This window comes from Ctenopharyngodon idella, chromosome 1 (genome assembly GCF_019924925.1).
Source record: "Ctenopharyngodon idella isolate HZGC_01 chromosome 1, HZGC01, whole genome shotgun sequence".
In the NCBI taxonomy this organism is placed as follows: Eukaryota; Metazoa; Chordata; class Actinopteri; order Cypriniformes; family Xenocyprididae; genus Ctenopharyngodon; species Ctenopharyngodon idella.
The window spans coordinates 2,479,610-2,623,788 of NC_067220.1; the positions used below are offsets into that span (position 1 = coordinate 2,479,610).

General features: G+C 37.3%; 2 protein-coding genes across 6 annotated transcripts in view; both read right to left on the bottom strand.

Annotated features, from left to right (window-relative positions):
* The window catches only part of LOC127511382 (uncharacterized), a 72,491-nt gene extending 72,246 nt beyond the window's left edge, over window positions 1–245 (bottom strand). The window contains exon 1 of the mRNA XM_051892181.1: window positions 1–245. This exon is cut by the window's left edge and continues 29 nt beyond it. Within this exon, the coding sequence (XP_051748141.1) occupies window positions 1–59 (59 nt within the window). The 5' untranslated portion in view covers window positions 60–245.
* A 35,261-nt stretch (window positions 246–35,506) lies between these two features.
* On the bottom strand, window positions 35,507–115,356 carry LOC127501282 (uncharacterized). 5 transcript variants are annotated; one of them, XM_051873328.1, is made up of 36 exons: window positions 114,021–115,356; window positions 105,871–105,965; window positions 105,268–105,428; window positions 103,995–104,110; window positions 103,651–103,722; window positions 103,426–103,457; window positions 101,104–101,253; window positions 100,909–101,009; window positions 100,569–100,677; window positions 69,108–69,199; window positions 68,873–68,958; window positions 68,450–68,538; window positions 68,228–68,282; window positions 67,104–67,201; window positions 66,834–66,914; window positions 62,589–62,696; window positions 60,463–60,516; window positions 57,987–58,049; window positions 57,229–57,297; window positions 57,012–57,116; window positions 56,674–56,836; window positions 54,315–54,472; window positions 46,142–46,302; window positions 45,628–45,734; window positions 45,094–45,150; window positions 43,303–43,316; window positions 42,869–42,991; window positions 42,682–42,782; window positions 42,235–42,343; window positions 41,757–41,848; window positions 41,566–41,666; window positions 41,138–41,289; window positions 40,471–40,551; window positions 40,270–40,377; window positions 39,304–39,423; window positions 35,507–37,667 (listed from the first exon to the last, which is right to left on the bottom strand). In XM_051873328.1, the coding sequence occupies exons 1-36, from the start codon at window positions 114,106–114,108 to the stop codon at window positions 36,669–36,671; spliced, it is 4,470 nt and encodes a 1,489-aa protein (XP_051729288.1). In that variant the 5' UTR covers window positions 114,109–115,356; the 3' UTR covers window positions 35,507–36,668. The 5 variants fall into 5 exon arrangements, with proteins under 5 accessions (XP_051729288.1, XP_051729358.1, XP_051729508.1 ...); XM_051873398.1 differs by having other exon boundaries at window positions 54,315–54,475; window positions 68,228–68,279; window positions 114,021–115,355; XM_051873548.1 differs by having other exon boundaries at window positions 54,315–54,385; window positions 114,021–115,353.
* Between the last annotated feature and the right edge of the window lie 28,823 nt (window positions 115,357–144,179).

A 144,179-nucleotide genomic window follows, 5' to 3' on the forward strand; every position in this document is an offset into this window, starting at 1 on the left:
TCCTGAAGACTTTTCCTGTGATCAGAGAGCGTTTTTTTGTTTTTTTCAGAATGAAGCATCTTCTCTTTTGTCTTCTTTTGGTGGATTGTTAAAAACTCAGATGAGGAGACAATAAAGATCTGTACAACTGTGTACAGATTTCATAGATTCAGCAACTCAACTCACTGGATTACATGATGAGGAAAGTCTTGTCATGAAACTATGAGGGTGTGTCTCAGACAAACGTTGAGCTTTAGTGACGGGGAATGAGCCGAGTCAGAGTGACTGCTGCTGGAAACACATTCAGGATGTGCTGATCACACAGTATTTACTGTATAGTTCTTGTGTATGTATTAGTCTTACATCTGTCTTTGGTAGGGCAGCCTGTTTAGCAAATATATGCAAATGTAATGCAAATTTTGCATAATAAAATATGAATGTTAAAGGGATAGTTCATGCAAAAAATAACATGGTGGAGCAGCTCTAGTACATGAACAGCTGATCTTTGTGTTGCATTGAGAACACATTTACTAATAGATGCAAAATAATTTCAAAATGAAGAAAGCTTCTGTGTCGTGACATTCTAAAAGCAATCATGTGTCTGACCTCGCTCCGTTCCCATGGCTCTCGGCTTCACCCTGCTTACCACAATTACTTTTCTTTCTCTTGAAAATTCTAGAATTCCTGAATCATTTTCTCATTCGTGCATTCATTTATATTGATACAAATACAATGTGATTGATTTATCTTTGTAGAGAAGCCACTCAAACCAACAACCATTTCTTTCATCCAGATGCCTGAACTTTGGCATCAATGTGGTGAACAGTTGAGGTGAAGTTTAATTGTGAATCTATTCACTCTTATGTCGCTCCCAACTGAGTCTGTCTTTCTTCAATGGAATAGTCTCACAGATTTTTTTTTTTTTTTTTTTTTGTATGGAATGACTGTGAATGGAAACTGAACCTATAAGTGCTAAAAACATATCCTGAATGTATTTTTATCATTTAACTTTAAATAATAAAAAAATAGGCATTTAAACATAACAAATGGAGCAAGGGCGTATAAGTACACAAAAGGAAGAAAAAAGCTAGCCGTTTATATACAGCAATGAGCCAAAACATTATGACCACCTGCCAAATATACTCTTGGTCCTCCGTGTGCTGACTAAATAGCGCAGACCCACCGGTGAATGGAATCTACCTGAGGGTCCTGTGGGATTTGGCACCAAGATATTAACAGATCCTTCAAGTTCTGTACAAAGTGCTTCAAATGTTTAAGATCCAAGATTTGCTGCAGTTTGTATTTGTCCAGATTAAATGTTTTATGTATTTTATTTGAAGACATTCTCCGTACTTGCACAGCAAACCATGTGAGATTAAGTTACTGCCGCTGGAGCACAATCTGTAACTTTAATCTCTTCTACTTTGATTATATTTCAAAAACAGTTGTGTTAAACTCTCAGAGATGGTTGGCTATCAAATGCAGCACAGAATAGTTTGTTCTGTCATCATTTACTCACTGTCCTGGCAAACATGTATGATTATCTTTTTCTTCTGTGAAACACAAAAAAAGACATTCTGAAAAAAAAAAAGAAGAAGCTTCAATTGCTTTATACTGTGAAAGTCAATGGAACCTTAATCTTTCACGCTCCAGAAAGGATTTTTTCAATACAACTTGACTGGCATAGGCCTTTTTCACAAGAATCGGAAATCACATGACGCGGGGTAAAGTTAGTTCCGCTATGGGTCTATGGCTATTAGATTGATGTGCTCTTTTCTCAAATAATGCTTCTTACCTTTTCTGTTTTGTCTGTTTTCCAAGTTGCTGTTGTATAATCTACAAAGAAATTATTTTCTACTTGTTTGTAGCTTATACGGCCACAGAGTGTTGCTCGAATTTACCGGCAGCTGGATTTATTTTACCAGCTGTCATACAGTATAGGCTATGCAGCTACTCATTCAGCAATTCCCCCGATCGTATCACGTACGACGAACATTATTTATATAATTTATTCATTAAAAAAAATAACTCCCAATATATACTTCAATGGGGGATATAAAGTCGTGAGATACATAATATTATCGTGAGTTTAATACGTTTTAAAAATATATAGCGCGTATTAATCTCATATGGCATTACATCCCACATTCAAGCATATGTTATAACTAATCCTGATCAATTAAAATGATTAAACTAAGACATAATTAATTTCCAACACCACACTGTACACAACTATCAGTCTTTGCATTAATGTTGCAACAGCACAATAATACGTCTCGGTTTCAAAGGTAACCCTCGTTCCCTGAAGGAGGGAACAGAGACGTATGTCGGACAGACCGATGAATAGGAATCTCGTTAGAGAGGCCAATCTGCTTCGAGTGTAACTAAAATGAGCCAATGCACATTGGCATGCAATCACATGCAGCAGCTGCTCGCCTCACAGCGTGGGTATATAATGAGCAGCAGGTGCGTTGCATCTTCAGGTTTTCGCTTCGGAGCCGAACCAGATAGGTGGCAGCATCAGCGGGGTAAAGCGACTGTGGCGACGGGACGTACATCTCTGTTCCCTCCTTCAGGGAACGAGGGTTACCTTTGTAACCGAGACGTTCCCATTCAGTCAGTCACGTTCGACGTATGTCAGACAGACCGACGAATAGGAATCCCTACCAAAGCGCCACAGGGGCTGCCCCCTTCCAGCGCTCTGTGCAAGCCTCCTGTACCCCCTTGCCTATGGATGGAGGGACAGGGCTAACACAGAGAGTGTCGATCACTGCTGTTCCTCAAAAAACCCATTCAGTTAGACCATTGGATAACACTGGGAAAGCGTACCCTTTCACTGGAAAGGAACGCTGTGGAAGCCACATCCTTCCCCGAAGGAGTTATGTGAAGAAGAACATATGGACTAACCCCGTAGGGCTGTACTACATATGGAAGTACTGGGCTGACTCCAACCTGATGAGAGGTGGGTTCTCCCATAGGGAAAGACACAGGCTTTGTTTAGGAGCAACCGTGGAACTACACATATGGGATCCCTGTAGGGTCACACATATGGTACCCAGCCTAAATCCGGTTCTCAAGTATACAACGGAGTATAGGCCTGGCGCTAGACGCTCCACCACGTCGGCTACCGAAGGGAGATCGGAGGACTCAACAGGGTCTGCCTTGAAGGGACTCTCTGGAGTAATAAGCGCATGTAAGCGCAGCAAGCCAATATTACGATCCGTCTAGGTTAAATCGCAATAAATTAAGAAAAGAAAGAAAACTGCCTCCCCCACCCAGTCGTCAGACCAAAGAAAAAAAAATAAACAGATAAATAAATCAAAACCACTAGATTCAGGGTTCAAAAAAACAACTAACGTTTTATTAAGATAAAAGAGAGTAAATAACATTTGAGAATTTCCAGGATAACATAAACCAGTAGGTGCATAAACTTCAGGAAAACCCAAGGCCCAAAATAACAAACAAAACGAGTAATAAACAAAAAATATCCAAAATAACTTCCCTCAGATTATCAAAACAAAATACAACAAATTACCCTTACTACACTAACAAAACAGAGCGAACTTAATTTCAAAAGAAAAGGGCGGGTCAACCCTACCGAGCACCATCACTGTAAAGAAAAAAATATATATAACAGAGTCAAAAAAAAGAAAATACACAATATGTAATGGGGGTCTGGCGGCTGGAGAGGAGACAGGAGAAGTGCGACCGGCCTGAAGTCGCACAGCTCAACTGCAGAAAGCGGAAGAGATGGTTTTAAACCCTTATTCAATCGTCCTAAGCCAATCCTGGCAGAGAGAGGTGGAGCCATCCCGCAACCGATTAGGCTACGTGATATCCTGCTTAACACAAGCAAAGCAAAAGAACACATAGACAGAAATAACAGGAAACAAACAAAATAAACAATATACTGAATTACATAATTCCGTAACAGCCGACACTAAGCCGGGGCCTCTCCGTGCCTCTGACCTGAGGTGAGAACACGGGAGGAGACCGGCTCGACACGAAGGCTATAGAATCTAGCGAACGTGTTAGGTGTCGCCCAGCCCGCAGCTCTACAAATGTCTGTCAGCGAGGCTCCACGAGCCAGCACCCAGGAGGATGCAACACCTCTCATAGAGTGAGCATGCAACCTGAGTGGGCAGGGCACGCCTTGAGCTTGGTAAGCCAAGGCGATGGCGTCCACTATCCAGTGGGCCATCCTCTGCTTGGAGACAGCCTTTCCCTTCTGCTGGCCTCCGTAACAGACAAAGAGCTAGTCTGAGGTCCTGAAGCTTTGAGTTCTGTCTATGTACAGTCGCAAGGCACGAACTGGACAGAGCAAAGCCAGGGCTGGGTCTGCCTCCTCCGGGGGCAGCGCTTGCAGGCTCACTACCTGGTCCCTGAAGGGAGTGGTAGGAACCTTGGGCACATAGCCAGGCCAGGGTCTCAGTACCACGTGGCTGTCACCCAGCCCGAACTCTAGGCACGATTTGTCGACCGAAAATGCCTGCAGGTCCCCTACCCTCTTGATGGAGGCCAACGCAACCAGCAGCAAAGTCTTCATAGACAGAATATTTAAGTCTGCTGACTGCAAGGGCTCAAAGGGAGCATCCTGGAGAGCTCGAAGCACCAGAGCAAGGTCCCAAAGGGTATGGAGGGGGTCGAGGGGGATTTAATCGTCTCGCCCCCCTAAGGAACTTGACGAGCAGGTCGTGCTTACCAACAGACTTGCCATCGATGTGGTCGTGGTATGCGGAAATCGTGGCAGCATGAACTTTGAGGGTGGAGGGGGACAGCCTATGCTCCAACCCTTGCTGCAAGAATGAAAGCATGACTCTGCTCGAACATCTTCAGGGGTCTTCCCGGTGAGAAGAGCACCACTCGACGAACAGGTTCCACTTCAAGGCGTAAGTATGTCTCGTAGACGGTGCACGTGCCGAAGTGATGGTGTTAAGTACCTTGGGGGGTAAGTCACCTAGAACCTCCGCGTCCCGTCCAGGGACCAGACATGGAGTTTCCAGAGGTCTGGACGCGGGTGCCAAAGAGTGCCCCGTCTCTGAGAAAGAAGGTCTTTCCTCAGAGGAATGCGCCAGGGAGGGGCTGTCGCGAGGAGTGAGAGTTCCAGGAACCAGGTCCGGTTGGGCCAATAGGGTACAACTAGCAGGACCTGCTCCTCGTCCTCCCTGACTTTGCACAAGGTCTGTGCAAGTAGGCTCACTGGGGGAAACGCATATTTGCGAAGGCCCCGGGGCCAGCTGTGTGCCAGTGCATCTGTCCCAAGTGTTCCCTCGGACAGGGAGTAAAACAGCTGACAGTGAGAGGTTTCTGGCGAGGCAAACAGGTCTACCTGAGCCTCTCCGAACTCCCTCCAAATCAGTTGGACCACCTGGGGGTGGAGTTGCCACTCTCCCGGCAGCGCAGCTCGTGAGAGCTCGTCGGCCACACAGTTGAGCATACCAGGAACATGAATGGCGCGAAGCGACCTCAGATGCTTCTGACTCCAAAGGAGGAGATGGCGGGCGAGTTGCGACATGCGACGGGAGCGTAGACCACCTACGCAACAGTCGCAGTGTTGACCACGGGCTGAAGGTTTGGCGGTATTCCGGAGTGATTGCCACTCGGAGCATACCGCATTGCCATGCCCATCTCGGGACTCGGCCGTGAAGCCAGTGCTGAAGAGGTCTCATATGAAGCAAACCAAGTGGGGTTACTGCCGCTGTGGCTGCCATATGCCCCAGGAGCCTCTGAAAGAATTTCAGTGGGACCGCTGTCCTGCCTTTGAACGTATTCAGGCAGTTCAACACCAACTGAGCACGTTCCTCTGTGAGGCGTGCTGTCTGTTCGACCGAATCCAACTCCATACCGAGAAAAGAGATCCTCTGCACAGGGCAGAGTTTGCTCTTTTCCCAGTTGACCTGAAGGCCCAAATGGCTGAGGTGACTGAGCACCAGGTCCCTGTGTTCGCACAACTGAACCATAGACTGCACTAAAATAAGCCAGTCGTCGAGATAGTTGAGGATGCGAACACCCTGTTCTCTCATGGGAACAAGGGCTCCCTCCAAGACCTTCGTGAAGACGTGGGGAGACAGGGCCAGCCCGAAGGGTAGGACCTTGTACTGATACGCTCGACCCTCGAACGCAAAGCGCAGGAACGGCCTGTGTCGAGGTAGAATCAAGACAAGAAAGTACGCGTCCTTCAGGTCGATCGCTGCAAACCAATCTTGGGGATAGATGCACTCAAAAATGCGTCTCTGCATGAGCATTTTGAACGGTAGCTTGTGGAGGCTCCGATTCAAGACTCGCAGGTCCAAGATCTGTCGTAACCCACTGCTTTTCTTGGGTACAATGAAGTAGGGACTGTAGAACCCAGACCTCATATCGGCTGGAGGGACTGGCTCTATCACGTCCTTCGCCAGTAGGACCGCATTCTCCGCACGCAAGACATGGGCATCGACAGACTTCACTGCAGTGAAGTGGACGCCCCTGAACTTGGGGGGACGCCGGGCGAACTGAATCGCATAGCCGAGCCTGATGGTCCAAATGAGCCAGCGAGACAGGCTGGGGAGAGCTAACCAGGCTCGCAGAGACCGTACAAGCGGGGTCAAAGGGACCTTAGACATACCCGCAGTGGGGCAGCAAGGTGGAGGATTCCACACGAGCCCGACCCTGTTGGCGGCACGGGAAAGCATAGCCATCATCTCCGGATCCAAATCGGGCACAGCTACCATTCCCGAAGGAGGCAACCGCGCCGACTCGTCATCTCCGGAAAAATCTGGCTCACCCTCCGATGCAGCTAGAGACATCCGGTCATCGGGGGGAGTTCCAAAGGATACGGATGGTGCACACCTTTCAGATGGCCCACCACGCTCCCCCGGCAGCTCTACTGGCTGCAGAGTGCAGGAGGAGTGAGGGTTCCTAGGGGGTTGGTTCCCCGAAGGAAGCGCACTCACTGTAATCCTCAGATCACCAATGCCGCTACCCGAAGCAACCCTCTGAGGAGGATTGGAACGAGGCAGCGGCACTGGGACTCTGTCCCTTTGCAGGAACTGGAGTCTCGATCGCAACTCCGAGATGGTCATCTTCCCACAATGGGTACATGACTCATCCACGAATGCTGCCTCATTGTGCTTTAAGCCCAGACACGTGATGCAGCGATCGTGACCATCCCTTGGTGCCAGGTAACGATCGCATCCAGAAACACACAATTAGAATGTCATCTTTCATCTCTACTTGTGTAAGCTCTTTTAGGGACTTGCTCTTTAAAAGTGCTGAAGCACGCAGGGGAACGGCCGCGGCAACACAGACAGGGATTGTTTGCAGCCTGTCGTGTGCTCTCCTCTCTTAGAAGGCAGTCCTCTTACCGGCCGTGAAAATGGCTTTTTAGCGCTCAAAAACGCACCGTTACCGGCCATAAGAACAGCCTTTTTAAGCTGAAAAAACAGCTATTAGCTCAAAAGGCAAAAACAAAGACAGAGAGAGAAAAAAAAGAGAGGACTTCGACCCCGCTGCCGTGCTGTACGCCCACACTGAAGAGAGAGAAGTTTGAAGAGCTGACTCGTTTTCCAACACTTGCTTGCAGAGAGACAGGAACATCCGTTCGGCTCCGAAGCGAAAAGCTGAAGATGCAACACACCTGCTGCGCATTATATACCCGCGCTGCGAGGCGAGCAGCTGCTGCATATGATTGCATGCCAATGTGCATTGGCTCGTTTTAGTTACACTCGAAGCAGATTGGCCTCTCTAGCGATGTTCCTATTCGTCGGTCTGTCCGAAGTACGTTGAACGTGACCGACTGAATGGGAACTGTGCATAATATACACTTTAAGATGATGACGACAGGAAAACATGAGTGAGAGATGACTGAAGTGTTTATATATATCCAGAAATGCGAGCGGTCCTGTTTCATTAATCAGAGGATCAGGCTTGCGTAATAAGGGAGCTGCCCGCTGATTATTTCCCCAGCACGTCGCGAAAAACACTCTGTACATCCCAATGTGCATACTATCCACCCTAAATAGTACTGAATATTACTAATGTCACATAGACTACTATTTAGGATGGATAGTATGCACGTTGAGACGCAGGCACTGTCTTTACAGCACATGGAGCGCGATAATGCACAGCCGCGCCAAATAGACACAAAGAATATAACCAGTTTAACCGCCATCACTTCGAATTATTTAATAAATTTAGCTCTTAATGAGAGCTCTGTAGTCTTACCAATAATTCACGAAGACCGTTCAAACAGTTGGACAGCACCTTTAGTGCTTTTTTATTGAAAATAATAAAGTTTCATGTCACCGTTATAGTAGTCTCAGCCTCAGACGTCATGCCCACGGACCATTGGCTGAACGTCTGATGCATATGGCACACTTATCTGGAAACACTTCAGGATTTTCGAAGTTGTCATTTGGAGGGTTGAATTCTACAAGATGTTCGGGAAACGTGTGCCGCGTTCTTTAATGGTCCACCTGGAAACTAATGCCGTGAAGCAAAACCCCCTCGTAGATGAAGAACACATTCGTGTTTACAATTGTGATAATAAGCGCTTACCAGGATCAACTAAACGCTGGATTTTCAAAAGTATGCAGTAGCCCCTCACTGCAGAACACTCGAGATCCAGGGGGCGGAGTCGGGTAGGTTAAGGTATATGTAAAGTAGGAGGAGTTGGATCTAGAGCCAGGGGGTGGAGATGGGTAGGTTTAGAGCCAGGGGGCAGAGACGGGTAGGTTTAGGGATATGTAAAGTGGGAGGAGTTGGATCGCCCCCTGGATCTTGTGTTCTGCAGTGAGGACCATCTCAAAGTATGTGAAGTTTGCGGCTCTATTGTTGCAGTAAACTTGAACAACATTCTTGAACAAATAATTTACTAGATGCATGCCGGTCTGTTATTGTAGGGATATCAACTTTAAGTTTTCACGCCCCTAAACATGATGTGGAACAAAACTAACTGATTGGTTGCGTTACATGTCAGTCAAACATCCTCTTGGGCGGTTCTTGGCCAATGAAACCCACGTTAAAAAGAGTACAGTACAGATTATGAAATCTCAATGGGATCTTCACTCTAAGAAGAAATGTGTAGAAAAATGACATATTATGTGTAACAGTCTAGTTTACACATTGTGTTACACATTTTGTGTCAATATATTTAATAAAAAGGTGTTGGAAGAATTCAATTGTTTTACACATATTATGTGTAGTTTTAAAATGAACACAACCCGTGTATTTGTTCACAGCATCAACACAATCTGTGCAGCCAAGAACACCTGTAATGTGTTAATATTACACATTTACACATCGTTGTGTTCATTTCAGAGGTGAAGACCAGACCTCCAAAACCAAGACCATTCAAGACCAGAGGTGTGGATGAGACCAGACCTTCCAAGACAAAACAAGTCCATTCAATCAAGATAATTCATTAATCGTGTGACTATTGAACATTAATGACAAACACCTGCTGTTAACAAACAGAATCACTGGAAGAACAGAAAAAAAGATGAGCAGAAACCCAAGAACTACAAGTGAATTCAGCCACAGCCTTAAATGAAATGAACTGAAGATATAATACATTAAAATCTCTCAAGATCTCAGCAGAGGAGGATTAAACAACTCCACAAGCAGAGATGTAAAGTCCAGGGGTCAGAAAGTAAAAGTCCTGCCATATGTTTATTCCACCCACACAGCAAAAACTCCATTGTTAAAAGAACATTGAAGCAAAGTTAAGTTGAGATTATTAAGTGATTAATTGAGTGATGATTGATCATTATTGAAGATACAAGCAGAATCACCAAAGGAGAAAATCACAACTCACAAAGTCACCATCATGTAGATCAGGGTTTGCTTTAGTTGGGCTCTTGACCCTTGACTTTTTAATATTAGATTTTGTTTGGCTGCTGTAACTGAGTCATAACAGCCAGACAAGCAAAGAAAAAAGATGATCAGGTGGTGTTGGTTATGTTTCACATAATCATTATTTGATCTGAATCACTGAACTCATTTAGAGCCCAATCTCTGAGTTAGATTTACATTATTGATTACAGCAGCACTGTGATTCTACAGCAGAAGATCAGCTTTTTCAATATAATCTAAAGGATTTCTCAAAAGATGTTCTGATCAAAAAAAAAAAAAAAAAACATTTTTTTTTTTTTTTCAAAATTTCATTTAATGACAGAGACATTAAGAATCAGCCTGTGAATCTCAACAGTGGTGAGAATAATAAAGCATGTTTAGCTCAACTAAAGCAAACCCTGATCTCTCCTTAAAATTGTGATTTTCTTTGGTGATTCTGCTTGTTAACATCAGATCACCTTCCTGACACATTCACTGTGTTAAAATCATTGACTCAGTGAATGTGTCAGAATTAACACAACAAGCGTTGTCCCTAAACTCACCCATTGATGTGTAAGAATTTAATACAGTTTGAGTCAGTTTTAACACATCCTTTCTAAGAGTGTGTATTGCATTCATTTTAACTGGTCAAAAATAGCACATCTATGACACAAATTGTGTGATTTATGACACAGTGTGTTAAATGTTTTAACACATTGCCTGTGTTAAGAAGAATAACACACTGGTTGAGTTAAAAGTAACACAAAATGTGTTGTCCTTCACTAGACACACGGGTGTGTTAAGATATAACACAGGTTGTGTTGTTTTTAACACATCTGTTTTAAGAGTGGAGCACAGGTGTTTTATTTTGTTGTTGTTGTCCTCTTTCCTTCAATGATTCTGTCTGTTAACAGCAGGTGTTCATCACTAGTGCTTGATTAATGACTTAATTATCTCATTAACTTCCCTCTTGAATGGTCTTGGTCTCGGTCTTGGAGGGTCTGGTCTTGACTACACCTCTGGTTAATCTTCCTGACACATTCACTGTGTTAAAATCATTGACTCAATGAATGTGTCAGAATTAACACAACAAGCGTTGTCCCTAAACTCACCCAATGATGTGTAAGAATTTAACATATTTTGAGTCAGTTTTAATACATCCTTTTTTAAGAGTGTTCTTGGTTAAGTAAAGAATAAATAAATAAATAAATAAGTAAATAAATAAAGATGTGAAACTAATGTCCTGAAAAAAAAAAAAAAAAAAAAAAATGAAAAAAAAAAAAAAAAAGGACACACCAACACAAAATGCTCCCTGAGCAGGTTCAAACTGTAAGGTGTGGAATGTTTCGTGTAAATGATCACATAAACAAAATACTTTTGTGTTTGAATTTAATGTAGTATCTGTAGTGAAACAGGTTCTGTGTAAAGAACAGGTGAAGCAGCTTTAGATGAACAGCTGATCTTTGTTTGTTTCCACTGTGAACTTTCACTGTTTTACATGTCACTTTCAATGGTCTTTGCAAAAAAACAACAATTAATTAATATTTCTGTCTTTAAATAAACAACAGAGCTACAAATATAACAAAAATGCAGTAAGGAAGGAAGGATTTACAGTATAAAAAGTGCAGAAAGGAATGAAAAGGCTGTTGTTATATTCTCTCATTGACATGTTCAATCCAATTACAACATCTTCTTATAAACAAGAGGACAAGCTTTACCACCACATAATTAATACTAAATTATTTATTTATTTATTTATTTATTTATGTTTTATTGAATCTGGTGATAAAACTGGCTGATATTTAATAAAATCAATCAATGAAATGTAATAACTCAAATGTAATATATTACTTTTTTTAACTAACTGAAAATATTTCATAATTTCTAGGGCCAAAATAAATATGATGTGTTGAATAAAAATGTTGTGTTTTATTTCAATGGCTCAAACTTTATAGCCGCATACAGAGTTTATGTGTGCAATTAAAAGTCATTACTGATTAAAGTCATTCAGATTCACCTGAGGCAGATTAAACAGGTCTAAGCAGGTTTCTTTTGTGTAAGTTTTCACAGGAACAATGAAACACATTCCCCCGGTTTCACAGACAAGGCTTAAGTTAGTCCCAGACTAAAATGCATGTTTGAACTGTTTTAACTGAAAGCAACTTGCATTAATATATCTTAAAATATGTCAGTGCCATTGATTTTGTCTCCAGATCAACACCAGTAGTGTTTTTTTTTTTTTTTTCTAGTGAACATTTATAAAAGCTACTTAAATATCCTAATTGAACTAAGATGTAATCCTGGTTTAGGCTAAGCCCTGTCTGTGAAACCGGGCCTCAGTGTTTTAATGCAAGTGAATCTAATTAATTTTGTTCTTTTCATGCAGGACCAGATGAGCAGCTGATCAGTGCTTATATTTCCATTTAGAAACATTTTCACTGTAACTTTTCACAGTCACTTCAGACGTTGTGTTTGTTATTGTGTCATTTACCAGAGGATTACTTCAACTAAATATTCACACTGCAAAACCACACTGAGGGGTGTTCATTTAACACTGGTGATTTTGAGACAGTTTATTCTCCAATGCAATTGTACGATCCTGTGTATAGTATTTATATATTATCTTACTTTCATAGTTTCAGTTTATATTTAGTTTTGACTGTCTTATATGTTGATTTGTTATTTTGTCTATCAATGGTGTATATTATGTCCACCTGTGGTGTCCTGCTCGTACTACCTTTATGCTGTTGTCTTATTTGTGCCTGTATACTTTGCATACTGAGCATTGGGCTTGGAGAAACACAAATTCTTTCTGCTGTACATTAGTTACTTTGAACTTGAACTTGAATGATTTGGTGCATCTGTGTTCAGAACAAAGAGGAATTGTAAAGTGACAAAGATGGAGGAGAGATGGTGATCAGCTGATTTTATCCTGTCAGTGCTCCAATTTCCTCACAGCTTCACCTCTAGACCTGATCTGCCCTTGCAGATGCATATTAGTGCCCTGCGGCCATTTATTTCCATACAGTGACCAGCTGAGCAGACAACGCTTTAGTCAAAATACTGATAGTATGCAAATATTTTATTCTCTGTTATTTTCTTGTATAGTAAATTGTTCTTTGGGTTTTATTAGACAAGCTATTGCTAACATTGAATCGGACATATCTGCATTACATCTAAACACTGAAATATCACAGGCCTTTATATAATATATTTGAAAGAAAGCAACTAAATATCACATCATTTCCAAATGTACACTGTAAAAAATTGCCAGGAATTTACAGGATTAAAGAGTATTATTTTACAACAAATTACAGAAAAAACAGTGAAATAGAGGCATACTGGGTCATTTTCTCATGAGTTACTGCTAATCTACATCAGAATGATGCTGACATCACAGTAATTTACTGCTCTTGTTTTACTGTGAATGCAAGAAATTATATTGTTTATTACTGTAATTGTTTTGAAGTCATTGCAATGGTGATCAGTGTTCATTAGCTTGGGATCTTGGACCTTCTAATTTCACATTCAAATTTCTGATCTAGTCAGAAGTGTGACAAATGAATACATTTGTTAAAACAATGACAAGCTAGAATATAAAATAAACTAATCTGTTGATTTTAAATCAGTGAAACTATACTATTATCAGTGTTATTTCAGCATAAAGATTAATCAACATCTTATTTCAAATTCATAATTGTTTGTAGATGGATATTTCACAGTAGTAAAGCAGATGCTGAGATTTAACGTGTGACAGGTGTTAAGGTGTGACATCATCTTGCAACACGATTTATTTCTACCATCACATAACATACATCAATACTTGACATACAAAACACAACAACGATGACACTCAATAGATAATAATAATAAAACAGATCAATTCTGAACATTACAAAATAAACAACACAAACTGCTAAAAGAACTAAAAATAAGTTCAGCAGCACAAATAAAACCAACAAGAATCAAGAGACTTCACAGCATAATCTATTCATGCTGCACTGCATGCTGGGTACCTTCGTAGTACATATGAACTGTGGAAAAACAATATTGTTTGTTTACAGTATTTTTTTTTCAATACTGTAAACTCACTTTTACAGTACAATATTAAAAACTTGACTGAAATTGGCAGTAAAGTACTGTAACTTTTTTTACAAGAAATGTCCAAGAGTGTAGTTAGATACAATATAAGTCCTACTGTGAAATAACTGTGAATGTAATGCAATTGTTAACCTGGAGTATACTGTAATTTCACACTAAATGTTTCACAGTGTAAGAATGGTTCAGTGTATTGATTGCTTTTCAAAGCCTTTGTGTTCAGAACTGAAAGTGAGAGAAAGAACAAGAGGAGAGATGGAGATAAACTTCCACACATCAGGACAAATGGGCATGAATTCAAATATATCTTGTCCTTAGGCCAGTTTCCTCACAGGTTCTTTGTATCTGATCTAAACATCTAAACCTAATATCCAGTGTTTGCATGTGATTTCCTCACATGGAAATACATACACTGACCTGCTGAGCAGCTGAAGCTTTGAGAGTCAAACTTCTGATGGCATGTAATGCAAATATTTAATTTATTAATCAAATGTTTATTTTCATGAGGATGAATGACTGCTGTTTGTACTGGTGTGTGTTAAAGGAAATGCATGTTTATACATGTAAATATAAAAGTGAGCTGCTGGACACATCTGACCTCTATAATTCTCTCATGTCACGCATCTGCTCCAGTCTCTTCTCTGAGAGAATCCAGTGATGGCCTTAGAAACGTCTTAAATGTTGTTTCACATTATTATTATTATTATTACTATTAATTATTATTAGATATGCTTTATAGATCAATTTGTGATACAATATGCATAAAAATTGTGCACTTTCTTCTTTAAACAAACACATTTTATATGGATTTCCTGCTATTTGGAGCTAAAGATTCCACAAGACATCCTAAATGTGTGTGCCTGTGATTTAGAGGAGCACGTGTGAATATTTTATATGATGTTTGTGTCTGTTGAGGTACATTTGTAATGCTGCAGATATAATGACTGTGTCTTTGTGGAAAGTGAGAGTCTTTGAAGAAGATGAATGATGCAGGTTTTTCCTCTTGAACTTGTGCCACAGAACAACCATTTCCCTATTTGAATGTATTTTTCATGCATATCTGTGGACTCGGACGCTGTGTCACTTTCTTCATTTTCAAGAAACATCACACATATTATGTTATTTACTCTTTAGTACCATATTTACAGGATATACAGCTCAATCTGTATTTGTTGGGTGGAGTTAAATACGTCATTTACATACATGGAAATTGAATTTTAAAATATTCAATCATAATATTTAAAATAATCATTTAAAAAACACATTTAAAACACCAATATATGCGGGCATCAGTGACATTTGTGAGGTCTTTAACAAGGACAAATAGGTACAAGTTGTATTTTTACTCTTTTTAACTTTGGCTGCATTTTTTTAACTCTTTATTAAATCACAATCAAAGCAGCACTGGATTAAAATCATGTTAATTAATTACAGAGGTTTGCAGTTATGCAGAGCAGATGACACATATGCACACAAGTTAAAATTAATATATAAAAGACAAATTACTCATTCACTTGGTGTGTAATAAAACTACAGAAGTGGAAAGAATGCATGTTCACACTAATATTGCAACATAAATTATACTGTACATGACAAGTGTTAATTTAACACTGATGATTTTGCAGTGCACAAAACAGATGACACATGAATATATTAAACACGTATGCTAAAGGATTAATTATGGAAGCCCATTTCTGCCACATCAACACATGCAAAACCCTGCTTTGGTAAAGCATAATAAGGACATGACAAATCATATATTTAATGAGATAAAAGTCAAAATTATGATATAAAATGAAAATATATATATATTTTTTTATGAAATGAGAAGTCAAATTATTGTCAATTGGCTTTCTCTGTCACAATTATGACACAGAATGTCATAATTTTGACTTTTCATCTCTTAATTGATTTATTGCCTCACAATTTTGACTATATATGTCATAATGACTTTTTATCATAATTTTAAACTTTCATGTCATTCTCATAATTACAATTTAGTATGTCATAATTTTGACTTTTTATGCCATAATTATGACTTTTATCTCATATATAATATATATACAAATATATATATGTATAAAAGGCATCTCTGGTAATTTCTTTCAGCATTCATTTAGACACAGAAGTCTGTGCCTTAAACCAAAAACGCGGATTTTACCCTCCTGAACGTGATTTTTACCTGGGGACCCCCCCGAAACACGATTGGGCTAGTTTTGAGGAGCAATTGGGCAGGTTTTGTTGTGAAAACCTGGCAACCCTTATGCGCAATGACAGGAGAGAGACAAGCATGACAGAGAAGAAAAGACGTGATATGATCTTCATGATCTAATTTAAAGAAACGTAGTTTAAAAACCCTCTGAAAAGCAGTGGCAGCTGTATGTAATTGTTAAATAACCATTTAACAAGTGATATAATAATGTATCATTACTGCTTAGCTAAAACATGGGAAATTCAGCATTAAAAGCATGCCATAATGTAGGACTGGGTGAAATGGCCAAAAAAAAAAAAAAAAAACATATCTCTGTATTTTTGGGCTGAATGGCAATATCAGTATTTTGTACATTTTTCTATTTTAATAAAAAAACAAACAAACAATGTTCATATTGAAGGCTATGAAAACAAACGTGAATGTAATTGTGTAGTCTATGTTATATTATGTGCAAAAAAGCGGTCAGATCACATTAGGCCTACATTCTAACATTGTAACATTATAATCTATAAACAAAATAATGCTTTTTAAAATAGAAGTTAAATTCACTAAACTAAAAATGATAAATAAAATATTTATCAAATAAATAAATAAAAACAAAAGCACAGACTAATTATTAGGTTATTTTGATTACCTTACAATAGTCACTTTACCGTTACTGCTAAGAAATAGGCCTACACTTAGTTGTAGGTTTGAAATTCTTCATATGGCACATTTATGTTCGCCAACAACAACAAATATTAAACAACAAATATTTTAGCAAAGTGTATATTTTAGTCAGAATTATTGCGCTCCTATTCAATTGTGCTCCGTCTGTTTGGCATGCATGCGCGCGGCGGCGCTCGTTCACAGAATTGTGCTTGTATAAGGCTCGTCCACTCCTATCAGCAAAATGGAAATATTTTCTCGACTTTCTAACATTTAAAGATGTAGAATATGTGAAATTGGATGTCACTTCAGCTTAAAGATTATTAATAGAGGTATGTTTGTTTCCACCAATCGCTGCACGAGTTAAGGTTACGTATGATGACGAAAGCACGTTAGTGCTAGCCCTCCCAGAACCCATAGAGAATGCATTGCAGTACCTGCAGTTCGAAAAAAAAGTTCTTTGAATGGAAGTCTATGAGAGCACTCTGAGCGATTCTCGGCCAGGGTGAAATAGCCCAAAAGAGGCGGTACTCCACAGAATGTGACTCAACGCTGATTGGACTATATAGACTGAGGCAGTAAAAACAGTCCCAATATGAAAAAAACCTGTATGTTTCATATAAAGCAACCATATATCTTCCTTACTCAAATCAGCCAGAATTACCTTATGTGTTTCATATAAGTCCAATACATGTCATATACATATGGCCACTTTCATACTAAAAATCACACATACAACTTATATGGGATTTTTAGGTCATATATGAATACTGTAAAAGTCTCATAGGAGATTTACATGACAACAGTATGCAATAGTATATGATTTTAGTAAAAAAAAAAAATGTGTATGAATATCAGTAATTTCTATACAAATCATTTAAAATTCTTGATTGAATCATATGCGAGTCATATAGAATTTATTTAAATTTTGCATCATTTGTTCATACGAATTTTATACAGATTTTATATGATTTTAATAGGGAAATTGTGTGCCTGTTCTTCAAGCTTTATATGTTTCCATCTAATTCCTTGTATCTCTATATGTAATTATCTTATATGATTTCAGTCAATATTACAATATCTCTGCATATACAAATCATATATGATTTCAGTCAATAACTTGCACAAATTTGCATCAGAAATACTTTTATTTTAACACAATCAAATTATACTCCACAAGAGTAATTTAGAATTACAACTTGATATCAAACTGAACTTTGTGAAGGCAAAACACACACACACACACACACACACACACACACACACACACACACACACACACACACACACACACAACCAACACCAACACACCAACAACAACAACAACAAAATACCTCGAACACACTGTCATGGCTATCAATCATCAAAGACCATTAAGGATTTCGGATGTTTTTGTGTTTTCTTCCCTCTAATTTCAGTAAGTTTGGCATTGATGGTTGCACCAGTGCTGGCGGGCACCACATGAGGACACTTTCTGCAACGTTGCTCCTGTGAGACAAACAAATAAAAGGCAAAACATTGCTGTTAGGAAGCAAAGTGGCCCACAGTCCTTGACTACAGATTTAGTTAGACAAATCAACAGCAGCATGGGGTGGTCTAGTGTTTGGGGATCTGGACTTCCAAATAGAACCAGAAAGTTGTGAGTTTGACAGGAATTGCCACTATTTTGGCCCTGAGGAAGATACTTTAAGACGAGTTCACTTTGAAATGAAAATTAGCCCAAGCTTTACTCACCCTCAAGCCATCCTAGGTGTATATGACTTGTTTCTTTCTGATGAACACAGAGATATATTAATAAATATCCTGACGCATCCAAGCTTCATAACGGCAGTGATAGCGATCAATGAGTATGAGCTGAAAGTGTCTCCATCCACATCTATCCATCATAAACGTGTGCTCCACACGGCTCTGGGGGCTTAATAAAGGCCTTCTGAAGTGAAGCGATGCATTTGTGTAAAAAAAATATCCATATTTAAACAAGAAGTAAAATATCTAGCTTCCGCCTTCCGTATTCAATGTACGAAGAAAGTGTAAAACTCTTGCAGTTCACAAAGCTTACGCTACGTCCTACGCCTTCCCCATTAAACTTACGGAAAAAGTGTAACTGATGTGATGCCAGTTTACACTTTCTTTGTAACTTGAATATGGAAGGCGGTCTGGCGGAAGCTAAATATTTTACCTAACTTGTTAAATATGGATTTTTTTTTTTTTTTTTACACAAACGCATCGCTTCAGAAGGCCTTCATTAACCCTCCTGGAGCCGTGTGGTGGATGTTTATGATGGATGGAGACACTTTCTTCAGCCTTATACTTGTTGATCCCGTTCACTGCCATCATAAAGCTCATATGCATCAGAATATTTATTAATATTTCTCAGATTGTGTTCATCAGAAAGAAGAAAGTCATATACACCTAGGACAGCTTGAGGGTAAGTAAAGTTGGGGTAATTTTCATTTCAAACTGAACTAATCCTTTAACCTAAACTTACTCCCACTGGATCACTTTGAATATAGTAATAACGACAACAGGGTTTCAGCACTTCATTGACTAGAAAAACTAGTACACTACCTGTTCTGTTGGAAGGGCTCTGTAATTACTCTGTGGCAAATCCTGTCCCATCTTCCAAGTCAAAGCAAATTTCCCTTGGGGGACAATAAAGGTCTATCTATCTATCAGAGCTGACTGATGCTGACGAACACTGAGACTTCAGGGCCATCTTCACTTCATTTATCAGATTTGATAGCTCTAGCAACAAAAATATAACAAAATAAAATATGATAAAGCAATCTCATATACCTATTTACCAACTCGACTACCTCCTATGTGTACATATGGTCATCTAAGCTGATGAATTTAATGTTAATGATGCATTTTTCAAAGCCATCATGCCAGATGTTAGAGGTTGGATAACTTTCAGGTTTCTTGTCATATACTTGATAATAATGCAATTAATTACCAATAATTATTAAATTCTTTGTCTCAATTGTACATAGCGAGTTGAATAATATTGAACAATAGCAATTTTGACAAAAAAATTTGAAAGTTTGAAGTGCAAAGACAGTAAAAACTAAGTAAACCACCAAACGGTTTGATAGCTGGCTGCTGATTCACCACAACAGTAAAATAACTAATATGCGCCTCTGAGCATTTTTCTTACTTTTTTGTTGTAATTTCTCAATTTTTCATTTTCCTCCATTTTTTTCAGCCTCTTCTGAGTCTCTGTCAAGGTTGTGCTTGATACTCATCAACAGTCATTCATTTCTCTGTGGTTTGGGAATCAAGGAACAGCAAATAAGAGATGGAAATGATACACATTCATCTTCTTAGAAGGGCTGAACGATTTTGGAAAATAATCTAATTGCGATTATTTTTACCAATATTGCGACTGCGATTTAATATGCGATTATTAATAGCTCTTTGTCTTCTGTATTATTCAACAAAGACAAGCAATAAATCATTGTAGGGGTGGGAATCTTTAAGCACCTCACGATTCGATTCGATTCTAGTTGCAGTCCAATTTCAAAATGATTCTTGATCTTTTTTCTTATAGATTAGTCTATTAATAAAACTTTTTTTATTATTGAATTACATAATATTATGTAATTATAAGTACATTTTAAAATAATTACACATTAAAAAATGTAATTAAATCAACTGCATGTTAATAATTTTAAATAAATATAAAACAGGGCTTAGATTAAGCCAGGATTAGGCCTTAGTTTAATTAGGACATCTAGTAGCTTTTATAAACATTACTGCTGTGCATCTTGTGACAAAACAATGGCACTCATATATATTTTAAGACATGTCAGTGCAAGTTGCGTTCAGTTAAAACAGCGCAAACATTTATTTTAGTCTGGGACTAGCAAAGCACGCATTTCTCACAGTGCACATTCGTTTCAACCTTTCCAAACTTTATTAAAGATTATTTTGTGGATGGTTCGAGTGGTGTGTGTGTGTGTGTGTGTGTGTGTGTGTGTGTGTGTGTGTGTGTGTGTGTGTGAGTGTGTGAGCGAGAGAGAGAGAGAGAGAGAGAGAGAGAGAGAGAGAGCAAGCAATTGGAAGCAAGCAGAATAAGTTTCTAAAGCACACGCAGCGCCATCGCGCATCTGTGGTTAAAAACTAAGCTCAGAATCGAGAGAGAGAGAATCTTTTTTCCCATCTCTATTGTATAGCATGAACAACACAATATTAGACAGATTAAACATAAACTGTGCTTTTCTGTAGGCCAAGCATATGCGTAGAGTGCCAAGTTGATGCTTCCTCTGCAGACTGCTTTACTCTCGCGTCACGTGACGTGTAATCGCAGCCTTTGCGGTTAAAAAAAATCGCATTTTGTCAAATCGCCATATTATCGCAAATGCGATTAATCGTTCAGCCCTACTTCTTACCTCTATGAATGTAAACAGATGAACATAAAATGACTGTACCTGAAGGGGAGGGAGGCAGATCTCAAAAGAGATCTGTTAATACTTTATTTTAAGGGTCCACGATTATGCATGTGTTATGCACATACACACTAGTAATTAATGATTAACTTAACATATAGGCTAGTAAGGGCATATTAGCCAGTAATTAAAATGTATTAAACATTTGAAGGATCCACATTCATGCGATAAATAAACAAAAATAAGCTAATAATTAATGATTAACTGAATGTACAGTAAACGCCTTTTAGCCATTATTTAGCAAACCATATATTATTTTTGTGTAGTAATGTACTTCAATTAAATAAACTGAACAATGAGAAGCTAGTAACTGTTTAATTAGTGCTGGTTTTATTTATAAATTGCTAACAGTGTGTGACAAAATTTGACCCCCTGTTGTAAAGTGAAAGTTATATTTAGGTTTATTTACCAGAATAAACAATAATCATCACGTTCACACACGAGGCTGAATCCAGCTTCTTATTCGCAAAAAAAATGGAGGAAAACGAAAAATTGAGAAAAGACGCGACGCTTGTAGCTTCTTATTCACGCTCAACTTAGGGACAGTGCGTTTTTCTCTTTTTCGCGCTTTTTTAAGGTATTGTGTTGCTTTTTGTGTCTATTTTCAGAATTAAAGGAAAATAAACTACTTTGAAATGCAAATAACACTGATATATCAGCGAAAATAGGCTGCAAAAATATAAAGGCACATAAAATATAATTATAGTATTCTTTGTTTATTGAACGTGTCATCAGCTCAACTTGAAGGACCGTGTGGTTTTTCTCTTATTCACGCTTTTTATGTTATTATTGTCTATTTTCAGAAAAGAATAATAAACTATTCTGAAATGGAAATAACACCGAAATATCAGTGAAAATTACTGTAAAATTACAAAGGTATATAAGAACAATTACATCATTCTTTTTGCACATCATCCTTTGAATGCATTAATGAATCAGTTGAATAAAAAAATAATTCAAGCAAATATTACAGATTTCAATATCACAAGGTAACTAGAGACTATTCCAGCTCCAGCTCCAGCTCGGATCCAGCCTCTTATGAAGACTTCAGATGAAGGACTCCAGAACATCAAACATGGATGATTGTACAAAATGATCATGTTATCATTGCTTTACATGCACACTACTTTTGCTTAAAAGAAGTAAATACTACAATCTGTAAATCTTACAACTGTATGTTCTGATATCTCATAAAATTCATGGCTCCATAACTTCATAATGCTACAGTAAAATTGTCCATAATTTTGCATGGCGACAGTCAAGTGCTTTGGCAATAAGGCCCAGGTGAAACTTTTAACGCACCCTCAAAGGCAGCTGAGATATAGCGCCTCCAATTGGGCCAATGATGCAATTTATCCTGTTTGTCACATCTGTCAAATTCATAGATCCATAACTTCACAATGCTACAGTAAAAATGTGTGAACATGTGAATGGTGACAGGCAATTTCCCTGGAAATAAGGCCTCGGTGAAAGTTTTAACGCACCCTCAACATTAGCTGAGATATAGCACCCCCAACTGGGCCAACGATGCTATCGCTCTTCTAACTGTACTGTCACGCTTTGTCAATTTAATGAGTCCATAACATCATAACGCTAAAATAAAAAAAATAAAAAGTCTAAAAATTTGGATGATGGTAGTCAAGCACCCCAAATGAGACAACAATGTAATGGCTCTCCAAACTGTAGTGTGAGATTGGGTCCATAACTTCAAAATGGTACAGTAACCAACAATCCAAGGGCTCTCTCAGTTCAATGCAATTTAATTCACATTCACTTGTATAACGCTTTTCACTATATATATTTCAAAAGAAGCTTTACAGCAAATTCATGTTTCTATGTGACAAAAACACAATAGTCTTCTTTTATGAGATGATATCAGAACATACAGTTGTAAGATTTACAGATTGTAGTATTTCTTTTAAGCAAAAGTAGTGTGCATGTAAAGCAATGATAACATGATCATGTTGTACAATCATCCATGTTTGATGTTCTGGAGTCCTTCATCTGAAGTCTTCATAAGAGGCTGGATCCGAGCTGGAGCTGGAGCTGGTATAGTCTATAGTTAGCTTGTGATATTGAAATCTGTAATATTTGCTTGAATTATTTTTTTATTCAACTGATTCATTAATGCATTCAAAGGAAATGCAAAAAGAATGATGTAATTGTTTTTTTTTTATATACCTTTGTAATTTTACAGTAATTTTCACTGATATTTCGGCGTTATTAACATTTCAGAATAGTTTATTATTTTTTTTTCTGAAAATAGACAATAATAACATAAAAAGCGTGAATAAGAGAAAAACCACACGGTCCTTCAAGTTGAGCTGATGACACGTTCAATAAACAAAGAATACTATAATTATATTTTATGTGCCTTTATATTTTTGCAGCCTATTTTCGCTGATATCAGTGTTATTTGTATTTCAAAATAGTTTATTTTCCTTTAATTCTGAAAATAGACACAAAAAGCAACACAATACCTTAAAAAAGCGCGAAAAAGAGAAAAAACGCACTGTCCATAAGTTACAAACGCGGAAGCGTCGCGTCTTTTAAGGTGGACCGGAAAGCGTCAGTAAGAAGCTGCGAATAAGAGGCTGGATTCAGCCTCGTGGTTCTTTTACGCTCCGACGTAACGACGTCGTCTATCGCGAGCCGGGATGAAAAAACACTTAACACATTCAAGTATATAAAGTCAGTAATCATAACATCAGTCAACTAAAACATCATTATAATCTGAAACGTTTCTTACAATTTAGTTTTGCATCTAAAGCATCCAAACACATATACAGGCAGATGGACAAACGAGGAAGTTTTACAGTTATAAAGTGAATAAATTTGTCTTCATCATCGCAGAAACCATGATCCACTACTATACATAATCCATTACGAATTATTTGTAATTAAATAAACTTACGTTTCGCCAGATTGGCCCCTCATTCAAGTCCTCTCATTGCATTAGTTGTCCTAGTTCGGTTCAGACGCCGGTGCTGTCACAGTCATTACTGTTCTGTAGCTTCAGAGCACACGCTGAATTACGCATGCGCAGTATCATCAGCTCATCGGTTCTCAAATTGGACATGTCCGAAAGAAGCGGTTCTCGGTTGTGTACTGGTGATCCGAAAACCGCTGCAACCGATTCTACTCGAGAATGAGATTGAGATTCGAGAACCGCGAGAGCGATTCAAAAAGAGTCGCTTGATGCTCTCGCTGTAGTTTGATTACGTAATTTTTTATCTTTATATCACCTTGTTTAGAAATTAAATAAGCTGTACATGGATTATTTATGAAACAAATAAATGTTTAGTTTGATAGTTTTACAAACAATTAATTGTTTCCAACCTTTAAAAAAAATTACTTGAAAGCACAACTGCACAACTTTTACTGTAGGCCTAATGCTTTTTAAATAACATTAATATAGAAAAAGAAATTTGTAGAACTACTTCTGAACATTAGTATGATCTGTGTACAAAATAGTTATGTTCATGTTGCATGTAGTTTCTTGTATGTAGCCTATATATTTTGTATTCTATTAATCTGTTATGTTGTATTTGGAAAAGCACAATAAACTTTTTGTATTTTTAATTAAGTCATAAACATATTTCCAGTATGTTTTATGTTATCACACTTTCCGATGTTCAACAAAACTTGACTAACGTGCTTTTCGTTCTCTTGAAAAGTTACACGCATGCGCAGTATCATCAGCTCATCGCTTCTCAAATCGGACATGTCCGAAAGAAGCGGTTCTCGGTTGTGTACTGGTGATCCGAAAACCGTTGCAACCAATTCTTGACTCGAGAACGAGAACGGTAACAGGCCGTGTACGTTCGTTCGTGTACGCCGCGCATGCACATTCATATCAGCTGCTCTGCTCATCATGAGACACTTGTTGCACACTGCAGTAAGATAGATCGATATTAGGCATGGTAAAACATGGTATTTGCTGTAAATCAAGAAAACAAGATATAAACAAAAAGACTTACTGTTTTGAGCTGTATAACATGATTAGTTTTCTGTCGATGAATGTATCCAAACAGTTGCTCACCTGTCTAATAAAACATAATATATTAAAGTGTCTTTGGTGTTTCCATGGTTTCTACAAAATAAAACCGAAAACCGAGAGTAACGCAGGTATAATGTCATTGATAGGCGACACACGGACTCAGCCCGTGTCCTGGTTAAAATGGCTTATTTCTCTAAATGTAAACATTCTTGGAAACATTTGGGATCATGTAAGTACACAAGTCAACAAAATATATAACATTGTTCTAGTGGTTTTTGGATATTTTAATCAAAAAATCCTACATATTGTGCCTTTAAGCATTTGTATTCCAGACATGAATGATTGCACGTTGCACTTTGAAGGAGGGACACGAGACACATCTGCAGACCAGAAGATCACACAGACTTGAGGGGAACTTAGCAACAACCCAGAGCACCTGAGCAGAAACACTTGGTGATCACACAGCAATCACACAAAACCTCCAAGCAATGTCCTAAGAACCACTCAGAACATTCACATAACCACACAGAAAACCATAGCATTGACTGGTTGTGAGTTTTGCACATGCAAGCATTGTCTTCGTAGAAGATGATGTAGAAGATCGTCACCTACAGTGAGTCATGTGTGGTTAATAAAACGTGTACTTCTATATTAAGATGAATGAATCTCTGTTTCTGTTTGTAGTGTCTGTAGCTCTGGATCTCAACACCACATCATCCTCCCTGTGGAGATCTCCTGGTCTCAATCGAGTTCTGCATCTACAGGAATGCCAGCATTTTCTCCCCACCATCCTGATGTAACATACTGGTGACTGACAGCAAAAATAGGCTATTATTTATCTTACTAAATAACTTGTGTGTGTGTGTGTGTGTGTGTGATACAATTTTAGTTTCATTCGTACTATGTGTTCAGTCACGTAAAACAGCTGCTTTGAGAATGTGATGACGCTCTGTGCCACTAGAAGGAGTTCAACTGATTTAAAATCTGATCCCTTATTGTGCTATAACCCCGTCACTCATGAATCATCACATCTGTCTGCTGATCCCTCGTGATTGGCAAAAAATTCGGCGGGTGGCGTCAACATCAGCACCATTCGACTCTGCAGTGGATAATAACGTCATGATGACTGATTGGATGCAGTACATGCACACTTGGGTTTTAACCTATTAGCCTGTACAATTTAGATGTTTGAAAGCAGCCAAACTGACCTTAAACCAGCCCAAATTTTGTCCACCCACCCAAACCAATTTTTATTTGCATCAAATTCAAAACCTTCCAATCTGGCAACACTGAAGATGGGGTGTGTGTGCGCAAGTGCTGCACTAACCAACAGATACAGATTACTTTGTCATAAATGAATTTAAAAAGAAAAAAACAAAAATGGTCAGCATATGTCTCTCCTGTCCAACTGTAAATTACATCCATGACTGAAACACTCATGCTGTACATGCAAGATGTGTGAAAAATATTTCTTTGTAGTCCTGTGATTTTACAGCTTGAAATCCAACAGCAGATATTTTTTTTTTTTTTTTTTTTTAAGAAAAATACATTATGCACAGAATGTGCATAATGTATTTAATGTCTGTGTGTATTTAGACACACACAGATATCAAGAATCAGCATATGATTCTCAAGAACGGTGACAAATAAAATACAAAATACTGACAAACATCAACTCTGAACATCACAAAACAAGCTACTGTCACAACAAAACAACAGAAAAATAAAAGCAAACATGAACAATCTACGAAAATTACAGGACAATTCAGCTGCATAATTTATTCATGTAGCAATGCATGATGGGAGCCATGAATGAGTTTTGATTGGTGGCTCCCATCATGCACTGCAACATGAAGCACTTTGTTTGATTGTCACCATTGTTGAGGGTCATATGCTGATTCTTGATGTCTGTGTGTGTTTCAAAAAACACTTCAGATTATAAAAGCTCTGCTGAATCTCAAGCGGTAACAGATTTACTATAAAGAAATAATATAACATCTATATGAGCGGTTAACAATACTGGATGTCACCAATAAGGCCATTTCATAATGAGAATGTCATCAAAACACAACCATTATGACTGTGCTTCCCAAAGCATTGTAAACCTAAATTGATTAACTTTGGCTTACAACCCTTTTGGGAAAGACGCCCAGATCACAGTTTCTCTGGCTATAACAAATGTGCTCTTCAAACACAAAGTTGGAGCAGCCAGAGAAAAATTAATGTTAACAAATAAAGAGTCAAGAGCTCAACTAAAGGAAATGCTTTTCACCATCATGGTGACTTCAAACTAAACTTTCATTAAAACATTAACATCTAAACATCTGTTAATTCTTAGTAAGAACTTTTGTTGATGTATGACAGAAATAAAATCAAACTGGTTAATAATAAGTGTAATAATGTTTAATGGCTGGAAGTCAGTTGTAGTTGTCGTGTCTCTCTCTTTTTCTCTTGTTGTTTCTTCAGTGATTCTGCTTATTAACATCAGGTGTCACTACTGATTGTCAATCATCACTCAATCATCAATCAATCATCTCATTAACTTTAACACTGCTTCAGTGTTACTTTTTAACACCCGGTAAGATGGACTCATATGTACACTTTGGGTGTTAATTTAACACTGGGGATTTTGCTGTGTATGTAGTTAGGATTGTTCTAAATTTACCCCAAAATAAAAAATTCACAAATAAATGTCATAAGATATTGTATTTTAAGTTTAACAGCATCATACTGATGTCAGTAAAACAACCATTAATCAAAATAAAGCTTGAGAATTCAACATAAAAATACATAACTGAAAATGATACCTTGTGGATAAACCTTTGCCATAAGTCATATGAAGACTTACAAACAACAACATGATGATGATGATGTTAATGGCTTTTATTTTTTAATATTTCTTTTATTCCCTTATTTTTCTTTTACCACATTTTCTGAACTATTTATTTTAGTAAAAGCCTTTTGAAACATTTCTGCTTCCTCTTTATCTCTCTCTGCAACTTCCTCTCCTATACTTAACACTGGATACTCAATGGCCTGGTTTCACAGACGGCTTAGTCTAAACCAGGATTAGGCCTTAGTTCAGTTAGGGCATTTAAGTACTTTCATAAACATTCACCAGAAAAAAAACAAAACAAAAAAAACAATACTAGTGATCATCTTGAGACAAAACAATGGCACAGACTCATTTTAAGACATGTCAGTGCAAGTTACTTTCAGGTAAAACAGCTCAAACATGCATTTTAGTCCAGGACTAGACTTAAGCCTTGTATGTGAAACCGGGGGATAATATTCCACTCTTCATTTTAATCATAACCCAAACCTAGTATTCCTACCTCTTTCAGCGTTTCTCCAGGAATCCCTCTTTGCTCTATTAATTGTTCTCCTAGCTTGATCTTAATTATATTTTATCAGATGTGGCTAATTATAAATTTGTCTCATTTTCTTCATATGAAAAAGAATCTTACTCCCTCTAGTGCCACAGAGCATCATCACAGGTTCAACAGGACTGCTGTGGTCAGACACCTCTCTAACTATTTTGGGGACAAATTTGCGTCCAGAAGCGAGCTAAAGCGGTCAAACCCTTCCTTCAGTGACATCCTCAATTGTAAAAACAGTATAAAAAATTAAGTAAATAAAGTTTTTTTTTTTTTTTTTTAAATTGTAGGAATTAGGCTATACTATTTATAAATAGTTTTATATAAAACAATAATGTACATGCAATGTCCTCATTTAGATATCAAAGTAAAAGTGTGTTTAATAAATAATCAGTAAATGAGCTCTCCTCCAGACTCTTAGATGATGAGGGTGTTTACAGATGAGATTACAGTAATGTCAGACACAAACCTCTTAGCAGGAAATGCTTTAATGACACAAATATCCGTACTGCACATTACACAGACAGAAGTCACAAGGTATGTTGGGTAATTGGCAGCACAACAATACAAAGTAAAAGCTTTATTTTAATTTTTTTAAGTTATTCAGGTGTGTTCATTTTGAAACATCATGCAATCCAGACAGTTTTTTTTTTAAATCTCATTCCAGCCTCTCAATGACACGCACATATTAGTAAGATGCAAATCATCCTCCACCCTTTATTTATTGACCTTATTTATTTACTATTATTTACCACAAGATTTGATAGTAAGGGTTTCAAAACTCTACAAAGTCACAAATCTGTTAACGTTTCAGCAAAATTTGCACACTCTTAGTCCACCTCCATTTTAAGATCTCCAGATTTATCTTCTTTTTCATCTTCTTTTTTAAATGCATCATCTGGCAAGCTTTCAGTGAATTTCTCTGCTTCATCAAGGGAAGAGCAGTTTTCTCCATGTGAAAGATTTACTTGTTGATCATGTTCACAACAGCTGAGGCTTGCTTTAAGCTTTGTTTTAGGGAAGGTAAGGATAAAGAGATAAAGATAAAGAGTAAATAAATAAAAACATGTATCACAAAACAAGCTCAATAAAATGCAAGTAACAGGTAACCCAAAAGTAACAGGTAAGCCAAAGAGAGAATCAGTTCGTCTTAATCCAAATGTTTTTTTTGTTTTGTTTTGTTTTTTTGTTATTTCTATACACGTGAAAGGATATTTAGGCCTCCAGCTTTTCTATAACTAACCAATACTTTTCTTGTGTAGATGCAAAAGTAACTGTGATTTCTTAGAACTTTATATGTTTATATGTCAGTGAGTCACTATTCACTTCCATTATCTTCAGTCACCATAGAGAATGTGTATGAGTCTAAACACCGTAGTCTCTGGTGTCAGTCGCTAGAGCGTCTCAAGATCAGGGGAGTGAGGTTTACACGCACAGCTCTTACTGGCCTACGTCCGTTACACCTCTTCAATATATTTCCATGATGCCGTATAAGTTGTATTTCAAGACATGTACTTCTTTGTCTGTTGTGTTCTTCCCATGATCATTCAGCACAATAAATATCACAAGCAATCCTGATATATGTGATCTAACCTGTGTAGCAAAAAGAGATCTACATTAAAACTGTGATTCAATCCCAGCTCATTTCATTATTTCAACATTACAAAGCCATTAAATCCACTCCCAAACTTACACAAATCTCTTCCTCTGTTCGATTGCAGCAATAGTACATGTTTTCTCTGACTCACACGTTTCTTGTTTCTCTGAAACCGTTTAAATCACTTTCAGCATCAGAGCAGTGACTCATATGAAACTTTCTGTGTTTTCATTCTCGTGCCATCAACACTAGTGAACGAAACCTATGGAGTTATGATCTATGACTGTGATACGAGTAGTTTTATTTATTCATATTTAAAATATATGTGTAAATGGATTAAATATAATTTCTTTGTTCTTTTTTTTATAGCTTTTTGTAACTCAGTGATCAGTTTTAACAATTCTAGGATTATAATTCTGTTGGACTGCAGATGAGAAATATTTGAGCAAATAGACAATGATAATCTAGATCATCTTTCAGTCTTCTGCTCACTCTCTCTACACTACACTGTGAATAAAACAGCATGACTAAACATTCATCGTCATTATTAATAAAATAACACTCAAAAACACTTTATTGAATGCATTTTATTTTGGCATATTGTTTCATTTTATCATGGTTCAGTTTTGTAAAATGCTGTTTCCTTCTTATATTTTAACAAATTTTGTACAATGTTATTTATTTTCTGTAAGCCTCTTTGATCAGGCTACAGAATCTCTAGTTTGGTTTCATGTTTTTTATACAGTTTTTGGATCAATTATTTGATTGCTCAAGACATCCTGCATCTGCATCCTTGTTCATTCCTTCTTTCCAGAGTCTAACTGGCTTTTCAAAGGCTTGAGAAACTCTCCCATTAGTGTATGAATCTTTTATATTTTAATTAACCTTTTAGATTAATTAGAGGTTTGTTAATTACAAGATGTCTGTGAAGCAGAGAAACCACATTTATTACAGTATAAGAGATAATAAACCATTGCTCCACCATTGCTGTAAACACAATAGGTTTTTTGTACAATAAACAATAGGTTGTTTCTGACAATAAACAGAAAAACAGGATTTTTTTGCAAATAACTCACAAATAATTTCCCAATAATAACACAAGAAAGATGTAGCTGAAGTCCTGCATCCTAAAAAAGGTCAAAGGTTATATCTAGAAAGACTATATAAAAATGAATCCCTAAAAATGTGTAAACCTCCAAAATATCTCTCAAGATCAGTAACCAGATCTCTACTCTACACACATTCAAAGGAGTGACATAATATTAAATGATCCATCAGTTACCTGTATTTATCAGTCACCAATCAAGCTTGTTATAGCACAACCCTTCACCATCCTCTATAGTTAATCACTAATTAGTGCATATCTAACATTCAACACCACATAATAATAACAGCAAGTAAACAGAATATATAAATCTGCTATTATGCCTAAATATTCAACCGTATTTGTGAAGAACTAAAATTTCCCATTACATTTTAAGTCTATTTGAGGTCAACTCCAGTTCAAAAGTCCCTCCACTTTAGTTTAGCAACTCTGTTACTTTGATTTAGATACTTTTATTAATTTTACTTGATCATCGATGATTTTTCATTGCACCACTTTTTGTCCTCTGTTTTGTCATCTCTGTCATTAGGTTTATTCAGAAATAAGCTCATATGGACACATGTGTGGCTTCAGTAGCAATCATAAGAGAGATAAAATTTGAGTGTTTGATTTTTGGTAATCATGACCCCTAAATACTTAACCGCATTTTTCACTGTAATGCCTTCTATATTTTTTAAGTCACAGTTATGGATAGCCTTTTTTTAATTCATTTTTAAAGTTTAGGGTCAGACCTGATGCCTTTGAGAAGACAGAAATTTTATCAATAACTAATGGAAGCACCTCTTTATTTTTAAGAAATAAAAGAGTGTCGTCTGCAAATTGGCTTATAGTAAAGTTCCTACCAAGAATGTTTATGCCAATATTGTCCTCAAGTTTTTTTTTATGAATAAAGACATTAATTTGACAGCAAGATTAAAAAGTAATGGTGAAATAGGGCATCCCTGACGGATTCCTCATTTGATTTAGATTCTGGGTGATGAACCAACGTTAGGGGAAACACTACTAAAAATATCATTGTAAAACATGGAAATTAATCTACAAAACAAAGCCAAAAATTTATAATGATTTAAAGAAGAAAGAGTGTTGGAGGGTATCAAACACCTTGAAAAAATCTAGAAATAAAAGTAAGCTTGTCTGAGGAATTAAATTGTTATAATCAAGCATATCAAGAATGAATCTAATATGACTGTGAATACCTCTTCCTTTAATAAAAGCTGATTGTGTTTGACTGATAATTTCACCAATACCTTTCTTAAGTCTATTTGCAAAAACATGAGAGAGTAATTTGAAATCAGTTGTCTAAAAATAATTTATCTTTGTTCTACTTCGGAACCAGAATAATTAAACCATGCTTCATTGATGGCGATAATTCAGCTTTATCTACACATTCTTTTAATGCTTCGAAAACTAAGATTCTTATTTTGGGCCAAAAATGTTTATATAGTTCTACTGTGATGCCATCAATACCTGGGGGCTTTCCATTAGACGTCTGTTTAATAGCAATGTCTAATTCTGAAATCTCAATGTCAGCTTCCATCCTATTTCTAAAATCAGAGTCTATAGTAGGAACTTTGTCTTTTAGGGAGGAAAAGAAGAGATCACAATCCCTCTCTGTAAAGAGAAAGAAGGGATAGATGTAATCATCAATCACTGTTTTCTCTTCACTTATATTATTATTAATGTTTATTAATAGTTTTTAAAGCTTGTTTATGTTTTTCTAAATGAAAGAAATATGAAGAATTTTCCCCCTCTTCAGTCCACCTGGCTCTAGATCATATAAATGCTCCTTTAGCTCTTTCTGTATAAAAATCATCCAACCTTGATTGTAGAAGGTGCAGTTCTTTCTCACTCTCACTAAGGGTGTCTTTATTACCAAAATAATTTAGTCTTGATAAAATTGTTATTTGCCTATATTTGCAATTTGTTTCCCTTCTTTAATTGCCAATCTTTTTATACTAAATTTGACCCATTCCCATTTGCCAATTGAGGATAATTCAGACATAGTTTTAACATTATTAATCATTAACAAAACAGAATTACAAAAGGATTCACATTTAAGTAGATTATTATTAAACTTCCACTGAGTTCTGGTAGACGGTGAACTGCCATTGCTTCTAAGAGAGTGATATGGCACTGTGATCAGTTAAAACTGAAGGAGAAATATGAGGAAGAAAGAAGATTACTAGTTATCAACCAAAAGTCCAACCTGGAGCGCTGAATCCGTCCTGAAAAAGATCCCCACGTAAATTCATTACACGCCAAACATCGATTAGATCAAGAGACTGAGATATATTATAAACTAGGGGGTTATAAGAAAAAGTGGTGAAAGGAGTGGGGTATCTATCCTGCCATTCATCAGGAACAGCGTTAAAATCCCCTCCAATAATAATTTTGTCTGTAAAATATGTGTTCTTCCAGTCATCAATTTTTGTAGCCATATTCTGAAAAAAATAGCTTATTAGCGGCTTTATTAGTATAGCCATAAGCATTAATCAAGATATAATTACATTCATTTGATTGAAGAACCACCATAATCCAGTGACCTTCGTTATCGCCTGAACTAGCAACAATCTTACTGTCCATCCGTTTAAACAAAAAGGCGACCCCTGCTGAGTGGGAAGTTCCATGAGAGAATAAAGCCTCTCCACCCCATTGTGACTTCCAAAATCTCACATCTACATCGGTTGAATGAGTCTCTTGAAGAAACAGTTTACTTTAACTTGCTCCTTGCAAAAAAGAAAAAGTGCCTTACGTTTAACATTACACCTAATACCTAATAAACTACACCTAATTACACATTTAAAACATTTAAAGATAACAGAGAAAAAGACATTTTTGAACGAAGAAAAACAAAGGGAAAAAACTGCTAGCTATCAGATATCGTTCTTCTTACACAGACATATATTAGTAATACATTAAAGGCAGATATAAAAGAACTTAACATTAGTCCAGTGGACTATGAACATTGATCAAGTAATATTTTTGAGATTATCTTTGTATAGGATTCTGAATGAAGTGGGCCTACCTGGATCCCTACAATCGCATGATCTAAAATGAGATGTTACTGTGCCCTAATATTCAGTACTCTATACACAGAAATAAAAGTTACAACTCAGAAACAGTCCCATCACTGCGTTCACCATAGATTATGCTGTCACTCTCTGACCGTTAATCACTGCATATCTGTCACGAAGGTAGGCTTTCAAGTTTTTCCCTCTTGCCTCCTCAACTTTGGGCCATAGACGAGCAGCCTCCCTGTCATCCTTACAGAAATCCTCTCTAAAATGGATTTTTCTTTCCAAATTGAATGATTGTATTGGCATCCATCTGACGATTGCATCAGTGTTCTCTTTCAGTTGGAATTCAAAGGCGCGAACGTATTCTGTATTCTCGTCAAACTTACGACTGAGGCTTTGGATGGTGGCGTACAGAAGCTAGTGGAAATCTCATCCTTTTCCTGCACTGGTTTCACTCGTTTGGGCCCATGACTTTTGAGAGGGGTGTGAGGCATCGTCTGCTGTTGAACATCTTTAGCAGACGGCACTTCAATCTCCATCGAATCAATAATTTCCCCTTCTGCTTCACCTGAAGCTTCTCCAACATAGGCATAGGTTTTTGCAACATAACGCTTCAGCGAGTCCAACATAAAAGGGCAAGCAAAGAGTCGTATAAAAGCAAAAGTTCCCTTGAAGTTAGTAACAAAAACATTAAAGTAAACAAATAATTGCAAATGCAGTAATCATAGACCATAAATAGACGGCCTTTAACACAATTTTATCAGAGCCTGTGAAAAGAAATTTATTCACAGACTCGTTTATTCAAATTGTGTAAGTAAAATGACACTTCTATATAGACTAATTATTTTCATTGTTTTATACGATTTTCATAGCAGAAACTGATTACATGGAAGTCCAAAAATGACTGGTTCGTCTGGGCAGCCTTTTCCACCTTTTGACTACAAGATGTCGTTAGTGTGCACTGTTTTGAAAAGCTTTGAGTAATGAACCTTTTACGATACAGTTGAGCGGAAAGCCTCGGTGCTTCGCAAAGCTTCATTTCGCCATCACTCATTTTTACAGTAACATACTGTAAAGTAGATTACAGTAAAGAACAGTGTTGCCAGTATTTTACCATTACTTTACAGGACAATTTTTAAACACTAGTACAGGTTAACAGTGATTCGTTAATCACAAAACATGTCTACAAAGCAAATAAACGAATACAGACAAAAATAGAAGAAACACAATCAAATTTATTTAATAAGAGTTGTCACTGAAAAAGCAAAACTTTTTTTTTCCATAAATCACTTTCAGAAATCACTAACGCTTTCCCCAAAATCACAGATAAGAACTGATACATCTTCAGAAAGGTTAAAAGATTAAGAGAAAAAAAGAAATATACATTCCAGATAAACTGTAGTCTCTAAAACTGTGTAACACCCAAAATTACTCATAAGAAACAATCAAATCTCTGCACACATAACAAAAGAGATCATATAATATGAACTGATTAATCAATCATCAAACAAACCTATCATAGCATCACTCATTTTTACATTAACATACTGTAAAGTAGATTAGAGTAAAGAACAGTGTTGCCAGTATTTTACCATTACTTTATAGAACCATTTTTAAACACTACAGGTTAACAGTGATAAATCACTTTCATAAATCACTAACGCTTTCCCCAAAATTACATATACGAACACCTACATCTTCAGAAAGGTTAAAAGATTAAGAGAAAAAAGAAAGATGCATTCCAGATAAACTGTAATCTTTAAAACGGTGTAACACCCAAAATTACTCATAGGAAACATAATCAAATCTCTGCACACATAAAAGAAATCATATAATATGAACTGATTAATCAATCATCAAACAAACCTGTCATAGCATCACTCTTAAACATCAACATCATCCTCTACCGTTAAACACTAGCTAGGGTCTATATCCAACATCACCAAATACAGCTGCTCAGACAATAATATCAATCAGCCATTATGCCCAAATATCCTACTGTATATATAAAGAACTAAAATATTTTCAGATTTTTATTTTCATTGTTTTTTGTCATCAGCATCTCTATAATAAGGTATTTTCACAAAATCAGCTCACATAGACACACAAGCCATGACTTCAGCAGTTGAGTAGGGTTGTCAATCCATTTTAACCAAATTAATTGTATGATATGCCAAGTAATGAATCATTTATTCACCCTCATGTCATTCCAACCCCAAATTACTTTAGATTTTATCCTGATTTACCTTTCCTACTGAATTGGACTGGGAAACCTCTGCAAAGTAAATCATTAATTGTGTTGTTAAAGTTATTATTAACTTAATTATATTAAGTTAATGCTTGAAATTGACAGCCCTACTTTAAATATCAAAATGGGTCAGACTTTACGTTTAAGAGACTGAGCAGGGTTTGTGGCGCCCCATGCTGCAGGATTGGGATACTCCCCCTCCTTCAGTAGGCGATGGGGTTTAGTGTAGTCAGGATCCTCAAAGAGCTGCCAGATACCACTGACCACCTTACAGGAGTGAAACGCTTTTATGCCAAACTGGTCCTCCACAGAAGAGCAGTCAACAGTGGTCTCATGCATTTGTTCTTCAAAATTCTCCCGTTCAAAGAGCTGGATCTTAAATGATGTCACACGTTTAAGAGACTGAGCAGGGTTTGTGGCGCCCCATGCTGCAGGATTGGGATACTCCCCCTCATTCAGTAGGTAATGGGGTTCAGTGTAGTCACGCCCCTCATAGAGCTTCCATACACCACTGACCACCTTACAGGAGTGAACCCCATTTATACCAAACTGTTCCTCCACAGAATGACAGTCAACAGTGGTCACGTGTTTTGGCTTTACCAGATCCACCTGTTCATAGAGCTGGACCTGAAATGTCACACGTTTAAGAGACTGAGCAGGGTTTGTGGCACCCCATGCTGCAGGATTGGGATACTCCCCCTCATTCAGTAGGTAATGGGGTTCAGTGTAGTCACGCCCCTCATAGAGCTTCCATACACCACTGACCACCTTACAGGAGTGAACCCCATTTATATCAAACTGTTCCTCCACAGAACGACAGTCAACAGTGGTCTCGTGTTTTGGCTTTACCAGATCCACCTGTTCATAGAGCTGGATCTGAAATGTCACACGTTTAAGAGACTGAGCAGGGTTTGTGGCACCCCATGCTGCAGGATTGGGATACTCCCCCTCATTCAGTAGGTAATGGGGCTTGTTGTATTCTTGACCCTCATAGAGCTTCCAGATGCCTTTGATAACCTTACAAGAGTGGACCACATCTATACCACAGCGGTCCAAAGAAGGACAGTCCCCTGTGATAAAGCACTTGTTGCCTCTAAACTCATCTTTATCGTAGACCAGAATCACACACTTGAAGGAGAGAGAAAAGATCAGACATGGCAATCAAATCTCTGCACACAAACACCCAAAGAAATCATAAAACATTGTGTCTAAACAGCTCATTAACAGCAGGAGTTGGTTAAAATGACATAAAAGTTAAAATAGATACATGAAGTGTGCACTGTTTTTTTTTTTTACATGATTCCCAATTATTTAGGCTATATTCACGATTTCTAGTATGCTATTTGTACAGGATTTACATTTTTAATTCATTGTTGTAATTAGCAATTAATTAAATTTTACCTCTGAAGCAGATCAATTAAAGTTGCTTAAGGGTCAAGATCAAGTTATCTGCATCAAGCCACTCCTATAATAACGGTCATGGTTAAATTAATGCACGAGACTAACTGTACATCATGTGTGTAAGACTCCAGTGAAATCATTAATTATTCCCTCACAAATAAATCTCTCAACGAGTAAAACTGGCTGTGTTTTTTTTATTTTTTTATTTATTTTTTTTTTATAAGGTATAATGTATAATAATGTATAATAAAAGTTTTCTGAAAACAGCTGCAATTGCTGATAAGGAAACAACTCAACAAAAGTCAAGGTTCAAGAGCTGAACTAAAGCAAACACTGATCTCCATGATGGTGACCTCAAACGAAACATTTTCAATAAGACATCAACATCTAAACCTCTGTTAATTCTCAGTAAGAGCTTCTGTAGACGTGTGACAGAAATTAAGTCAGTCTGGTTAGTAATAAGTGAAGCTGGTGATGCTGTTTGTGGAGTTGTTGAATCAGATCTTCAGAGATTTAATGTCTTTTATCTTCAGTTCATCTAAGGCTGTGGCTGAAGAAAGTTGTAGTTTGTGTTCTTATTTCTCTTTCTTTCAGTTTTTGTTCACAGCAGGTGTTTGAATGATTGAAAGAATGTTTCAGGAACATCATACTAACCTTTAAATAACATTCTACTAACATTAAGGAAACTGAACATTTTCATGTTCTTGGAATGTTACAAATCAACGTTCCTAAAATGTTGAATTTTAAATCAAAATTAAGTTGAAAGAACGTTTGAGGAACATCATACCTTATAAAAATGTTCCTCTAATGTCAAGAAAACTATATTTAGAGAACATTCTTATAACAAAATTCTATAGAATATATTAGCTGGGGTGGCAGCAGCTGGGACAAACTTTAAGCATCACCTCCGCTTAAAGAGATGCAATTTAATCCTGTTTACATGAAATTAAGCTGCTCCCGAGCAGATTTGAGCTTACGGACCTGTTGCTATGACAGCAAGTCCAGGATGAGCAATCAATCAAATAATCAATCAAATCCAGCTAACTGAGTTAGCAACATACGAAGAACGGACCCCAGGTGTCATCACTAAAGGCCAGGCATCATTTTTAAAGTGAAACTTATTAATTTAATTAACGGCATGAACAATTTACACATTTAACACTACGAAGAGTTCACTGCTTCAGTGTTAGTTTTTAACACCTGTGGCTGAGACTTGTATATACACTGGGGGTGTATATACCTTGACTATTTACATGCTTATTATGGAGTGTTTTTTTTTTTTTGTTTTTTTTTTGTGTGTCTTGTACACTGTGTCTGTGTGTGGACATTCTGCAGGAATGATGAATAAACTATAAACACACACCTTGCCACGGCACCACCATTTGAAGCACTCCTTAGCATCCCTCTCCTCCTCATCAGACTTTTTTGTGTAGTAAATCCTACCAACATATTCAGTAAACTCCTCCGGCCGCAGACTGGACACCTGCAGATACAAGTGAAATAATGTGTTTGAGTAATTATAGATCTGGGAAACTTGCTTTGACTTGATTAGATTGACCAGGTTAGTCTTTTTGTAAAGGACTCTGTAAGACTGAAATAATGTAATAATAAAATATGTACATAGAATGGTGATAAATTGTAAAAAAAAAAAAAAAAAAAAAAAGGTTTGATTTTGATCTTTAAAGTAACAAGTGTTAAGCTGTTTTATAACCATTTAAATACCACTTAGTAATACCACTTTCACCCTATGAAAAAAAGTGCAAGATGATAATTTAGTGCTTAAACAATGGCTTGAACAAAATGTAATATTAAAAAGTCAAGGGTCAAGAGCCCAACTAAAGCAAACACTGATCTCAATGATGGTGACTTAAGGCGTTTTAAGAGACAGGAACAGAACAACTAACATATCTATAAATATGTTGGTTGTTCTGTTCCTGTCTCCATGTTTCTCTGAGTGTTTTGTAAAGTATTTTTTGTTTAATAAAGAAGCTGCTGCACTAAGATCCTGATGTCTCTCCTTCGTGCTGCAACCAGCAACTCCGACAGGTGCAATATGATGATAATTTAGTGCTTGGGCAATCGCTTGATTACCTGCTATCACTAATTTGTTACTGTGAATGTGTTATGTCAAGCAGCCTGTCAAAACACGTACATTTATAATGTGATACTCTGTATTATTACAAAATTTTTCTTGAAACTAGAGACTGAATAAGACAATGTGACTTTAATTTTACATAATCTAATGGTAAATTTTATGTGTAATTCAAACTGGAGAAAAAAAAAAAATCAGAAATGATAAATTACTTAAGCAGCAAAGTGGTAAGTGTACCTCATATTTCTTAATCTTGAAGGCTTCGGTGGGGTTCCTCTTCCTGTAGAAATAGACACTGTTGATGGGGTTTTTACCCGTGCTGAAAGTACAATCCAGCTGAATCACCTGTGTGAGAGATTTACAATATTACAGCCACCTAAATGTGTTGAAATAAAGCATAAAAGTCCAAGTGGAAAGTCAGTTTTAAACATAACGTACATCAATGATGAAATCCTTCTTATCCAAGAACACAGTTGGGTGAAGTTTGTTCCATTCGTCCACTGCTTTATTCCAGTTATCCTGTAGTATTAATGATTAAAGTCAAACAAATGAGAATTTGCCCAGAAGAGATGCACATGATAACCCTTAACAATAAACAATTGCCATAAATGTTTCTTATTTACTAAATGTTTAAAATTTATACATTTCTTTACTTGTTTACTTTAAAAAAAAAAAGTGCACATTTCCATTGATTGTAAAGTTTGACATTATGAAATGACAGATATGATGCAAGGCATGATTTGTTATTTGTTAGTGGAGATGATGAAGTGATATAAAAACTGTACTGCAGTCAAGACCAGAATTACTTTAGCCATTGTCTGATTTGATCAGAATACTGCAACTGGTAAACTGGAAGAGCCATTTAAGGGAATAGCACAATTATGCAATAAATTGTATTTGCCCATTATGAAATTATAATTCTTAACAGGCGAGTTAAGTTTCAAAGGTAAAACTGTGTTTTGTAATGTAAGATCCAGTGCTAAATTAAGTTCTAATGATTACATTAATGGGTACATTAATTCCACTGGTTTGTGGTCAAAAATCTGTAAATGAATTGTGCAATGTCATTAATTGATACATCATGTTTTCCTCAGCTCTCTGTTACCTGGAAGATCTGTTTGTCTTTGAATTCCGCTTCTGTTATTCTGGTCTCTCCCACACACTTTGGCAGGCGTCTGTTCACAACATCCTCCAGTTTCATCCTGGCATCTTTCAGCTCGTCATCAGTGGAGTACAAGATCTCCTCAAAGATGTGGTCTGATGGACGGAGAACATTTTTGATTTATTCTTTGTTAATAAAGATGGCTTTAAAAGTTTCCACTGGTCAAATGAAAACAACACAGTAGAAATTATAATATGATCAAGACGCTTTGAACAATCTTTATTTACTTCATCTGAACACTGTTTATGTTACCTATTTGTGTATTTCCAGACTATTTTAAGTTAACAAACAAAATATTTTAACAAGCTAAAAAAGGCAGGTCAAAATTCATGCGGCTGCCCTTAAAAGCGCCACCTAGCTGTCCACCCTACCTGTCAGTTTGGACAATTTTGCAGCCCTTTCCTCGTTGGATGCTCTCAACGGTGAGATCTTGGTGAGCTTGCCTTCAGCTGCAGTGAGGGCTTCTGTGATTCTAATGAACACATCGAAAATACATAAACCAATAAATAACTAACCAACACAAGAACATTTACAAGAAATGAGTAAAAACACTAAACCACACTTTTTTTCGATGATGTTGACGATCTTGTGCTGGTAGGCCTGACTGTAGAGAGTGTACCGGGTTTTAAACATGTCATAAACACTATCTGCCACCTGTGAGAGAAACAAAGGACAAGAGCACAGACTGACACACAAACACTGTAAAATAAAATTCACTCAATACTGAAAGACTAGTATGGCAGAATGTGGATCTTTCTGTTGTTCTGTCAGTGATTGACATCTGATTCTGGAAATGTCCTTTTTTCATTACTTAAGCACATTGTAATTGAGGATGAATATTTATTTATTATATTTAAACTGAAGTGAAATGTTTTAAAATACAATTACAGAATGAGCAAAGATTGATCACTTAAAGATCTTTAATGGGTTATATAATGCATTATCATAACTAAAGTCAACATTTTGTAGTTGTATATGGGTGTGACACTGCAGTGTTATCAAAACAGACTGAAAGTAATCGTACGAGTAATAAATGATACCTTGTCTCTGTAGCAGATGTGATTTCTCCCTTTCACCTCACACACTCGAGCAGATTTCAGCAGGCGCTGATGGTCAAAGCTGTTTGGGATGCCGAGGTGATGACAGTCTCTGTGAGATAAGAGAGGGTTTAAAGGTATTTTCAGTACGGTGTTGGTTTGTGCAGACCGAAATGGCAGGTAATGCTGACTTTATGCTGACACCTAACAGTGAGGATACAGCAGTATTACTGATGCCATTTAGAAATGCTCTATTCAGCCATGATTCACACAATCCACAAATAAAAGTGTCTGTCAATGAGGGGTTGTTGAGATGCCGAACATTTTGGAAGTGGAGCTACCAAGATAGGAGTGTAAACTTACAACCACTTAAGCATTTTTCAATGTAATACTATTTGTAAATTTAATATAAATGTAAAATAGCATCCTTTTAAAATGTTATATTTTTACCTTGCAAAATAGTCCCATTTACGCACATCAATGCCGTTCCATTTATTTCTCACAATCTCATACAGGAAAGTTTTGTCCTCATTCCATTTCCTCTTTTTCCGCTGGAAGAATGAAAATACTTTCAATTCTTAACTTAAATTGTGTATAACTTGCATTGAATTAAACAGCAGTTTACAGGATTTTGTACCATTTTAGTAGTATGGTTCCCATCAATTAAGTTCTTAATAAAGGTGAGATCACTCTTGTTTAACTCGCCATTCAGATATTTATTCTTCGTTAATATGTCCTTAAGCATCAAGTGCGATGCTACCTGATGACAAAAAAAATCATAAAAAATTATAAATAATAGAAATAATGTAAGCAGTGTAATAATGTAATAATGTATACATCTATTAATGTATAATTATATAGGCTTCAGCGGTTCAATATCTAAAAGTCAGTGATCTGCAATTTATTGGTGTCCTGATGTCCAGATGTAATTTATCATCATCGTAAACCCAGAAGGTCACACATTTTAGCTTCCAAGTTTAATTATCATAAAAAATTAAGAATAAAATACATTATTTAGAATTTAATAAACATGTAAAGTGTGTATTTGTACAGTAGAATTGTTGTGCTTACCTTCCAATTTTTATCTAATAAAGAGAACAAACAGGGGGTTATTGTACAGTATATGACGATTTATCAATGACCTTACAAAAACTGACATTTGCACAGATTTATACCCATTTATAATTTAAAACAAAGATTACCATCTGAAAGAATCTGTTTTCTGTAACACACACTCTCTTTATATGTACTTTTGCCTGATTTTGACTTTGACTGATCAGCCTGTGATTTGCCATGTCCACCACCACTGCCAAATTAACAGAATGCATAGCTGATTTAAAACATTGGATGACTATAATTTCCTGCTACTAAATTGAAAACAAAACAGATATTCTAATTATTGGACCAAAATCCTTCGCACGTACTAAACTAGAACACTTGATGACTGCTGTGTTCAGTCTTTGTCATCAGTTGGCTTTTACGAAACAAAAATATATGGGAATATAATGCAAAATATAATGCGACACATTACATAATACATTTCCATATATGGGAAATATTGCTTATATTTTTCAATATACTGCAATATATGCATTGGCCATATACAGCTATATTGATACATATAAGATATTAAGAGATAAGGCCAAAAATAGCATTACACGTAATATTCATAAAGTTTACTGCACACACTGAATCCTTCTCAAATTTGAGACCAGACGAAGTGCTGTGGTGAAGTGTATGCTTATAAACTGCTTGTGATGATGAGGTGATGATGATCAGGTGCAGGTATTCTGGTGATTGTGACCTCTGTGATTGGGTACATGTTCCCATATAAATGTGAATGTATGAACACACATATACACACACACATATACACAGACACATTCAGATTTATGGTTCCCAGCATGCTTTGCTTCTGACTGTTAAAGGAGAGTAAATGTTAAAATTAAGTGTTATTTCATGTGTTTTGTTCAATATTAATATAAGGGGAGATCTGTTCGTGTTTAATGTTCTATTATTTTGTAATTTAAATCATTTTCTGGTGTGTGTGAGTTTTTGGGGTTATAGTTGAGCTGAAGAGTAGAGCCTGTGGTTAGGATGATGATTGGCTGAAAACCATTAATACTATAATTACTTTATTTAAAAAAAAAAAAAAATGGCTGTGTCCTCTTCAGCACAGTGACAATTGTTTTGATAAATGCTTTAGTATATGCAGATGTGCTTGTGCTGTTGTTAACTAGCTTGAAAATATGAAACATTTAATGTAAATAATTTCAAAGTATAATAAATATATTAAATTATATATTTCTCTGTATGTTTTTATAATGCATGAGTAAATATATCTGCAATACACATGCATCATATCTGATCACATATACATCTATATATTATTAAGTGTATTACTGAATATAAAATTACATATGATATATTAGTAAATATGTTGTCACATATTTTTCAATATATGAAAAGCAGCAATTCCTTATGTATTATTCATATAAAAAAATATATTGAAGCTTGAATCTAAAAGACCTTCTGAGTTACATGTTTCTGAAGATTAGATATTAAAATTATGATTGTAGTGTGCAGTAAACATAAACAACAGTGACCTTGTTTGATTTCAATCATTCACAGTGAGCGAAAAATCGAGGCTTCACTGGCAATAATACAACATGTGATACTTCATTTTAAATTCCTTATTCATAATGTCTTTAATATGTCAGCAGAGACAAAATATAAAAGGATATGTTACTCTATGATTTTTACAATCAGCCCCCAAAAAGCACCACTAAATAATTCATATGTAACAACTGACCACCAGGTGACAAACACTGGCATCAGAAAGTGAAAAGTTCACACACTTACCACGCTTTAGGGATTCTTTTATGAAGTTCTCGTACAGAAAAGAGAATGGGCCATGGCCTTAAACATAAAAACATAGAATATATAGAATTCTTGTTTGATATTTTCCAGGAGAACATTTTATACCATCTTCATTTGATTAAATATATCAATCACATCTTATGTCATGAAAAAAAAAAAAAAAAAAAAAAAAAGTCTGACATAAAAAGGTTGTCAACCATCTTATTCATATTGAAATAAAATACTAATATATATATATATATACATATATGATGTGGTTTTTCCCATTATGTCTAACAAACTTGTAACATTTCAAATGCAGCTTTCTGTTATACTCTTTGGGAACATAAACTCCTATTGTGCAAATAAACCACATTATTCAAGAAATGCATTTTAAATCATTTTAGTACCTTTATTCATTCTTCCTTTTATTAAATTATTTGTGAGGTTTTTAAAATAGATACTACAGATATACAGTAGAAAGAGTTTTTAAATATTTTCTGCTCAGATGTGCTCATGTATGTTGACAGCACTCACCTAAATTGTAGCACAGAGCAGCAATTTTGACACACAGCTCATCTTTCGGTGAAATGTTCTTTTTTTTTTTCAGAACATCGATCATACATCCTGCTAAATATGCCATCCTTCAACACACACAGATCAGACATCATTTTCAACACAACACAGGGCAAAAAAAATTACATCCATCCTTATTCCTGTAGGCTACTTTCTCGAAAATGACAAATATTATAAGTTTTCTACAGTATATTACTGTTTTAATGGAAAATTGTTTGTAACTGTCAGAATTTGGCCATTTTTTTACAGCAAGGTTTAACAGTGTACTGACCCGTAATACTCAGAAAGCTAAAGTTGGCTTGACTCACTATTGAATATCAGTGTATTATTGATCATCTTCCTCAAAAGTGTCTGATGAGTTCCAAAGACCTGCCCAGTTTACAGTAATTCTAAAAACTGTAAAAACCTCTAAGCCAGCATTTATATGTACATGCTGCATATAAATTCAAACTTTTTTGCTTTACTTTCACCTTACCCAAGTGAGTGTTCGAAGCGAGTGTGAGTGGCACCCGGATACACCAGAAATGTCCCTCCGAGTTGTCTGATGTGACGGAGTCTCTGAAACTGAGGAGTGTCAATGATCTTCACCAGCCGGGGGTCGAGCTCAATCTGACCATAAATGGGGTCATTGAAAATCTGCAGGATAGAAAAAGTGCAAAAATTAGTTAGAGTTTATTGCTCTATCATATTTAAATTGAGGCCTACAGCAGAAATGTAAGCTTTAAAAGTACAGAGTTTGGGATTTAGAAGGCACAAAATAAATTGGCAAACTCTCAAAGCCTTCTCTCCTGACAAAGGTCTAAAACATAAATACATGTCCCCCTTTCAATCTCATTTTTTTATTTTGATTCTGTCTGTTTTCGAACTTTGTGAACTGAAAAATGGGAAACATTTATCCAATCAGAAATAGCACCTTGACATTTAAAAGCAAAGTTTGAGTCTGAGCTCCATCTTTCAGAACCTCATAATCACCAGTGAATCCATCAACAGTGCAGATGAGGCATTATGAATAGATTTATTTATTTATTATTTATTTATTTTTTACCTGATGGATTCCCCAGTGTTAAATCAACACTGGTGTGTGTTCATATGGGAACCACCAGCAGGGTGTGAAAGTAACACTGACGCAGTGTAAGAGTTAATTAGATATTTTAGTGGTTAATTAAGTGATGATTGTTTGATTATTGAAGACACCTGATGATAACGAGCAGAATCACTGAAGGAAAGAGAAACACAAAAACTACAACTGACTTCAGCCACAACCTTAGATGAAATCAACTGAGAAGACATTAAATCTCTCTTATTACAAACCAGACTGACTTTATTTCTGTCATTTGTCTACAGTTCTTTTTGAGAATTAACAGAGGTTTAGATGTTGATGATTTATTGAAAATATGTGATCACCATCATGGTGATCAGCATTTCCTTTAGTTGGGCAGTTTGACTTTTGGCTTTTTAAGTCAGTTTGTGGTTTTTGTAACAGTGTTAGTTAAAACATATTTTGTTGCAAAGGAATCCATAAACAAAGATGTTAATCATTGTAAAGAAAAATGACTGATTCATAACCACTTAAAAGAAGTTATTGGATCTTGATAGATTTTCACCAGCAGAGGCGTGAAATTTAGTAGGGACGCTAGGGACGTGTCCCTACCAATATCCAGTGACTACTGATTTGTCCCTAGTGTAGCATCTGGACCAGACAAACAGTTATTCATTTCATTTAATGAATAATCCAGAAACTCTCCCTCACAAGTCCTGTTAATTCCATCCCCCACAACTGCAATTCCAGCCTCCACAAATTGCATCAGGACAGTTTTAATTCAAATGGGCGAGACATGCAAGTATCAAACTTAGTCTCATTATTTGGTACATTGAGTATCCTTACCCTTTTTAAAGAAGGGCCTGTTAAAACTAAACTGATGGTTTGCTCAAGGCTGTTGATCGGCTCAATTTCAAACAATGCTGTAACTTCTTGCTTTTCTGTATTCTGCTTCAGCTTTCTCTTTCCCTTGGTAAACTGTATGCATGTATGTGTGTGAATGTTAGAGTAGTTAAGTGTTTAGTCTAGTTAATAAAGTCTTGTTCATGTCACACGTAAAGTTGTCAGTGTTTCATCCTCATATACTGGAGTCCCTAATCATGCAGATCCTGACAACAGGCTCTGAGTAGTGCTGTACAATAAGATTGTTATTTCCCGTAACCTGGAAATGAACATTTCTTAGAATTAATGAACAATTAAAACTGAGTGTTCATTGGCCAAACAGGTTAATTGATTGTAATATTAATTTTATTACATTAAGTTAATTTTATTATCTGGTCCAAATATTTATAATTAATTATAACTAGTTATGTTTAATTATCATATTTATTTTGAGCTAATTTGCTGCACTAGCAATAATTTTGACCTCTAATGACCTGCATATTAATGAGACCTTTCAGTCAGGTAGGCTGTGAAAAAAACCCTCTGTGATCATGTCTCAAGCTCATCATGCTTTATATCAAACATACAGAAAAAACAGCAATTCTGTGAAATATTATTACAATTTAAAATAATGGTGTTCTATTATATAATTTAAAATATAATGTATTTCTGTGATGCAAAGCATCTGAACATTCATATTACCTCTATGGCATTTCATATAGCCTTTTAGCTTAAAAGCATGCACATTTGGAGAAATGGATTCTCATATGTTTATGTCAATTTTCTATACAGAGGAGTAATATTTGTTCAATATTTATTGTCATCACTATGAACGCTGGATACTGTGTTTTCAATTCATACTTGCAGCCGGAGGGTGCTCTGTACACCTTTAGTCCACAAATTAATCTAAAGAAGAACAGGACATTCCAGGAAATAACGGCATGTCTTCCAGAGGTCTCTAACCATGGCTTTAACATACAGATAGACACTTTTGAAGACAATAAATACACTATTGAGACGATGTATACATGTATTGCCTCAGAATTTGCGTCTGAATAGCGCTCGCTCCGTGGGCGTGGCCGCATTAGTGGATAATGAGCTGAATCACGGGCGTCTGACATGTGTCTCTTTTCATACAGATTACATAAACACAGAATTTTTGTTTTCGATTTGACTTACACGATTTAAAACCTGACATTTCAACGTTTCTTTAGACATGAATCAAATTTTTTTGTGATTAGTATTCACTAAGTTACAGTTAATTTTCTGAGAACTATCAGATTAAACTTCGTTCAGAGGGAGACGAGAGATCACGTATCATGTTAGTTTTCTTTATTTTGCAAAAAGCACAACATTTTGTTTTTACTCTGAGTGTACACAAATAAAAGAAGATATTCCACAGATTAAAATGGTGTATAACTCTTAATTGTATGTGCAACATTGACGGAGTATTTTGAGTCTCTTTCACACTGGTAAGAAAAAAACCGAGTTGGTATCGCCGGCGTCACCGCCGACCCGAGGGAGTTAACCAGGAAACGTCTCATTGAGATTAAAAGTCTCTTACAAGAACGTGCTGTAAAAATGCGCAATGTCCGCTATATAAACGGTTAATAGATATTGTTCCCTATTATTAGTCCCGAACACATACCTAATCCGATTTGCTTTATTTTTTCTTTCTAACTTGTGAGAGTCTGTAGCTACATTTGTTTGTGTGAAGCAGCAAACCTCCTCCAAATCCTAGATGCAGTAAGAGAAATAAACGGTTCTGTGCACAAAAATACAGACAAATCGCATCACATGTTGATTCAGGGACAGCGCTGTTTTTTCAATATGTGACAATCGTGGGATAAGTGGCAAACCTAAACATGTATGTGTGTGTGTGTGTGTGTGTGTGCGCGTGCATATACGTACACACTTCTTTGTGAGGGGAACTTATAGTGAAGGGTCATGACAGCTGACTATTTTATGTTCTAAATGGATATAAAGGCTTATAAATCTGCCAAATTATGTTTCTATTAAAATCTAGTGTTCCCTTTCGAAAGGGAACTTCAACTCTGTGTTTGCAAACGCTATGGGGAACGTCACACGTGACCCGATGTCTGAAAGCCAACTATCCAACAACTCCAATCCCTATTGGCCGGCGACAGCCTATGACGTAATATGGCGTGACCCTTAAGTATAAAGGAGCGCCTGGAGAAACAGTCAGTCTCTTCGTCTTTCGGGTCTGTTCTGTCTGATCACGACTATGTCAACTCCGGTAAGGGATTCTATATATGCCTTACAAACGTTCAAGAGAGTGTGTTCATCCGTGTCCCAGGTTTTGACACTTGATATACACATTTCTGGGCGTTTTCTGTCTTGAGAGAAGCGTGCATAGATGGTGCTTGAGGGCGCTGCCTGTGTGTTTGTCTGTTATTTACTGTGAGCGTCTCCCTATTGGGACGCTCCGTTCTCGTTTCGGCACTCGTGTCCGCATCTGTGCCTGATGATTCTGGCCCCGTTTGTGCTGAGGCATAACAGTGGCTGCAATCATAGGGCTCGCAGGTGAGCTCGTTGGGAAGTTTGAGAAAGTTGTATTCTCTCTCAACTCCCCCGGAGCTGACGAGGGTGAGTTGGATGACGATGACATCCATGTTTGACGTCCATCGCGTCCGGCAGCGAGTGCTCCTCTGGCTGCTGTGTATGCGGGGCTGCTGGTGTTTTTGGGACGCACTTTTCGGCAGGCTGCAGCTGCCATGAGAGCGCGTTAAGAAAGGGGCCGCGTGCGGACGGCTTTTTATATGCATGTATAAATATTTTGTAGAAAAGTAGGGGTTTTTGGGCAAACTGAAGTTGATAGGTTGGCTAGAATGATATATTGTGCAGGCCACAAAATGGCCACCTCTTAGCCACCTGTTGTTTAGAGTAGCTTCTCATCTGCTGTTTCTAGAGTAGTTTGAGTTAGCACTTGTCACTTCAGTTAATATGTATGTTTAGGTCGGCCTTAATCGGCCGCCTGAGATTGTTTGCTTGTGAGCTTCGCTTTCTTTCTCTTTTTTATGAGATTTGGAGGTGAAGCCCAGGTTTCACTAGGCTTGTGGCCCTGTAAGAAGGCCCGTAGCTTAGCGGCCAGGCTAGAGCTAGGTTAGGTGTATTATGTTAACCCTATGTATACTATCCCTTGTCAGGTGGTCTAGTTCCTAGTTCTGGCCTCCTCCCGAGGGAGTTGTTAGGCCGTATGCCCACTGTCCCCTTGTTTATGTAGGTGCAATTGGATGAGGTTAACAGCTAGGTTGTAGACTGTTTTTAGACTCCCTGATGCTGTTTTTCTCAGGTGGTAGGCCCTTATCTTTGCGTAGATAAGTTATGCAGGTGTGTGCTAGGCCCCACTTTCTAGAACTTTTCATGCTAAAGGAAATGATCTTCCTCTGAGCCACTTGATGTCTGTATTTATCAAGTTGAGTTGACGATGCTAGTTTTTTAGCTTTCGTCCTCTAGAGCTTAGAACAGATTTGAGAATCTGTATGGAGAAAGTGTTTTCCTTTTAAAACAGAATGTATGTCAAAGCTTTGTGTTGCTTTGAGTTCTAGACTTTTGCCCTACATTTGTATGTGAGCTTACTTATGCTGCCACAGGTTAGCACCTGCTCTCATAAATAGTAGGCCCTTTTTCTGTAAAGTGGCCTCTGTTTGAGTATATGGTGACTATATATTCCCCAGTTAAGGTTTATTGGTGTCACTGAGTGCAACACCTGTTGGATTGCATACTCAGGGTAGTATAGAACCACTTTTTGAGGAAAGCTGGTGTCTATTAGCTATCTTGTTAGCAGCTATATTGCATATAACTTGGATTGTAGGCTCTTATTATTATTAGCCTCCTTCTAGTTAGCAGTTGTTTTCTACAATGCTGTTTAACTGATCATAGTTTGCTCACATATTTACACTGTCACAGGCCTTGCCATGTATCTGAGTGGAAGGCCTTATAGCCTCCCTTAGACCATGTTGGCTTTGTTTGGTTCCCTTTAGTCACATATTTAGGGTACATTGCCTGTTGGAATGTGTAGCCTAGCACAGGTCGCAGTTAGCTTCCCATAGTTTATGCTGAGTTAGAGCTGGTTCCCTGTAGCTTGGTCCCCTTTTAAATTCACGAGCTGAAGCCACATGTCATTGAATCGGCAGGCCCCTTCAGGCCTCTTTTTTAGTCCAGATGTTGGTACAGTTTGTGTTTTTAATCTGCAAACAGGCTGAACGTCACTTGTTGCTGGAATGGTAGGCCCCTCAAGGCCTCCTTTTTAGTTGACTTTCTGGCAGGCCTGGGAAGCCATACCACCATCAGCCACGCCCCATCGCTGACGGATAGGCCCTAAACAGGCCTGTTCACGATGTTTGGCAGCGTCTAACATGTATTCCCTCTTTGGAAATCTCTGAATACATGGCCTATTGGGTGGTATGGTTATGGTAGCCATTTGCTGATGCCACGTGTTTACTAAGGTAGGCCTACTTCGGCCTCCGGGGTAGCATGTGGAGTTCAGTTATGTACTCCTCTCGCTGTGAGAGTAACAGGGTGCTTTTACCAAGTATTTTGAGTGGCTAGCCCCTCAGGGTGAAATTTTGTCGTGAAACCTTACTGAGGTTTGGTTTAAACTACATCTGCCTCCTTGAGTCTGATTCCTACTCTAGTTCAGCTGAATAGCCACCTAGTGCCAAGGGTGGATCTATTGTGCTCCTAGAAATGGCCAACCAGACTTACGCCGTGTGTCTTAGAGGTTGCTAAGCCTTATGGGCCACCTTTTTGAACATACTGGTGTATGTTTGTGTATGTCTCTCATTGAGAGTTATCTGTATACACTTCTGGTTGGCCAGAGGTTCTTGGTGCCTAAACACTGCCACGAGCTGATGCCACGTGTCTGTTGAGGTTATAGGCCCATCCAGGCCTTCCTTAATACGTGTTGGCATACATTGTACTCCTCTTGCTTTAAAGAGTAAAAGGTGCTTTTACTGAGTACACTGCTTGTTGGATTGTGTTAGGTGGATTGTCATGCGGGCACTTTGCAGCACTCTTATGCTGCCATTGAAGTTGTCTGTCTGCCCCAGCAAGACAGGTGTTCAGGGTGGCCCCTCCAGGCTACTTTCTGAATATACTTCTGTTTCACATATAGTTACTATCATGCTGTCGGCCCCTCTTCGGCCTCCATGATTATGTGCCCATTGCATGGTCTACCTGTTAGGTGAGCTTTGTACTCCCTATTAGGGTTATGTTTATAATAGTGCTCAGTTCCCTAAGCTGATCATGGTGGTAGGCCTTAATCAGGCCTCCTCCTAAGATTCAGCCCTAGGCTGGTTTGTGCTCCCCTGTTAAACAGGCGTTTAGTGCACAGCCTCCTCAGTGCGTTAAGCGCTGAGTAGGTCCTAGGATGAGCGGATTATACTCCCCTCAATACGAGGGTTCATAGCACTCAGCTGAGTTCTGCTCTCCAGGATGCCTGTCTCTATGTGTGGGTCTGAGTTGCTCCTGCCTTTCTGCAGTTACTCTTACCTGCTCTCTTCTATGAAGAATGCATTATGGAGACTCTGTACTCAGACAGGGTTCGCCAAGACTAAGTTTGTCCTATAACAAACCAGGTCGGCCTCCCTGGTGGCATTGAGGGTGACTTCGTTCCCCTCTAGTGACTGGCCGGGGTTCCTTTTGGTTCTCTGGCCACATTCCCTTAAAGGGACCACTTTCTCTTCGGAAAAGTTGGTTCCAGATGCCTTAGCGGCCTTGGTAGGCCTTCTGCGGAAGGCCTCCTTGAGGCTCAGCTTGGGCTGTTGGCCATAGGCAATGCTGTCTCTGACAGCCTGGTGTGACCCGAGGGTGCACTCTCCTTAAGCATGGCGGCATGGGTATATTGTTCCCCATAGCATTTGCAAATGCAGAGTTGAAGTTCCCTTTCGAAAGGGAACGTCTCAGGTTACGTATGTAACCATAGTTCCCTGAGTTTTCTTGACGTTACAGGAACGTTTTTATAAGGTATAGTGTTCCTCAAACGTTCTTTCAACTTAATTTTGATCTAAAATTCAACATTCTAGGAACGTTGATTCGTAACATTCCAATAACATAAAAATGTCCAGTTTTCTTAATGTTAGTAGAATGTTATTTAAAGGTTAGTATGATGTTCCTGAAACATTCTTTCAATCATTCAAACACCTGCTGTGAACAAACACTGAAAGAAAGAGAAATAAGAACACAAACTACAACTTTCTTGTTTTTATAAAAGCTAGACTGTTTTGAGAAATCAGTGTTATAAAGTTTATGTTGGCAGCTTTTTTGTTTAATTTCTTGTGTTTTTTAATGTCAATAGCAACTTTGGTTCTATTAGTCAGTTGTGACAATACTATATATGACGTTTAAATTGCATCCAATTAATTGTGAAACAGTGTTGGTTAATGCCCTGTAATTCATAGTACCCATAAACTAATCTTCTCACCTATGCGAAAAAAAAAAAAAAAAAAAAAAAAAATAATAATAATAATAATAATAATGATAATAATAATAATAATTTACAAAAGAACGTGAAAAAAGGATTTGTATTTTCATCTATTTTCATTCTTCTGTCATAACTCTGATTATAGTAACTTCAAGGCTGTAAGCTTTTCTTTAGTTTTTAGAAAGAGCAGTAAGTAGCTATTATAGTTGTAACGCTGTATGAGTTAGACGTAAATGCTTTGTAAATTATACACTTTCTTTTGCCTTTAATAGTTAGTTTTACCTTCCTTGAAGCATCTTCTTCTTTTTCTTCTTTTTCTTCTTCTTTTTCTTCTTCTTTTTCTTCTTCTTCTTCTTCTTCTTCTTCTTCTTCTTCTTCTTCTTCTTCTTCTTCTTCTTCCTCTTCTTCTTCTTCTTCTTCTTCTTCTTTTTCTTCTTCTTCTTCTATGAAAAGGCATATGATAATACCTCAATAATCAGAAATTATAACAAACATGATTTTACAACTATAATTAAAAAGTGATTTTATAACTCCATCAGAGTGACACACAGACACCCCCTCCCGCTACTTTCTGAAAAAGTAGATTCAGTAGAGCCTTTAATGTTTTTTTTTTTTTTTTTTTGTATTTATTTTCTTAATTAATATGGAAATATTATTATATATATATATATTATTTAATTAAATTATACTCTAAATAAGAATACAAGAATAAACTGCCAGTAGGTTTCATTCATTAATTCATTCAGGAGTGAAGTAATGGTCCATTGAATCATTTGTTTCATTGATTCGTTCAAAATGCAGATTCAGAAATGAAATGCCATGTGTTGCTCGAAGACGAACAGTTCTGCTTTGTCTTTATATTTTAGTTGGCAAAATTTAGTCGTATTGCATTTGCACTTGTGCAGTTTAAGACAAAAACAGCACTCGTGATATTACGCTCATTACTTTTGTGATATAGCTTACATCATATGATGTTGTAAGACTTGATTTTCCTGCTAGGACAAAAACTGAGATCAAGCACCCTGCAATAAAGCAATAAAACTCATCTGGAGAGAAAAAATCTCAAAGAAATAGCGTAGGACAACACCTTGCCCTCACACATCTACAGGATGCAATAGCCCTCCCCCCAACACACACACACACACACACACACACACACACACACACACACACACACACACACACACACACACACACACACACACACACACACACCCTCCTTCCTTTTCCCCTGACTCAAGTCACTGAAAGTTCTCCAAGAAGTATAATGTATCTGGTGTATCTATTGTTTATTCCTTTCATGTTTGGTATCATTTTAAATGTCTCGGTGCGATTGGTAAAACGGTCTCAATTTCACAGCGGTCACTGGTATTATGAAAAAGATTGAAAACTAAGGATAATTCTGTTCTCCTTTTGGGTGTTGAAAAACCCACTCCTCTCCCCCAAAACAGGTGTTGGTGTAATAAATATTTACAACTCTTTTGTTCTGGTCTGTATATAAGGTAAAGTGCAAAACAGTCAGGGGGGATCATCTGTAGCCAGAAGCCCCCGTGCAGAGATGGGTGAATGTCTGAAGACATTCACACATCACTGTATGTATATGCATTTCTTTGGGTAATTGATGTTATGCATTTATTATTTCTGAATTGGCTTCTAATTGTCTAACTGTAATGTAATTGGCATGATACATTTTTACTTGACAAATAAAATATTATATTTGGTTTATTCTGTATTATTCTTAATTCATTATTTCTAGTAGATTAAAGTGAAGGTATTACCGCAAATCTGTGTTCAGGATTGATCATACGGAAGGTTTAATAGATGGAGCATAGGGCACATCAATTAAGTCCATTTCGATTTCTGACTATCGCTGCCTTAAATAAGTTGCAGTTTTCGTAAATATATAAAAACTATGCTTTTTGTTAAGAGTAAGCAGAATGCGACCGACTTAAAGGTAGATATTTACCCTGCATCCAATGTTTAAGGTCAGAACTGACGAGTTTGTGTCCGAGAAGAGCACTCAAGTCGGCCGAAGTGACTTTTCTAAAGCGATACCGGGACTGCAGTGAACGAATAATTGAAGATATAAGGTAATCAGAATAATCAAAAATCTAAATGAATGCATAACCAATGATTCATTTCTATTTGGAAACACAACCTAAGAATGAGAATCATTTGAAATTGGAGTCCGATTAAACGAGTGAAATTAAATAAACTTCACAGAGGCGCTGAAAAGACATACACGCGTTAACCTTCGCCCAGGCCATCGGATTCCGTTTTTGGGCCGATGCTGGGTTCCTTACAATGTAAATATGAGACAAAAACTCAAACAGGTGCATTTTTGCCCCATATCCTGAATTTTAGTGACTTTCTGACTACATTCAATAGGCTCCATTATACAGTTAGTTGTTGCCCTGCATCATATTCAGCATCAGTCCACTGTATGAAATGTAAGATGACCTATGTAGGTCTGGGGTGGGGCAAGTGAGTTTAATTCAATAATAATTTTAACACGTTATTTTTTTCAGTAATTAATTAATCTAATTAATGCGTCAGATTGACAGCCCTAATATACACAACACAGATGCTACACTAATACACATACAAATAAATGCATATATAGTAGCAAAATTGCAGTTACCTGAATGAGGCCCAAAATCAATGAAGTTGTTTTTATCGCTTTTGCACCACTTATGAAAGTACTCAGCTTTCTGCTGGACCTCCTCCTGATTCTCCCAATCCTTCGGATCGTAATAGACCCTCACAAGCCATTCATGAAACTTCTGTGGCTTGAGACTCGACACCTGCAGGGACACATTACAAACTACAGTAATCTGAAAATCATCACACTCAAATCCCTTCATTCATTACACATAATTTATTTTAGCGAGTCAGACAGACAATCCAATGCTCAAGAGATTCACAGTCATGGATAAGAATTCTGTATAATAAATGTTTGAGAGAAGTGAGATTTTGTACCTGATACTTCTCCATCTTGAAAGCTTTGTTTGGATCCTGCTTGCTATAAAAATGAACATTTTCAATGGGCTCATTACCCACTTCACCAAAACCCATCTCAAGAACCTGAATGAGAAGAGATTTCAGATAGGATAGAAAGATTATTGTGAAAATGAAGAGGTACAAAATAGGCATTTTTTTCATTATTATTATTTTTTTACCCCCCATTTAAACATACATGAATTTCACAGTCCTCAGCTCCCTTAGGTGCCTGCGGATCAGACTTCCAGCATTTCTCCAGAAGTTTCTGATGTTTTTGAATTGTAAATTGGCAATTAGACACATAATCACATATCAAAGTCAAATGAAATAGACAAAAGTTATTCAGTAAACACTCCTGTTTAAATGTTTGGAGCCAGTAAGATATTTATTATTATTATTTCAAATAAATTAACACTTTAATTCAGCAAGAACACATTAAATTTATCAAAAGTAAAGACATTTATAATGTTATAAATGATTTCTAATTCAAATAAATGTTGTTCTTCTGAACTTTCTATTAGTCAAAGAACAATATTGACAATATTACCATGTTACTGGATTACTGATTTAATACACACAGCCTTGGATAAACATAAAACATCTGGCTGACCCCAAACAGTACTATATATAAAGCTTTTCTGTCTTTAATATAATGTCTAAAATTTATGTTGTGTGTTGTGACTACAAACTAACAAAATAAATCTGATAGTACCGACACATCACATGATACACATTAATACAAAACAATAACAAAACCCAAACAAATAAACAAAAAAAACTACAATTTACATCCATACACAAGTACTCAAATGTTGTCTATATATCTAGGGATAATAGATATCAGTAATTCTTTTTGTGTGTGTGTGTTTGTAGGGGCTTATTAAACCATATTCATTATACAATAAATCTGTACAATGAATGACTGAGACATTTATAAAATAGGGAATTAATTACCTGATAGACTTTGATCTTGAAGGCTTTAACAGGCTGGGCTTTGGAGCCGTCCTCCTCTATTTGCTAAATGATTTTGAAAAATGAATCATATAAGCATACACTACAATAAATGAAAAAGTTAAATAACAATAATATAATTATTAGGACTGTCAAATGATTACATTTTTTAATCTAATTAATTACATGTGGTGGTGATTAATCTAATTAATCTCACATCAAATTTGGCTGAGAAATTACTCCCAAAAGATACTTCAAAGTCATTATTGTGTAAAGCATCAAATAGACATTACAAAAAGTAGCTTCAGAAAGAAATATTTGATTTGATTCAACATAAAATTTATTACACACTCTTTTGGACCTTGAGGGTGGCGAGTAAATGATGACTGAATTTTCATTTTTGGGTGAACAACACCTTTATTGTTTTTTTTGTTTTTTTGTTTTTTGAATTAATTTGATTCGTTCAATCAGCTGATTCATTCAGGAGTGAAGTAAATGGTTCTGGTAACATTTTATTTTAGGGTCTTTTAACTAGTTGCTTATTAGCACGCATATTACTAGATTATTGGCTGTTTGTTAGTACTTATTAAGCACATATTAATGCCTTATTCTACATTACCTTATTCTACATTCTTAATCCTACCCAATACCTAAACTTAACAACTAACTTACTAACTATTAATAAGCAGTAAATTAGGAGTTTATTGAGGGAAAAGTCATAGTTAAAGGGTTACTTCACCCAAAAATTAAAATTCTGTCATTAATTACTCACCCTCATGTCGTTTCACACCCGTAAGACCTTCATTAATCTTCGTAATGCAAATTAAGATATTTTTGTTGAAATCCGATGGCTCAGTGAGGCCTGCATAGCCAGCAATGACATTTCCTCTCTCAAGATCCATTAATGTACTAAAAACATATTTAAATCAGTTCATGTGAGTACAGTGGTTTAATATTAATATTATAAAGCGACGAGAATATTTTTGGTCAAAAAACTAAATAACGACTTATATAGTGATGGCCGATTTCAAAACACTGCTTCAGGAAGCTACGGAGCGTAATGAATCTTTTGTGTTGAATCAGCGGTTCGGATCGCGTGTCAAACCGCCAAACTGCTGAAATCATGTGACTTTAGCGCTCCAAACCGCTGATGCGACACGCTGATTCATAACGCTCTGAAGCTTCATGAAGGTGGGTGAACTAACCCTTTAATAGTGATTATGTGTTCACTATACTAAAGTGTTACCACGGTTCTCTTTATGAATGGTCCATTGAATCATTAGGCTTGTTGGACTTGAAGCGGCGCTGCACCCACCGATCGGTGTATAACATCAAAGTACAGCCAGAGCAACTGGAGAGCAGATGGCTCTGTTTGCATTTGAACAGTTCTGCTTTGTTTTTATATTTTTTTTGAAAAAATTGTGCAAAACAGACAATATTGTTAAAAATAACACAAAATTAACTTATGTATTGAACTGTTGTATAAAATCAGTATTACATTTGCACTCGTGCTATTCGGTGCTTAACTATATCATATGATGTTAATTTGAGACAAAAACTCAAACAGGGGCATGTTTGCCCTTATATCTTGAATTTTAGGGACTTTCTGACTACATTCTATAGGCTCCGTCATGCAGGTAGTTGTTGCCCTGCATCATATTCAGCATCAGTCCACTGTATGAAATGTAAGATGACCTATGTAGGTCTGGGGTGGGGCAAGTGCTCTAAATAATGCATTAAATCGACAGCCCTAATAATATTGTGACAATTTTATAAAACTGGCACTTCACATGAGATTAACACTGTCATTACTGTCACGGCCACGGATGCCGCCCATCGCTTCCTTGTCTCACCCTTGAAGGCCATTACGATCACTGCAGTTCTAGCATATATTTCTTAGTAACTAAAACCCACAGCTTCACTATTAGTAGAGAGACGCTGCCTGGTACAATTAATTCACATGCAATTGCTCTCTCACTAATGCATTCATATAAATGTAATCTTTACTGAGCTACTTTATCTGTATCTGATTTAGAACAAGCAGAAATCTGTGAGAAATATAACGACCCAAAGAGAAGAACCGATAAAAATGAGCTGTTATGTAGGAACAATAGTCATGTGGGCAGGGCTGTGTCATATGCCGTAGATGTGCTGAAGGCAAACCCGTTCAAGTCTCAGCTCGAGGTTCAGGCTGATTTGTTCAATGACATCATCAGCGACTAGTCGATGTCGACTCGAAGTCATTCAACCCCTAGTACGCACACACACATGCGTACACACACACACTCACAAACAGTGTTTTCATATTTTATGGAGACTCTCTTAAGACATAATGGTTTTTACAAACTATATATTCTATCCCCGCAACACTAACCCTAAACCCAAAATATATTATATATATATATATATATATATATATATATAATTGCAACATGATAATCCTGTGCCACAAATGCAAAGTGAGAAATTGAATGACTACCTTAATCTCGAAGGCTTCATCAGGCTTGTCTCCCAAACTGGCCAGCAGTATGTCCTAAAGCATTCAGAAGGGTAAATGGTATATAATACATGGAAATACACTAAATAAAATAGCTAAATAAATATAAAGCTTTTATCTTAAATAAACTATATTGTGCAGTGATCTGAGTCCAAACTGATAAAATGTTAAAATATCTGATAAAGCTGACATGTCTCTGATGATAGTATAGTGTCCCAGAGTCAAATTTTTTTTTAAATACTGAAGCTTAAATACATGAAAGAGTGATGAGTTGTTGTAAGCCCTAATGGAATTTAGGAATAAAAATCTGATTACATACAGGTGCATCTCAATAAATTAGAATGTCGTGGAAAAGTTCATTTATTTCAGTAATTCAACTCAAATTGTGGAACTCGTGTATTAAATAAATTCAGTGCACACAGACTGAAGTACTTTAAGTCTTTGGTTCTTTTAATTGTGATGATTTTGGCTCACATTTAACAAAAACCCACCAATTCACTATCTCAACAAATTAGAATACTTCATAAGATCAATAAAAAAAAGGATATTTTAAACAGAAATGTCAGGCTTCTGAAAAGTATGTTCATTTCTATGCACTCAATTCTTGGTTGGGCCTCCTTTTGCCTGAATTACTGCAGCAATGCGGCGTGGCATGGAGGCGATCAGCCTGTGGCACTGCTCAGGTGTAATGAAAGCCCAGGTTGCTTTGATAGCAGCCTTCAGGTCATCTGTTGGGTCTGGTATCTCTCATCTTCCTCTTGACAATACCCCATAGATTCTCTATGGGGTTCAGGTCAGGCGAGTTTGCTGGTCAATCAAGCACAGTAACACCATGGTCATTGAACCAGCTTTGGTACCTTTGGCAGTGTGGGCAGGTGCCAAATCCTGCTGGAAAATGAAATCAGCATCTCCATAAAGCTTGTCAGCAGAAGGAAGCATGAAGTGCTCTAAAATTTCCTGGTAGATTGCTGCGTTGACTGGACTTCAGAAAACACAGTGGACCAACACCAGCAGATGACAGCAGCCCAAATCATCACTGACTGTGGAAACTTCACACTGGACTTCAAGCAACATGGTTTCTGTGCCTCTCCACTCTTCCTCCAGACTCTGGGACCTTGATTTCCAAATGAAATGCAAAATTTACTTTCATCTGAAAAGAGCACTTTGGACTACTGAGCAACAGTTCAGTTCTTCTTCTCCTTAGCCCAGGTAAGACGCTTCTGACGTTGTCTTTGGTTCAGAAGTGGCTTGGTACGTGGAATGTGACAGTTGTAGCCCATTTCCTGAAGACGTCTGTGTGTGGTGGCTCTTGATGCACTGACTCCAGCTTCAGTCCACTCCTTTTGAAGCTCTCTTAAGGTCTTAAATCGGCTTTGCCTGACAATCTTCTCAAGCCTGCGGTCATTCCTTTCACTTGTACACCTTTTCCTACCACACTTTTTCCTTCCAGTCAACTTTCCATGAAAATGCTTTGGCACAGCACTCTGCGAACAGCCAGCTCTTTCAGCAGTGACCCTCTGTGGCTTACCCTCATGGTAGAGGGTCTTGATGATCGTCTTCTGGACAACTGTCAAGTCAGCAGACTTCCCCATGACTGCTGTTGGGATTACTGACATAAACCTAGTATTTATACCCTGAGAATGGTCATTTAATAGAACTTGAAATTAAATATTCTAATAATTTGAGATACTGTTGTTTTGATTTTGATGAGCAGCAAGCTGTATTCATCAAAATGAAAACAAAAAAGTCTGGAAATATTTTACTTTATGTCTAACAAATCTAGAATATATTTAAGTTCTACTTTTTGAATTAAATTACATGATATTCTAATTTATTGAGATGCACCTGTATTATTTTGGAAAGCAGTGCCTATTTTTGGTGCCTATCTGCTCATCTCTTTAGTGAGTGTGCTGTAGGTGCACATCAAAATCCTGAGTGTTAAAATAGCACCTGGTATTTTGATGTGTGTCTGAAATGAGTGGATTTGCACTTAAACCCCTCTTCAAGTTTCTGAGTGAGTGGGTGCTTCAGGACTCTTTAAATTGTATTAATCATGACAACAATTCGATACCATACATTTTTAGCTAAGTGAGAGAGGAAATTAGTACCTGATACACTTTAGTCTTGAAGACGTCACTCGAATGGATGTCACCCGACTGGGCGTCACCTGACTGGACATCACCTGAATGGGTTCTCAAGATGGCCAGCAGTTTTTCCTGACACAGACAAAATTAATCTGATGATTCTACAACTAACACTACATACTATATAACCTTATAAATCTGAAAACGTATTAATTATGAACATAGCCACAGTTCCCAGGCAGGAGGGAATGAGATTCTGCATCAGTAGTTGACACTATGGGAACTCATCAAGCACACTGGCCTCAACCACCTAGTGAGAAAGTCTGTGCTTGGAGATTTTCAAATGCCTCCAAAGCATGCATTGCACTCATTTGGGCTCTGTGGCAGTCAAGATGCGGACTGACATCAAGAGCTGCCTCTAGTATTATCACGGCTACACCAAGATCTCCCTCACAGTCAACATTCACACCCCATTCACTCTTCCTGGAGTTCAATCACACTTACTTTGAGCTCATTACCACACTCATCAAAAACAACTCAGGTTACTCATGTAACCATGATTCCTTGAGAAGGGAACGAGACGCTGCGTCAACGACGACACTTTGGGGAATGCCTTCAGCGTGACTGTGTCTGAAGCCATGTGCAACTTCTCCAAGTCCAATCTTGATTGGTGCAATGTCATCCCGTGATGTGTGCCGGCGGAAAGCAGAAGCTATAAAGGAGCCGGTCTCACTGCTGTTTGTCAGCTTTCTGATTGACTGAAGCAAGCGGCTCCCAGGCATGCAGGAAATATGGCAAAGGGACGCAGCGTCTCATGAGTAACCTGAGACGTTCCCTTTCAAGGGAACTTGCACTGCATCGATGATGACACTTTGGGGAATGTAATACCCACTTCGCCATGCTGACAAAATGCCTGCCCTGGTGTGAAAATAAGGCACAACTCAGCGCATGAGGACTTGGGCCCCATGAGTATCTGGAAGGTCCAGGCTATAAAACCTGGTAAAAGTATGTGGGGAAGACCACTCCGCAGCATTACATATGTCATGGAGGGATAAATAGGCTGCTAGAGTCTCCTCTATTTTTGGCATAACACCGTAACAATTCTCTTTGAACCCTGCAATAGATGAATAATAATGAACTGTGGGGCTCAAAAGCTTGGTTGAAAATGGCTTTTTTCAAGATCTGGAAACCTCAGTGTAAAGATCCTGGAAGAATGGTAAGCCCCGATGTGGAGGTTGTGATTGTGCGCACCACGTGGGGTGCAGAGCTGGTTGCTTTGATCGAATAAAGCCAGCCGGGAGCACAGCGTTCTAAGGGGCAAACGCTCGCAATGCAATTACTGCTAGTAATTATCCTCTAAACCAAGGGTGTCCTCACCTCCCTCACCCCCAGAGGATTCCCGTAAAAGCATTCTGTTCCACTAAAGATAAAGATCCACTAATTCTGCTAATCCGCTCCGTGTTTTCCCACTCGTTCCGCAGCATTGCTCAGTCTGTGGCTGCGCCCGCTTTCTGGAAAGTGGAGACGACAGTTCCAGAATGTTGTCCCATTAACAGGTAGATTACAAACTACAATTCACATTACAGACAGTGGTTGATCTGCAGAATTAGTCATTTGGTAGTTTTTTTTATTTTTTGTATTTCTGTCTGTAATGTTTTGCTCCTGGTCTTCCAATAGTGCTAATAACTTGTGCAATAGGCTATATTCATTCTTAGAAGATAATTAATTGTTTAATCAAAATATGGTTTATGATTTGTTCAATTATATATAACACCAAATTTGCTGTTGTCACACTTTGTAGACATAAAAAAAATGCCTTCACAAAAAAGAATACAGAGTGAGAAAGAGCAAAGGGAGGCTAAAGCCTGTTCAACATTGCAAACAGGTATTATCATATAGAATATTAAGCAGACAGATTGTCACACTTTAACTCCTGTAAAATATATTTCCCATTATAATCAATTGTCTCAGTTAATACTAGTATAACATACACTACTGCTCAAAAGTTTAGGATCGGTAAGATTTTATTCTTTTTAAAAGAAGTTTCGTCTGCTCACCAAGACTGCATTTATTTAATTAAAAATGCAGTGAAAACAGTAATATTGTGAAATATTATTACAATTTAAAATAACTGTTTTCTATTTGAAAATATTTTAAAATGTAATTTATTTCTGTGATCAAAGCTGTTTTTACAGCATCATTACTCCAGTCTTCAGTGTCACATGATCCTTCAGAAATCATTCTGATATGATGATTTGCTGCTCAAGAAACATTTATTGTGTACAATTGTACAAAATATTTGTGTACAATATATATATATATATTTTTTTTAGGATTCTTTGATGAACAGAAAGTTCAAAAGAGCAGCATTTATCTGAAATATAATCTTTTGTAACATTATAAATGTCTTTACTGTCACTTTTGATCAATTTAATGCATCCTTGCTGAATAAAAGTATTAATTTCTATAATTTCTTTAAAAAAAATAAAAAATAAAAATAAAAATTCTTACTGACCCCAAACTTTAGAACGGTAGTGTATAATGTTACAAAAGCTTTGTATTTCAGATAAATGCTGTTCTTTTGAACTTTCTATTCATCAAATAATCCTGAAAAAAAAAGTACACAACTGTTTTCAACATTGATAATAATCAAATGTTTCTTGAGCAGCAAATCATCAGAGAATGATTTCTGAAGGATCATGTGACACTGAAGACTGGAGTAATGATGCTGAAATTCAGCTTTGCCATGAATAAATTACACTTTAAAATATTTTCAAATAGGAAACAGGTATTTTAAATTGTAATAATATTTCACAATATTACTGTTTTTACTGTATTTTTAATTAAATTAATGCAGCCTTGGTGTTACATGTACTGTGTCCTGTGACCTAGTTTTTCCCCAGTCTGTCTGATTAGTTCATTTGATCCACCTGTGTATCATTAATTATCCCATCACCTTGTTTAGCTCCCTTTGTTAGTCACATGTGTATATATACCCTGTGTTCTCCTTCACTCCTTGTCCGTTCTTGTTTATGTCTACACTTGTGTATGCTGTCTTTGCCCTGTTTGGAATCTCCTGTGTTTTCAGTAAAGTATTGCTATTATCGTCATCTCCGTCTCTGTCGTACTTGGTACTATAGCAATGGTAACACTTGGTGAGCAGACGAAACTTCTTTTAAAAACATTAAAAATCTTACCGATCCCAAACTTGAGTGGTAGTGTACGTCATATTTATGATATTTTATTAAGACCATATTAATAGTATACACAATTAAAAAAGATAAGTTGTATCTTCGCATAGTAGGGTACAATGGGGCTAAATGCACACCCTAAAACATTTATGGAGCAACAGATTTTCTGTGAAAATAAATCATAAAAGTGGTTTGTTTGTTTAAAAATCTTATAAATGTATCAGGTGACGAAGGGGGCCTTTTACCCCACAGACACACGGGCAAAAGACACATTATTGATACAAATACTTTAGCTAAAATAATATGTTTTTAATAATGTCTAAGTTAATACTTGTTCAAAATAATCACTTTGGCAAAGTTTGTACTATTTTCTGGTTATTTTGATAAAATAATTCGTTTTAGTTAAATAAATCTTAATATCTATCTAATATCTTAATATAAAAATATATTTTAAAAATACTACTTAAATCTACAACATTTTAACATTCAAACATTAAATATTAGATCAAATTAGCGCAGACTCAACTTTTTGGAAGAGTAATTACAACAACATAAATTAAATTAGCACTAAAGCCTAACAATTGTATTTACAATATTGTAAAAGGTTTGGGTTACACTTTATTTTAAGGTGTCTGTATTACAGTGTAATTATATATTTAAGTACTGAGTAATGACAATTAACTACATGTACTTACAATAGGGTTAGGGTTAGGATGAGGGTTTGGTTTAGGGTTAATTGCACGTAATTATGCATAATTTCTAGTTATTACTACAGTAAATACATGTGTATTTACATATGTAACAATGACACTGTAAAATAAAGTGTCACCGAGGTTTGTTATTCATTTTCTATATTAAGATGATACTCAACCCCCTTATACTGCCCCCTTTTTTTTTTTTTGGTTTGGGCCACTGCCCCTCAAAATGTTTGTGCACGGCCCTGTATGCAGGCAATCAGAAATCATCATTCCCATAGTATCAGCTACTCACACAGCACTAAGGTCACTGTCTTGAATGGGAACTCAAATTTATGCAGATGTAATTACTGAATTCAAAATCATTAAATTAAAATCCTTACATAAATTTCAAAGTCCTTCAGAATTTGATGTCGTTTTTTAAAATCTTCGACCATCTTCTCCCAGTGTTCTGTCAGCATTTTCTAAAAGTTTTTGAGAGGAAAAAGGCAGTCTGTAAGGATTACAGTCTTTAAAGACTACAATTTGATTCATTGACTATGGGGTGTTTGTTTGCTGTGATATTTGATGTGTCAATGTGAAGGTCATAGTAAATATCAATAGGTTAGCTTTTACACAGAGTAAACATCGGACATTTTAACACAGTAGGGTACCTTTAATCCATCTTCCTTTAGTCGGGCCTCTCCCACGAACTTTGGCAGCCGTCTGTTGACAACGTCTTCTAGAATGCTTCGGGCTTTAGACAGATTGTCTGGATGGAAAGGGTTAACAGAATATTACTATAGTCTGTCTGAGTACTTGATTCAAACTGGCTGAAATGTGCATAAAAACAAATGAGTTCAGTTTAATTACTGTTCTAAATGAATGTGCTGCTGTTGGGTTTATTTTATTGTCTGTTGGTTGCCCTGCAGACTCAATAAAATGATGTTTTGTTCCATTGCAGTATAAATAATAAATAAAACACAGAACTACAAAACACTCATTATACAGAATAATGAATATTAATTTATGAGCAGAGGAAAAAACAGAGTTAAGGGCACCTTGATGTGCTTTAAAAATATAATTCTATGACAACAAATGAGGGAAAAACAAGGAAGAACATTTAAAAGGGCTAATATTTATCTTGTCATGAATACATGCAGAGAAGTGCTCAGAAACGGCTGACATCAGCTCGTTCGTCCAGCCCCGACTGGAGCCCTGGCAGCCAATCACCACTACAAATCTTGCTGGTATTATGCATTGACATCAGAAGCCGTGGCGTTGCTCTGACTTTGCTTTTCAAACTAGAAGACAGAATTTGCTCTAAAAATGCAAAAATAACTAATTTCCACTTATAAATAAACTTAATGAGTACCTTTAGTGTTTTCAATGATGTGTAGACTGTACATCTGTTAACATCTCAAAAAATGTGTTTTAGGGTTTAGAGCACTAAAACAACAAAGGCTTCTTAGTCTGTGATGTGAAATTCTGATTCATGAAGAAATAATTCAGAACTATTAGTTCAATGAATGATTTGTTTAAAGATTCAGTCATCAACTTCAATGACAGTGTTTCAGTGGCACAGGAAACTGTCATGAAACGTGCACGATGCAACATATTTTGCAAAAAAAATTGCCACAGGTACTTTTTTTCTAATCAGCCTGGGCTGCATAAATTACTTGGAATAAAAAAGTCCACTAAATCAATAAAATAAAAAGATAATTAAAAAAAAAAAAAAAACACAAAGATGATGAAACGCATAAATGCAGACATACTACAGCAGCACAATTAGAGTTACCTGAATCAATGAAGTCTTTCTCACACCACTTCTGAAAGCACTCCTCAGCCTTCTGCTGGTGAGTGGTGAACAATTATATTTAATATTTTCTATCTTCAATAACATACAGTATCATGCAGTGGTCTCTGTCTAAAACCTAATAAAACACTGATGTGATGATGCTAAAACATTAACAAGAATTAAGTCTGCTATATTGGACATTTTTAACAGAAAGCAAGGTACCTCTAATTTTTCTTCATTCAATCTGGCCTCTCCAACACACTTTTTCAGATGTGTGTTTGACTTGTTCAAGATCTGATCAAAGATGTGATCTAAAAGAGAAGAGGAAAAGAAAAGGGTCAATAGAATATTGGTATAGCATAGAATAAACGTTTGTGCGTCAAGCTCTAATCAGCTGACAACTCAGCTGATCCATAATGTCAATCAAAACAATTCAGACTCTTATCAAAGTTATTCTAATCCTCCATTCAGCTGTTTTTCTATTACATGGTTGACAACTGCTTCAGAATGATCAATTACATGTTTGACATAAGTGGTCCTAAATGATAAATGGATGAGATGTATTAACCAAATTTGTAGGTTTCTTTCATTGTTACTTTTAGAAAAGAAACATTCCTCTCAATTTCTATCGATGTCTTATCTGACCTGTGAGTTCTGTGTACTCCAGCATGTCATCTATGGCATTTGAGATCTTCAGTGGGCCATCAGCTAGTACAAGCGCATCCTTGATCCTAATGTACCGAAAGAAACAAGCATACACACGTGAGCAAGAGTAAAATCTGGAGAAATATTAGGATGCAAGCAAAAAAAAAAAAAAAAAATTACACAAATATATATGTATTTTTCACAAAAAAAAAAAAAAAAAAAAAAAAAAATTTACTTGACATCAATGATGTAGCCAATCTTGTGCTGAAGGGCCTGACGATGGAGAGTGTATCGAGTGTGAAACATGCCATAAATATTTTCTGCCACCTGAGATAGAAACAAAGAGTAACAGACTAAAAAACAGAAACCGTGTACATTTCATAGTGAAAGGTAGTAAAAATGCCAACAACAGAGCAAATTTATTTGCATTCAAGACAATATTTTTAAACAAGAGGTAAGATTAATGATCATTATTTAAAATGAGTGTTTTAAAATGCAGTACATTGTCTTCAATGGTGTATAAGTACCCCAGTCAATTTGGTTAAAAAAAAAAAGAATAAATAAAAATCAGGCATTCTTTATATATTTTCAGTGTACCAAATCTTGTACTGATCTGGATTGTCTATCTGAAAGGACTTTTCCCTTTCAGTCAGTCATGTTCGAAGTCACGTCGTGACAGACTAATTGGGATCTCGCAAGAGATACCAATCTACTTCGAGTGTAACTAAATGAGTCAATGGACATTGGCATGCAAGATTTGTATCAGCTGCACCACCCCGCAGCGCGGGTATATAATAAGCAGCAGGTGCATCACATCTCCAGCTTTTTCGCTTCGGAGCTGAGCGGTTCATTTGTTCCTGCTCTAATCTACAAGCAAGTGTTTTCTAATAGAGTCAGTTCTTCAGGGAAGAAGCTTTCTTTCTGTTTGGTGTTTCGGCACTGCAGCGGTTGTCAAGTCCTCTCGTTGATGTTTGTTTGTGCCTTCTGTGAGCGCTAAAAAGGCTGTTCTCACAGCTGGTAATGGTGCGCTGTTTGAGAGTGCTCACTCTGCACTCTAGGTGCACGGTTGAGACTCAAGCACCTCAAATGAGGTGGAGTCCCTTCGTTTATTCTCCAATTTAGTTTCCCTCCTGGTCACCAGGAAAGGGCTATTTCAGTGAAATAGCTTGGGTGACCTGAGGATTCCCCCTGAGGAACCAATCTCCATGGGTCCCTCCCCCTCTAGAGCATTGCAAGCTGTGCAGCTTCCGGATGGGATTGCTGGTCCTTCTCATGAGCAACCTAGCACTTCATTCTGGGCTCCAGCTGAGGATCAGATGTCAATCACTGTATCACAGAGAGGCCAGACGATGTTCACCTTGGTGGTCCAGAAACGCCCCCTGGCTTTACCTTGCAGAGGTGCAAAAGGTTGTCAAAGTATGCTTTCTCAAAGCCCCCATCTCACAAGTTGCCCAGCAATTCTACGCAGTCAGTAGCAGACTGAGGCAATCAAGAGCTTGCGCCAACGTGCCATCAGAGTTCCTTGTGGGCTGCCCCTCGGTCTGCTCATCGACAAGGGCACCGGCACCCTGTGGGAAAAAAAAACTCTGGCACAGCCTGCTGTACCGTGTCCGCCGCAGGAAACATCACCCCTAAGATGGACGACCCCTGCATATCACAACCCAATATAAGGTATGTCAGTCAGGAAGCATGACCTGGTTGTCAGGTTCCTTAGGGGGCGAGAAGGTTAAATCCTCCTCGACCTCCCTCCATACCCTCAGTAGAGCTAAAGATTCTTTCTATGAAAACTGTACACCTGGTTGCCTCCATCAACAGGGTAGGGGACCAAGTGGTGAGCCTGCAAGTGCTGCCCCCAGAAGAGGCAGACCCAGCCCTAGCTTTGTCTCATCCGTGCTCTGTGACTGTACATGGACTGAACACAAAGCTTTAGGACCTTAGACTAGCTCTTTGTTTGTTATGGAAGCCAGCAGAAGGGAAAGACTGTCTCCAGTACCAGGCACAAGACGTGCCCTGTCCGTGCCCTGTCCGTTCAGGTTGTGAGCTCACTGTACCAGAAGTGTGTACCTGGACGCTGGCACGAGGTGCCTCGCTGACAGATATCTGTAGAGCTGCTGGTTGGGCAACACCCAACACATTGGCTAGATTCTATAGCCTTCGTGTAGAGCCGGTATTCTCCCGTGTTCTCACCTCAAATGGGTAGAAGACACAGAGAGGCCTCGGCACCAGGCCTACATCTGTTATATCTATGTGAAACGGTACTAGGCTGGGTGCGCATATGTAGTGAAATAGGCAAGGAGGGATCATGAGGCTTATGAAGGGCACTGGAAGGGGGCAGCAGCTGAGGTGATTTGCTAGGGATCCCAATTTGTCGATCACAAGGTGACGTTGAACATGACCAACTGAAAGGGAACATCTTGGTGACGTATGTAACCCTCTTTCCCTGAAGGAGGGAAAGGACACATCACATCCCGTCGCCACAGTTGATCTACCACTGCTGAGCGGCCGGGTCATCGGCTCGGTTCCTCAGCGAAAACCTGGAGATGCGATGCACCTGCTGCTCATTATATAACCGTACTGTGAGGTGGGGCAGCAGATGCAAATCTCGCATGCCAATTTAGTTAGGATCATTTAGCTACACTCAAAGTAAATTGGTCTCCCTAGCAAGATCCCATTTGGCCGTCACAATGTGATGTCTCTGTTCCCTCCTACAGGGAATGAGTGTTACATACGTAACTGAGACATTTGTTTGGATTTTGGACCCTTGATTCACATTAAATTAATGTTTCTCTTGGACATTTCTTGTTTCTCTTTATAGACTGATATGTTACATGAGTTCATTAGCACATATTTTATATGAGATACAGGTTTATGACAATGCAAAGAGAGGCCAGTTGTAAGTGAAAAGTTGTGAGTCTCTTGGTGAAGAACCAGAACACAAAAGTGTAAGACTGAAAATATCTAAAGATATTTTAAAATGAACAAAGACATTTGCTTTACTGTTTCAACCCCGTCTCTCTTGCTACAAGGGCCATTTGGAAGACACAAAGGTGCTGATAGTGATCAAGCCCTATAGGCCAAAATGTATGTACATCGGGGGCCTACAAATTGTCACACCTTTAGTACAGTGGGGGAAGTTTTAATCTTCTGATTGGTCAGTTTGAATGTCTCACATTTGGGTTTCAGTCACATGGTCAAGGAAGGGATAAAAGAAGATTGTAACTGTTGCTCTGCCTCTTTTTGTTTTTTGTTAGTGCTGCCTGCTTTCTTAGAATGCATGGCAGCTCAGGGTGGGAATGGACTTGATTTCCTCACACGGCGTCACAGAGTTAAAATAGTATCTGTGGCGAGTGTGGAGGCTTGCTGTCTGGGTGTAGGAGAAGTTGTTGGCCATCAAAACATTCTCTCTGCATCCAGAATGAATAACGTGACCGTGATTTTTTTGAATACGGTGGAAAGAGCAAACGAGGTGGTTACGTGAGGAATAATCATTGATGAAATACTTACACCTGTTTTGCCTCTGATGTTACCATCAAAGAAAGTCACAATTTCGAATATCCCTCCATTCCTTAGTGATGATATTTTGGCGCAAGCGCTTTCACGTTATGGAAAGTTGGTTTTGCCGATCAAAAAGATTGTGATCGGGTGCGAGTCTCCTTTATTGAAACATATTGTTTCATTTAGGAGATTCGCTTTCATGATTATTAAAGATGACGCTGAACTGGACTTGGCACTAAATTTCCATGTGGATGATTTTGAATATGTAGTGTTTGTAACTACTGACAAAATGAAATGCTTCGGATGTGGTAAATCGGGCCACTTAATCCGTTCATGCCCTGACAAGAGTAACGCAGCTGGATGTAGTAAGGATAGTGCTGCAAATGAGGAAGACAGGCCTACTGTAAAACCGTCTGAGGTTGGTCCGGCCGAAGCAGTGCCGACCGCGGATAAACCTGCTGGGGAAGGAACATCTGTCTTGGGGCCTGTGGAAGCTGGATCGACCTCAACGGAATCAATGAATGAAGGTAGGGATACTTCAGAAACTTCTCTAAATGCAGAAACTGGATTGTTGAACAGTGATGTAGAAAACGTGAGGGAAGAAGATGTGTCTGAGTTAGAAATAGAGAATAAGATGTTCAAAGTGCCGACAAAAAGGAAAAATGTGGAAAAGATCAGTAGTGCAAAGTGTTTTAAAAAAGGAGATGTGTTTGAAGAGCAGAAAGAGTCAGAAAGTGAAATGTCTGATTCAAGTATAGTGTTGTCGCAGGCTGAAGGTATAAGCAGAAGCTATGATGTTGATGACATAAAACATTTTCTTAGTATCACAAAAAACAAAAGAGGTGTGATTGTAAAGTAATATTTCCCTGATCTAAAACAGTTTTATGACAAAGCCAAAAGTCTAATAGCAGAAGGGTGCCTTTCAAACAAGGAAGTTTACCGTCTGAAAAAGATTGTGAGGAAAGTTGGTCTGGATTTAAATGAAAATGAGGATTAAGAACATTAGTAATTTGGGTTTGCTTGTGTTTTTTTTGGTTGTTCATTTATTTCAGTATGGCTGAAGTGCAGATTGCCTCCTTGAATGTTAATGGTGCTAGAGATTATAGAAAAAAAGCTGAGCTGTATGAAATAATTAAAAAAATAGATGTTACTTTCATTCAAGAAACGCAAAGTGATGTGAATAATGTTAATGACTGGATGAAGGGTTATCTTTTTTTAGCCACAACACCACATTAAGTGGAGGAGTAGCAATTTTGTTTGCAAAAACCTTTAATCCGATCTCGTACCAAGTTGAGGAGTTTTTGAAGGGTAGATTTTTAAAAGTGAGAGCACAAGTGGAGAATCATAATTTTGTTTTTATTTGTGTGTATGTCCCCAACGCAACCATTGATAGGATATTGTTTTTAGATACACTATGTTCTGTTTTACAAGATGTTTCTAATGATGAGTATTTATTTTTGGGAGGTGATTTTAATTGTACAGTGAGTATTTGTGACAGAAATCATATTGAACCCCATATGCCTTCAAGAAAACGTCTCATTCAAATAATTAGTAAGCATGAGATACTTGATGTATGGAGGTTTTTCATGACGATAAAAGACAATATACTTGGTCACATGCACGTGTTTTATCTCTGGCAAGATTGGATAGATTTTATGTGTTTAAGCATTATGCTGGTATTTTTAAAAACTGTTGTATTTTTCCTGTTGGTTTTTCAGACCATTGCATAGTACAATGTTCCTTTATTTTGAGTTCTGTCAAGCCTAAAAGTGCTTATTGGCATTTTAATTTAACTTTGTTAGATAACAAGGATTTTATACGCACTTTTAAATTGTTTGGGGCTGATTACAGAACAAAAAAAGCATCTTTTCAATCAGTACAAAAATGGTGGGATTTTGGTAAGATACAGATTAAACAGTATTGTCAGCAGTATGCTCACAACAACACCAATGTTTTAAATTAGTCAATGAAAGACTTAGAGACTGGCATAATTAAGATACAAGAATTGGCGGAATTAACAAAACAACAAAGTTATTTGAAAATTCTTTCTAAAAAAAAGAATCAATTGGCAGAATTATTAGGGGTTAAAACACAGGGGGCTTTGGTCCGATCAAGATTTGTAAGTCTTGACCAGATGGATGCACCTTCAAAGTTTTTTTTTAATCTTGAAAGGAAAAATGGACAAAAAAGAATCATTCATGCTTTGCGATCTGAGGAAGGTTTTCTGTTGTCCAACCCTGTAGCGATTAGAAGGAGGGCAATTGGTTTTTATGAGAAACTGTACAGAAGTGAATTAGGACCAGACAATATCAGTGAGAGTGTCTTCTTCAAGGATTTACCAAAGGTGTCTGATGAAGCTAATGCAGAGATTTCAGGTGCGCTCAGCCTGGGAGAACTGCATAAGGCTGTTCAGAGCATGGAATCCGGAAGGGTGCCTGGAATCGATGGCATACCAATAGACTTCTATAAATGTTTTTGGGATGTTTTAGGAGAGGATCTCTTAGAAGTACTCAATGGTAGTTTGGATGAAGGTCTTCTACCTTTGAGTTGCCGGAGAGCAGTCCTAACCCTCCTTTCCAAAAAAGGAGACCTCACAGAGATCAAAAACTGGAGACCTGTTTCACTTCTGTGTAGTGACTATAAAATTCTTTCAAAGATTTTAGTAAACAGACTATCAAAAATTATGAATAAGGTGATCCATCCGGACCAAACCTACTGTGTCCCCAAAAGGTCAATTTTTGATAATATTTCCCTTATTAGGGATATTTATGATGTCTCTAAGTTATCAAATAGTGACACTGGATTGATTTCGCTAGACCAAGAAAAAGCATTCGACAGAGTTGAACACTTATACCTATGGGAAACGTTAAAAGCTTTTGGTTTTAGTAAAAGTTTTATAAATAAAATTAAAGTTTTGTACAGTAATGTTGAGAGCATACTCAAAATTAATGGTGGCTTATGCACTCCTTTTAAAGTTTTTAGAGGTGTGAGGCAGGGATGCCTGCTCTCTGGAATGTTATATTCGTTAGCAATTGAACCTTTTTTAGAGCAATTAAGAAAAAGTGTACAAGGTTTTAATGTGCCAATTTTTAGTCTTTCTGCATATGCTGATGATGTTTTAGTGTTTGTTAGTCAACAGAGTGATGTAGAGGTTTTAATGAGTGTACTTGATGATTTTAAAAAACTGTCTTCTGCTAAAATTAATTGGGAAAAAAGTGAAGCGCTACTAATAGGAGATTGGAAAAGAGGGTGTTTTTCCCTTCCTCCTGGTTTAGTATGGAAAAAAGGAGGTTTTAAATATTTGGGGGTTTTTCTAGGAGATGAAGCAACTGTACAAAAAAATTGGGAAGGAACTACTGAAAAAGTTAAAGGTCGACTTGAGAAATGGAAGTGGTTAATCCCAAATATGTCATATAGAGGTCGGACCTTAGTTATAAATAATTTAATAGCTTCCTCTTTATGGCATAAATTAACCTGCATAGATCCTCCTTTATGTCTGTTAGCAGAGATTCAAGCGATCTTAGTTGATTTTTTCTGCGATAAGTTACATTGGGTTCCACAGAGTATATTGTTTTTACCTGAAGAAGTAGGAGGACAAGGATTGGTGCATCTTCAAAGTAGAACAGCAGCTTTCCGTTTACAATTTTTGCAAAGACTTCTTAGTGGTTCAATAAATTCAAGCTGGAAAGTAGTTGCATGTAAAATACTACAAAATCTTGGGAATTTGAAAATGGAAAGGAATCTTTTTTTTATGGACTTGTCTAAACTGAACATCAATGGAATGCCTATTTTTTATCGGAATGTTTTTAAAGTGTGGAAAGTGTTCAAAATACAAAGGGAAGGACATTTTAAATCTCTTCACTGGCTCCTTGAAGAACCACTTATATATGGAGCGCGCTTTGATTTAACACACAATGACTGTACAATTCCTGGACTCACTGAAACACTTGTGGCTTCCAAAATATGTACAATGGGGAGTCTAGTTAATTTGACAGGACCAGATTTTGAAAATATGGAAAGAGTTGCTATGAGTCTGAAGATTAAGTCAAGACGATTTGTTTTTCATTTATTAGAAAAATAGAAAAAAAGACTCACTTCAGATGAACTGAAACTTTTATCAGACTACTGTGGAAGCAAAATTGTGCCTAATGAAAGATATGTCTTATCTGATTTTTTTCTTTTACCTGTTTTAGATGATGTTTCAGGAATGTTTCTAAGCTCTGGAAAATCCCTATGTCTTATTTTTTTTTTTAAGTACTGGTAAATCTTTTTATAAAGCTTGTGTTCTTGTTTTTAACAAAAAAACACTCGATAAAAGGGTTGATACACCATGGCGTGATGTTTTAAAAATGTGTGATGATGATAAACCAGAATGGAAATCATTGTATAAGCCACCTTTAAGTAAAAGAGTTGGGGACATACAGTGGAGACTGTTACATGGTGCAATAGCAGTTAATGCTTTTATTTCAGTTTTGAATTCTGATGTTACTGCAGAATGCCCAGTTTGTTTAAAGAGAGAAACTGTTTTTCATGCTTATATGGATTGTTTTAGACTGAAAAGCTTGTTTAGTTTATTACATAATTTATTTGATAGTTTTAATTAATCTTTTTCTATAGATGTATTTATTGTTGGTTTTAAATACATTAGAAGAAAGAGGTTTATTTGTCAGTGTTTAAATTTTATTATAGGTCAAGCAAAATTAGCAATTTATATGAGCAGAAAAAACAAAATAGAACTGGGTGTAGATCAAGATCTTAATACTCTGTTTTTAGCCACAGTAAAATCCAGAATACTTACTGATTTTCATTTCTATTCATCCATGGATGACATTATCACTTTTCAAATGAAATGGTGTAAGAATGAGGCTCTGTGCTCTATTATTGATGGAAAAATATTTTTTTCTCTTTTATTAATGTAAAAAAGTTTTTTTGTTTTGTTTTCCTTGTGGTACAAAAGGTAAATGTAAAACGGTAAATGTTGACTGTTTAAAAAAGTGTTTTATGTGAAAAATTGTAATAAAGTCTTTTTTCAAAATTCAAATTCTCTCTCTCTCTCTCTCTCTCTCTCTCTCTCTCTCTCTCTCTTTTTCACTCTCTCTATCTCTCAGGTAACTTTTTTTCATACATGCTGTGTACGATTAATGGTATATGATTTTATCATCTCATACATCTATTTTGTAATTATTTTAAGTGTAACCATAATCAGATATTGTCATTAAACCCTTTCAATTACAAATGATGTGCTAACTAGTTTTGATTTAGTATTAACATTAATGTGCTCCCTATTGCAATATAATATCGTCACACTATAGCAACGCTCTCCCACATATTTTGCTATTGTAACTGTGCTTATATCCATCATTGGTATAAGTTGCAGTGGGTGGTAATAGACAAGAAATGTACAGTTTTCTACCATCTTGCTGATAAAGTTTCTTTAGTCGCTCGGCAACCCTACAGCCTGAACCCTTGTAGGAGTTCCACCTTTACAAAAGTGTATACCCCTTTTCCCCCAGAGCTAGTGCTATTGCCAGTTCGGAGTTAGTTCAACTTGCCTTTCCACGGGCTAGAGAGCCAGCACAGAGCCAGGTCTTCACTGCATACGTCTCATCTTTCACAGCAACTCTAGTGCTGCAGCGCCAAACACAAACACACCAAGCTTGTTCAAGAAGCATTGGCTTCTCGCAGACCAGTCATACAGCTTGCCATAATTTGTATAGATGGACATTAAAATCAAGCTACTATTAGCTTGATTAGCTGCTATTTCAAAAATGGCGGTCACAAGTTTCTTTTTGGCAGGGTTGGGGAGTAACGGAATACATGTAACGGTGTTACGTAATCAGGATACAAAAATCCGGTGACTGTAATTCGTTACAGTTACGTCAAAAAATGTAGTAATCAGATTACAGTTACATTTTGAAAAAAGGGGGGATAATATCAGGATTACAATCGTTTCATTTAAAACTAAATAAATCATTATTTTTTCCATAATAACACATATTAAGCGCTGCTTGATATTGCCCTTTTTCTATTTCTTTTTGGATTGACTTTAAAATAGACATAACAAAAAAATTAAACAGAACTCTTAATTTAGAACCCCATGACATTTTACTTTGTTTTCAAAACCCACATTTTTTTCAAAAACAAAATTATGTTATTAATCTTTTAATTATTTTGGCAAAGTTTTATATTCATAAGACAAAAATAACTCAAAAGAAACCCTCATATATTACCTTTTATAACACCGATCTCACAATATATTTTGAAACTCTTTCAAACATGAGATCACAGAACAAAAAGCTTATAAAAACAATACAAATTCTAAAGCTTTTCAAATTCATGTAACTGTCCTATATGTTGCACTTTTTATCCTATTATTTATTTTTTTTATTTTTTATTATTGTTTCTTTTTTTCTTTTTTATTTTTTGTATACATTTTCTTTTTGTATTTTAGTTATTGTTGGTACTCTTTGTTTTATATGCTTATGGTCCGATATGTATTACAATGTCTTATATTTGTCTTGTAAAATAAAAAAATAAATAAAAATATTGTCAAAAAAAAAAAAAAAAAAAAGCGCTGCTTGATTATACAGTAGTTCCTGGTTCTGTTGCCAGTGCTGACTCATGTGAGCCACCTGCTGGTGCATGCGCAAATAACACCCGTCTACAATCTTCTCAGATGCAGGTTCAATCACTGCTGCTAGTTGAAACGATACTGCCCGCGGGGAAAAACACTTTCAATTCATGGAAATTTCACTGCTATTTTGTTTTCAAAGAAGAAAATGCAAACGACATGGTTGTACAGTGCAAACTCTGCCTTCCAACTACGAAAACACTTTCTTTATCAAAGGACTAAAAAATAATGTAACGAATGGAGGAAATGATGAGACTCACTTAACAGCTTAGTCTTCTTTTATTAAGATGAGCACCTGTTTGGCCGATGCTCCTGCCACACAGACAGCGAACAAACTTCTGGAACCTTTTCCCCAGAACCCCGCCCACACAACACCACGCAGGCTATTCTTTCAGGAGAACCTCCCACCCCTTAAAGCCCCACACAAGCTGAACCATAACACAGGAAAGAACACATGCACTTAGATTTATCCGAACAGAACATAAAACACTCTTTAGACTTGCTACAATAATCTGTAATACCATACTGTAGCCACTAGATGTCTGAATAGCCCTTTACACACACACACACACACACACACATAGGGCTGTGTATTCCCAAGTTGTGGAAATGAGACATGATTGCTTAGTTTTAATAGTTTTTAAAAGTAACCAAAATGCTAAACATTAAAATTAAAGCAGAACAAACATGAACAGAAATGTTTGATCCGAGCTTGTTCAGTTTGGTTATGATCTGATGTGACTTTTATATTTTTAAGCTCTAAACAACAACGATAATAATATTGCAATTGTCACGAATGTGGCTCCCGCGCCTCCTCCTCCGCACCACCGGAGGGAGCCATCACCTGAATACTGACTGTTTCCCATTCGGAATACGTTTCCCATAGGCCCTCATTCCTGGGACTGATTGCGCACACACCTGCACTTCATCACACACACACACACACACACACACACACACACCGCGTGTCAAGTCTTGATTTGCCCCGGTGATCATTACTGAGCGTTTTCTTGTGGACTGTTTCTCTGTTACCGTTGGATTGTTTATTCTCTATGATTCTCTGCTGCCTGCCCTGATCTCTGCCTGTGACTTGACCATTGCCTGTCCCTGTTTATGTCTTTGCCCTTGCCCCTGTCTGCTTTGGTGATTGTTCTAATAAAAGCTGCAAATGGATCCCCACTCTGCCGACCCTTCATTACAGCAATAGATAATTTATCAGATTTTTAAAATATTTTTATTGTTGTTCAGACCCATTCAAAAGTATGGAACGTGTAAATAATTAAAAATTAAATTTAAAAATGCAATTTATTTACAGTAAAGTACCCCCCCCCCCCTTCTTTGTTTGTTTGTTTGTTTGTTTCTTTCTTTCTCTTTCTTTTTGTCTTTCTTTTTTTTTTATACATGTGACCTTGAAGTAATCCAAAACAATTACATTACTGAATTTTTTTTTTTTTTTATGAAGTAATTTGTAACTGTAATGGAATACATTTGTAAAGTAACCCTCCCAAGCCTGCTTGTTGGTCACAGTAACCCCGCCCCCAGCCCCTGACGTAAGCGCTTCTTCTAGACCAGCAATGTTTTGGTGCTACTTACGAACCACTTTTCCTGGTTCAGAGTTGGTGCTTTGGGTGAAAGACAAACTGATTTAAAACTAGGCTCTGGCTCTGAACCAGCACTCAAACTGCCTTGGTGGAAAAGGGGTAAATGTAAAGGTGAATTAACAGGTACCTTGTCCCTGAAGCAGATGTGTCTCCTCTTGTTCACATCACACACTCGTGCAGATTTCAGCAGACGCTCATGGTCAAAACCATTAGGAATGCCGAGATAATGACAGTCGCTGCATGTAAAATAAGAGGTGGGACACATTTATACTTTGTCTTTAACTGCTTAATACCTGTTCAAACCATTTAAAAAATTTTAAATTCATGCTTACCGAGCCAGATAGTCCCATTTATCCACGTCAATGCCGTTCAGTTTATTTGCCACAATCTCATACAGGAAAGACTTGTCTTCAGTCCTGCCCTTCATTGACCACTGCGGAATGGTAAATATTTTGAACCCAAATACTGTATCCTGATAAACACTGACTAAAACTATACATTAAACATGTTTTTACCTTAGCATCTTTTTGTCCTTTCAGAATTAATTCCTTAATAAATATGCGGTCTTCATATAGATTAAGTCCATAATGTTCCATCTCTTTTTCCAGTCCATTCTTCTTGATCATGCAGTGAAACATGTCAACAGAGGCTTCCTCGTGCTTCAGAAGATGAACATAAATGCACATCAAAGTACAATTAAACTGTACACATGAACTACATATGTTTCATTCAGTTGTCATCTACAAGCAACTAGCTCAAATAGCCACTGCATCTTTTTTGTATTCATTACAAATAAATAAAAAAGCTACAATAGTTGTTCAGTCAAGAGCAGTGAGTGCTTCACTCTTTTCTTTTATTGTTTAACCTTAATGACAGACGGCAGCATATTTATTAAATTAAGACCAAATGCACAAATTATAATATAATGTTACACATCCAAATGCGGGTGTATTTCAGCAGTGGCGTGTAACGCAGTCACTCCTACTCCTACACTTTGAGTTGAATTTTATAGCCTAAATATGCATTTTTCAATTGTAGTCTTTTAAAAAGGCATCTGAAATAATAAACTAAAAGCAATGTTGTCAAAATTATAGATTTTTCTATACATATCAATACTGAAATATCTGAAATGTGTAACTACTGAAGTAAATGTAAACTTTTGAGGTTTTTGTATGTTTTTGTACAGTTTTGTACAGTAATTCCTTCTGATGTATTTGGTAACACTTAAGTAAGTACTAGTGGGTTACCATGATCTTCACTTTAGAATACTGATCCAAATAAGTAGTGCCTATAGATTTATGTATTAACTCTTGAGTTATTACTATCTGATACTTTACAAAAACCTCAAAAGTTTACAATGACTTCAGTAGTTACTAGAGAGTTATCATGTTTCTCACTTTAGAATACTGATCCACATAATTAGTAATTCATGATGTAGTAACACTTGAGTCATTAGTTTACCATGATCTTCACTTTAGAATTAATTATACATTATGCATTATTCACATTAATTATGAACCTGTATATAGTAGTTCTTAGTAGTTCTCTGGGAGGTATGAAAAAAATAATAGTTACTGCCTAGCTAATAGTGAACTACCACCTTCAACTGAGCACTATTACTTACTAATTCATTCTTGTTAGTTAATAGTAGTTACTAGAGTGTTAATATTGTGTTACTCATTTGTTTTTTGTGTATATATTCATTAATGAAGGATCAGTACTTTTTTTTTTTTTTACCCTGAAATGCTTCCGATACTCATCTGAGCACCCTTGGCCTAAGCTTCCCAACCCCTCATCCACCCTGACCCAAACTGCTGTTTCTGTTTCTATTTTTCCTGACAAGATTTGTGTTCATTTAAATGCAGGACTGTCTCTTTAAGAGAAAAGCAGACTTATCAGATGCATATCTATGAAAAAAGATAGCTGTAATAGCATAGACATGACGGTCTTCTCAAATAATTGTACCAATTTCCGGGTAAAGCCCCGTCCACTTCCGGTTATATACATATAACAGATACAACTAATTTTGAGATTGTTACAAATACAGATACAGATATTGGCTCTGCTGCACACTCCTAGTTGCAAGACTGTTTTGAGTGGTTCGCATGTGCAGTCAAAAAACAACAACAAAGGTAATCCTCTGTTTTTCTGATGCCACTTATATTTTTAAAGACATGTGAAATCTGGTGACACTTCTGTCAGATTTTGAGAGAAACGCATTGTCCTGATTCAGTATCTGTGGTCAAATGAGATGGTGTCAGGCTATATGTCAGTAAAACTCAAAACAATGAACTTTCCTGTCGTATCAGCCATTGTACTGCTCTTGCAGCACGCACTCTTCAATATTATGCACAAACGTGGTGCTCTATATCACTTCAGAAATAAAGCGTAAAAGAAACTATGAGCAGGCAATGTCGTAGTTATGTTGTCAATTAAGTCATGAAATAACCCAGAAGGCAATTAAAGCTGCATCAGAACTGCATGCATATATATTTGTTATGTGTCCACAGCTCTAGAAGCAACTTTAAAGATAGATGTGTACAGTGTGGAAAGTTTGAAATCATGATTGTATTTGGGTGGTGAACACACAGATATGCTAATAGTATATAACTTGGTAAACAGAACATTTAAAAAGAAATCAGACAGTTTATCTGCATTAACTTAAAGGTTCTGCTTAAATCTGTTTTATTTTGTGCATTATAGATCAACTATTGAAGATGTATATACACAATTTGTGTGAATGCAACAGAACATTTTCTGGATGCAATCTGAAATACCGTAGTACACATGTGCTCATTTACATGTAGTAGAAGTGCAGTTTGCAGTACTGCATTTACCGTGTTCAATTTACCGTTTCCAGTTTACACTCATACAGTAAATGCAATGACAGTAATGTCTTCTGTTACCATATTTTAAATATATTTAAAACCAGATACATATTGAGAAAGGAAATAAGTGTGACTGCATGTTGACTTAAATATTGTATCTCACAGAGTTTGTGTATCAGCATATATTTATAGTTGTACAGGAGAGTTATGATGCTTACCTCCCAAGGGGAATCTGAGAAATGAAAAGAGATTTTAGATATTATGTAAGGCAGGTTTAATAAAGTATGTATGTACAGGCTTGTCTGTCTCAGTCACACACATACAAACTACTACAATGATTAACTTAATTTTAATTCTTGAATAAATAATTGTGATTTGTAAATAAATAATAGATTATGTTATGACAATGTGATGCAGTTTTGATTTTCTAATCATGTTAATGTTTTATACGTAAAATATAAAAGTAATTTGAGCACAATTTTCATTCAGTTATGTATTTGCCTTGCATGCGGCTTAGCAGTAAAGGCATTTATTTTAATATTCATTGGCTTTAACAAGTATTATTTTTTGCTTATACAAAGTTGAATTGACAGAAGGGAAAAAAAAAAAAAAAAAAAACTCAGATACTCACTAGGTCGTACTTCAGGGATGAACATGCCATCAAATAAATGAGAGAACGGACCATGACCTGAAATGACAAAAAGGTGAAGTGTTTTAAATTGGTTTTCAATTTTGCCTTTATTTTTTATTTTTTCATATGTTGACTATGAGAAAATACAAAATGTACATATTATGCTTAGTTCCCTTTCAGTCGGTCACGTTCGACGTACGTCAGTAGTGACCGACGAATTGGGATATCGCTAGAGAGCCCTATCAGCTTCGAGTGAACTACAACAGGCCAATGAAGTTGGCGTGCGATATTTGCATAATGCGCACCGCCCCCGCCAGGTGGTATAAATAGGGGAGCAGATGCAATCGCACTCTGTCTTTCGTTTCGGAGCCAACCTGTGTGTTCCTGCTGTTAGTCTGAGAGTGACTTCGCAAGCCTTTGAAGAGCTTTTGTTCTACAGTGCTGGCTTTATGGCACCTTACAGCGAGGCCGCGAGCTTCCCAGAGTGAGCTTCTCGAGCTGTTATACAGCTCTCAACTGCTGTTTTCACAGCATTATTTGCCCCGTTGGTTTGCGATTTGGGCCGGTTCCTCTGTGTGTGTGACTCAGGGAGTGAAAAGTGTACCTGCAGTCACATCGCGGCTGTTCCCTGTGTGCTTCGGCACAAAGAACAAGAGCTTCTAAAAGAGCTTCACAGACAGACACTGCGTCTTTTTCAAGACGTCATTCTGTCTGTGCGTTTCTGGAGGCGGTCGTTTCCTATCCTCAAAGCTGACGGCCACAATCACTTTCTCTCATGTCTGCTTAGCGTGCTGAGACTGTGTTTGTGGGTGGTTCATATTCTCTTGTAAAAAAAGAGAGCATGCCCACGTCGGCGCGTTGTTCGTCTTGCCTTTCTCGTAAGGGCTTGAGCGCTCAGCGCGCCGTGTGCCGTCGAGCTGCCGGCTGACAGCGCGCGTTGCCATGGCAACCCAGCGCGTTGTTCGGCGCTCTAGATGCGTGGTCGAGACTCGAGTGCCTCAAACGAGGTGGAGTCCCCTCACCTATTCCCCGATCTAGTTTCTCTTTCTGAATCAGAAAAGTACTACTTTTGGTGAATAAGCCAGGGTGACCAGAGGATCACAGTGGGGCATTACCTGCCGAGCCAATCTCCGTGGGCCCCCCACTCCTCTAGCGCATCGCAAACATGCTGTGACTGTGTTCGTGGGTGGTTTATGTTTGGTAAAAACATGGCCACGTCGGCGCTCAGCGCCGTGTGTCGTTCAGTTAGACGACCACGTTCACTCTCTCACATGGCTGGTAGCTTCTGGGTGGATTGCTGGTCCTTCTCATGGGGGACCTAGCATCTTAGTCAGGGCTCCAGCAGAGGATCAGATGTCGACTGCTACATTGGAGAGAGGGTTGTTGGGCTCTGGACATGAAGATGAGGCTGAGCGTCCCACGGTTGTGATGTGCTCATGCTGAATCAGATTCAGAGTTAACGACCATGCTTTCCCGGGCCCCTGGGGGCGTGGTGTGACGCGTACTCGCCTTGCCCCGCCCCCTGTCTTAGCCTGGACGTGCATGAAAAACTTGGCAGTTTAGAAGCCTTTCTTGGTGCCAAATATGGAACACCAAAAGGGTCATATCTGCATTAAGTTTTTTCTCTCTCACTACCCTCTGTGGTGGGGTGGCAGTGCTACGGGCACACCACCTCTGCCCTGCATGGGTCTTGGCCCCCGGCAAGTCTGTGGAAGGCCAAAGCACTCATTGCATATGGGTAGTTCTGAGTCGGGGTTGAGCTACGCATGATGCAAGTCATAGCGCAGGCCCCTGGCCAGACAATGTCTACCATGGTGGTCCGGAAACACCCCTGGCTAGCCTTGCAGAGGTGTGTCATCGTCTAAGTACGCTTTCTCGATGCTCTCATCTCACAAGCTGGCCTAAAATCCAGCCCGCTCAGCCCGCAGCCAAGCCACTTGGCTAGCGAGAAGCGGTCCTGGAGAAACTGGTGACCTGGAGCTGAGGTAAACAGTTCTTCGGGAGACGATGCCCGCATCGCTCCCTCCCCGGAGGAGGGCCGGGTGGAGAATTTTGGTTTGTTCCGCCGCTGGCTCTCCGGAGACCAGCGGTGCCCACGGAGTAGAACTGTTTTCTGACCCTCCAGGTCCCAAGAGGGCGCGGCTGGCAGTGCGCGAGGCCCCACCTCGCCACTCTCAGCCCCCTCTCACTTCGCCAGCAGGTCCCAGTGTGTTGGTTGAGGCCGCCTCCCATGTGCCGTCTCCCATTCACACTGCCACCTTGCAGAGTCTGACCACACTACGGGCCGCTATGCCGTCCGAGTCGGGTCCAGCACTCTACCTCGCTGCCCCACGCCCGGTACGTCTGTGGTCCATTTGGTCCCGCTGGTTCGGTGTCTGGAAGCCTGGCTAGCGCTTTCCAGCCCGTCCCGCTGGCTCATTTGTACCATCAGACTCGGCTATGCGATTCAGTTCGCCCGGCGTCCCCCGGTGTTCAGGGGTGTCCATTACACTCGTGTGTCCCTGGACAATGCACCTGTTCTCTGGGCGGAGATTGCTGTCCTCCTGGCGAAGGATGCAGTCGAGCCGGTCCCTCCAGCCGATTTGAAGTCAGGGTTCTCCAGCCCCTACTTCATTGTACCCAAGAAGGGCGGTGGGCTACGGCCAATCCTGGATCTGCGTGTCCTGAATCGGTCCCTTCTCAGGCTGCCGTTCAAGATGCTTATGCAGAAGTGCATTTTCAAATGCATCCGTCCCCAGGATTGGTTTGCAGCGATCGACCTGAAGGACGCGTACTTTCATGTCTCGATTCTGCCTCGTCACAGACTCCTACGGTTTGCGTTCGAGGGTCGGGCATATCAGTACAAAGTCCTACCCTTCGGGCTGGCCCTGTCGCCCCGCGTCTTTACGAAGGTTGCGGAGGCGGCCATTGTTCCGCTCAAGGAACAGGGCGTTCGCATCTCAACTACCTCGACGACTGGCTCATCCTGGCCAGCTCGTGGGAGCAGTTGTGCGAACACGGGGACATGGTGTTAGCTCACCTCAGTCGGTTGGGTCTTCGGGTCAACTGGGACAAGAGCAAACTCTCCCCCGGGCAGAGGATCTCTTATCTCAGTAGGGAACTGGATTCGGTCGCCTGGACCGCGCGCCTCTCCGAGGAGCGCGTCCAGTCAGTGTTGACCTGCCTGAGTACGCTCAAGCGCAGGACGGCGGCCCCACTGAAACTCTTTCAGAGGCTCCTGGGGCATATGGCATCCGCAGCCGCAGTCATGCCGCTCGGATTGCTTCATATGAGGCCGCTTCAACACTGGCTCCGCGGCCGGGTCCCGAGATGGGCGTGGCAGCGCGGTACGTTCCGTGTCCCCGTGACACCGAACTGCTGTCGCACCCTCACCAAGTGGTCAGACTCTTCGTTCCTGCGGGCTGGAGTTCCCCTCGAACAAGTGTCCAGGCATGCTGTGGTCCACACAGATGCCTCTGCCACAGTGTGGGGGGCCACGTACAACGGGCATGCAGCATCGGGTCTGTGGACGGGGCCCCAACTGCATTGGCATATCAATTGCCTCGAGTTGCTAGCAGTACGTCTTGCACTGGGCCGCTTCCAGGAGCTGTTGACAGACAAGCACGTACTGGTCCGCTCGGACAACACTGCGGCCGTTGCGTACATCAACCATCAGGGTGGTCTACGCTCCCGCCGTATGTCGCAACTCGCCCGCCATCTCTTGCTATGGAGTCAGAAGCATCTGAGGTCGCTTCGTGCCATTCACGCCCCAGGCGTGCTCAACCGTGCAGCCGACGAGCTCTCACGGCAGCCTCCGCTTCCGGGCGAATGGCGACTCCGTCCCCAGGTGGTCCAGCTGATCTGGCAGCGCTTTGGCGAGGCACAGATAGATCTGTTCGCCTCCCGGAGACTGCCCACTGCCAGTTCTATTCCCTGACCGGCGGCACGCTCGGCATGGATGCCCTGGCAATCAGCTGGCCCCGGGGCCTACGCAAATATGCGTTTCCCCCAGTGAGCCTTCTCGCACAGCTCCTGTGCAAAGTCAGGGAGGACGAGGAGCAGGTCTTGTTAGTGGCTCCATACTGGCCCACTCGGACCTGGTTCTCGGACCTTACGCTCCTCGCGACAGCACCTCCCTGGCCCATTCCTCTGAGGAAGGACCTCCTGACTCAGAGACGGGGCACCCTCTGGCACCCGCGTCCCCACCTGTGGAAACTCCATGTGTGGTCCCTGGACGGGACGCGGAGGTTCTGAGTGATCTCCCGCAAGCGGTCGCAGACACCATCACTTCCGCTAGAGCTCCTTCTACGAGGAACCTCTATGCGCTGAAGTGGAACCTATTCGTCGAATGGTGTTCCTCTCAACCAGAGCGAGAGGACCCCCGATCATGTTCGGTCAGAACCGTGCTTTCCTTTCTGCAAGAGGGCCTGGAGCGAAGGCTGTCTCCCTCCACCCTCAAGGTGTATGTTGCCGCTGTCACCGCACATCACTATGCAGTTGATGGTAAATCGCTAGGGAAGCACGATCTGATCGTCAGGTTCTTGAGGGGGGCGAGGAGACTAATCCTCCCTGGCCCCCCTCTGTACCCTCTTGGGATCTGACCCTGGTTCTTACATCTCTCCGGGGTCGTCCCTTCGAGCCTTTGCAATCAGTCGAGTTAAAAGTACTGTCCTAAAGACCGTCCTCCTGGTTGCATTGGCCTCGCTCAAGAGGGTAGGGGACCTGCACGCATTTTCGGTTGACGAATCGTGCCTGGAATTCGGGCCCGGTGACTCTCACGTTATCCTGAGACCCCGGCCTGGATATGTGCCCAAGGTTCCTACCACTCCCTTTCGAGATCAGGTAGTGAACCTGCAAGCGCTGCCTTCGGAGGAGGCAGACCCAGCCCTAGCTTTGCTCTCTCCCGTCCACGCTCTGCGCCTGTACGTGGACAGAACGCGAAGCTTTAGGACCTCAGATCAGCTCTTTGTCTGTTACGGAGGCCAGCAGAAGGGAAAGGCTGTCTCCAAGCAGAGGATGGCCCACTGGATAGTGGACGCCATCGCCCTGGCGTATGAGTCCCAGGGCGTGCCTTGCCCGCTCAGGTTGAGAGCCCACTACACCAGAGGAGTGGCCTCTTCCTGGGCGCTGGCGCACGGCTCCTCGCTGACAGATATCTGTAGAGCTGCGGGCTGGGCGACACCTAACACGTTCGCTAGATTCTATAGCCTTCGTGTAGAACCGGTATCTTCCCGTGTACTCGCTTCCACCAGCCGGTAGACGCGAAGAGCCCGTTCTAGTGTCGGCTTGCAATGCCACTCCCGCCCCCTGGGCCGGATACGTGCATCCTTTTTACTCCAGTCGAGTTCCCCGCTTGGCGAACCCTGTCGAGTTCCTCCGCCTCCCCCTTCGGCTCGGACATTGCGGAGTGTCTGATGCCAGGCCAAACCTCCGTCACCGACGTTGACGTTTGGCTGGGTTCCACATGTCGTGACCCCTCCACGTGAGCGGTCCCATGTGTGTATTTGTCCACGGTCAACTCCCTACGGCGAGCCCGTGTCTTTCCCTAGCAGAGCCAGCTCTGCTGTCACCTGTCAGATGAGTCTCCCCCCTACCCAGGTGGAGCCATCCCAGGGACTCCATATGCGTACTGCCCACGGCCAGTCCATATGTGTACTCTCCACGTAAATTCCTCCCCTACAGGTGGGTAGTGGTCTCCGCAGCGTCCCCTACGGGTTCACTTCCCCAGTGTAGTCTAGTTTACTTAGTGGGTATATCGGAACAGCAGTAGACTCTCTCGGCGTAAGCTCGCCCCCTTCCCCGTCCCACTGGTGCGCCGGGTGGCTAGAGCTTGCGCTGGGCACTGGAAGGGGTTCATACTGTGGCGCTTTATTTGGGATCCCAATTCGTCGGTCACTACTGACGTACGTCGAACGTGACCGACTGAAAGGGAACGTCTCGGTTACGTATGTAACCCTCGTTCCCTGAAGGAGGGAACGGAGACGTACGTCCCGTCGCCACAGTTGCTGTACCCTCGCTGTAGTGCAGACTAGGTTGTCTCCTCAGCGAAAAACAGAGTGCGATTGCATCTGCTCCCCTATTTATACCACCTGGCGGGGGCGGTGCGCATTATGCAAATATCGCACGCCAACTTCATTGGCCTGTTGTAGTTCACTCGAAGCTGATAGGGCTCTCTAGCGATATCCCAATTCGTCGGTCACTACTGACGTACGTCTCCGTTCCCTCCTTCAGGGAACGAGGGTTACATACGTAACCGAGACGTTTTTGTGTGTATTAGGGGTGTATGAAAAACTATAATGTTGGCAACTTCTCTCAAACAAATGAGAGAACAAACTGAAAAGACATAATGGTACTTTTTAAAGCACTTTTTATCCATAACCTTCAGGGTGTCCATAGCACTTTACATGTAATGAAAATAATTTTGCATTTAAATGTCCTACAAACATGCTTCATTATCCACATGCATAATATAATTATTTCTTCATTTTGGGGTCACACTTGGCTTCTTCACGGTCAAAAATGACCAAAGCCTTAAAATGTAACTCCCATCCCCAAGGAAATCCAATAAAATATATTTTTGTTCAATAATATTTTTGATTATTATTTAGAATTTTGAGGGTATTTAATGATACTATGCACTATTTTTTTTCAATATTTTTTTTACAATTACAATTTTTTTTCTATTTTTTTTTATTATTATTAAATTAAAACAGTATTTCATGTTAAAATAGAGACAAGGCATTTAAAATCCATTTTTAAGAGTAGATTAGTGCCATCTGGTGGGAGTAAAAAAAGAAAAACTTTTGTAATGCCCTTGTGTAACCACTAGATTCCTATATAGTTCTATATAAAGTGGCTTATAAATTATCAAGTGTTTTTGGACATAAATACTTGTTTTTATTAAGTTGTGGATTTGGATTTATACTTAGACATTCTCAAAGACTTTTTTTGTCAAAGTTTAGATTTTTTTTGTTTAAAACGTTAATTTGAAGTGTCAGTTTTTGCATTAATTTTAATACAGTCAAACCTGAACACAGAGGAGGACATTTTGTTACACATAACAGCAAAATTTAATAAAAATGTCACAAAAACAACAACAACAACAACAACAACAACAACAAAAAACCCAAAACAACAACAACAACAGCAACAAAATAAAAAAGAAAAAAAAAAAAAAACAGGCATGCTTTATCACAACTTAATAAATCTGGGTCTGATCTGATTTCAACCTCTTATTTGAGTCTTTTGGCTCAATTTTATCATATTGTTACAGCCGCACAGGTTCATTTGTGTGTATAATAGTTTGTTGTGTGTGTGTGCATGTGCGTGTGGGTGTGTCTATTTTTGTCTATTTTGCACTCTTGGCATTTTAGAGTGTCCCCCCTTATTGCTGTGCGCTAAAGTTTTTGGTCTTTTTTGACAGAAGAGGACCAGAGGGTTAAAACAACATATAAAGCAATAGCAATGAAATACACACCTGTGTTTTTACATGAATGTTTGTACTACTCACCCATGTCATGGCACAGAGCAGCGATCTGAACACACAGGAAATCTTGTTTGGTAATGTTGAGCTCTGGCTGATTATCATGAAGACTTCTGAGAAGACATCCAGCTAAATACGCCACACTAACACACACAGACAATGAATATCCCTTTATTTCATGGAAAAACAATGCAAAGGTCCAGCCTCGAAAAGAGTTTAAAAAAGATTACCCAATGGAATGTTCGAAGCGAGTGTGAGTGGCTCCAGGGAACACCAGATATTTTGTTCCCAGCTGTTTGATGTGACGGAGTCTCTGAAACTGAGGAGTGTCAATCATCTTCACCAGCAGGGGGTGCAGCTCAATCTGACCATGAATGGGGTCATTGAAGATCTACAGGGTAGAAAATATTTATTTATTTATAAAAAACTTACCTAAAGAAAAAGGTCATAAGAAAAGAGCAAACACATCTTCTTGAAGTAACTAACAATTTCTTTAAATCAGTGATAAACTTTGATATCAGTTTTATCAGTTTATATAGTTATAGCAGAAAAATATAGTTAAGAATAAACTAGCAAGAACTGACCATTTTCAACATGTACAGAAATCTCTATTCATCAGTTCTATATATATCAGTTTATCAGTTTATATATAATCAGTTTTAACTTTGATATCAGTGCACAACTTTTCATTATTTGCATTGGTTCGATCATATTATATGTTAGCGTTTCAAAAGGGCAAGTGATTGATTCAGCCCATGACATCAATATCACTCCAATCAGACAGCCCTGCAGTTAAACATTATTCATATGATTGTAATGACATGACTCTTGTTTGCTATATAGGCTACATTTACTATACACAGGAAACATTATTCTCTCCTTTTTTGATGCATCACTTGCCTTCATGGTGTCCTTTGAAAAGTCTAGGGAGTATTTCTGTTTGATGTTTTGCAAATCCTCAGTGATTTTTGTCTTTCTTTTTTCTGTGGAGAGACATTTTGTCCATTAGAAATACTTTCATAGAAATATTAGTGTTGGTTTAACAAAGCAGTAGCCTTAATAATAAGCAAATATTAAATTCACCGATACTAAACTTCTCCACCGATACCGATAGCCGATTATTCAGACTGATATCAATACCGGTAACGATACCGATAGTTTGGGGGTTCTGCCTTTAATACCTTCTTTTAAATTAATGATAGCTTCATTATAATTAATAATTAATCATTATATTTTAAATATTATATTTTGAAAGAAATGCAAATAAAAACTTTATTCTCTCCATTTCATTAACTTGTTTCAGAGTAACTGGTATCAGTTATAAACAAACACATTACTCCAATTAATATTAACACAAATTAACCAAATTCTGAACTTTCTGAATGTTATTAATTCATGTAATTACTATTAATATTGAACATCAAACTGGTTTCTTAACATTTTATTTACATAAAACACAAATGCAGTGCATTTTGCTGCTCTCTTTTGATTGACAGGATATTCCGGCCCTGACTATATGTTTTTAAACTATCCGATAGTCGGAGATAATAGTAGTGTACACACAGTCTTTAATCCAACAGAAGAACATAACGTGTTACTCCAACAATGACTGACAAAGGACTGAACAGAACCGGGAGAATAAATACACAGAGTGATTGAGGGAACTAAACAGGAACAGGTGGAGGAAGATTAACTAATCAGGGACTAACGAGGACAGGTGCAGACATGACAGAACTGAAGTAAACAGAACATATACATGACAATATCAGTGCATCTCTAGGTGATAGTTTTTTTGTTTGTTTGTTTGTCTTAGAATGACTGAGAAAGGTTTCATATGTTCCCTTTAACTAACTGAGAATGAATTTATGCAAATAAATTTTAAGTTTACTCTAAATTCTGGGATAATTCATTAAATTGTATATAATATTACTGTGGCTCTTTTGTCCTCCATCATAAATGAGTTTGTTTCAGAGCATCAGATGAAACACAATAAAAGCTGTCATGTTCTCATGCATTCTGATGCTGGTGTTTGGGAACACAATCGTGTGAGACGCTTTTGAGGGAATTAAACCAAACCGGGCATTTCAGAACCACCAAACCTACATTTGAGATGATGTGATGCGATTGATCCGCTAGTTAGTCCAGCTGTCCAATCACAGCCTTATAGTTAGGGTTAGGTGTTTCCATCATAGTTTAAGTGCAAATGTGCATAAAAAATCTGGCTCATTTGAGCGCACACATTTTTTATCAGAATTTTTAAAAATCTATGTGCATCTTTGCATTCCCATCTAGCAATTTTATATCATGCTTTTTTATCATGATATTTGGTTCTGCTTCTGAAATGTAATTAATTTATTGGGGGAACATTTTGAAGAATGTTCACAGTTTGGGGGCACCACTGACCTCCATAGTAAAAAAAAAAAAAAAAAAAAAAATATATATATATATATATATATATATATGTAATATTTATATAATTTTTAAAAAATATAAATATATAATTTTACATATAATAATAATAATAGAAAAAAAAACTAGTCAGAACTGCTTGGTTACAAACATTCTTCTTTCGTGTTCAGCAGATCAAAGAAATTATACAGGTTTGGAACAACTTGAGGGTGAGTAAATGATGACAGCATTTTCATTTTTGGGTGAACTATCACTATCACGTTCTGAAAATGGCACAAAAAATGGCACAAAAAATGGCACAAAAAATGTACTAGCCCCTGTTATTGGTCTTCAGATTGGGTTATACAGATTGTGAATTGAAAACTTACAATAAATATGTATCATTTAATCGGTAAATCATTAAAAATGTAATTTATTATATATATATATATATATATATATATATATAAAACAAGTCAAAACATTACCTTCATGTTTCTTGTAAATCCTTTTTATATCACAAAGAAGGTCCTCAACATCTGTTGTATCTTCAAACATTTTTTCTCAATGACCTGTTGACTTCTCTGTCGTTGCAAAAGAGGATGATGATAATGATAATCTGTAGAACTGTGTGGAGATTTTATAGATTCACAGACTCAACCCACTACACAACAGCATGTTATCAGGAAACTTCTTGTCAGTAAAATGTGAGGGTGTGTCATAAAGATTTGATCATGTGCTTTAGATACTTGAGTAAAGGCTACCCGTCACACAGGGTAATTTAATTAAGCACAGGGCTCACCTTTGCGTTTAATGAAAAGCTGATGCAGGGTTTTTCCTCATAAACTTATGAGGCCGTAATGTGAATTCATAATGTTGTGATCAGAACATTTCTCGCAGAAATTGGACTTGCTGGTTGGAATCTCCCTAGTTCAGTAGTGAGGGCACTGCTGAGGGAGTCATTTTAAGGGCTAAATCTCAAACGCAAAAAACATCAACATATAGGCTAATGCTGCAGAGAACTGTGATGTGCTTAGTGCTATGAAAAATATTAATGGCATAGATTGGAATATCAAAACAGTTGGAAAAACAACACTCAGCTAGTTTTAAAGAAAGAAACGTTAACAAGCTTGGGGTTTTAATGTGCAAAATAATGTGTGTAGCTTATGCTTCAATATGACAACTTTTTTTTACAGGCAAGAAAGCAATATTTCCACTTCCAATGGATTTCTTGATCCAAAAAATCAAATGAAGAAAAAATAAAAAATTCTGCAAAAGAAGGAAAAACTGCTAAATTGATTAATATACTGTAGTCAAAATGCAGAATTTAAAAAAATGTAGCCTAAAAAAAAAAAAAATGTACATATTTCCCTTAACAACACACCTAACACTCCCTTGTAAATCGGTATTTTAAGTATTTAAGTATTAAATGTTTTGTGTTAAATGTTTTTCTTCCAGTCTATATTATACACAGAATATAATTAGGTTCTAAAATGCTGCTGTTAAAAGTGTCTGTAAAGCTGTTCACGTAATTGGCAAATGCTACAGAATCCAACAATTTGATTATATAATTTGATTTCTTATGTTTTGTCATTTGATCAATTAAGTTAAACAACATTACAATCCATACTGCATTTTCTATCCCCCACAACCTCATTTTCAGTCACAAATTGCACTTTTGAATGTGATTATTAACTTTTCATGACAAATCATAACCAATCAAATTCAAATTAATGTATATGCCTTATTTTAAAAACACATTTTAAGATCACATTTTACATGTACATTAAACACACAGAACTTCATTTCTTTTCTTTAAGCTTTCACAAGAATAATGAAAAACATTCAATGTAAATGAATCCAGTGGCACAGGTTCTTCTGTTTAATTATCAGTGCTTATATTTCCATTCACTTTCACTTACATTTCGTGGCTACTTCTGACTTTCTGTTTGGAAGCCTATTTAATGATGTTTGTCAGATTAATATTTGATCTAAAAATGCATTTATTCAAATAAAATGAGAAAGAAATTCTAAAGGTATATTTGAAAAAGAGAAAGATAGATAGATAGATAGATGATGATAGATAGATGATGATAGATAGATAGATAGATAGATAGATAGATAGATAGATAGACAGACAGACAGACAGACAGACAGACAAACTATTTGAATATTCAAAGTCAGGGCAAGTCTTCAATTTCCTGTTCACCCTAAAACTACAATTGTACAAAAATTGTAGTTTACAAAAGAAAATAATTACCTCTGTTAATTCTCAATAAGAGCTTCTGTAGACGTGTGACAGAAATAAAGTCAGACTGGTTAGTAATAAGTGAAGCTGGTGATGCTGTTTGTGGAGTTGTTTAATCAGATCTTTTATCTATTATCTGTAAAATCATTTTTCTCCATCAGTGCAGGAACCAACAAAGACACAAACTACTAGAAACATGGTTAATGCATAAAAAAAAAAAAAAAAAAAAGAGAGATGAATCATTGCCCCACACTTGGACAGACTTTATTGTTGATGACTTATTTGAATCCTCATGTCCTTAAGAAAATAAGAAAAATTAAGAAAATATATTCCAGATAAATGTACATCCCTAAAATATGTCCCAGATAGCAAGCACCCATTGAAACAATGTTAAATCAATGTTAATGTGTCAACATTAACTGCACTGAATCAACATCACATTTGAACCAGCAATTAAAGTAAAAAAAAAAAAAAGATTTCATTAAAAAATCAATGGTAATGACATTGAATCAGATACAATGTGCACTCGCAGAAAATGAAACAAAACAACTTCAACTGACTTCTGCCACAGCCTTAGATGAAATCAACTGAAAAGACATGAAATCTCTCTTATTACAAACCAGACTGACTTTATTTCTGTCATTTGTCTACAGTTCTTTTTGAGAATTAACAGGTTTAGATGTCAATGTTTTATTGAAAATGTTTGAGTGTTTCAGTGTTTTCTTTAGTTTGTGGTGTTTGTAACAGTGTTTACTAGAACACATTACTTGTTGCGAAGGAAGCCAGAAACAAAGATGATCAGATCATATAATTTTCATTATCATAAAGAAAAATGATTGATGAATCTAAGTGTTTATTTGTTCTTAATAGATTTTCCCCGAGCATACTGAGATCTTTCTTAATTTTGTTTTCTAAATATTAGATTAGAGACACACACAGACATCAAGAATCAGCATATGAATCTCAACAATGTTGACATGCTTCATGCCGCAATGCATGATGGGACCCACCATAGTACACAACTCGTGACTCCCAGCATGCATTGCGGCATCAAGTATGTTTCAATTTTTTAATAAAACGTCAACATCTAAAACCTCCATTAATTCTCACAAAGAACTTATGTAGATCAATGACAGAAATGGAGTCAGTCTGGTGTGTAATAACAGAGATGCATTCGTTGATGCATTAACATTGTTTCAGTGGTTGTTTGCTATCTGTGGTAGGCCTACACCCAAGCTTTACTAAATCACTACTGTCTACTCTGTTGGAAAGAAATATCAGTTCTCCACATTCATCAGTCCTACACTTCCAGTCCTTTAAATCAATACAACACCATCCCTGATTGTTAATCACATTTAATGAATTTGCAGCTGCTGTCCCTGGTTAGACTAAAAAAAAAAGAAAAGAAAGTGTCTGGCAACCAGATGCCACAAATATTATTTTGTTTAATTGACCCTTCGCAAAGACCCGCCCCCCCTTAGTTACTGTTGCTTTGTCCGACAAGCCATGGCGCTGTCACACCACACAGAGTGAAAAATACATTGCGGATCAAAGAGGACACTGACAACACGTTGACAGACAAGACAGAGCAGGTTACTTATGATATTAAACAAAGTCCCAGCTTTCAAATTGAGTAATTTTTTAAATAAATTCAAACAATAAAAACTGTTTTGTGGATCTTTAATGTGTCATGACAGATTGCTGTAGCGTCTCAGCTCAAGCGGCTCGTGAACCGATCATCTCTTCCTACTAGTTCATTTATAGCATCAAATAAACATGAATGAACATGAGAAGGAATGTTATTTCAAACGCGGAAAGACGTCAATACACACCATTTTTCAAGTTCAAGTCCACCGAGGTTAATCTTCTATGTCGGACAAAATGCGGATTCGGCCTTATGATTGGTTAGATCGCTTGTCAATCAAACTCCCGGCGAAGGGTCAATTGTCTTTAATTCAGATAGTAAATTATTCCCTAACCATATACCTTAACTGAAATTTTTTTTTTTTTTACATTTTGCTGCTTGGCTTTTGTGACATATGTGGACCTCTGCCCTGTTGTTTTTGTTTTTGTTGTTGTGGAGTAAAATGTTTTTGTATAAGTCGCAGAGAGGAATTATATGTCAGTAGTTCAGCTGTCTAAGAGAGTCCAAAATTGTCTGAACACCAGATCTGAAAGCACTTCTCCGCCTCTTCCACCTTTTTCTTCTCCTCCTCCTTATCTTCAGCTCTCTGATCATCAGTTCTTTTGTAATAAACTCTGACAAGCTCTTCATTGAACTTCTTCGGAAGGAAACTGGACAGCTGTCAATACAAGACAACAATCACACCATGAGTTTTCTAAAGATACTTGATCATGAAGTAAATAACGACAATATTAACTTCACTGAGCCCAACAAGACGAAGCTCAAGCTCCAGTCCAATTGGTTTACTAAAAGCACATCATTAAGGAATGAATGACATCTATTTGTAAAATATACATAAAATATACACACACATATATATATAATACACACATATACAATGATCTGAAATAACACATGATTACCTGATAATCTTTAATTGTAGAAGCTTCATTGTGTTTCCTCTTGCTGTAGAAATAGACAGATTCAATGGGGTTTTTGTCCTTCATGCCGTGATCCAGATCAACCACCTGAGTAAGAGATGAAATAGTTTGTGAAGATGTGAAGGCAGAGGTGAAGGGATGAATTCACTAAACAGTTATATGTTTTATTTCAGAGCAGAACCTGCATCTTAATCACTTTCAATCTAGTTTAAGCACAGAATAACTACATAACTTACATAAACTGGTAAATCTTCAGCATTCAGAGAAACAGTTGGTTTATCAAGCTTGTACTTCTGTACTGCGGCTTTCCATGTTTCTGTCAGCTCTTCCTGAATTTTCAGATTTGAAAGGGTTAGTCAAGTACTGTACAGTTACTGTACAGTAAATACTGTCTTAACAGTCACTAAACCAACATATTTTTCTATTCTGACCTTTGACATGTTTTTCTCAGTCAGGCGAGCTTCTCCCACAAACTTTGGCAGTTTTCTTCTGACAATCTTGTCCAGAATGTCTCTGGATTTCTGCAGGTTTTCAGCAGTGGAGGACGAGATCTGCTCAAAGATCTCATCTAACAGAATAAAAAAGTATTAACAAATGAATTTCTTCAGACCATTACATTATTTTACTTACAGATAAAAATGGAAAATGATGCTTTCAGCTGACCTGTGAGTTTGCTGTATTCCTCTGCCGTCTTTATGGCTTCAGAAATCTTCAGCATATCTTCAGGTTTTCCTTCATGAAGGTCACGATCAGCAAGTAAGAGCGCTTCAGCAAACCTAACACATAGAAAAACAAATGAGTTAGTGTGTTGTACCATGTATGCTGTGGAAACTTAAGTGTAGGGCCCTGTGATTTCCATGATGCAGAACACGCAGACAGAATTGCAGAATTCATTTATAAAAATGGTCAGAGACAGATTCAGATGTCCTGTAGGAATCTCGACTTTGTTGATTTGCTCAATAAAGTCTAATTTTGACTTCTGGAACTCTTGAGCTTCATTTGCAAGGAAGAGATGACTTTTTTCCACAACACTGTCTCACTATATAATGACATGAACACATGAACTTCATCTCCATATATAATAATAATTTTTTTCTTCCATGTTTTAATTATATCAGTAAATCTATGTTGTGCAGCACTATGTTTGACAAAAAAATGGGTTTGTTTAATTTTAATTTGATTAAAAGATAAATTCATGTTGTATGTCTTCACTTGATTACCAGAATAAATAAAATACACAACAGATTTTTTTTTTTTTTTTTTTTTTTTTTAAATCATGATTTCAATTGATTAGATATGATTTTTGATTAATCAAATTTAAGTTAACCATTAAAATTGAGTCTAGAAAAATTAAAACAGAGAAAGGAAAGGAGAAAGGAATTTGGAAAAAATATATAATTTGGGAAAAAATTAAACTGGTTTCATAGAGCCCTCAAGTGCAGTCAATGGTCTAATGCAGAATTTGTGTAAGGTCATGTAAAGAATAATGATCAATGAGCAAAGGATGTTAAATTGTGTACAGCGGGACATGTTCACTGCAAACAGAGAGACTCACATGTCTTCAATGATGTTGCAGATCTTGTGCTGGTAGGCCTGGCGATGGAGAGTGTATCGGGTGCGAAACATGTCATAAACATTATCTGCCTCCTGTTAGACACAAACACCAATGTCACAGATCCCATGATACAATGACAAATTCAACAGCTTTTCATCTTTTAATTTGGACACTTTTTTAGATTTTTCCAAAGAAACAAATCACCACATTTTTAAACAGACAGCTGATCAAAAAAGATATTATGAAAATTGTATAAATAATTAAATGGCACTTTTTGGGTTGTATCATGTACCTTGTCCCTGAAGCAGATGTGATTTCTTCCGTTCATTTTACACACTCGAGCAAACTTCAACAAACGCTGATGGTCAAAACTGTTACGAATGCCAAGGTGATGACAGTCTCTAAGAAATTTTTGTATCAAATACAAAAAAATAAATACAATGGATAGAATGGATAAATGTCAGCTTGGCTCTGTTTGCATTAGTTCAGAGGTGCCTTTATTTTAAACGGACCTACTGCGACCTACAAGAGATTAAAACAAGGCTGAATTCAAGCTGTGAATATGGTCTTATATTTGCTACTATGTGTTCTTGTGTTGCCATCAGCCAATCAAAATGTCTAATAATAATTACCGTGCGAAATAGTCCCATTTGTCCACATCAATACCGTTCTGTTTGTTTGCCACAATCTCATACAGGAAAGATTTGTCTTCATCTCTGCCCTTGTATGTCCACTGGAAAGAAAAGCATGTCTGTTTCACTTCAACATTTTCCACTAAAGGTTGTATCATTCAGATTTATTAACACATCTGGAGTATCAGTATGAACCTCAGCAGCTGAATCTTTTGCCCCTTCGATTAACTCTTTAATGAAGATGACATCTCTATCATTCAGTCCGTGTTCTTTCAACACATCTTCATTCTCATCCTTCAAACTCTTCACAATGTCATCAAACATCAGCACTGACATCTGCTCATGCTGCAGTAAAGACACAAAGACAGATGAGATCTTAAATACATAAAATACAGAGTCCACACAGCAAAAACCACAGTGTTAAATACACTCTGCTGGGAGTATATGTGAGACCATACTCAAGAGTGGTAAATGAACACTGAAGTAGTGTTAAAATTAATGAGATAATTAAGTAATTAAGTGATGATTGACCATTATTGAAGACACCTGATGTTAGCAAGTTAAAAAATCAAGGGTCAAGAGGTCAACTAAAGCAAACCCTGATCTCCATGATGGTGACTAAATTGTGATTTTCTCCTTTGGTGATTCTGTTTGTTATCATCAGGTGTCTTCAATAATGGTCAATCATCACTCAGTTAATCACTTAATTATCTCATTAACTTTAACACTGTTTCAGTGTTCATTTAACACTCTTATTTAAACACTTTAACACTCTTGAGTATGGTCTCACATACACTCCCAGCAGAGTTTATTTAACACTGGCGTTTTTGCTGTGCAATTGCATTCCCAGCTAACAGAATTTTGTTAAAATGTCCAGTTTTCCTGACGTTACAGGAATGTGTTTTTAAAGGTATAATGTTCCTCAAATGTTCTTTCAACTTAATTTTATTTTATTTATTATAATTAAAATTCTGCATTCTAGGAACGTTGATTTGTAACATTCCAAGAACATGAAAATGTCCAGTTTCCTTAATGTTAGTAGAATGTTATTTAAAGGTTAGTATGATGTTCCTGAAACATTCTTTCAATCATTCAAACACCTGCTGTGAACAAACACTGAAAGAAAGAGAAATAAGAACACAAACTACAACTTTCTTCAGCCACAGCCTTAGATGAACTGAAGATAAAAGACATTAAATCTCTGAAGATCTGATTCAACAACTCCACAAACAGCATTACCAGCTTCACTTATTAATAACCAGACTGACTTTATTTCTGTCACACGTTTATAGAAGCTCTTATTGAGAATTAACAGAGGTTTAACACCCACAGTTTCTGCCAATCTCATGTTAATCTTGAGTACATATAGAATGCATCCTTCATATCTCTGAAAAGTCTTTAGTTTTATCATATTTATAAAAGATAGATACGCTAAACCGAGTCTTTCCGGAAAAAAGCCGAGCTCCTGGAGGCGTGCCGTGGGCAGAGTCACGTGTGCACGCAGCTTTTGCATATAGATTGTCTGCAGGCTGTGACATCATTATAAATAAAAAAGGAACAAAAACGTTCATGTTGTTTACATTATATGCACTTGGTGAGCTTTACTCACCACCCCCGATCTGCAAATCCAGTGCCGAACTGGGACTTGTTTACAAAGTATTCATCACCGAAATCCCGGGAACAAACAAACATATGTGCACAACTCCATTGCTGCCCCAGAAAAATAAACTTCATCCTTTGTTCCCTTAACGCTGGGTTCTTTGGGAAGCTGAAAAAGGTAATCTTTCCCTCACAACCCAAAACACACTCCTTCTGTGACAGGAGCGGAGTCTCATTTCGGAGGCTGCGTCCTTCGGAGGTATTTATTGTGAGGTGTAAAATACTGTAATTTCTTTCTTACTTTGCAATCTAATGGTTATTTTTCTTAAACGAGACCGATGATGTATGCAGCCTTCAAAGGGTGCAGCCCCTGAATTGGGACACAGCCATTGCTGAAAAATCTCTCGGCTTCCATATCCCGAATGAACCACGTTGATGGCCGTGATCGTGCTCTTGCTCTGTGTGTGCACGCTTATCAGAGAGAAGTGCCTATACAAGGAATTTTGCCCTTTATTACGTGATAAAGGCCATACTCGAAAAAATTTTGGTGAAATGTCCACAACCGGAAGTTGTATATTTGGCACAGAAATACTCCGTCATACATCCAACTCGTGTTTTGAAACTTTGGCCATGTTTAGCATGACGAGCTGATGTCTAAGTGTGTCTTATTCAACTTTTAAATAGTTTTGGACGATCTAACACAAATGATTGTTATAAATTATCTTTATCACATCGTTTGAGTTTATTACTTTCTTTTCATAAAACCTCTAACGTCAAGAAAAACTGGACTGGAACTGGTCAAGAATTTTTTTTTTTTTTTTTTAAATTCCAAAAACCAACACTGAATATTTGGAGAATTTTCTTATAACAAAATACTGTTAGCTGAGTTGGCTGCATGAGCAATGTGTTCATTCTCACCTTCCACTTCTCAGGGATATCATCAGGCAAGCCTAAGAATAAGAAGCAGGTCTCAGATAGTTTGTAAGTCATATTTTGCACATTACTGATCACTTATCAGACATGCACACACAAAACAGAGGGGTTTTTTTTTGTTGTTTTTCAAACATAACAATGACATGACTAAGAAATTTGCATGTCCACAGATACTTCTGATTAGAATTAATTTCACACTGACACACTTACCTCTTATTTGTTTAATCTTTTTGACTTTAGGAATAACCAGACCATCAAATACATGGGAAAATGGACCATGACCTATAGATAGATAGATAGATAGATAGATAGATAGACAAAAAAGTTAAATATATTAAATGCTTTAAATATGTGTTTCTGTTACATATGGTTTTAATCTACTTAGACATTTATTTTAAAATAACTTTTTCCAAACAAATAAATACACAAAGTAATGAGCAGTACTTTTAAAATAATAATAATAATAATAATAAAATGAACACAAACATGTGATGATGATTTCAGTAATAAAGTTGCAGGTGTTTTATATATCCATAAGCATCAGTGCTACTCACCCAAGTCGTGACACAGTCCAGCGATCTGAACACACAGGAAATCCTGTTTGGTGATTTTGAGCTCCGGCTGATTGTCATGAAGAATCTTGACCAGACAACCTGCTAAATACGCCACACTAACACACAAACAACACCACTTCATGACCAAAACACTGAATTGAGCAAAAAGATTTTTGTTTACTTGCATGTCATGTGACCGTTACCAACATCAGTGAACCATAAAAATTTATCCTTCTTTCTTTTATGAACCACAACAGGAGAAAAAACAGTGAATAGCGACCAGCTTCCAGCTTTTTAAAAAAGCATCACAGAATGATCCCATGCAACATGTGTCGTATATTCCAAGTGATCTGGTGTATAATATATGAAATTTAACATATTCTTAAAGAAAATAAGAATATGAGTTTGACCGTTGGTCTTCTGTGCTCAACTGCGCGTTTATGAGACACTATTACTGCCACAGTTGACTTCAACTTGCCCAGAAAAAAGCACCAGTTGTGAGAAATCAAGATTCATAAATGTGCCACATGGAATACAATCCATGTACCTTCTTCACCGGGGTGAATATATCCGTTGTGTTTGTCGCAACAAAAGTTGATGGTGACTAAAAATTGTGATTTTCTCCTTTGGTGATTCTGCTTGTTATCATCAGGTGTCTTCAATAATGGTCAATCATCACTCAGTTTATCACTTAATTATCTCATTAACTTTAACACCGCTTCAGTGGCAGGTCTTTTACTTTCTGACCCCTGGACTTTACACTTCTGGTCAGTTGTTGTTGTGTCTCTCTTTTTTCTGTTCTTCTTGTTTCTCTTTCCTTCAATGATTTTGCATATTAACATCAGGCGTCTTAAATAATGGTCAATCATCATTTAATTATCTCATTAACTGCTTCAGTGTAACTTATAACACCCTGTAGTGTGGACACGTACACTGAGGGGTGTTAATTTAACACTGGAGATTTTACTGTGTATGATGTGTCACATGACATTATTCTGTAATACTTTTGCTTCTTTTTTTAAAAAGCTTGATGCTGGTCACTGTTCATTGCCATTATATGGAGCGGGACATTTATTAAAAATTCTCCTTTTCTGATCCATAAAAGAAAGAAGAGCATTAGAACTACACTAAGGTTGGTGATAATTTTTTTAATTAATTTTTTTAATTTTTAATTAATTGAAATTATATATATATATATATAAATTTTCATTGTAGGGTGAATTATTCTTTTAAATGACCAAAAATTTCAGCTGTGAATATAATAATATCTCACCCAAGAGAGTGTTCAAAACGATTGTGAGAAGCTCCCGGATACACCAGATATGTTCCTCCAAGCTGTTTGATGTGACGGAGTCTCTGAAACTGAGGCGTATCTGTGATCTTCACCAGGAGGGGGTGCAGCGCAATGTGACCATGAATGGGGTCGTTGAAAATCTACAGCACGCAAAACACACCGGATTATCACACTAACATGCAAGAGATTTTTCAACTCAGCATGTAGGCCATTGACCAAAGTGATTTTATGACCCACAAAACTCCTTTTGTGGAAGACCATTTCACACGCAAAATGCATCCTGATCAACAGGGCAACACTAGAGTAATTGATTCATTTACTCATCTGATCTGAGTTAGTTTTGTCACAAGAATAGATAAGTAAAGCACAGATTTCAGCAATTTTTTCCATGAAAGGTGCTTTCTGTTATCCACGAAATATAAAGTACATTCATGCTTATGTCCACAAAATGGAGGAAACTTTTAAACACATACATCATGTGAGGTGTTAAATTTCAGTTTGATGGTAGAGAATTACAATCCACATTTAATACATATCGGCTGTGAAAAGTGAAAAAAACATGTTCCCGAGTAGTTCACATACCTTCATTTGTTTTTTTGAGAAGAATAAGGAGTATTTCTTCAAGATGTCTTGCAATTCATCATTAATGATCTCCCATAACTGTTGTTTCTCAGGCTCTGGAAAAAATGTGACATTTTATATCCTCAGTGTAAAATATATATTTTAAATAGTTTTGTTTCCTTAGCTTGTCAATGAAAGAAAACATTTCAGCAGTGCAGTTACACATTCCACATATTATGTGTAGCACTCTATTTTACACATTTTGTGTCACTATTAAATAAAACTGTGTTAGAAAAACTAATATATTTTACACATAGTTATGTATAGTTTTAACACAACCTGTTAATCTCAGAGGTGTAGCAAAGACCAGTCCTCCAAGACCAAAACTATTCAAGACCAGAGGTGTGGTCAAGACCAGAACCTCAAAGACCAAAAAAGACCATTCAAGAATGGAGTTAATGAGATAATTAATTAATTAATTAATTAATTAATCGAGTGATGATTACGCATTAGTGATGAACACCTGCTGTTAACAAGCAGAATCACTGAAGGAAAGAGAAACAACAAGAACAGGAAAAAAAAAAAAAAAAAAAAGAGGAGAGGAGAGACAATGCAGCAGAAAAACAAGAACTACAACTGACTTCCAGCCACAGCCTTAGATGAAATCAACAAGATAAAAGACATCAAGTATGGAATGCCAAACCTGCCAAAATTAAAAATAAATAAATACATAAAATAAATAATAATAATAATTATTATTTAAAAAAAAAAAAAAAAATCCTTATTTGTTTATTTTTATTTTTTCCCACATTTATTTATTTATTTATTTTTATTTATATATTTATTAATGTTGACTTTAATTTATTTCCACATTTATTTATTTATTAATTTCCATATTTGTTCATTTCCACTAGGGATGCACCGATACCATTTTTTAAGGACCAAGTACGAGTACCAATATTGATGCCTATACATTTATTACTCTCTCTCTCTCCATTTCTCTCTCTCATTTATTACTCTCTCTCTCTCTTTGATGTTGCAGCTTTCCAAGCAAACACAGTGAGACTAATGAATGTAGGACAGCTTCTTTATTATTACTCTAATGAAAAAAGTAATCATTTTTATGTGCTTGTCACAAACTTAAAGAACAAAATTTTCACAGTGTCCAATACCCTTCAAAGGGCATAATTACCAATATATATAATTGTTGTTATATAAAAAGAATTTTACAAACAAATTACAAACAATACAACAAATACTATAGAGATACAAATTAAATAAACTTGTTTTGCAGATACAGTAGGTTTATTTACCATGTATACATTTATTTAACATATTTTGTTGTTTTATTAACATTAATGACAAATATAGGCTACGGTCCCTTTAAGACCGAATCCATGGATACTGACACATATCCTGTTTTCACCCAAATGTTTACATCCACTTAAGCCATAACCGGCTGTATTTACGTGAGATAATCCACACGATGGACATTTTGACAACTATGTGTGCATTTGACCATTCAGGCGCGAGGATAACTGATCGCGCGCTGTCTGAGAGAACTGGGATCGTGCGCAAGAGAGAGAGCGCGTGCGAGAGAGAGAGCTTCTGGTCTGTCATTCAGCGCAATTCCGCCTATCCCGCCTTCACTAATCAATAACGAATTGTGACTGAAAGCATGCAGTTCACAATGTGTGGGTTGTCATCAATAATTTAAGTATTTCCACACCTCTGAGGCTGACATTGTTTCTGCTGCTGCCGTTAGTGTCTTTGTGCACGGAAAATTCTATCTGTTATGTCACGTGAGGTATCGGTCTTTGGTATCGGGGGTATTTTTACAAGTATGACTACAAGTACACGAGCTTGGTATCGGGCCCGATACCTATACTGGTATCGGTGCATCCCTAATTTCCATGTTTATTCATTTCTACATTTCTTTATTTTCACATTTATGTATTTTTACATTTCTTTGTCCATAGGGTAATGAGGAGGGCGTGGTTTACCTCAGACATAGCAGTCGAGCTCAGAGTAGGCGAGGGCGAAGTGTTTATTATGAAACTAAAAAAGACAGAAGGTGGCAGCAAGTCACTGTCTTAACGAGTGAGTTCAATCCATTCCTTTGATCCCTTCAAATATATCATTAAAAAAAATAAATAAATACAGCTGAACCACTGCAACACGTGGTGTTGTTTTCGAATCAGCATATTTGAAGGAACCAAACGAATGTTTTGAACTCACTCGTTAAGACAATGACTTGCCGCCAATCAAAATTCATCCATGGCTCCCATCATGCATTGCAGCATGAATAAATTATGAGCGGAATTGTCTTGGTAATTTCCTTTATTTTCACCATTTTTATTTTTTGTTGTTATGTGACTTTTTAGTAGCTTGTTTTTCTAATTCCACCTACTGAAGCAGTGTTAAAGTTAATTAGATAATTAAGTGATTGAGTGATGATTGACCATTATTGAAGACACCTGATGTTAACAAGCAGAATCACCAAAGGAGAAAATCACAATTTTTAAGCCACCATCATGGAGATCCGGGTTTGCTTTAGTTGAGCTCTTGACCCTTGACTTTTTAATATTAGATTTTGTTTGGTTGTTGTAACTGAATCATAACTGCCAGACAAACAAAGAGAAAAGATGATCAGGTGGTGTTGGTTATGTTTTCACATAATCATTATTTGACCTGAATCACTGAACTCATTTAGAGCCCAATCTCTGAGTTAGATCTAACTTATTGATTGTGATTCTACAGCAGATGATTTTCAATATAATCTAAATGATTTCTTAAAAGTTGTTCTAAAAAAAATCTCTCATTTAGAGACAGACATCAAGATTCAGCTTGTGAATCTCAAAAGTGGTGACCATCAAAAAGCATATTGCAGTGCATTCTGGGAGCCACCAATCAAAATGTATCAATGGCTCACATCATGCATTGCTGCATGAATAAGTTATGAGCTGAATTGTCTTAGTAATTTCCTTTATTGTCACTATTTTTATTTTTTGCTGTTATGTGACTTTTAAATAACTTGTTTTCTAATGTTCAGAGTTAATCTGTTTATCAGAATATGTTGCTTGTCGCCATTGTTGAGATTCACAGGTTGATTCTTGAAGTCTGTGTGTGCCTAAGAAGAAAGTTGTTTTTTTTTTTTTTTTTTTTTTTTAAACATCAGAACAACTATAATCCTTTGGTTTATATTGAAAAATACTTTTACTGTGAAGCTGTTGTAGATTCTGTTGTAGAGCTGCTGTAATGAGTAATGTAAATGTAACTCAGAGATCAAAAAGTCAAGGGTCAAGAGCTCAACTAAAGCAAACCCTGATCTCTATGATGATGACTTGGTCAATTATCACTCAATTAATCACTTATTTATCTCATTAACTTTAATACTTCTTCAGTGGGTGGAATAAACTTATGGCAGGACTTTTACTTTCTGACCCCTGGACTTTACACCTCTGTAAAAAAAAAACAATCCATTTTTCATTAAAACAGTAATATACTGTTAAAAAAAAAAAAAAAAAACAACAACAATGCACTCTGGGTAATATTTGTCATTTTTGAGAAAATAACCTACAGGAATAAACTGTCAAACTTTAAAAGTCAACTTTCAGAGGCTGTGTTCTACCTCATTCACTTTTCCCTAAATTAGTTCACTAATATAGTCCACTTGACAGAGTAAATGAAAAGAAGAGAGTGAATTCAGACACTGATGAACACCTGATAACAGAATCACTGAAGGACAGAGAAGATGGTCTTTTTATTGCCACCATTGTTGAGATTCATGTGCTGATTTTTGATATCTGTGTGTGTCTATATGAGGCTGTAGATGTTTTTTGTTTTTTAAATCATTCATTGCAACTGATTATTTTTAGTACTCGCTGTAGTTTCACAGTGGTGATAATGAGAAATTTAAGTCTCTTAATAATATAATACAAGGGATTAAGCTAGTCGACGATTCAAAGCTTCGATATGAGGAGCCTGATTCGACTACCAATCTCACAGTCAAATCTCCGCAGAGGTGTTATGAAACGGGTTATGAAAGGTTCTCTCCCAATGGGTTAATATACAGCCTATTATGATAATGCTGTAAATAATAATGTGAAAAGAAAGACGTTTTTAATAAATATTTTTAATGTGCGTGAATAAATCCAACCACCCCTGTGACAGATTTAAGTTTCACTTCCATGATCCGTGACCGGCAGAGGAGCATCTTGGCGGCAGGGATTAAATCTTTAACAATGTCTGGGATAAGAAAATCTAAAGTGTAGAAATTGTAAAAGATGACCCAAAAAACTTAAGATGCAAGTTGTGCCAACAGCTCATGTTCTACCGCTCAACAACGACAAACACTGCGGCGCGCTTCTGCCGGCCAACGTTAACGAGTTGACTAGCGCGCTATTTGAAAAGACTCAAACGGACACAGGCAGATCGTGTTAAAGACTGGATTTTTTTCTCTCAATCAGGTAGGGTACAAGTGATTTCAAAACATTTCAGCCGGTTCTAATTTGATTTTTCGATGCTGTGGATGTTTAGCTAAAAAGACTGTTTAGCGTTTATTGTCTCTGCAGTTAAAATGACAAAGTTAACAATTCTGGCTATACTTTCGTTATTTTAATAAATTCTTTAACTTTAAATGTATTTATTGATCACTCTGGTTTATCTAATTTTACTATTTTTGGCTTAATGTGTTGAATATATGTTCCCCTGCACTTCAGGCATTTTGCACTTGTGACTTGATTATGACTTTAATTTTTTAAATTATTTAGCCTATTAGAACGGTATCTGTTCTAATTCAGTTCTGTAAATTAATTTTTGATTGTTTTTCGGTGCATCAGTGTTGCGCTGTAGATTAGTTAAAGCTTGCTCGCACAGGCAATTTAGCTGATTTAATTTGATTTGCCGACATGTGAAATGCATATCTATCTGCAGTGTGGCCTTTCTGTAGTTTGGTCGCTTTATTAGAAAGTTGTTTCTCTGTACTGTGTGTGAGAGAAAATAAAAAGTTGTTTTAAGGCGCGGGTATAGGCCTTTCTTCATTTTCCGCATCCTGCTCCATCTCGTGCATAGTTGAGCGCACGAGCCTTTCAAAGTGACTGCAAAAAGAATTTGTGTGCACTATCTAGTGGACAGATAGATAGATAGTTAGTTTGTGGGCACTATCTATGATTAGTAATAAGTGTAATAATGTATAATGTGTAAGTTTTAACAGTAACGAACTGTAAGTTAAAAAAATAACAGTTATATTCTGGCAACAGTGTTGTCAGTAGTTTACCATAAAAGTGAGTTTTGTGGGTCACCATTGTGCTGAAGAGTAGAGCCTGTGCTTAAATTCAGGAGAAGGTCAAGAAACACTGATGATATGCTGCATGTTGTTTTATTTAACAGGTGGTGACTGTGTAGTTGCTGATGCAGCGCAAATCTCTCTTTTTTTTTAACAACAAATATTTTTAGTGTACAGCAATATATAAGTGCTGTCCATCTGTAAATAAGATCACAGTAATATATGCTCACATTATTAGCATCTTATAAATATTAGTTTATGAATTTAAATGGCAGTCAGAAATTAGTTGACTTGAGTTTTAATTGAGTGCATGGTATTTTTACAGCAATATACTGCAATGTAGATTATGCTAAAGAACTGTAAAATTAACAGTAAATTATTGGCAACTTTTTTTGCCAGTATTGTACTGTAAATTCACAGGACAATTCTTTATAGTGTATGAATATTTATTTATTTATTTATTTATGCTTTTTTACATTTCTTTGTATATTTATTTTTAATTTTGGCAGGTTTGGCATTCCATAATCAAGGGCCAGCTTTCGCCAGCACAAATCCTGTTTTGGTGTTAAAAAACTACTGTCAGGATTTACAGCAGTGATAAATTAGTTCACAGTTGTTTTTGTGGCTGAGATTATTGCATATCCATTTTGAAGGAGTTTCCCTTTCAGACGCTAAATTTTTGGGAGGAGAGTATTTAAATTAATCACTCAAAGTGATTTACTAAGGTTTATGCTAGTCAATTTACTGGTATTTGTGGCAGTATTTACTGCCCCAAAAAAGCATGTCTTAAACCAGACACTAATTTGCGCTGATCTTAGTAGATTGCGTTTGTCATTATGGAAATGATCGGCTATGTCTGTGTTCTTTCATTTGAGCATCGTCAGTAGATCGGAGGATTAAACAACTCCACAAAAAGCATTACCAGCTTCACTACTAATCAGTTTGACTTTATTTATTTCATACATCTTCACAAATTCTTATTGAAAATTAACAGTGTCTTAGATATTGATGTTTAATTGAAATTGTTTGGTTTATATCAGTGTTTGCTTTAGTTGGGCTCCTGGAACCCTTGTTTTTTTTTTTTTTTTTTTTACCATTGGTGTTTTTACCACTTTGTGTTTGTAGAACATGTTTGTGTGCCATTAATTATGATGTAGTGGCCTGATTAACTGTTCTCACCCAGTATTTAATGAGTAATTCTATTGTGTTTTATTAATTTTGCATTGTTCATTATAGCACATTCTACAGCTTGAGATCTAGTAGTGTTGTGATCATCTAGATGACTTTAAAAAAACGTATTGTGCAGAGATAATTTTGAACTACTATATAATTTAGACAAACACATACTACATTGCTGCATGAATAAATTATGAGTTGAATTGTCTTAGTAATTTCCTTTATTCTCTCTATTTTATTTTTTGCTGCCAAACAAAATCTAATATTAAAAAGTCAAGGGTCAAGAGTTCAACTAAAGCAAACCCTGATCTCTATGATGGTGACTTAAATTTTAGATTTTTTCCTTTGGTGATTCTGCTTGTCTTCAATAATGGTCAATCATCACCCAATCACTTAATTATCTCATTAACATTAACTTCAACTTAAGTTAATTTAACACTTTAACACTCTTGAGTATGGACTCAAACAAACTCCCAGGAGAGTTGACTGAATGCTGGAGTTTTTGCTGTGTGTCACTGAATCGGGTCACTACATGATGATTGTCAACATCATCTTATTATATTTTCTCTTTATATTTCTTGTTGTAAAAAATGTGCTTTATAAACACTCAGTTACAGTAGCCAAAAAAAAAAAAAAAAGTTCAAAAGTCAAGAGTCCAACTATTGTAAACACTGAACGCCATAATGGTGACTTCAAACCAATCAGAAGTGTTAATTCTCAATAAGAACTGTACATGTATGACAGAAATTAAATCAATCTGGTTAGTAATAAGTGAATCTGGTAATGGTGTTTAATCATAATGATCATAATGATTTTGATGTTTAATCAAATCTTCAGAGATTTAATGTCTTTTATCTTCAGTTGATTTCATCTAAGGCTGTGGCTGGAAGTCTGTTGTAGTTCTTGTTCTTGTTTTTTTTTCTGTTTTTGTTGTTCATCTTTCCTTCAGTGATTCTGCTTTTTAACAACAGGTGTTTTCTTCAGTAATGCTCAATCATCACTTCATTATTCATTAATGAGTAATCAAATCTCATTAACTTCCCTCTTGAATAGTTTTTGTCTCAGTCTTGGATGGTTTGGTCTTGACTACACCTCTGGTTAACCTTCCTGACAAAATTGACACAAAAAGTGTTGTAGTGTATAGTGGATGTGAACGGGGCAAGACTTTAAGTGCAGCTTAATTTATTTATTTATTTATGTAAATGTTAGCATTAGTATAAATGTTTCCATACAAAATATGTACTGTAAAGTTTTCTAATTTAATATTTTAGCAGTAGGACTAGTTTTAGGAAATAGTTCAAGCGGATGAAGTTCTGATTATGCCCTTCTGACGTAATTCCTGTGGGCGTTTCTTTTGTAAACAGCTTCCTTTCTGTCTTTGTCAAATCTATTGCATTCACTGGATTTCGTGTCATCTTAAGTCAAGTCAAGTTGTTGTCCAAAGAAACAAATAACTTTATTTGTATGTATTAACTAAATACCTTAGACATGAACAATAATCTTGTGATTGACTTTTTTTTTCTTGGTTTGTAAATCATAAGTAACAGATGGATATTACTCTAAACACAAATACAGAAGTAGGACACATATGTATCACATGACCATCAGATGATTTTATATATATATATACACATATACACACACACATATGAAAATGGGTTGTGTACATGAACTGCAAAATTAAATCAAATCACATGTCTTCCCTTACCTTCACATTCTTCATAGGACTTTTTTAGATCCTGAAGACTTTTCCTGTGATCAGAGAGCGTTTTTTTGTTTTTTTCAGAATGAAGCATCTTCTCTTTTGTTTTCTTTTGGTGGATTGTTAAAAACTCAGATGAGGAGACAATAAAGATCTGTACAACTGTGTACAGATTTCATAGATTCAGCAACTCAACTCACTGGATTACATGATGAGGAAAGTCTTGTCATGAAACTATGAGGGTGTGTCTCAGACAAACGTTGAGCTTTAGTGACGGGGAATGAGCCGAGTCAGAGTGACTGCTGTTGGAAACACATTCAGGATGTGCTGATCACACAGTATTTACTGTACAGTTCTTGTGTATGTATTTGTCTTACATCTGTCTTTGGTAGGGCAGCCTGTTTAGCAAATATATGCAAATGTAATGCAAATATTGCATAATAAAATATGAATGTTAAAGGGATAGTTCATGCAAAAAAATAACATTCAAGTCATCCTTTACATGTCCCCTCATGTCATTCCACATCTGTATCAACTAATTTCTTCTGTAGAAAAGATATTTTGAGAAATGTCTTTTTTTCTTTTTTTTAATAGGGTCCAGTGTTGCTCTTACACCAACATTCCTCAAAATATCTTCTTCTGAGCCAAAAGAAAAGACATGACAGCAGTGATATAACTGAGGGAAGGGTCTTCTACATCATAATACTGACTTTCCATCAGACATCAAAATAAGCATTTATAGATCCAAGTACTTCTGATAAAAACTGTACATGTATGAAACAAGTTTGCTGGGTTGATAGATTTTTTTTTTTTTTTTTTTTCACATTTAAAATCTTTTGCCATCTTGTTCCTCGTTCATGTTATGCCTTTGTATGATTTTCTTAGGTTTGTTAATAGATGTGACAGGTAATGATATGAAAAACAGACACACCAACACCCATCTGAAACACACCGAAGCAGGTTCAAACTGTAAGGTGTGGAAAGTTTTGTGTAAATGATCACATAAATAAAAACATTCTGTGGTTGACTTTAATGAAGTATCTGTAGTGAAACAGGTTCTGTTTGAAGAACAGGTGGAGCAGCTCTAGTACATGAACAGCTGATCTTTGTGTTGCATTGTGAACACATTTACTAATAGATGCAAAATAATTTCAAAATAAAGAAAGATTTTGTGTCGTGACACTCTAAAGCAATCACGCCTCCGGCCTCGCTCCGTTCCCATGGCTCTCGGCTTCACCCTGCTTACCACAATTACTTTTCTTTCTCTTGAAAACTCTAGAATTCCTGAATCATTTTCTCATTCGTGCATTCATTTATATTGATACAAATACAATGTGATTGATTTATCTTTGTAGAGAAGCCACTCAAACCAACAACCATTTCTTTCATCCAGATGCCTGAACTTTGGCATCAATGTGGTGAACAGTTGAGGTGAAGTTTAATTGTGAATCTACTCACTCTTATGTCGCTCCCAACTGAATCTGTCTTTCTTCAACGGAAGAATATTCTCACAGATCTTTTTTTTTTTTTTTTTTATGCAATGACTGTGAATCGAAACTGAACCTATAAGTGCTAAAAACATATCCTGAATGTATTTTTATCATTTCACTTTAAATAATAAAAAAATAGGATTTTAAACATAACAAATGGAGCAAGGGTGTATAAGTACACAAAAGGAAGGAAAAAGCTAGCCGTTTATCAGAAATTTAATATAATACACCAATGAGCAAAACATTATGACCACCTGCCAAATATACTCTTGGTCCTCCGCGTGCTGACTAAAGAGCGCAGACCCACCGATGAATGGAACCTACCTGAGGGTCCTGTGGGATCTGCAGATCCCACAGGGGGGACAGAGACCAAGACCATTCAAGAGGGAAGTTAATGAGATAATTAAGTCATTAATTAAGCACTAGTGATGAACACCTGCTGTTAAGACAGAATCATTGAAGGAAAGAAAACAACAAAATAAAACACCGGTGCTACTTCTGAACATGAAGATCAAATTTGTCAAAATCTCTTTGTCAAGTCCAGTTAAAAAAAATGCTTACACATCAGTGCTTGTGTTTTGGGACAACACTTGTGTTAATATTGACACATTCACTGTGTCAAACAGACATTCAGAATGAGTCAAAAAGCATTTGTTAAAAAACGACTCAAATTGGCTAATTTCTTACACATCAGTGTGTGAGTTTAGGGACAACACTCATTGTGTTAATTTTGACACATTCATTGTGTGATGATTTTAAAACATGTAAACGTGAAGTAAACGTGTCAGGAAGGTGATCTGATGTTGACAAGCAGAATCACCAAATCACAAGTTTTAAAATCGCCATCATGGAGATCAGTGTTTGGTTTAGTAGAGTCTTAATATTAGATTTTTGTTTGGGCTGTTGTAATTTTAGTTATAACCAGACAAGCAAAGAGAAAAGATGATCAGGTGGTGTTGGTTATGTTTCACATAATCATTATTTGACCTGAATCACTGAACTCATTTAGAGCCCAATCTATGAGTTAGCTTTACATTATTGATTACAGCAGCACTGTGATTCTACAGCAGAAGATCAGCTTTATTCAATATAACCCAAGAGATCTCTCAAAAGTTGTTCTGATTTCTTTTAGGCACACACAGACATCAAGAATCAGCATATGAATCTCAACAATGGTGAGAATAATAAAGCATGTTGCAGTGCATTCTGGGTGCCACCAATCAAAATTAATCCATGGCTCCCATCATGCATTGCTGCATGAATCAATTATGAGCTGAATTTTCTTAATAATTTTCTTTATTCTCTGCTGTTGTTATGTGACTTTTTAGTAGCTTGTTTTCTAATGTTCGTATCAATGTAGTTGATCTGTTTATCAGAATAAGTTGCTTGTCATGCTTGTTGAGATTCACAGGCTGATTCTTGATGTCTGTGTGTGCCTAAAAGAAAGATGTTTTTTTTTTTTTTTTTTTTTTTTTGATCAGAACAACTTTTGAGAAATCCTTCGGTTTATATTGAAAAAGCTGATCTTCTGCTGTATAATCACAGTGCTGCTGTAATCAATAATGTAAATCTAACTCAGAGATTGGGCTCTAAATGAGTTTGGTGATTCAAATATTGATTATGCAAAAAACATAACCAACACCACCTGATCATCTTTTCTCTTTGCTTGTCTGGCTGTTATAACTCAGTTACAACAGCCAAACAAAATCTAATATTAAAAAGTCAAGGGTCAAGAGCCCAACTAAAGCAAACCCTGATCTCCATGGTGGTGACTTAAAAATAGTGATTTTCTCCTTTGGTGATTCTGATTGTTAACAGCAGGTGCTCATCATTAATGTTCAATAGTCACAGGATTATCTTGATTGAACGGTCTTGTTTTGGTCTTGGAAGGTCTGGTCTCGATCACACCTCTGGTCTTGAATGGTCTTGGTTTTGGAGGTCTGATTTGAAATTAAAAATTATTTGAAAAATAATTTGAAATTGAAATTAACACAATGATGTGTAAATGTGTAATATTAACACATCACAGGTGTTCTTGGCTGCACAGATTGTATTGATGCTGTGAACAAATACACAGGTTGTGTTAATTTTAAAGTTACACATAATATGTGTAAAACAATTGAATTCTTCAACACATTTGTATGCAATATTGACACAAAATGTGTAAACTAGAGTGTTACACATAATATGTGTCATTTTTCTACACATTTCTTCTTAGAGTGTGGCACCAAGATATTAACAGATCCTTCAAGTTCTGTAGGAAGTGCTTCAAATGTTTAAGATCCTTAGGATGATTTGCTGCAGTTTGTATTTGTCCAGATTAAATGTTTTATGTATCTGAAGACATTCTCCGTACTTGCACAGCAAACCATGTGAGATTAAGTTACTGCCGCTGGAGCACAATCTGTAACTTTAATCTCTTCTACTTTGACTATATTTCAATAACAGTTGTGTTAAACTCTCAGAGATGGTTGGCTATCAAATGCAGCACAGAATAGTTTGTTCTGTCATCATTTACTCACTGTCCTGGCAAACATGTATGACTATCTTTTTCTTCCGTGAAACACAAATAAAGACGTTCTGAAAAAAAAAAGCTTCAATTGCTTTATACTGTGAAAGTCAATGGAACCTTAATCTTTCACGCTCCAGAAAGGATTTTGTCAATACAACTTGACTCGCATAGGCCTTTTTCACAAGAATCGGAAATCACGTGACGTGGGGTAAAGTTAGTTCCGCTATGGGTCTACAGCTATTATTTATATAATTTATTCATTAAAAAAATTTAACTCCCAATATATAATTCAATGGGGGATATAAAGTCGTGAGATACATAATATCATTGTGAGTTTAATATGTTTTAAAAATATATAGCATGCATTAATCTCATATGGCATTACATCCCACATTCAAGCATGTTATAACTAATCCTGATCGATTAAAATTATTAAACTAAGACATGATTAATTTCCAACACCACACTGTACACAACTATCAGTCTTTGCAAATAATGTTGCAACAGCACAATAATACTGTGCATAATACACACTTTAAGATGATGACGACAGGAAAATATGAGTGAGAGATGACTGAATATTTATAAATATCCAGAAATGCGAGCGGTCCTGTTTCATGAATCAGAGGATCAGGCTTGCGTAATAAGGGAGCTGCCAGCTGATCATTTCCCCAGCACGTCGCGAAAAACACTCTGTACATCCCAATGTGCATACTATCCACCCTAAATAGTACTGAATATTACTAATGTCACATAGACTACTATTTAGGATAGTATGCACGTTGAGACGCAGGCACTGTCTTTACAGGAGTGTGATAATGCACAGCCGTGCCAAACAGACACGAAGAATATAACCAGTTTAACCGCCATCACTTTGAATTATTTATTAAATTTAGCTCTTAATGAGAGCTCTGTAGTCTTACCAATAATTCACCAAGGCCGTTCAAACATTTTCATGACATTTAATTCGTAAAACGACTTTGATTCCCAAGCTGGTTCTGATCAAGGCTATCTATCACTATAACCAGAAAAACTTTTACCCGGCGTGGATCATTCAGGAAGCCAAAAACCCGGAAGTGTGAAATAGGCCTATTGGCAAAATGTTGGCCCCTTAGCACTGGCCCTGCATGGGCAGCCCTTACTTTGCCTCCAGGAAGCCTTAGTGCTGTTTTATTGAAAATAATAAAGTTTGAAGTCACCGTTATAGCAGTCTCAGCCTTAGACGTCATGTCCACGGACCATTGGCTGAAAGTCTGATGCATATGGCACACTTTTCTGGAAACATTTCAGGATTTTCGAAGTCGTCATCTGGTTGGTTGAATTCTACAAGATGTCTGGGAGATGTGTGTTGCGTTCTTTAACGGTCCGCCTGGAAACTAATGCTGTGAAGCAAAACTCCCTCGTGGAAGAAGAACACTGTTGTGTTTACAACTGTGACAACGACCGCTTAACAGGATCAACTAAACGCTGGATTTTCAAAAGTATGTGAAGTTCGCGGCTCCATTGTTGCAGTAAACTTGAACAACATTCTTGAATTAATAATTTACTAGATGCATGCCGGTCTGTTATTGTAGGGACATCAACTTTAAGTTAAGTTTTCACGCCCCTAAACATGACGTGGAACAAAATGAACTGTGATTGGTTGCGTTACATGTCAGTCAAACGTCCTCTTCGGCGGTTCTTGGCCAATGAAAACTGCGATGAAAAGAGTACAGTACAGATTATGATATCTCAATGGGATCTTCACGCCTATTATGTGTAGTTTTAAAATGAACACAACCTGTGTATTTGTTCACAGCATCAACACATAATAGTTAGAGTTATAGCTAGAGTTATAGCTGTTATAACTCAGATACAGCAGCCAAACAAAATCTAATATTAAGATGTCAAGGGTCAAGAACTCAACTAAAGCAAACCCTGATCTCTCCTTAAAATTGTGATTTTCTCCTTTGATTCTGCTTGTTAACATCGGATCACCTTCCTGACACATTCACTGTGTTAAAATCATTACACAATGAATGTGTCAGAATTAACACAAAGAATTTAACACATTTTGAGTCAGTTTTAACACATCCTTTTTAAGAGTGTTCCTGGTTAAATAAAGGATAGATAAATAAATAAGTAAATAAAAAAGATGTGAAGATAATGTCCTGAAAAAACAACAACAAAAAAACAAAGGACACACAACACGAAATACGCCCTGAGCAGGTTCAAACTGTAAGCTGTGGAATGTTTCGTGTAAATGATCACATAAACAAAATACTTTTGTGTTTGAATTTAATGTAGTATCTGTAGTGAAACAGGTTCTGTGTAAAGAACAGGTGAAGCAGCTTTAGATGAACAGCTGATCCTTGTTTGTTTCCACTGTGAACTTTTATTTATTTATTTATGTTTTATTGAATCTGGTGATAAAACTGGCTGATATTTAATAAAATCAATCAATGAAATGTAATAACTCAAATGTAATATATTACTTTTTTAACTAACTGAAAATATTTCATAATGTCTAAGGCCAAAATAAATAGCTCTATTTTTGATTATAATACATATTATAAATTTAATACATGATACAGATCAAATGTCATATAAAACAGCATTACGTGAATTACATAAAGCTCAGATTAAATTATATTTATTTAGATTAACCAAAAATGTTGTGTTTTATTTCAATGGCACAAACTTTATAGCCGCATACAGAGTTTATGTGTGCAATTAAAAGTCATTACTGATTAAAGTCATTCAGATTCACCTGAGGCAGATTAAACAGGTCTAAGCAGGTTTCTTTTGTGTAAGTTTTCACAGGAACAATGAAACACATTCCCCCGGTTTCACAGACAAGGCTTAAGTTAGTCCCAGACTAAAATGCATGTTTGAACTGTTTTAACTGAAAGCAACTTGCATTAATATATCTTAAAATATGTCAGTGCCATTTTTTTTTTCTAGTGCACATTTATAAAAGCTACTTAAATATCCTAATTGAACTAAGATGTAATCCTGGCTTAGGCTAAGCCCTGTCTGTGAAACCGGGCCTCAGTGTTTTAATGCAAGTGAATCTAATTAATTTTGTTCTTTTCATGCAGGACCAGATGAGCAGCTGATCAGTGCTTATATTTCCATTTAGAAACATTTTCACTGTAACTTTTCACAGTCAGTTCAGTCTTTGTGTTTGTTATTGTGTCATTTACCTGAGGATTACTTGAACTAAATATTCACACTGCAAAATCCCCATAAATCACCACACTGAGGGGTGTTCATTTAACACTGGTGATTTTGCTGTGCAGTTAAATAAGAGGAAAGAAATGAAAAATATATACAGTAAGCCTATTGTACAAAAAGTAAGTAAAGATAAAAGTGACTTTTGCATACATAACCTGCACATATTTACCTGTGACACACAGAGGTGTAAAGTACTTGAGTAAATGTAATTATTATACTTAAGTATCTTTTTGGCTACTTTGTAGTTGTACTGAGTATCAAAGATATTGGCAGCTTTTACTCTCTACTTGACTACATTTTTGAGCAAGTAAATGTACTTTTTACTCCACTACATTTGTGATGAGTAATGCAATTACACATTATATTTTTCATGGCAGCTAACTTTTTCTGCAGCAGTTTGTTTCTGATATAAAGAAGCGATATCGCCATCTACAGGGCATTGAAGGTACTATATCTTGTGCTTTTTGCCTTTACTCATCCAAAACTTGTCAACAAGTTTACTTTACGTGAATGTGAGTGCATTAGCAGGTAGTTGCTGATCGCAGGTGTTTGATTTATTAGATGAGGAATTGACTGCAGCTGGTGATGAGGCTCAAACCAGCACATACAGTAGACTGTTTAATTTGACTTAACATTGTTTTATTTATCCACTGTATTGACAAGACTGTTTTGAAGGATATTGGTTTGCTTATGGCCACTTGAACTTAACTGAGACTTGAGAGTTTGTAGACGTTTAAAAGGTTGTTGTGTCGACCTTGATTTATTGCAATATTGAGGTGTTCATTTTTATTTTTTCATTTTAGAAAATAAACTTGATTTCTCATCTTACAAGTCAATTGTTTCTTATTTTCACTGGTATGTCTCTCAGGACTAGTGCATCTCTGAGCCTGCATTCAGCATGAGTAAAATACTTAAGTACTGTTAAAATCAGATACTTTAAGACTTTAAGATACTTTAAGTCATATTGGAATTGGTTACTTGTAACTTGTAGTTGAGTCATGTTTGATGTAAGGTATCAGTACTTTTACTCAAGTATGGTTTTCAGGTACTCTTTACACCTCTGGTGACACATCAGTTTGATAATGGAATCGTGGTTTGATGTTGAATGATCACCAAACAGTCTGAATTAAATGATAGTTTGCTCCTGAATCTGTTGCTGGTTTGAGTAACAAACGCATATTCATTTAGTAAAGTTCAGAAAACACTCTCTTATGGTAAAGACAAACAGTTTTGCGTAATGAAAATGTGTGGCTTTAATTCATTCAGTCATATTTGACAATCACTAAATGATCACACTTTTGCCATGAATTCACTCTGCCAGTATGATACATTTATTTTTAGTAATTCTTAATTTTATAAACTGAATAGGGAGGAAAGTCTGGAAACACAACTATTTTTCCATTCTGTTTTCTTTTTTTCCATGCTTTGCTAGACTTTTCCCAACTGCGTAGGAACCCTGAATAAAATAGAAACAAAAATGTATTTAATCTCCAATGCAATTGTATGAACCTGTGTATAGTATTTATATATTATCTTACTTTCATAGTTTCAGTTTACATTTAGTTTTGACTGTCTTATATGTTGATGTATTATTTTGTCTATCAATTGTGTATATTACGTCCACCTGTGGTGTCCTGCTCGTACTACCTTTATGCTGTTGTCTTATTTGTGCCTGTATACTTTGTATACTGAGCATTGGGCCTGGAGAAACACAAATTCGTTCTGCTGTACATTAGTTACTTTGAACTTGAACTTGAATGATTTGGTGCATCTGTGTTCAGAACAGACAGGAATTGTAAATTGTCAAAGATGGAGGAGAGATGGTGATGGATGCTTTTATCCTGTCAGTGCTCCAGTTTCCTCACAGCTTCACCTCTAGACCTGATCTGTACTTAAAGATGTGTAACGCCTCCTTCAGGTCACCAGGACACCATGGTTGAATGGACACCCAGGTGAGTTAAACAAGAGGAAACGTGGACCAGTACCTCTAGGTTCATAAGGACCAGTAGTGAGAGATTGACAATTTTAACAATAAAATTACTGATTGACAATAAATGCAAGAAAAATAAATAAACTGGGCTCTGGGTTTGTTTTCTTATTAGAATGATCTGTTATTTATCCTTCTTTAATCTCTTTTAGGACTTATTCCTTTTAAATCTTTTTGAAATCAAGGTTGTAGTATATTATTTCTAGTTTAGTATTTTTAGTATTAGTATAGTTTAGTATATTTACTATTGCTAATTTAATTTTCTTTTTACCTATTCATCTTTTAGTGTTCTAATTATTTATTTAAACCGTTTTAGATTTTAGGTTCCTTAACTGAAACCTACACTGGTCTATTTCAATTTTTTCAAATACTCTGCAGCTTTAAATTTGAATGTGATCTTCAAATCGACAATTCAGCAAAAAAAAAATAAATAAATAAATAAATAAAATAAAACTTACATTTCAAATATTTCACCCAATAAACCTTATCTTCAAATTAAAACAATACAGGTATTGAATAATGAAACAAATAACAAAAAAAAAAAAAAAAACAACAATTCAACTGTTAATGTGTAAACAGTTCAAACACCAATACATTCAGTAATGTATTTTCAAATACCAGTCTCTGAATTCAAAAGGAAACACAATCGTCCATACCCGAATGAGTCGTTTGATGCAATAATCCAGGCCTTCTTCTGTCGTATTGAACAGAATAGCACATACAAGAAGAAAAGAGAGTTCGACGTCTGTTCACTCACAATTTATTTTTTTTTCCTCCGTCCGGGGAAAACTAGCAGTGAATCCACTGAAATCGTTTGATTTTGTTGTAATCAAGACTCTCTGGGAGGCTCGCCATGTTCCATGCGGTGATAATCTCAGTCTGCGTCACCGCTGTGTTCACGTTAAAACCACTCAAAATTAACTCAAAATCACTCAAGAAACAAAATAAAGTTCAGTTCAAAGGAAAATCAATGTCTTTCTAGACGTTTTGTCTGGTTTCCGTTTACAATTACTAATATTTTCAGTCAGAACGATCTCTGCGATCTTTCTGTTTGCATCTCCTCTCTCTCTTCGCGTGCTGGTGACATCATCCCCCTGCTTCACGTTGTCTCTCTCCTGATAGGTTGGCAGTGAACTCCACCTCACATTCTCTTAAAGGCAACGTAACATTCAGCCATGCACATTTCTTACATTCTCAACATAATAACAAAATAACAAGAAAAATAACAAGAAAAAGACTCTTCTTGATCATTTATGAATTTAGATATTAATTCACTTTTTTTTTTTTTTTTTAGTAACCCCTCTGGCTTACCATTTTTTTTTCTTAATCTTATTCTATTTGTAATCACTCTGGGTTACACCCTCCCCCGTTAACTCTATGCACGTCCCTGTGCATGCAACTAACAGGTTGTGTTACCACCGGATCAGGTGAATTGGTAAATCTGCTTTCCATAATAGAGTCAGTCACAGCTGTACTAAGGCTCTGGAATAGAGACTGTACTATTGAAACCAAAGGATTACCCAATTCAGGGTAAGTGAACACTCGTGGTTTCTGTCTAACTCTATTAGACTTTCTGATGAAATTGCCATCATTTTCATTTTGCTCTTGTGCAGATTCATGCTCACAGACTTTTTCCTGTTTCTTTTACAGGTATGCTCTGATCAGTGGGCGTGTCAGAAGCAACCACAGGTACATTTTCATTTACCTCTGGATCATCAACAGGTAAGTAATTCAAGGTAGGTACACTTTCAATTGTAGAATGCTCTGGCCCAGGTGGCCGGACAGGCAAGTCCTCAGTCGGAATGTTATCAACAGAGTCCTGAACTACAGAGATTGAGGGAACATCATTATGTGACCCTTTTACAGTTTCATAGACCTCAATGAATTTGGTATTTGTGCAGTTTAGAGGATCTCGGTACAGCAGTTCTAAACAGCTATCATCATCAGAGTCAGATTTTGGCTGCTCTTGTACCTCATTACTCAGATTTCTACGAGTTGGCGGACGCTGCCGGGACCTGGACAAATCAACTACCTCTTCAGGTAACTCCAACAATTCACAAGGTAGTAAAAGATCTCTGTGAAGAGTTCTCGAAGGACCATCTTTACCTTCTGGCTTAACAGTGTACACAGGAAGATCACCTGCCCTGTTCACAACAACATATACAAGTGATTCCCACTTGTCAGCCAGTTTATGTTTACCCCTTAGGGTTCTAGTTAGGAATGTATGTCTATCTCCAATGTAGATTCAAGAACATGCTTGTCAAAACGAGCTTTGTTCCTCTCTCCAACTTTAACAGCATTTCTCATTGCTAAGTCATAAGTTCTTTGCAACCTAGACTTCAAATCACGCACATACTGTGAATGTGTCTTAAACTGCTTTCTGTTCTGAGGAACATCAAAAGCCAAGTCTATAGGCAACCGTGGCCGCCGCCCAAACATTAATCCATATGGGGTAAACCCAGTAGAATCATGTTTGGTACAGTTGTAAGCGTGTACGAGGGGTTTCACAAAACTACTCCAATGCACCTTATCACACTCTTTAAGCATACCAAGCATACTTAGGAGAGTAAGATTGGATCGTTCAACTGGATTCCCCCTGGGGTGGTAAGGGGTTGTCCTGATCTTATGAATTCCCATCAGTTGACAAAGCTCTTTAATAGTCTTTGACTCAAAGTCAGCTCCCTGGTCGCTATGTAACTTCTCGGGGATCCCATAAGGGACTATGAAATTCTCCCAAAGAACTTTAGCCACAGTACACAACTTCTGATTGGAAGTAGGAACAGCAACCGCATACTTGGTAAAGAGTCAGTGATAACTAGCACATCCTTGGTATTCCTGGAATCTGGCTCAATAGACAAAAAGTCCATGCACACCAGTTCAAGAGGACGAGTCACCTGGATATTGACCAAAGGAGCAGCTTTCTCAGGTAAGGACTTATGACACACACATCTGGGGCATGTTCTGATTTTTCTCTCCACATTTGCCACCATTCTAGGCCAATAGAATCTTTACCTTGCTAGATCCAGCGTGCGCTCTATGCCCAAATGTCCCATCTCATCGTGTAAACAGGTAAGAACCATACCACGCAAAGAATCAGGAAGAACCAACTGGTATTGGATATGCTCTCCCTCCTGTCTTCTCCAGTAGAGGATTCCGTTACGCAACTCCAGCTTCTTTAACTCCCTCATCAGCAACGGAAGGGTAGGAAGTTATTTCCTTACAGGTGGAGGAATTGTCTCCCCAGTCTCTAATTGGTGAATTATCTCACGGATGATTGGGTCAGATCTTTGCTTTTCCATCAAATCAGTCTCTCCAAAAGTTGGGACTTCAGGAAGATTATCACAACCCTCATTCTGATCAAAACTGCATGGAATTGCATCAACATGCATGGCAAGGGATTCAACCAAAACAAAAGGAGGATCGCCACAATCAACTGAATTGTGATGGACAATGTGTTTGACGCATATGGCCCGAATAACCTCAGCAGGAACAGTGCAAACTTCAAGCAAGTGATTCAAGGTGATTTGACAGATTCGCTCTTGCTCCTTCTGAGACGTGACATCATTTCTCCATCCACCCTGAGGAAGTCTGGACAGACTATCAGCATCCAGATTCTGTTTCCCTGCTCTGTACTGTAGCTTAAAAGAAAAAGTTGAAAGAGCTGAGAGCCATCTGTAGCTCGTAGAATCCAGCTTCGCTGAGGTCAGTATGTATGTTAAAGGATTACTGTCGGTAACAACGGTGAACTGGTTATCGTACAGATAATCATTGAACTTCTCGGTGACTGCCCACTTAAGGGCCAAGAACTCCAGTTTGTGAGCTGGGTAATGGGCCTCACTCCGAGAAAGACCTCGACTGGCATAAGCAATTACTTTCAATTGGCCATCCTGCTCTTGATATAAGGCCGCTCCTAACCCTACAGTGCTTGCATCTGTGTGGAGGACATATGGAAGTTTCGGATCGGCGAAACCAAGCACTGGAGCAGTAGTAAGTGCTTCAATGACCGCTTCAAATGCCTGCTGACAACTCGCAGACCAGCGACTCCCAAAAGGATCTTTGGGATTATAGTAATCCTTCCTTTCTTTGACTTTACAGCCCTTTCGGAGTGGCGGATACCCAGATGTCAAATCGTTCAAAGGCCTCACGATCATGGCATAATCTCGAATAAACCTCCTGTAGTACCCTGAGAACCCAAGAATGAACGTAGTTCTTTCAGATTCTTTGGGACTGGCCAAGATTTCAGCACCTCAACTTTTTCAGGATCTGTCTCCACACCATTGCTAGACACAATGTGCCCCAGGTACTTTACAGAAGCTTGAAAAAATTTACATTTTTCTGGAGAGAGCTTTAATCCATACTCTTTCAGTCGTTGCAACACTCTCAACAACCTGTGCTCGTGTTCTTCCAATGTATCCGAAAACACTATCAGATCGTCGATAAAAACAACAACCTCTTTCAGATGGATGTCACTCATGCACCTCTCCATGAGTCTTTGAAAAGTACTGGGAGCATTTGTGACCCCCTGCGGCATTCTGTTAAACTCCCAAAATCCGAGAGGGCAGACAAAAGCGGTCTTATGCTTATCTGACTCCTCTACCTCGATCTGGTAGTAACCAGACTTGAGATCAAGAACAGAAAACCAGCGAGAACCAGTGAGAGCAGAGAAAGTCTCCTCTAAGTTTGGCACAGCATAAGCATCTTTGATGGTTTGCAGATTGAGTTTACGGTAATCAATGCAAAGTCGGACATCCCCATTTTTCTTCCGAACGACTATGATAGGTGAGGAAAAAGAGGACTTTGATTCCCAAATGACACCAGCATCTAGTAACTCCTGCAGATGCTTGTGAACTGCATCATAATCCTGAGGGTGTATTAGCCGAGCCCTATGTTTGAATGGGGTTTCATCATGTAGCCTTATGCGACGTGTCACCTTATCAGTTCTACCGAAGTCAAGATCATGAAGGGCAAAAACTTCTGGCATTGACCATAGTTTTTGTGAAATCCTGTCCTGACCACTCCTCAGGTATTGGTGAGTCACCAAAATCAATTGTGAAAGGCTGGGCAGCTTTCATATGATTGCCACTCTCTGTTACTGCTTCTTTAGTGATCACACTTTGCAGAGAATGTAATTCTGCAATGACACTTTTTGCAGGAACTAAAATGTCATACTCCGTTTCATTTTTCAGGATCACTGGGATTTTCCGTGCTGTCTTAGAAGGAAGTGTGACAAGACAAGAGGCACACAAAAGACCTCCTGGCAAAGACGACTCAGTAGGAGATTCCATTAGAACCCATTTATCAGAAGACAGCTCCTGTATACTGATTGAGCCTTCAAGAACAAGAGTTCGTCCAGCGGGAACAACTTCAGGCTTTGTACCCAGAATTCGCACAGACCCAATAATGCTATTGGATTTTTGCTTTAATCTGTGTCCAAGTACATTCAGAATGGCTCTGAACCCATAAGGTAAGGTTTGACAAGATGACAGAATTTCTGACTCAGACTGACTCTCATAGGCTAAGTCAAGGGTGTTTGTGCCTATAAGTACAGAAGACTGCGCACTACCACTGATATCAGCAGTGACCAAAGCAAGAGTGGAAATTTTGGTCTCCCCTCCAAGGAAATCCTTGGGGAACACAACATCAATTCCAATATACCCAAGATAAGGTACGAGCTGACCATTTGCTGCTTCCACCTCAAGAAGATGTTCAAGAGGCTTTATTTCCGAGTGGGACAGATTCTTCTCATAATATGGCTGCGAAACAGTGGTCACCTGTGAGCCTGTATCGAGAAGACAATTGCAATTTTGCCCTGCAATAATGACTTCAGCTGTGCACTTTGCCCCAATCAATCCTTTGGGCAGAACAAATGGTTTGTTTCTGGTGCGAACGAGCCAATTGCAGCTTCTGCTCTTATAATCTTCGGGACCCCTGATACATTTCTCAGCCCCCGTTTGTCCCACAACTGGAGCTGGTTCTAGTTTAAAGAGGTAGGATGGTCTGACCCCCGATAAGTCTCCCAAGTAGCCTGTCTTTCTTTTAGAAGCTTCCTTTTGGATGCTAACAGAGCAGGATTTGCAGCATTATCACAAGTAGAGACAATGTGGCCATCCTCGCCACAGCGAAAGCAGTACCATGGTTTATGTTTAGTCTGTTTAGAAGAAAAGCTGGGGGAAACTTCACTCAGGTTTGTTTGCACAGACTGTGATTTGGTCATCTTTGCAGCATGTTTAACATTTGCAGACTTGGTTGGCTTAACAGCAACAATTTCACTCTGCAACTCTGCTACTTGTTTTTGCAAATCACGAACCATACTCTCATGAGAATCCTTGGTTTGCTCTTTGGCCTTCTTTAAGCTCTCAACCTGTCCCTGAAGCACTGAAATTTGCTTCTTCAAGTCAGAAACCGAAGTTTGAGCCGACACCACCTCACCCGAGGAAGCATACAAGGAGTAAGATGATGTGCGCTGCTTGGATGTACCAAGATGCTTCCTCATACGGAACTCTTTTGTGCTTTGTTTGTCTTCGGCTGTACGCAACAGCAGCAAAAGTTCTGAGAAAGGAGGAGGATCAGTTTTCTTTTGTTCAAGCTGAAACTCTGAAATGAGGGCATTGTCCCAACAACCCCTACAGAACTGTCTCAGCAAGTGTCGATCAGCCTCACCAGAGGACACACCACCTCTTCTTATGGCCACAAAGCTACTTGCAGCCGTTGTAAGAACTGGGATGGTCTCTCTCCAGCATCCTGCAGAGTGTTCAAGAATTTAGCAAACAACTCATCGCCATCTTCCACGGCTCCAAAAGCTGAATCTAAAAGATCAAGATATGCTCTGGATGTAGCATGTGAACCCAGTGTCCGCACAATGTCTGCCGCTGGAGGCAAAAGGCTGTCAAGAATTTTTTGAGATCTGACTAGATCAGAAACAGCAGGATCTTGTAGCATGAGTTCAATGCTGTTGTGCCATGTATCATAATCCACCTCATTCCCTGGATGAGGGGACCTTCCAGAAAAGAACTTTAGCTTGAGAGGAGCATGCATGTGAGCAGCATCTTCACTCTTCACAATATGCTCAACTACAACACACTGTACTTCTGGGGGATTCACGTTAGGAACAGGCATTCTGGTTAATGGAACAAATGCAGCATCAGCGAGTGTTTCACGGTTCCCCTGAGCTGGACTGACCCTGGGAAAATCCGTGTGGATCTCAGGCATGGCATTTGCAATAGTAGGTGGTTGAACAGTTCTCCCAGATTCATCTTCATTTTGAGATACAGGTTCTCTGCATTTTGAAAGCTCCTCATTTAAGAGTTCCTCAAAAGATTTACCACTCAGCTTTGCAATGCGCTTCAATTCCTCCATATAGCCCTTGGTGGCGCTACTAGTGACTGTTTGCACATAGATACTGGACAAAGCTTTAATCTCATACTTGAGATTGGGCTGATGTGGGCTTTCAAAAATGAATGGCAGCTGAGGCTCTAAGCTCTTCAGTGCACTCCCACTCTCATACTCAATTATCACATTTTTGTGGTATGGGGACTCAGGGTTGTCAATGCGAACAATCCTGCCAATGCACCCATATCTGCTGAGATACTCAGTCAGATCGTTATCTCTCTCGGTATTTGTAATACCACTCACAATAAGTGAGTTTGGAACCTTAACATTCTCTTGCTCAATGACTTCCATTCTTACAGTGCAATGTCTCTTTAAATTTGTCTGTTCTTCTGTTATTAAGATATCTCTCTACTTACAACTCCTGGCTGGCTCGCCAAAACTGTAACACCTCCTTCAGGTCACCAGGACACCGCGGCTGAATGGACACCCAGGTGAGTTAAACAAGAGGAAACGTGGACCAGTACCTCTAGGTTCATAAGGAGCAGTAGTGAGAGATTGAAGGGACAGACAGCCAACAAAGGTAAGTTCAAATTATATTGAAAAATTTATATCAAGGTAAATGATAAATGAAATGAATTAAATTTTTTCTCTTTCAGGTAAAAGCAGAAACAATGAAAAAGATTGATGATCAACAAAATAACAATAACATTACTGATTGACAATAAATGCAAGAAAAATAAATAAACTGGGCTCTGGGTTTGTTTTCTTATTAGAATGATCTGTTATTTATCCTTCTTTAATCTATTTTAGGACTTATTCCTTTTAAATCTTTTTGAAATCAAGGTTGTAGTATATTATTTCTAGTTTAGTATTTTCAGTATTAGTATAGTTTAGTATATTTAGTATTGCTAATTTAATTTTCTTTTTACCTATTCATCTTTTAGTGTTCTAATTATTTATTTAAACCGTTTTAGATTTTAGGTTCCTTAACTGAAACCTACACTGGTCTATTTCAATTTTTTCAAATACTCTGCAGCTTTAAATTGAATGTGGTCTTCAAATCGACAATTCAGCAAAAAAAATAAAATAAATAAATAAATAAAACTTTAATTTCAAATATTTCACCCAATAAACCTTATCTTCAAATTAAAACAATACAGGTATTGAATAATGAAACAAATAATAATAATAATAATAATAATAATAATAAACAATTCAACTGTTAATGTGTAAACAGTTCAAACACCAATACATTCAGTAATGTATTTTCAAATACCAGTCTCTGAATTCAAAAGGAAACACAATCGTCCATACCCGAATGAGACGTTAGATGCAATAATCCAGGCCTTCTTCTGTCATATTGAACAGAATAGCACATACAAGAAGAAAAGAGAGTTTGACGTCTGTTCACTCACAATTTTTTTTTTTTCTCCGTCCGGGGAAAACTAGCAGTGAATCCACTGAAATCGTTCAACGATTTTGTTGTAATCAAGACTCTCTGGGAGGCTCGCCATGTTCCATGCGGTGATAATCTCAGTCTGCGTCATCGCTGTGTTCACGTTAAAACCACTCAAGAAACAAAATAAAGTTCAGTTCAAAGGAAAATCAATGTCTTTCTAGACGTTTTGTCTGGTTTCCGTTTACAATTACTAATATTTTCAGTCAGAACGATCTCTGCGATCTTTCTGTTTGCATCTCCTCTCTCTCTCTCTTCGCGCGCTGGTGACATCATCCCCCTGCTTCACGTTGTCTCTCTCCTGATAGGTTGGCAGTGAACTCCACCTCACATTCTCTTAAAGGCAACGTAACATTCAACCATGTACATTTCTTACATTCTCAACATAATAACAAAATAACAAGAAAAATAACAAGAAAAAGAAAACACTGATCATTTGTGAAAAGTTTTAACTTTGCATTTATGAATTTAGATATTAATTTACTTTTTTTTTTTTTTTTTTTTTTTTAGTAACCCCTCTGGCTTACCATTTTTGTTTCTTAATCTTATTTCTATTTGTAATCACTCTGGGTTACAAATTCATATTAATGCCCTGCGGCCATTTATTTCCATACAGTGAACAGCTGAGCAGACGCTTTAGTCAAAATACTGATAGTATGCAAATATTTAATTTATTAATGAAAATGTGGATGTTGTAGCACATGAAACATTTGAAATCTTTACAATTAATCAATGGAGTTTATATCTGTGCTGAATGAAAATATAAATCAGCATATTGTTTAATGTAGAAAATAATGCTAATGATAATTTCCAAGATTATGTGTTTAAAAAATTGCTTCTTGTTATATTCAAAAACTTAAATACAATGAAAATAACCATTTATGAACAATTTAATAATTGATTTTAAAATGCTTTTAGAAACTTTATCAAAAAATTAAAAACTTGAAAGCCACACAAACTATGCTTGAAATGCAGATCTGAAGTTGGTCTCTTTTTAAAGAAGACACTTGCAGATGAGGAAACACTCAAAATAAATGAAAGTGTATAAAAGTTTGTTTACTGTAAAACACATGTACTGAGCCAAACATTTTTATTTCATATAAAATTTGTTTTTGAATGTTTATTGTTGAAGTTCATACACTGATTTTTGATGTCTGTGTATGTTTTTTTTCTTCTTCTTTTTTTCTCTCTTTTTTTTTTTTTAATAAAAAGAATATAAAAGCATAGCTGGATCTCAAGCTGTAAATCGCATCGTTAAAATATAACCATTATGACCAGGTCATATTTTCTCTTGCCATAACAAATGTGCTTTACAAAAATAAAGTTACAACAGTCAGAGAAAAACTAACATTAAAAAGTCAAGGATCAAGAGCACAAAGCACTTAGCATCAAGAGTCACTACTAATGGTCAATCATTAGTCTAGTCAAATCATTTTCATTTATATAGCGCTTTTCACAATACATATTGTTTCAAAGCAGCTTCACAGTGATAACAGGAAAATGAATGGACAGTGATTATTTTGGCTTTACAGCAGTTCTAAGAAAATATTATTATCAAGCTAAAGTAGGTTTTTGATTGTGTAACATCACACGAAGTGGGATCCATAAGCAGGCTTTTATTAACAGATCTCGTGGTCATACAGGCAATGGTCAAGCAGGGGCAAACAGGTATAGCAAGGACTAAGCAGAATCGTGGTCTTACAACAGGCAGAAGATCAGGGCAGGTGGAGATCAATCACAAGTCCAGTAAACAATAAACAGTCCAAGGGCAGGCAGCAGAGAATCGTAAACGGGGATAAAACGGGATCAATAACAGGCAGACAGTCAGAATAGTAAACGCACAGAAATGTACACCGTGGCAATACAAGACCTTGCAATGATAGTGAGGTTGAGTGTGGCTTAAATAGTCCAGGTAATGGACAGCAGCTGGGTGTGGTAATCAGCGCCAAGGTACGGGGCTTGTGGGAAATGTAGTGCGTGTGTGAGAATGTGTGTGTGTCAGTATTCCGGTGATGGCGCCCTCTGATGGCCAGAGGAGGGAATCACGGAGTTCGTCTCTGTGACAGAGCCCATCCCCTTTGGCTAAGTTTCTTGCAGGGGAGTTTGAGACGTAAGTCTCGGGTTGACAGCCACACCCACTGACCAGGCTGGTATTCTGGACCAGGACGACGATGATGATCAGCTTGTTCTCTGAAATGGCAGACAGCACATTAGAGGTGGGTATGAGCACGGTTCCATGTGGCTTCACTCCTGTTCATCCAGTCATTGACTGCTGGTACATCAGTGGGCTCCCCTGACCAGGGGAAGAGAGGTGGTTGGAAACCAAGGACGCATTGGAAGGGAGTTAACCCTGTGGCCTCCTTCCTTATGGAGTTCTGAGCATACTCTGCCCACATCAGATATCGGGCCCAGTCGTTTTGATGCTGGTTGCAGTAGGAATGCAGGAAGCATGTGAGTTCCTGGTTAAGGCGTTCGATCTGGCCATTAGACTGTGGATGGTATCCGGAAGTGAGACTGATGTTGATGTTGAGAGCTTGGCAGAAGGATGACCAGAGACGAGAGGTGAATTGTGGTCCCCGGTCTGAGACTATGTCTTCAGGGCGGGCCGTAAATCCGGAATACCCAGTTGCAGAGGTGTTCAGCGGTTTGCATGGCGGTGGGCAGTTTGGATAAAGGGATGAGGCGGAAGGCTTCGGAGAATCGGTCTATAACAGTAAGTATAGTTGTGAAGTTGTTGGAAGGTGGAAGGTCGGTGACGAAGTCTATGGCAATGTGGGACCAGGGACATTGAGGCAGAGGTAAAGGCTGTAGAAGGCCAGCAGGAACTTGATGTGAGGGTTTGTGCATGTTGCAGGTATGGCATTGCTTGATGAACTGAGTGGTGTCTTTGATAAGGGATGGCCACCAAAACCGGTTTTGCAGGAGTTGGATTGTGGCTGTGATACCTGGGTGACCTGATGCGGGAAGACTGTGGACTTGTTCCATGACACGGAGGCGGAAGGTTTCAGGGACGAAGACTTTCTCTGGTGGACATTCGAGAGGGACTTCGACTTGAGTGTTGGCCTGTTCTAATTCAGTCTTCCACTCATCACCCTCTCGTATGTGGATGAGGTTGTAGGCGCTGCGGAGATCGAGTTTGGTGAAGTACTTGGCGGTGCGTAGCTGTTCTTGAGCTGCGGGTACCAGGGGAAGTGGGTATCTGAACTTGATGGTTATGTCATTCAAACTTTGATAGTCAATGCAGGGCCGTAAGCCACCATCTTTCTTGCGTACGAAGAAGAAACCAGCAGAAGCGGGGGACGTGGAAGGATGGATGAACCCCTTTGCCAGTTCCTCCTCAATGTAGTTTTTCATGGCCTCCGACTCGGGTTGGGAAAGTGGGAAGATACGACCCTTGGGAGGTGTTGAGTCTGGAATGAGATCGATGGCACAGTCATATGATCTATGTGGTGGAAGTTGTGATGCACAGACCTTGCTGAAGGTCACCGCCAGATCACTGTATTCGACAGGTAGATCACTGATAACAGGTGGAAGTTCAACAGTCTGGACCGATCTGACAGAGAGGGGAGACAGGTGAGACAAACAATTACAGTGACATGCTTCGCTCCAGTGTGTGATCTGACCATCTTTCCAAGATATTTGTGGGTTGTAGTTGCGTAGCCAAGGCAACCCCAGGATGATGGATGTTGTGGATGTGGGCAGAATGTAAAACTGGATTGTTTCGTTGTGAAGTAGACCCGTCTGCATGTTGAGTTGCTGGGTGATGGCTGTGATACGGCCGGTGCCCAGTGGACGACCATCTATCGCCTCCACTGTCAGAGAGGAAGAGCATTCAATTAGAGCAATGCGATGAAGTTTTGAAGATTGAATCACTTCTGTTGTAAAAAATAATTATTAACTTAGGGCCCACTTAAATGACAGCTTTCCTACTAAAAACCGAAGACCTTTAATGCCGTTAATTTACATGTTTAGTCTATAGGTTTGTGCATTTGAATGTGTATGTGTGCAGAAGCTTGGTCTTTTTTAAAAAGTTATATTGCCAAATTACTTATCTGGTCATTACTCAATCATCACTTAATTATCTCATTAATTTCAACTTCAGTGTCATTTTAACACTCTCTAGTGAGGACACATATGTAGCGTGAGGGTGTTCATTTAACATGGGGATTTTGCTGTGAAGATTCATCTCATATAATGCAGCAGTGAAGTCATGACCAATCAAACACATATGTCGACTTTCACTCAACATCCTGTTATTAGTTATTCATTTTTTTTGTTTGTTCATTTGTCTTTTTCTCTAGTTTTGTAATAATCTAATGTGAGGTATTGATCTTCAGTTGGATGTGTATTGGATATATATTCAGTATACAGGTATTCAGTTGGATATATCAAAGACCAAATGGAAACACACACTTCAGAACAAGAAATACAAACACTTCAGAATCCAGTAGATCTAGTTCTGTTTAATGAAGGACCAGATGATCAGCTGAGCTTCTATTTCCATTCACTTTCACAGCTACTTTACACTTAGTGTTTTGTCAGAGTAAAAATGGATCTAAACTATTATTTTGTTAAATAAATTGAGATTAAGAAAAAAACAACAAAAAACAAAACAAAACAACAATACAGCGCATAAGATAAAAGTGAAGCTTCTAATGTGTCTTTTGAACAGAACTGTAGTACTGTATACATAGTTGTATAAACTTAACCTCGTACTTTGTTGCACACATAGAGGCAGTGTTTTCTGCTGGCACATAGGATCTTTTTTTTCATCACACACTCACACTCACTACTTTTGTCATCCACATTACACAATTTCCTAATATACACAATGACATTAGCATTACATTAATCAGACAATAATGCTCTATGAACATACATAGTGTACAAGCACTCTATCAACATCATCGCAATAGTCATCAAACAATGACATACACTCTTAGAAAGGATGTGTTAAAACTGACTCAAACTGTGTTAAATTCTTACACATCAATGGGTGAGTTTAGGGACAACACTTGTCATGTTAATTCTGACACATTCATTGAGATTTTAACACAGTGAATGTGTCAGGAAGGTTAACCAGAGGTGTAGTCAAGACCAGACCCCCCAAGACAGAGACCAAGACCATTCAAGAGGGAAGTTAATGAGATAATTAAGTCATTAATCAAGCAGTAGTGATGAACACCTGCTGTTAACAGAGAGAATCATTGAAGGAAAGAGGAGAATAACAACAAAATAAAACACCTGTGCTACTTCTGAACATGAAGACGAAATTTGCAATGATCTCTTTGTGAAGTGCAGTCAAAAAACATCACTTACACATCAGTGCTTGTGTTTTGGAACAACACTTGTGTTAATCTTTAAATATATAAAAAGTATATTAGCATCATATTTTCACAATACAACTTTTAACACACTTTAAAATAATTGTACTTTAGTATATTTTCTCAAATATATTTTAGAAAAATGTACTTGAAGTGAAAGTTGTTTATTTTTTAAAAGTGTATTTATTTGCACTTTATAAAATATATTTGAGGTATATTTTAGCTGTGTGCTGAATATGATCATTGTAACAATGTACTGAAAGTATATTTAAAAATACATTATTTAATATCCTGAAGTTGTGGTGTATTTAAAGTTAAATTTGAGTATATTTTTTAAGTTTACTTATTCATGCTTGGAATTCATTTTATTGCTTGTGCTTATTTATTTCAGTATGACTAATGCATTAAAAGCCCCTTTTTTATATGCAGTGTAGCCTACAATTTCCAAATATGTGTAAATATGTTTAACAAGTTTACACTGGCAGAATCATTTTAGAATCGTACACACAAATCTATATTGAACAACACACCAGCAGCACAAGTAACGTTACATGTGAAAAAAATATTTTGATTGGTTGAACTTGAGACTTATCGCAATTCAAATGTCTCTTTAACTTCAATCAGATTTTGTTGCTCACTGCCTTCAGCCAATCAGAGCTGCTAACGTCACGGTACTCGTCTGAATCGTTTCACGTGAAGTATAACATCAAAATGTATAATTTATTTAATAAAACACTGAAAGCGCAATACATCGCTCAATCTTGGGAATTCTGACCAGTTCAATCGAGTGATATCGCAGGCTGACCTTGATGGCGACGACAACCGGCTAGGAATTTAATGGCCTACGCGATCCTGAAAGAACCAGAGAAAAGTACTGCTATTTGGAGGTACGTTGTAGTCTACCAGTTAACAAACTTTTTTTTTTTTTTTTGCTTTAACAAACGGAGAGCAAGATTTTGGCTTGATATCTCCTTTTTGAGTTTGTGTGTGGTGGTTTATGGCACATGTTTGTATGCAGCACCAAAACGCCCTGTTCATATGATTGGTCAAATCACCCCGTATTCTGTACGATATTAATTCATAAAGTGTTGTATGCTTGACTATGTACCGAAAACAATATCGACATGCCATACTGATACAGTTCCCTGCTGCTATTCCTCATTTACTGTTAAAAAATAATATTGGTTCAATGTAGGATTTAGACAGACTATTGTAAACGTGAATAAAATGTTGAACATGCTGTCTGACCTTATATCTTTTGTATATTCTGTTAACAGATGCTGTTCTTCACGAGTTTCTGTGGTCAACTGCCTCTGTGTAAGCGGCCATCAGACACAATAATGAGCAGCTCATCAGAAAATGGAATATAATGTGTAATTTGCATTTGTGTATAGAGGGTCACCATTGGTCCAATGATTTTTTTTCTTTAATGAAAAACATGGTAAGTTTTGCTGAAACCATGTTAAGTTTAAATAAAAACCTTTGGATTTGTTAATGAAATATGTCTCTTCATTATTGATGTTGTTACATTTTATTTAATGGCCTTGAAAACAAATACATTCAACTTTGGGAAAATGTCACCTAAGTAGTTTGTTAAACTGTATTTAAATAGTAGCACAATTATAATACTGTATTGTGTGAGATTATGTAATTCAAAGTACAGTATTCAACATTTGAAGTGGATCAAAAAGTTCAGCAAAGTTGTCCTAAGAAGGAGGTTTTAGGACAACTTTGAAGGTTTTGATCCACTCAAATGTTGACTATATTATACAAAGTATAAGTAATAACAAAGTGTATTGTTATTGACTGCAAAGTGTATAATTTTTAGTATTTGGAATAAGCCAAAAGGTACTGAGCATACAGTATACTATTGCCTAAAATAATATATTCATAGTATATTGCTTGTGTGTTTGGAAGACACTCGTAATTAATTTGTAATGTACTTAAATCACAAATAAAGTGTACTTATAACACAAATAAAGTGTAATTATAACACAAAGTATATTTATAACACAAATAAAGTATACTTACAACACAAATAAAGTATACTTACAACACAAAGAAAGTGTAATTATAACACAAATAAAGTATACTTATAACACAAATAAATATACTTATAACACAAAGTATATTTATAACACAAATTAAGTACACTTTAATATCACTAATCAAGCATGTAATTAGTCCCTACACAGGCATATACTTAAAGTGTACTAAGTATACTTGAAGTTGTTCCAATTTAGCACACAAAAGTACACTAAATATCCTTAAAGTTGTGTTTTTATACAACTTCATTAAAATTAAAATATACTTAGTACAAAATTAGTTGTTTCAAAATAGCACACTTTAAGTTAACTAATCATTAACACACTTGAAATATACTAATAATGTGTCAGGAAGGTGATCTGATGTTAACAAGCAGAATCACCAAAGAAAATCACAATTTTAAGTCACCATCATGGAGATCAGGGTTTGCTTTAGTTGAGCTCTTGACCCTTGATTTTTTAATATTAGATTTTGTTTGGCTGCCAGACAAACAAAGAGAAAAGATGATCAGGTGTTGTTGGTTATGTTTTGACATAATCATTATTTGACCTGAATCACTGAACTCATTTAGAGTCCAATCTCTGAGTTAGATTTACATTATTGATTACAGCAGCACTGTGATTCTACAGCAGAAGATCAACTTTAGTCAATATAATCAGAAGGATTTCTCAAAAGTTTTTCTGATTAAAAAAAAAAAAAAAAATCTTTCTTTTAGGCACACAGACATCAAGGATCAGCCTGTGAATCTCAACAGTGGTGAGAATAACAAAGCATGTTGCAGTGCATTCTGGGTGCCACCAATCAAAATTCATTCATGACTCCCATCATGCATTGCTGCATGAATACATTATGAGCTGAATTGTCTTAGTAATTTCCTTTATTCTCACTATTTTATTTTTTGCAGTTGTTTGTAACTTTTTAGTAGCTTGTTTTCTAATGTTCAGAGTTGATCTGTTTATCAGAATAAGTTGCTTGTCACCGTTGTTGAGATTCACAGGCTGATTCTTGATGTCTGTGTGTGCCTAAAAGAAAGGTTTTTTTTTTGTTGTTGTTGATGATTAGAACAACTTTTAATATTGAAACAGCTGATCTTCTGCTGTAGAATCACAGTGCTGCTGTAATCAATAATGTAAATCTAACTCAGAGATTGGGATCTAAATGAGTTCAGTGATTCAGGTCAAATAATGATTATGTGAAAACATAACCAACACCACCTGATCATATTTTCTCTTTGCTTGTCTGGCTGTTATGACTCAGTTACAGCAGCCAAACAAAATATAATATTAAAAAGTCAAGGGTCAAGAGCCCAACTAAAGCAAACCCTGATCTCCATGGTGGTGACTTAAAATTGTGATTTTCTCCTTTGGTGATTCTGATTGTTAACAGCAGGTGCTCATCATTAATGTTCAATAGCCACACGATTAATTAATTATCTTGATTGAATGGTCTTGTTTTGGTCTTGGAAGCAATATTGACACAAAATGTGTAAACTAGTGTGTTACACATAATATGTGACATTTTTCTACACTTTTCTTCTTAGAGTGTAGGCTTTATTGAATTTTTATTACGTTTTTTTTTTTCTCCTTTTTGACACAATTTGCATTGTGTTGTTCAAACTGAAATGCAACAGCAGATATGGACACACACACACACACAGACACACACACACCTGCTGACACAATATATTTTCTTTTGAGTCAGAAGAAAAGATATTAAAATGCAGCAGGGCTATAACTGATGGCAGTGTCTTCATCATGAAACTGACATGTCACAATAAGCATTTATAGATCCAAATACTTCTGATAAAACACTGTGTATGCTGTAACAGGTTTGCTGGATTCATAGTTATGGTGTTTTTTCATGTTTAATATCTGTCCTTTTAAACTTTTGTTCTTAGCCCATGTCAGGTGTGTCCTGTTAGTTGATGTGACAGGTAATGTCCTGAAAAACATAAGAAACACCAACACCCCTGTGAAATACGCACCTGAGCAGGTTCAATCTGTAAGGTGTGGAAAGCTTTGTGTAAATGATCACATTCATAAAATAATTATGTGGTTTACTTTGTTTATAGTCAGGTTCTGTGTGAAGAACAGGTGAAGCAGCTTCAGAGGAACAGCTGATCTTTGTTTGTTTCCATTGTGAACTTTCACTGTTTTATACATCACTGTTAGCTGCAACAGACATTTTTAAATGAAGAATGACATTAAAGCTTCTGTCTTGTCAGAATTGTAGTTAAAAAGGGTTCAAAGGGTTTATCGTTTAACTTTAAATAAAAGATAGACATACAAATATGACAACAATGCAATAAGGCAGCGGTTCCCAAACTGGGGTGCACGTATGTGAGGTGAACATGAACAAAATGCCAAATGTTGCCGTTCATTTAATCCTTCCCCACCTTAAAAGAACATTAAAACCGACCATATATTTTCTAACAGGCACAATGTCGTGACTAAATACATGACTACATGAACACATAAATACATCCAATCAAAATATCTTTTGCGGTCAAATCTGACAGCATCCATTTCCACATAAGCAGCATACATATGGGTGCATATAGGTTGCGTGCGGAGTCTGCTGCCTGCTGCCAATTTAAGATTGAAACTCCTGATACAAAACATACCTTTTGTGAGTTCTTGTTTTTGATGTCGATAATATTATATGAACAAGAATGCAAATCCAAATATCCACACGGCTGCAAATGTGATATTGATTTTATACAACATTTCAACAAATAATAGGGTAATATTAAGTGATGTGCTTCACAATATTGTCAGTATTTGCCCTATTTTGCAACAAAATAATATCTCCAACGAAAGCTACAGCAGAACTACAACAGGCACAGCAATGTTTCATGAACGAATCTGCGGCTTTGAACGAATTGTTTGTGATTCAATGATTCATTCATAAATACAGCCACTTGCTTCGTTGAATGAACGACTCGATGACTAAGACAGTGCATTACCGCATTACCGCATCTACTGGTGGTTTTAGTATTTAAAAGAATCACTTTTCAAATTTTATCATTGCATATTTCTCTATTGAACTTTTTTTTTTTTTTTTTTTTTTAATTTAATACATTATTAATGTTGTAGCTAAAGGTATTTATAAAGATAAAAAAAAAAAAATGCACTGGAAAGTCAATTTAGGGAGCAAATATTCACTTAATGGAAAAGGTGCAGTCTAAGTGGAAGAGAGGGGGTACGCAAAAGGATGATAAATGCCTCAGGGGGTACTCCACTCTAGAAAGTTTAGAAACCACTGCAATAAAGATTTATAAAAAGTGAAGAAAGGAAGAAAAAGGCTTTTTCTTCAGATCTCTTCTCTTGATAACAAAGTCGATCCAATCACAACATCCTCCTTGAAACAAGAGGAGAATATTCACCACCACATAATTAATACTGCATTATCTAGTGTTCTTCAATAAAACCACCTACATATATTTCACATCGAGAATACAAAACATTGCTGTTTAAATTTAACACATCAAATTAACATATTGCTTTTCTTTTTAGCTAAATTAAAATATTTAATACTTTTAGAGCCAAAATAAGATGCTCTGTTTGTAATTCTAATACATGTAATACATTTTTGTCAAATTGACTTCCTAATAAGCTCAGAACACATTGAATCTTACATAAAACGGCATTAAATGAATTAATAGAGCTTAGAACACGTCCTTTCAGATTAACCAAAAATGATGCATGTTTATTGCTATTATTAATTTACACTTGCATTAAAAAGTGTAATGGCCTTGTAACACAGATGGGCTCAAATGACACATGCAGCTTATAAACTCACTACAGATTTTATGTGTGCGGTAAAGAAGTCAGATTAAACAGGTCAAACAAAGGTGTGTGTGTGTGTGTGTGTGTGCGTGTGCGTGTGTGCGTGCGTGCATGCTCATTCACAAGAACAATGAAAACATTCATGTGTTTTAATGCAAGTTAATCCAGTGAATCTGGTTGTTCAGCTTAATGCAGGAACAGATGAGCAAATCTGCGCTTGCTTATATATTGAAACAGAGGTGTAAAGTCCAGGGGTCAGAACATAAAAGTCCTGCCATATGTTTATTCCACCCACACAGCAAAAACTCCAGTGTTAAATAAACTCTCCTGAGAGTATATGTCAGACCATACTCAAGAGTGTTAAAGTGTTAAAATAAGAGTGTTAAATGAACACTGAAGCAGTGTTAAAGTTAATGAGATAATTAAGTGATTAATTGAGTGATGATTGACCATTATTGAAGACACCTGATGATAACAAACAGAATTACCAAAGGAGAAAAATCACAATTTTAAGTCACCATCATGGAGATCAGTGTTTGCTTTAGTTGGGATCTTGACCCTTGACTTTTTAATATTAGATTTTGTTTGGCTGCTGTAACTGAGTTATAACAGCCATACAAATGAAGACAAAAGATGATCAGGTGTTGTTGGTTATGTTTTCACATAATCATTATTTGTCCTGAATCACTGAACTCATTTAGAGCCCAATCTCCGAGTTAGATTTACATTATTGATTACAGCAGCACTGTGATTCTACAGCAGAAGATCAGCTTTTACAATATAATCCAAAGGATTTCTCAAAAGCAAGTCAGTTGTTGTTGTGTCTCTCTCTTTTTCTTGTTTCTCTTTGCTTCAGTGATTTTGCTTGTTAACATCAGGTGTCACCACTAATGGTCAATCTTCACTTAATTAATTACTTAATTATCTAATTAATTTCAACTTCAGTGTCATTTTAACACTCTCTAGTGTGGACACAAATGTACAGTGAGGGTGTTCATTTAACACTGGCGATTTTGC

Coding starts and splice junctions, on each gene's coding strand:
- LOC127501282 (XM_051873259.1), bottom strand. CDS start 114,108: ATGCTTCATTCTGAAAAAAACAAAAAAACGCTCTCTGATCACAGGAAA. Junction 105,429..105,870: donor TCTCAAAAAAACAAATGAAG/GTATGTGAACTA, acceptor TGCGTGCTGTAG/ATTTTCAACGACCCCATTCA. Junction 41,667..41,756: donor GTCAACATCATCGAAAAAAA/GTGTGGTTTAGT, acceptor TGTGTTCATTAG/AATCACAGAAGCCCTCACTG.